The 121,896-nt window shown below is 43.9% G+C and overlaps 1 protein-coding gene across 2 annotated transcripts; it reads left to right on the top strand.

The window, feature by feature from the left end:
- The first annotated feature begins 15,463 nt into the window (after nt 1–15,463).
- On the top strand, nt 15,464–106,357 carry PID1 (phosphotyrosine interaction domain containing 1). 2 transcript variants are annotated; one of them, XM_075158234.1, is made up of 3 exons: nt 15,464–15,587; nt 50,934–51,080; nt 104,379–106,357. In XM_075158234.1, the coding sequence occupies exons 1-3, from the start codon at nt 15,558–15,560 to the stop codon at nt 104,853–104,855; spliced, it is 654 nt and encodes a 217-aa protein (XP_075014335.1). In that variant the 5' UTR covers nt 15,464–15,557; the 3' UTR covers nt 104,856–106,357. The 2 variants fall into 2 exon arrangements, with proteins under 2 accessions (XP_075014335.1, XP_075014337.1); XM_075158236.1 differs by lacking the exon at nt 15,464–15,587 and adding an exon at nt 37,372–37,548 and having other exon boundaries at nt 104,379–106,345.
- The last annotated feature ends 15,539 nt before the right edge of the window (nt 106,358–121,896 follow it).

The raw sequence follows: 121,896 nt of genomic DNA, 5'->3' as shown, positions 1-121,896 counted from the left end.
CTGGGGTGATGTGTAGCTGAACCCCTGGGTGAGAAGCCTTGGTCCCCCACCAGGACCAGGTTTCAGTAGCAGACCTTGTACTTGGCAAGAAGCTGGCTCTCGATCCTCACTAACTCTAACACACTTCATCTTCTTCCAAATACATGGTGAAAAACGACGTTGTTGAGGGGTGCAGGCAGCTTGTGGAGGACGGCAGGGTTTCCCTGCCGGCGAGGAAGGCTGTGTCCCCGTGGCGGGGGCTCATTGCAGCGTGCTGTGTTGCGGTGTGCTGCTCCTTGGGTGAGGGGGCCTGGCCTTTCTGCGGCCGGAGAAGGCAGCTGAGCACAGAGCCATCCGTCCGCTTTGGAGATCCATTTTTAAACCCCTGATGTGTCCCTGTACCAGGCGTGCAGTGACAGCCCGGGCTGGGCAGGCGGCAGCAGAGGCGCTGCCATGAGCCCGTGCTGGGAGCAGGAGGTGACACTGCCATTCACCGTGTCCCGGCCGTCAGCCCCTCGGCTCTCGCCCTCCTGCTATTCCGGCGAAGCAGACAGAGGACGAAAGGCCTGGGGACGTGGTCCTGACCCGGCCGGGCCCTGGGTAAGCGGCCGGTGCAAGCCTGCGGGAACTCTATTTGCTCTCAGCTTACCCTGTTTCTGTTAGCAGATTAATCAAAGGGTGGGCTCGGAGGGAGCCTAACGGCCAGGGATGTGGGGAGAGCTCGGGGCAGGCCCAGGTGGTCTATGAGTAGTAGCAAGGAGACCTGAGGCACTCCCTGCCATGAATAACCCTGTGCGTTGTCAGCCCAGGCTGCGTAACATCCTGCACCAAAACCACCGGTCTGATTTTGCCTTTACTCCCTCCACCGCAAACGTAGCCAACTGCTACACTGGTGTGGGGGAAATGAGAACTGAGAAGAGATTTAAGCTCAGTAAAGTGCATCTTCAAACGGCAAAAGTTTCTACGTGGTTAATCCCTTTGAAAACAATGGGAGTTTGAAGACGATATTTGTGACATTTAGGGGGAAACTGGTTTGGTGCCTCTCTGCATCTAAAAGCATAAAAAATCTGACCATAGGTGTATAGCACTACAGTAAACATTGCTTGCTTCAGCGAAGTCTCATGCAGTGAAACTTCAATCACAGCATTGATGTTTTCATCCCATCTCAGCTTCATTTCTGGAAACAGCTTGGCTTTTCTCCAGCAGGGCTTTGTTGAGAAATGCCTGAGCAGATATGACATTCCTGAAGACGTATAGTTTCTCTTTTGATAGCAATAGACACCTGATGAGGAATAAATTCAACACCTCTGAATATTATTCTCTGTGTGGATGGCTGAGAAGAATTAAACAGCCCCTCTTCACTTGCGTTGCCAGAGTTATGCCTACAGGGAACTCCTTTGCCCCCTCATGTGGCTAAATCCTTCCGTGTCCAAAATTTCTCCGAGATTCCCTTCTCACTTTGCCCACAACTGCTCAGCTTTTGCAGAGCAGACCGGCACATGCATCAGACAGAGCCGTGCCCCATCCTCACTGCCGAGCAAATCCAGCCCATCCTCCCGTTGGGTGCCTCCAGCCCGGTTTCTGTGCGAGCTGTTTGCTGCATGAGCAGCTTTGGGAACCTCTTTTTCTTCCCCTACTGCCATGTTTCCAAGGTTCATGTGCTGCTCAGTACTGGCTGTTTGTATGTTTTTCTGCTCTCATGTTCCTGACCTCAGAGGGGGTGCAGAAGTACGGGCCTCCCACGGACCTCTTTTTCCTGCTTGAACATGGAAGGCAGTTGAAAACCAGTTTAATTCAGGGAAGGGTTTAGTCTCTTAGGCCATTCCCTGCTATGAATAGTTAAAATGATGAGTGTATTATCAAGAGCTAATGAGTTCAGACATGTTCCTAACATAAGAAATGGGAGCATCAGGGCAGTCCAAACCCGCTCTTCAAACCTGTTGGCTACTGAAAGAGAGATGCACCGGGTTACAGCTTTCAGGCACCTTCTATTTTATAACAAAAAAGTGAGTCCGAGGGATTGTTTGTTTGTTTAAAATACCTTTTGTCTCCTGGAGTCTATTACCCCTGTGAAATTCTCTGCACAAGCAGGTGAGCAGTGAGAGAAGGGCAAAGCACTTAGCCAGTGCGAGATATGGAGCCGATCTGCTTTATCTCCTCTTTGCAAGTTTCTCCTCCATTTCCTGAGACTTTGGCTGAGCATTCACCAAAACACTGTAGTTGTGTAGGGTCAGGAGGGATGGCATAAGGCAAATTTGACTCTGAGCCACCTTTATGTCTGTCTTAAACGTCTCATCAGGGAGATGGGACTGGCCCGAGTCTGACGTCAGAGCAATCGGAATACTGCTGCTGTCTGAAAGCTGGAGATTATCACAAAGAAGGGCAATGTGCTCTCAGCTCCCACCAGCTCCTCCTCAGTCTGACGTGCTGGTCATGGGAGAGGCCTCGCTCAGAAGTCATCTTTGTATTTCTTGACTCTTTCCTCTATGCTTGCACTAGAGGTGATCCCTCTTGTGCAACTTCTGTGCTGCAGAGCACCCTCTGTGGAACCCAGAATCTGAATCCTTTATATCCTTTTTCCCCTCATATTTTGGAAGAGCTCCAATTAGGTGAAGGTGATTCCTTCTGATGGGAAGTGGGTCAACCAGTGAAAACAAACAAAACTTCAAAGTGATTATGCCACATCCAGCCTCATCTGGGCTTGGTTGGCTTCATTTCTTCTACAGTGCAAAATGGATAACAAAAACGACCTCTCTGGAAAAGTCAGATTTCTTTGTTGTTATGAATTCCAGTTCCAAACCCTCCTTTTAAGAAGTTTATGATAAAATGATTATTGTAAATAAGCTTCCCCTTTAACAAAGAATAAATCATCAAATAGGCTTTGTTTGGTGAGATCTTTGGCAAAGGAATGTAAATAAATAAGTGAACTGAATAAACTTCTTTATCTGATGTGCTGAGCAGAAAAGGCAGCAAAGTTAATCATTTAGGAAAATAAGCTGGTCTGCTGTGCTTTCTTCAATAACAGACCAGGAAGAGTCTAAGGGAAACAATCTGCTCTAGCTCGCTGACCCTGGATTTTTGCTAGAGTCCCACAGACCAGGAGAGATCATGTTTATCGCTCTGGAAGCAATGCTATCTCCTCAAGTAGATGCCATTCAGTCTAGATTTTTGATTTGTTTCTTTTCCTGTGGACCGGTCTGCTTCCCTTCAGAGGTAGCTCCATGCAACAGAAGAGAGATCTCTTATGAAGCCAGCTGTGACTTCTCCTCCACCTCCTGGGAGCAGTACACACATGGACAATAATCTGAATTTACAGTGTCTTAAACTTTGGACTCCATTCTTGTTTCCATATGAGCAAGTTCGTGTGCGTATGCATGTGATCGTACATGGACGTCAGTCCACCACTGCTCAAAGAAATCGGAGTGCGACTGTTCTGATCTTCACCACAGTTTTTTATTGACTTATGTGGATTTGAACTAATCTGAAGTAAATCTGCCTGGAATCTGAGCCTATAAGCCAGATACAGGTTGCACAAGGTAACAAAAATTTGTGTAGTTGTTGTGGAAAAAGAAAATAGCCTAATGCAATTTAGATGATTTTGGCATGTAGCAGCTGCAATTACGATTAGTTTGTCAGCAGAAGACTTAGTTCTCACCCCCAATCGTAATGGTTTCAGCAATGGTGATCATTGCTGAAATGTATCTTGTCACCTTTGGCTTTCTCACTTTGCTTGTGCTGTATCTTCTGCCTTGCCACTCTAGGGCATTAGCATCTTATGGAGAAGTTTAACCGTTAGCACCATAGATGAAGACAGGCAAGAAAAACAGATGGGAATTGGTCAGTGAAGAGTTCTCGACTGTGAATCTCTTTGGCAAGCCAGACCAGGGTGAACTTATGACACTCTCTTGACTCATCTCTTTCTGTAAGTCTTTGATCGGTTAAATCTCTTCTTCCTCGCTTCCCATAAATGCTTTGGTTGATGAAGGACTGCATCTGGTATTGCATCAGGATAGCAATATCTCAGCATGATGTCGCTCACCCAGGACTGTAGCATTTAACGCCTAAATGATGCCTTAATAGAGGTGGTGGTCTGTAGCCTATGCAAATGCCCTTGTTTGTCCCCAGGCCATGGCTTCCTATTGTTTCCTTGTTTCAAAGTCTCAGCATTTTGGCTTAGTTGCATTTTTGCCCCTTTTGGGGTGTTTGACATACATACACATATAAAGTCAAGATTGCTTGGAACTCTTCCTGGGAGGAAAGTATCTACAACTTCTAATAACAACAAAGATAGGACATGTTTATGTCAAAATATCAGCAAAAGATGCTTCCGATGACAGTCAGACCACGTGGATTTGACCTGTGAATGTATCTACAAGAAAAGAAGCACAGCCTTGGTCCTCAGGCTGGTGGCTTGAGACACTTCCAAGGTTTGAGTAAAAGCCTTTGCAAATGCAGCAGTGGCAATGCAAGCGCTGTCCTACAGCCGTAGCTGGAGGAGATCACAAGAGATTCGCGGGTTCTCACCATGAATCTCCTACTGACTATCAGCACAGCCCTTAAATTCACAGGGTAGTGACTTATTCTAAGTTCAAATCATTGCATGTAATTAAATTCACCTCCTTTGCACTAGGAGAGCTAAGGAATGTCTCTGAAATGTTCTGAGATCTTTTCATAAAAGGCTTTTATATGGCCATGATTCTAAAAAAAATGTTTCCCCAAACTTCCCATTTAGCTAGTGACTTACACTGTGTTTTAGTACATGTGAAATTTATAAAATCTAACAAATGTATAAAATCTAACAAATAAAATCTCAGCCAGGTTGAAAAATATGATCAATACCTTGTTGAATGTGGAAACAATATTTATGACAGACGTTCACTGCCAACTCATGTATACTCTTTGCCTAGTGTATCTGTCTTTGGGCAACCAGCAATTTGTGAAAATACCACCAGGAAGGCTGCTTAAAAATAGCTGTCTGACCTGATGGCTTAGCATACATTCTTGTATTAAAAGATTTGAAATATAATAGTGTATTTACTAGCAATATCTTTCTGGGAATTATGTCTTATGCCCTCATGCCTATGAAACCAAGACATAGAACCTCAGTTCTTACTCCTTTTCATCTGCACATCTGACTACTACAGGCTTCAAGAAAACTCTTTGGTAATGAGTATGCGGGCCATAAGGGCAATTTCATGCGTGGTAAAGCTTCATTTACCCCAGCCACGTTCCAGAAGGTTGGCTTTAGCTTCTTTTTTCGAAGAATAATGGCTCAAGTGTACAGTTTCTCCGGTCTCCTAGAAGTCAGCTTATTTCCTGTACTGTATTGAGACAGACAGAGCACATACAACAGGTTCCAGTTCTGATTCTTTCTCCAAGAGGACAGTGCAACACATGGATAGACTACAGAGAGCTGAAATCCATATTAACTTGCTGAAAACTTTGTGTTTGTAGATCCCATTGTATAGCATTGATATTTATTCTACAGAGCAGCCTGTGGTTGTTTGCTCACTGTATTGCATCTGTCATGTGAAGAAGGCGACCAGGCAATAACTGTCATGATGCATAATAATTTCTTTCAAGGATTCTGTACGTCAGATGTGCTGTCCATAATGTCTTATTTGTGGTCTGCACGTGACACCAGTACCTCCTATTAATTTAATTTGAACATATATTTCAGTTGTTTTCCCTTTGTATGGCATTTGCTAGAATGGTCTGTCAAAACAAAACTGGCAAAACGTCATGTAAATAAGAAAGGATCTGCTTTCACATGTGCTTATTATGCCACTCCACTTTCATCTTGCCATGAATTTGAAATTGAGATTGTTCTACATATAAAAGATGATGACTAGTTATTTTTATCTCCAGCACTCAGCACGCTGCTTCCCCTCTTTCCCCGTGCCCTGTGTTGTCCTGTGTGCGATAAGGACAAAGCCTGGAAGAGATTTTTAGAACGCTGAATTAGGTGCGGAGTTTATCAGTTTTCCTCCGTCTTTCACCCATTTCATTTCCACAGAAAGAATATTTTACAATTCCATGGAGATACCTTAATTCCTGATAGCTTTGAAGAGTTATTATATTTTAATACATGTGAGATTTAAAATAGGGTAGTAAGCTAGCAGTATTGACAGACATGTTAAGTTTAAATCAAAATTGTCTCACAGCTGTGATTTACTTAGTGATATATGTTGCTGAATTTTGAAAGATTTCATTTGTAATAGATTATTGAATGGTAAATATGGTGATGCTTTGATGACATTTTAAAGTTTCATGCAATACTCTACAAAATTTCTGTACAAATTGGTTAATATTATCTAATATAATTATCTATTATCTCCACTTTAGGGGATTCCTGTCTGCAGAGAAACCCAAAATCTCCCAACAAAACCACTCTATCCTGGCAGTAGAGCTGGCACTACTCATGTTTTTTCAATTGTTTTTCAAGAAGCCCTGGTTTTGCATAAGCAATATAGTTGTCTTCTCTTTTTCCATCCGGCAGTACCTCTCAAGAAGGGCAGAAATTGTGGGCAGAGAAATAATATCAGACTTCAAATTAACAGTTAAATGTGCTCTTCATTCAAAAGCAACTCAGCCTTGAGATTTCTGAGAATTCATTGTCTCTCTCTCTTTTTCGTTTATGTGTCGTCTCTGATTTACATCCCTCTTCTTCAAACTTCAGTGTCAGGGGTGATTTACGAGTGCAATTTTCTGTGTAATATTCTGCAGCAATAGTTGGCAAATCGCTTCCCTCAGCATGGGGATGTATTCTTCTTTGTTACACACTAAAGAGGCACACAACCCTTAAATTTCTTTAAAAAAACAATGCTTAATAAGCTTTTTGAAAGGAAAAATACAAATCCTATCTCATAAAATCCATCTCATAATTACATATAGATATGTTACTGGTGCAAAAACTGCTCTGGCTACATGGCATTGGCATTTTATGTGATGGATCCATCTAGAGCCCTTCTGACTGCTACGGGTCAGTCTATTTAACCGATCTCTCGCTTTTAGCTTGGAACAAGTTCCCAGATGGTGCTGAGCAAAGCATGTGAGTCCAGCTGCATTGCTGTACTGGGGACTGCTCGTGCTGAAATTTAAGCATGAGCTTAATGAAGGATTTCTGAGGTTTGTTAATTTTCTGTTATGTATTTTTGCCTCTTCTAGGGTTGAAGACATTTTATGTGTTTATAGAGTTCTTCTTTGAGTTGCAAAACTTAGTAAAATCTCCTGTGAAATGTTGATGGCATCAGCCTTATACCTTCAGGGAGGGCTCTGCATTCACTCTGGTTCCCAAAAACTTAGAAGGGACTTGAGTCCCACTAAATTATTGTACACCAGAGGGTGATTCTTGGGCTTCTCTGGATGATTTGTAAATCTATATTTAAAACCTCTGCAGGTATTTGCCAGCAAATCACATCTACCCAGCAGCACGTGTTAGAAATCTTCCCACTAATCAGTGCAGCGCCCAGGTTATGGACCGAGAAGGAGGCCCTCCACAGTTCCACTAACCAATCTATCTTTTCTTAATTAGGACTTGGGTGAATTGGAGCATGGTTTCATCCTTGAACTCTGCTCTGTTTCCTGTCTCACGTATTTTATAGTCTAGAACCACTGCAGAGCAGGGAATATGTGTGTCCCTTGTCCTACAATGCTTTTGGTTTTCTGCCCCTTTATGTGACATAGTCAAACATTAGTGTTTTGTCGGTACCAGTTGTTGATCATGGCGATCAGTGAGGTTGCATTAAACTGATTACACTGTTACTGTTACACATCCTCTTACACCCTTTGCCATGAACATCTCAGCAGTGTAATGTGAAAATTATCTGGTTTTATCTGTGAAATAACCTTTGCATGCACAGACGTTTCCGGGAGAATTTGTGTTGTTGTAACAGTGGCTCTTTATATCCCCGTGCTCAAGACAGGAAGGAGAAACATCTCCCAGATTGCCACATTGTTGACCAGTCTCCTTATGCCTGTGAATAACTAGTGCGTACATGTCACTGAAATAGGAAGTGTGGCTTGTAGTAAACTTCCTATTTTCACGGATAAACTTGAGTAGTTGGAAATTGTGAAATCTAGATGACGGATTGCCAAACATTTTTCTTGCTGTAGCGATGCAAACAAAAATTTTGATTGTAGACTGTCAAAAGTCTCTTTTCTTGGTAAATTTTCTTATTCTGAGGGAATATCCAGTGCATATAAAATTGCCCAAATATTTATTTAACACCTATAATTCGTCATTCCTTTTTATAATTCCATTGTCTTCAGAGCTCTCCCTAAAAACAGCTTATCTATATAGACATGATTCTCCTCTTGCTTATGTTGTTAAAAATCAGAAGTAATTTAAATTAAGTTCACAGAGTCTCATCTGTGCAACCCAGAAAAGAGTCATGGACAGGAGCTATGAAGATGCCAAGGATTTAGCTTGGTGTAAAACTGATGTGGGATGATCGTGATCTCTGTACAGATCTGTGGAGGTACATATTTCTCTTTGTCACAGACAAGTAAGTATTTAATAATCATCGGGGTAATTCACCGATGATAAAACCAATACAGTCAAAGGTGCACAGAGCTGACAGGAGTCTTAATAAGTCTTGTTTCAAGTTCGTCTGGACCTAGGAGAGGACGAAGATGTAAGTATCTGGCACACGTCAACTGGAAGATTTTGTGCCGGTCGTTTTCTGCTGCTTACAAAATTATTGGTGCATTAAGAGCTGGTCTTGAGCTTATTTGGGTATGTTAACGCAAGATTTGATCCTAGAGGCTGTCTGGGAAATGTCATTGTCCCTGCAAGGAGGTGTCTGGCCACCAGTTGTGTCACTGGCGCTGCAGTGGGAGCACTCCCTGGGGAGGTGAGGACTTCTCCCGTCCCGTCTCCCTGGTCTTTCCTCTGCCTCCCGCATGTCATCACTGCCCCCAAACCCCTCTTTGGGGTCCTTTGGCTTCCTCAGGCTCTGAACCTCGGGTTTTTCCCCCTTCTCATCCTTGCTGCCTCCCTCCTCCCATCCCGCGTCCTCTGAGGGGATCCCTTGGAACCCATCCCGCACTTGGCCCCCCTGTGCCCTGGGTAGCTCAGCCCTTCCTAGCGCCGCAGCTGGAGACTGGTGACTGCCAAAAGCCCTCCCTCGCCTGCCCTGCCTCTGCCCGTCCCCACGCCCGCGGGCCTCCTGCAGAGGGGCTGGTGCCCGGCCCCCAGCATCTGAGCCGCACCCGCCGCCTCCTGCTTTCTCCAGGCGCTTTTCTCGCCGCCTCCGTGGCCCAGATTCGATGGCCTGAATTCCCCGGTGCTTCCTGCCGGCTGGCGCGGGGCCGCCGGGGCGCGGAGCCAGGAGGCCGCCTTCGCCCGGGGAGCTGGTGCAGCCGCAGCCCCCGAGCCCTCCCCCCGCAGCCGGCCGCTGACAGAATCCACAGATTTGTCCTTTCTTTCCTGAGGCTGGTTAGGAAAAAAGGGGCATGGTCGGTACCGATTTGAGGGGGTTGGCAGCTCCGAAAGATTGACTTTGTGTTTGCTGGGAGGCTGATGCCCCTGCTTCGCTGGCTCACCGGGGGCTCCCGCCGGCTGCGATGGAGGTGCTGCCAGGCAGAGGTGACGGGAATACTAAGAATAAAACTTGGTTGGCCTTTTATTATCACATATTTTGCCCTGATGTGGCCTTTTAAATCCATGCAAGACCTTTGCAGCAACCTCCCTTCTGCACTTGTTGACCTACCACGGCTTTGGCGGTTTACTTTCACTGCTGCTGTGAGTGGGACCAGTGCAGTACCAACGTGAAGGAGCAGTGAGACCAAATATCTGCCTTTCTAAAGATGAGGCCAAAAGGTGAGAAGAAAAAAGGGATATCACATAAATACAGCCAAATAGGTCACTACCTGTGCATTGCATGCATTTATTTAGTCCAGGCACCTTCAAAATCATCCTCCAAGTTATTTTTGGTAGAGGAAGAGAAGTAGCTATCCTGGTACTCGGGGAAGGCAGTGGGGTAGTTACAGCTGAAGAGGTAATCAGAAACACAACCTCTTTTGGCACCAACAGAGGTCATTAAAGACACCTGGTTACTATGGGAACCCCAGCAAGACCTTCTTGAACAAATTGGAAATCAGGACTTTATTACACCCGGCGAGCCCAGCCTGGATGGGTGGGAGAATACGGCATATCCGAACCTGAATTATCCCCTTCCCTGGGATACTTACTGCTGTCTCAATTTCACAAATCATTAACACCACATTACTTCAGGTTTATAGCATCTCCCGATGCCATTTTAAAATACTTGCAAAAGGAATAATGAGCCAGATGCACTGCGAGCAGAAGCGGCCTCGGCTGAACCACCTTTGGTGGAGCTGCACTCCCATGTCTGCGCAATCATCCCAATCCACCTACATAATCAGAATAAAAATGACTACCTAAATAACAGTACTGCACAGCTGGGATTATGCAGTAAGCAAATATGTAAATAAATTTCCCTTTCAATTTACCAAAACACAATACTGAAAGGAAATCAAGGACCGTTGGAGAGATGTGGTCTGCATTTTGCCAGTATTTGAATGAGACATCTTCGCTGTTGAACCGCTGCTACTTTAACAGCAACGATGCTTTAGGCAGCTCCTGGGTAAGGAATGCAGAGCCAGATCTTTAGATGCTGCTGTACCTATCAAAGCGCGTATATCTGCCGTTTAGATGTCACCCTAAGTTGCTTCTCAATAGCCCCTGAACCCTGCAGGTGATTGGGTCCCCTCAAAATCCAGGTTTCTGTTGTCAGGGTTTGCAAACTGCCAATGCTCTGATGCCACCCGCATCTACCGCTTGCCTGCATCCCACGGGCGGACGCGGCGCTGGAGGCCCAGCCTGCCCGTGTCCTCCCCGAGCAATGCCTGCGCCGCAGCTCTCCCATGCCGTCTCCAAAGTACGCACTCTGCCACGGGAGCTGGGAATCTCTAACTTGGGTATTTACTCTGCCATATTTATATGACATAAAGTTGAGATCATGCCATCCTATCCAGCTTTGCCATCTGCAAGAGATGAAGTTCTACATAAAAATATATTTATTTTTAACTTGAATGTTAAAATATGATAGTTGTCAAAGAAAACAGTTTGAATTACTTGGATACTGTATTTTGGGTTGCTTAGGCACAAAACATTTTTTCAGAAAGCTATCAGAAAATTCATACAATGTATCTGGTGCCCTTTATCTATGCAAGGATGCTGCATTTGCTTTAGCGAGCTGACATCTTTAAGAGTAACAAGCGTATTTAGATTTTGGAAGTATGTTATTAATTACAGCACTTCACACAGCATTAAATTTGCTAATTAGGCAAGCTCTTACTCTGCAAAAGCAAAAGCAAGGTAAACTGATTTCTTAAGGAAAGAAAAAATATGTTTAATGGCTCGTGTACGCTTTGTAAACTTGCATAATCAAAAAGAGGATCTTGGAAACAGGACTTGCGAAGTCTGCACAATATTTGGGGAAGCATCATTTAAAGAACTGAATGACTCTTCTAGTGATGTTTCAGTGAGAAGTAATAGTGCTCCGAAAGCTAAATGGAGCTTGTGAAGTCCAATAATTCAGTGGGATCAGCAATTAGACAATTTTAGTTAGTTAAAAAGGCAATGTCTACGGTAAAAAAAAAAAAAAGTGAGTTTATTTTTGTTTTCAAATGCAAAGGAGTGATGTTGCTATAAACACCTTACATTAGGGTATGAGATGGTGCAAAAGGAAGACAAACTAAATAACTAGGAGCCATTAAAAGAGAGAAAATATCCTGGAGTCACTGAAAATTGAAGCTTCAACTTTACTTTTACATTGAAGCTTCAACTTTACTGTGTGAATAGAAGTTAAATTGGTCCTATTGCGTCAAATACTCCCCTTTGAAATGAGAGAACTCCCCTGGCTCCAGTATTTCTGTCCTGTGAGCACAGAAGTGAAGGAGACCAAGAGAAGTGGGACCAACCAATACTGCGTTACGTATTGCAGTCTTTGGAAAAAACTCTTAATATTAACTTATTACAAGAAGAGAAACTCCACAATTTGGCACAGTAAAAGGAAAATTAGTAGAAAAAATATCTGTATCTTCTTACAGGCACATTCTGGAACATGGTACATCCTGGAAATATGAATTCACACTATTTATTTAAGCAAATGCAAAAGATTTCTGACTGGCTGGGAGTAGAACTTACCTAATGCAGAACAGCTTAGACACCCAATAGAAAATGATGCTTGGATTAAAACATTAGAAAGCCTAGGTAAAAATTACCTCATCTTAGTGAGATTGTGACATGAACTCACCAGAGTTTAATTAATAATTTCCTGAGCTGGGCTCTGGCTGGTGCCCTGGCCACCCCGGCAGCGCCCGGTCCAGCCGAAAAGCGAGTTTCCCACAGAGGCATCGTGGGGCAGGTCCGAAATGGCAAAAGCAGGGCTGACTTTCTTGGCATGGCCATAACCCATGTGACGCTTGAATACTCCTGGAGACTAAACACACCCAAGCCGGGTGGCTCCGTAGCTGTCTTGTCCCCACAGCACTGCTCGCTGTCTCGTCCCCACAGCGCTGCTCGCTGTCTCAGCTCACAGATTGCTCTTTAATCAACCAGTTTGGTTTCATAAATTTGCAATCAAGCTGCTCCTCTCTACCTGTAAGCATATTCCTACCTTCCCCTCACACAACCTCAGCCTGAAGCCTACAGCATTCATTTTCTCCATCTTCACATCCTTTTGGAAATTGAGTAAGCGACTGTTTCTGCTTGTTTGTTCTAATAGCCTGCCATGCATTTTGCGGCAAACACAAATTTCCCCCCCAGTTGTTTTGGTTTGTATAAAAGTCATGTAAACTAAGAGGGAAGCAGCCTCCAGCCGTAGGCTTGGTCTCCTTCTGCTAATTGCAGATCCTGGACTTCCTTTGTGTGCCGCTGACGACAGCCTGGGTTGTGCCTGCTCCCAGCTGGTTCAGGCAGCCTTGGTGGGTCGATTAACCCGTATGGGAAGGATCGATGAAACTGCTCCGGAGTTCACTTGAGGAAGAGCGAGGCTTTTAGAAAATGCCTCCCTTGCGCGGGAGTGTAAGCATCAGTCAGAAGAAACAAGAGGGTGACAGGGACACAGAGTTTGCTCAGCGAGTGGGGAGAGCTCCGGTGGGTGTCTCGGTCAGGAGCTGGTGCAGGGTTAGTGCTTCCCTTCCTGGAGAGAGGACGGTGATGCATGAGTAAATGAAGCTGTAAGACTTGAATCGCTTTAATTAGGCTGTCACTGCTAAGGGATGTACCGGTGAAGTGTTTTCAGAAACAATTTAAAAGTTCATTGAGGCCCCACTCTGACCAGATGCAGCCTCGCCCGGATCCTGCCACATGTCTCAGGGTGTTGGTCCCCGAGGTGCCACAGTGGCCGTGCGGCCCCGCAAGGGACAGCGTTTCTTCGCAGGTGAACTGGATGCCATCGCAAACCCTGGCTTTTTGGGAAGATGCCCTTAAATATTGCTTTGCTTTGCTATTTAGAGCACTGACACTGAAATGATATCCGACTTGCCCCTTGGGCTTGCACACTTGGCTTGCAGGCTGAGGGCTGTGGTGGTTAGCGCCGGGGACAAGCATGACACGTGCTCCTGTGGTTTTTTACCAAATCCTCCCGGCACCCAAGTGTGAGGTGCTGCCTGGGCAGCCCCGGGTCAGCAGGGGGGTCAGGGGTGGCTTTTGTGCCTGGAAAAATGTTCTTTGGTGCCTTTCAAAGTCTTTAGAGACTTTCCCTTTTCTGTGGCATTTGTGATCTCCCCTGGGAAGAGCAATGCCTGCATGTCCCTGCACAAGCCAGGGAAAGAGCGTGCACATGCCCTTGCGAGTGCTGAGGCAGAGCCATGGGAGAACCCCCCACCCCGCTGCCCGCACTGCTTCCCTCGGGGCCGGATCGGGGCAGCCCAGGCCCAGTGGCTGCACCGCGCTCCTGGCACTGCTCCCTCCATTGTGCGGGGCAGCCGGGATGTGGCTCTGCCATGTCTTAAAACGTGGCCCCAGCACCGAAGTCATGTAGGTAGTTCTGGAGGTTTTGCCTTTAACCTCCTGGATAACAAAAGAGGGCTCAGGTCTGGTTTTTTGCCTTTTACTGCATGAAGGGACGTCCTGTGCCTGGTTAGGCGCTGTTAGCCAACAGTTCACTTGGGGCCAGCAGCAGCATCGCCCCCCCCTGCCTGGCAGGCACCGCGGAGCGGATCCGTCTAAGGAGATGGAAACATCAAGTCAGATAATTGTGAGGGTGACGCGAACGTTGCGATTCATACGTTATTTTAATAACATTGACAACAATTTTCCTTATACGCCCGTGTGGCAGCTGGAGCTGTGACTGGTGCTGCCACCGTGGTGTGGCTCGGGTGAGCCGTGGTGCGGGTATATCCTGGCAGGTCTGGGGGGCAGGTGGGTGGGTGCGTGCTGTGGGTACAGCCGGGACTGGGGGCAGGAGATGAGTTTTTTCACCTCAGTATTTGGAAACAAATCTGTCGACTGCAAGTGCTATGCCTTAATCTGCTGCTGCCTTCTCTGGAAGGCTCAGGGGGTGGAAATGGTGGTACTTCTGTCGCTCCCACGGCTCAGGCCTCGCGCAGGGTGGGGGGCAGGAGGAGCCAGAAGCGCAGACGGGGCCTGAGCTGGGCTGGTCTCGGAGGCGAGGGGGAGTGCAGCTTCGGCAGTGCTGGGGCAGCTCTCCACAGCGCTGTGCCCCTACTCCTCTGTCCACACCCCAAATGTAGCACCAGAGGTTCGGGTTGTTTGTGGGGAAAGGCGGTCGAGACGCACCATAGGGTATTTTACTGTCTGATAGCAGGAGGAGGCAGATCCCAAAGCCTGTCCTTGTCCTGCCGGAGCTGTTGATGCCGGTGCTGTGAAACAGCTGGGCGTGAGCTTGATGCTGCCGTGGCACAGGCCCTGCAGCCACCCCGGGGCTGACAGGGCAGGAGGGATCCTGACCCCAACCGGTGGCCCCCTGTGCTCCGTGCCCCTTCAATGCCAGTGGCAGCTTGGACACGGGCATGGGCAGGGCCTTATGGAGCAGGGCAGCGCCCTGCTGACCTGGAAGTGGTGTAAACCTCTCGAAGAAGAGGAGGAAGAAGTTTCAGCTGCCGTGAGGAAGGCTGCCTCTGGGGAGGGCTCCCCTGGAGGGCCCCCTCCGTCCTCCCAGGCAGTGCACAGGGAATGCAAGTGGGGAGGTTGGCACCTCTGCCCAGAGAGAGCGATGCCGAGGGGAGACGACGGGGCGTGCTGGCAGCCGGGGATGTCTGCGCTGCTCCCCTTCCCTTGCGCGTCCCCAGGGAGCGGCTGCAGGTGGAGGCCACGCCGCGCGGGGAGCCACGCCGTGGGGGATGTCACCCCGCGGGGGATGCTGTGCCACGGGGACAGCCGCGCTGCAGCCGGTCCCCGCGCTGGTGAGCGGGTCCGCGCGTGGCCCCCGCCCCCGCCGCCTCGCGGCGGACAGGCGTGGGCGGGGCGTGGGCGGAGCGGCGGGGCGGGGCGGGGCGGGGAGCGGCGCGGCGCGGAGGGGAGCGCGCCCGCAGAGAGCCGCGCTCGGCGCCCGCTCGGCAGCGCCTCCCGCCGCCGCGGCACCATGTGGCAGCCGGCCACGGAGCGGCTGCAGGTAGGCGCGGGCGGGGGGCCGGCCCGGGGCGGGGGGCCGAGCCCGCGGAGCTGTCCGGGGAGGGCGGCGGGGGCTGAGGCTGGGGTGGTGGGAGCGGGGCCGGCGCCGGCGGAGCATCACCCCCCGGTACCGGGAGTTTGTGGCAACTTCTCCCCCTGCCTCTGCTGAGGGTGGGTGCGCGGGGGGTGGGGGGGAACGGGGCACGCACACAGTGCGGGGGAGGGAGGCGCTGCCCCGGCGGCGTCCCGGGTCCCGGCTGCCGCTGCCCGGCGGCTCCGGCGCTCCCGGCGGGGCTTTGGCCGCGGCTGCGGCCACCCCGGCCCCGGGAGGCGGCGCGGCTCGGTGGGGTTTCGGCGGGGGAAGCGCCGTTTGGGGGCTTCTCCCCGCGCACCCCTCAGGTGAAGGAGAGCCCCGCCGGCCCGGCCGCCGCGCGCATCCGCGGTGCGGGACGGATACCCCCGCCGCGGTCGCGGGGAACCCGCGGAGCGGAGCGCGGGGGACACACGATCCCGCGGGAGCCGTTTGCCACCCCGAATCTACAGGTCCGGGAGGTTCATGGGAACTTGGGTTCCCCCGTGCCGCCTCTCCGTGGCCCGCACCCGTGGCAGCGGGTCGGGCTCTGCTAGCCCTGGGCTCTGTCTTTTTTTAATGTATGCTTTTATGCGTATTTCATATTCAGGGTGAAATCTGACACAGGCAGAGAGCACGATGAAATAAAACTCACTTTGTAGTTCCATTCTGTCGACTTCATAGTTTTCCAGAGCAAGTGTCTAGTGAGAGAGAACTGGACATTTTAAGTAAGAATCAATGGTCTTAGTTGATGACAAGAAAAGGTTATTATTGCTTTTGCAATTCAAATTGAGAATTTGCTTTGATATTATCAAGCAGAAAATTCAGTGGTTTGATTTGAGTTGATAGTAAAGCCAAGCTGAGCAGATCCGAGCTTTAATCCGCACCAGCCAGTAATGGGAATAATTCCTGTTCTTAAAAAGACATATTCTTCTTTACAACGAGAAACTTGATTTTTAGTGGATAGGAATGATATGCCACATCCATAGCTTATGGATTCCAGGGTAAAAACTATGTGAGTGCATTATTATTTATTTGTTTCCTCGTGTTAGCCAGAAACCTCTCTGTGCTGAACACGAGCAGCAAGATCACCTGTGTTAGGGAGTCAATGATCTTGGGTGGGAGTGGAGTTAATGTGGAGGCAGGAGCACCTGTGTCACCTGTGCTCTGGAGGGATGGTGTCCCCTCGGGGGGATGCTGCTGCAGGGGAAGGACCTGAGGTGAGGCTGCATCCAACACTTGGGGGCAAAGGAGAAGGTGAGGGAAGGGAAAGAGTAGGAGGAGGCTGAGGTTGATAGTCTGGATCGAATGGACTGGCTACGTGCCCCCTTTGTGGAATTAGGAGGTGTTAAAAATAACAGATACTAATATCACAAATTGATACTGCCTACAAGAGCATGCAAGGCTAAAAAGAACCAAGTTTTTCAGAGTAAGGTTGTAAGTGTAACCTTATTCAGCTGCCTCATGTATCCCGTGCACCGTTAGGGATCTTGCCTTAGGGAGCCGGTGGGAAAGGCCATGTGCTGTGGGGAACCAGGGCTGCCTGGAAGGGGGATGCTCGCTGGACCTCTCGCTTACCTGTTGCAGCACAACCCAGGCCTGCAGCGAGGGGAGCCCGTGCTCCTCCCTGTTTCTGGAGGGGAGCCACAAGCACCAAAATTCTCAGCAGTGGCCACTGACTTTGTGCTACCTACTGTCACCTCTAGCTGGAGACTCCACGCATCCTGAGCCTCCCAAAATGCTAAGCGCCCATAATTGTGCTTCTTGCCAACAGGAGTTGCTGGGGAAGTGTATGAAGAGCTGTAGGTGCTCTAAAAAAACAAGCCAGAGGGATCCAAAATTGCAGAATTAAATGATGCTTTGGATTTGTACCAGCTCCTAAAATGGGGAGAAGGGGAAAGCCTTGGAAAAGCCACAAAAAGCCCGTAATAATTCTGTGTTCACGCAAGAGTTTAAATAACAACATAGTGAACAGTGGACAAAATGAATACAGTTAGTGGAAGGATGCTGGGAGTAACTAGGATGTGATCCTGTAATTGGGAGCTGGATCCTAATCCATATACACACGAGCCAGAGTTGCATAGGCAATACACTATTTAATATCCCCAACCCCTCTGAATTTTTTTTGTCTCCAAAAGATCTTTGAAACCTGGTAACTTCAAGTAGCCTGATCTCCCCTTCTGTCCCCAAGAACTGTATGTTGTGCATCACCAGCCTAGCTAGGGCTGCTGGCAGTGCTGCCCTCCCCCCCCCCCCCCCCCCAGGAGATCTTGTGCAAGGCAATAAATACATGTTTTTTCTCTTCTTTCTCCCCCCTCGACATCTTAATTCAGTTTCAGGTGTCCCACGGTGCTCTCTTTGTCCCAAGCTCCCGCTCTCCTGGCAACAAGTTGCTGTGAAACAAATCTTGGTGTCATCAGGGTGTCGAAGGGGGGCCCTCTGCTTGTCCCTGGCTGGCAAGCATGTGTTGGGAGGGTGCTAGGCGTGGGATTTTGGTTGTAGCAGGGGGGTATTTGGTCACTGGGTAGAGTAGATGACGACTTGTGGTCTCTATTCATGTGTTCTGCGATTATGGGTTATGCCAAGTCACTTCTGCAGGATGTTTGGGGGATGTATAATGGCAGGTCCGGCCCTGTCTTCTATAGGTTCTCCTTCAAGCTGATCTATGGATGCAGAAAGCATGGAGCTGGCACAGCTTTCTTAATGTTTTCATGTGTGAGTTGTATGTGGTGTAATTTTGACCCATTTTGATGCATCTTGCGTTAATATCCAGCCATGGTGAAGTGCAGCTCTGTCCTAAGTAAAACGGCAGTGAAAATATTTTCATCTTTCAGAATATTTCTTTTGGCTTGGTTCAGTAAGGGAAAGTATGAACTGACTTTGGAAGTGACTGCCTGTTGGTGTGGGTCAGTCCTGCCCTCATTGCTAAGGAGAGCTGCGTATGTTTAACTTAAACGGGAGTGAGCATTGTGGCGTGAAGGCTTCTGTCATGTTCTGACACGGTCATCTATGGCTTGTGGGTCTCCTTTCCCAGTCTCATGCAGTGTATAACAAGGCTGCGTGTTCCTGGTCTGTGGCCGTTCATGTGAAAGCTACTTTTGTTCCAAATGTGCTCGGTCCTGTCAAGTTTCACAGTTTGTGCTGAAATTTTTGGCGTTGACTAGACGGGTACAATTCCAGTAGTGAGGTCAGCAGCAGAGCTCACGCATACGCAATAGGAATGAAGTGTCACCAGCAGCTGGGTTACAAAAATGCAGTGAGCTGGGGCACGAGCTGGACATCTCCCCACTGTTGTCATGGCCACTTGCTGCTGAAAGCTTCATCTGCTGCTGACATGCACCCCCCTTCCAGGGACTTTGGTTTCTGGCTTTCCTGGAATAAGTTGTGATCACTCGTTTTTTGGTTTGGGATTTTTTAGTGGTGTTTTTTTTTTTTGGTCACTCTCTTCTCCACTCTGCTTCTCTCTGATGGAAGCTTTTCCTGTTATCCTGCTGCTTAATGAAGAAGCCTTGCTGTTTCTAGCAGATACGTTGAATTAAATTAAACGGATTAGAAGAATAAGCTAGAAAAATGTAAATATGTAGCTTTCTGGAATTTCCTTGACAATATAATACAGTGAAGCATGCTTTTTCTTTTGCTGTTCCTTTCCTTTCTCCTTTTGTGATTCATTCACCTATAGCAATATTGCAGTTACGTGTATTTTCTCCAAAGCTAGTGGGACAGTCAGTTACATGGGAAGCCACACAGCTGGGACATTGCAGGAATGTACCACAGGGATCAGCGAGTCTCTGGTGAGGTATTCGAGAAGTTTGTGATTTTGCAGGTAACACAGGCATTAGCATTATTCATGCTTAAAGTAAAAGAGATGATCTGGGACTGTGTCTTTTTTGAAGACTTTTCCCCCTCTGATTTCTGTGGCAGCATTCCTGGTTTGCATTCAGTAAAATGCGGGTGAACGTACTGAACATGCGAGTGCCCCCCCCATCTCCTCTGCTGGAGCAGCGACCGGGGCTGCTTCAGGTATTTAAGTGTTGTTCTTCCTGCTGGGAATGCCGGGGCTCCAGCCCAGGGCTCGCTGTACCTTTTGAGTATGGTTTTCATTGCTCTGTTTGCAGCAGAGCTTATCAATGGTTATAAGCAGCATGCTCTGATCTTTGGCTTGATGTTTGTGGCAGTGGCACTGGTTGAAACGATGCTGAAAATAATCTGAAATCTTTCTTTAAAATTATTTCCAAATGTACCCTCTGTGCCTGGTTTGGGAGGCGAGGGTCAGGAGCCCTCAGTGGAGCAGCTGGGATTTTGGAGCCGCTGGCCTCAGCGATGCTCCCGTGAGGACTCTGAAGTGGTTTTTGAAAACAAGCAAGGTCTTCTTGCAGCTTCGCGTGCCTGTCTGAGAGATGACTGCTATTTGCTTTGAAACCTAAATTTTCCTGGAAGCTTGATGCCAGACATTGTTTCTAGATAATAAATCCCAGTGGGTGCATAGTTTCTGAGGTCGTGCAGTTTATAAGCCCTGTTTATAAGTTTTCCTGCTTCTCTTAACGCATGTGGGTAATAGGGATCGCCCTGTCCAAATACATTTTCCCCTGGCGCACAAGATGCAGCAGTGCTGGTGCTGCCCGGCCTCGTGCTGTAACGCCGGGCATCCCTGAGCTGAGCTGTGCCCACGAGCCTCTCTTTTGGAGAAGCTCTCGCTTTTCTTCTGCAGGTGGTGCCGTTGGTGGACTCGCGTGAGCGGGGTCAGGGAGCAGACAGGGTGCCGTGTTGCGGAGCTGGCTCCCATCCCGTGTCCTGCCCCTGCCCGTGGGTCCAGGTGGGAAAACGCTGCTGTTTCAGATGTTTTTCTTGGGCACGCAGTTGCCCCTTGCCAAGTGGTCACTTGGTTTCTGCCATCGTCTGGGCCTGCCCCGGACCACTGGAGGGCAGCAAGAGAGATCCCCTTGCTGCCTGCCGCCTCCCAGCCCCGCCACTGGCTCCCTGCTTCGGGACATCGTTCGGTGAGTTGGCTTCATACGGACATGCAAACAGCCAAGTGTTCACGGTAGGACTTCAGTGACTCTCTGTCTACTCATCTGGAAATTTGATATTCTTACCAAAACCCACAGTTTTGGGCCATTTCTGGCAAGGTTTTAATAGCGGATGGCTGCAGCGTATTCTCATGCTGCTAGAATTTCTTTCTTTCATAAAATAGAGTTCCACATCTCTTCTAATGTGCTGTGAAATACGGGGGGGGGGGGGGGGGGAGCTGCAGGTGCACGAGGTGAGACGAAGCAAAGTGGGTGACGTCAGGCAGGAAGCTTCAGGTCCTTCTTTGCTCGGCAGGTTTGATTCCCTCAACCTGGAGGCTTAATTTGGCCATCACGTAACTTGTGCAGCCCCTCCGAAGTCCATGGAGATAGGTTTGTGTAAGGTTGCTTTACCATAGTCTTTGAGTTGTTGGTGTAATTTACCTCCGCATGGTTAAGATATAGCAGTAAAACCACAGTGCAGGTATTGATGGAAGTGAAAAAAGCGAAAGCAGCAGTATTGGGGGTGTTGCTGCTCACTTTCTGGCCTGCCTGCAAGCACTGCCCTCCTTCATAAACACATTGCCTGTTTTGCTGTTACTGCACCCTGTAACTGGCCATCTTGAATCTGCTGGTACTTTTGGATTTGGGGATGATAGACTCTTTGCTAAATGTGTGCATATTACATGCATCCACTACCACCTAGTATACACCTCAAACACCTTTCCCATGTCAGGAGTATTGAAACTCTTCACTAAAGAGAAGTCAGCTCTGGGCAGCGTTGCCTCTGTGTCATGGCTTCGAGGTAATCGTGGGCGCAGTGGTTTTATGACAACGTTTGTTTGCATCTGTTCAGATGTAATGTGGTTTTAGGTGCTGTTGGTGCTTTCAAAAGGAGCTTCTCGTCTTTCTATTACATGCTTGGTGTTCAGATGCATACATCTATTAAAAATGCAGTCTACAGTCGGTTGAAACAATTGTTTTCCAATTTTTAAAAGCACATGGAAAAACTCTTCGTTAAACCAAACACAAACAGGTTGTAAGTATAAAGCACACAAACAGCTGTCTAGGCAGAAACCGCTGCAAGTCATGTGTAGCAGGACTGATACTACTACTGAGCTCTGGTTTTATTAAATATTATGTCAGAAGGAAAAAGTGAAAAGTATTTGAAATTTAAGCTTGAGTCATGTGGATGCAAACATCCGGGAAGTCTTACAGCCCAGCGTTTTGGCACTATATAGCTTCAGGATATCTTTCAAGGCATCAAAGTTTTTCCACTAGTTTGCTGCTATGACTTAACAGCAGTCAGGGATCTTTAAAACAAAGCTCTCTGATTCCAGCAAGCTCATCTGGCACCACTTAGCTTGGGCAGTTCCTTTTTTCTACGTTATTTATTCTTGAATGGCTCTGGAAAAATGCTAATTTTGGGAAGCATTCTATGACCAAAAGAAAATCAAAATCAGTGACTGCCTTGTGGAAAGCCCCCTGGGAAACAATCTTAAGGGTTCGTTTATAGTGTACTACTAGTTTCTGTTTATGAAGCTGACAGCCTGTTTGATGACCAAGAAAAATAAAAAAAAAATAAAGCAGTGATTTCCTTGAAGGAAGACAAACTAAAGCATTCAGTCTAAGTAGTTCAGAATTTTAACTGCCTGTTTCTCATTTTTGCTTTGTCCCTGGTGGCAGCCAGCAGGAGGGTCAGCAGTGGTGTGTCCAGAGCGTTACCGTTTCCTTCCACGTGTGATTGTGTTTGCAGCAGACAGACCTTCAGCTGGGCGACGGGCGGCGTGCTAGGCTGCGAGGCTTTGTGCTGGCATCCTCGCAGGTAGAGCAGTACGGTGGGGACTTCGTTTGCGATTTGGCTCTCTGTGCAAGCAAGATGAGAGTCTGGCCCAGAGACATGTAAATATGTGGCTGAAAAGTCCCTGTAAGCAATGTTTAGTACTTGTTTGGTTTGGTTTTTTTTTCACAGTGCTTTCATGTATAATAATTGAACTTATTTGCACTTCAGATAGTAGCTGGAAAAGTTACAGGTGACAGTAGTGTTAGTCTTCTGGGCTGTTTCTGAATAAGTGCATCAGAACTCTTTGACTGAAGATTTTAAATGTGGGTGATTGTAAATGTGTCTTGAGAAGACCTAATACGGCTTTTCATTATTTGTTTTTCCTCCTGAAAATATGGAGTGGCAAATATAAATCTTTGATGTGCAGAATCTTAAGAAAAGAAAAAAGTTGTGTATTCCTGATGTTTGATATTCTTTTAATGATGGCACTTCAACAAAATTATACACAGACTCAGAATGATTAAGTCGATCTCGTTGCACTGACCCTTACCTTAGCAGTTCAGTGATGGCTTCTGCAGTGTTGGTCTCTTTGAAGAACCTCCATACGTGTTTTCATTGGGAACATTTAAATAATAACTACTTTTCTGACAAAATGATAATCGGTGGTAGTAATTCCAATGTCGATTTGGAAATATAAAAATTTTGCCATTCCAGCTCTTTGCCTCTGTTCCCTTGCAGGCTTCCCCTGCCACGTCATGCCGAGTGCTTCAAGGGAGGGGGTGGGAGATCTGGAGCAGGTCCGGGGCCTTTTTTGGGCTGTTTCACTTCCCTCTCACAGCTTAATGGCTGGTTGTGCTTCCAGGCAATGTTAACATGTTAACATTTCTGACCTGAGTTACTAATAATACGTTTTACTGACCGAGCTATGCTGCGAGTGCAGCGCTGTTGGGTTTGGGATCTCCGCGCTGTAGCAGCGGCGCAGCCGGCACGCTTGTGCCATGCCCTTTGTGGTGTCGGGCAGCCGGCACGCTTGTGCCATGCCCTTTGTGGTGTCGGGCAGCCGGCACGCTTGTGCCATGCCCCTTGTGGTGTCGGGTCTGTGTTGTGCCGGACAACTTTCAACCGTCTCCTCATGCGAACGTGTTTTCTTCAGATACATTTGATGGGAACTGCCAAGAACACTGCGAGCGGATAGAAGGTTAGTTAAATGTCCTGAAGCTCAGATTTGTGTTAAATGTCCTTAAGCTCTTTCTTCCCATGCCAGGCTCCTTCTGGGTTTGAGAGGTGGTTATTCCGTATGTTTTGTGTGAAGCTTTCAGAATGACCCTGGAGTAAGTTTCCAAGTATTCAGAGCTCCATTTAGGGTCAGGCTTTTCCGGACAGTTTTTTACCCTTCTGAAAACTTGTCCAGTCATTCAGTGCCTGGAGAGGAGAAGTGATGTTCAGGGTCTGGTCCCACCAGTGGAATAGCTGCCCTGAAGATCTTGCAGTGGCATTTGGTTCAAGCTCCACTACCACCCTTGGGCCTGGCTGGGTTTGAGAGCAGAGCAGCAGTCCCACCTATTGGGTTGTTACAGGAGAATCAGAAAGTTTGTCTAGTCTGATTTACACCAAACATTTCTCCGTGCTATGGAGTTTCTTCCTGAGAGTGATTGCTGGCTGGAGGCCAGGACAGAGGATTTTGGGGTCTGCAGGGGACCAAGGACATGGGACCTCTGTGGTGATGGTGGCAACATCAGATACATCATCTGAGCCTGCAAGTTCCTAGCTCTCCGTTCCCTCCCTGAGCCTGGTGTTGAGAGACAGAAGGGACAGGCGGAATGGCTGCAGGGGGAGGCTCTCCAGAGCGAATCTCAGCTGCTCCGCGACTTTCCTGTAGCTGGGGACGAGCCTTCCTGCTGTCAGGATTAATCTGTGCTTTCTGAGCCAATGAAGATGATACTGACCTCAAAATGGTATAGTTTCTTGCGGCGGGGAGGCGGACTATCCAGTCCAAATTAATGGGCTGAACTTGGTTTCTAGTGTTATATTAAGAAATCTTGTCGTCAGTTTTCTAGTATTTCCTTCTGCTGGGGAGAGGAACCCCACGAGAAGAGTTGTGTCATGGTGTGCTGGTTCTTCTGGCTCCAGCTCGGAGCTGGAGAACGTAAAGATAAACAGCAAAATTATTAGAAAAAAGTACATCGGACTTCAAAAACAGCATTTTAATCTTTTTTCCCCTGATTTGAGACTATTTATTTAACAGAACCTTTTGCCTGTTTTTAGCTTTTCCATCTGGAATTTATTATTTTTTTTCCAGTTTTTGACCAGAAAACTTGAACTTAAGCAAGCACCAAGCTGCAGCTCCCCAAGCTGCCTGGGTGTCAGGGCATAGCATGTACCGCTGCCCCAGCTCGCTGCCCTGCGCGTGTCTGTGGAAGACGGCAGCAAATTTCTTTCATCTTGCGCAAAATTGTCAGCTTAAGCATCAGATTAACAGGAGTAAGTCAATACAAAGATTGGAGAAAGGATTTTGACTGTGTGTTGCTTTGCATCTGGGGATTTCAAATTGTCTGATGGGCTGAATGATGTTTTTCATGGGATCGTTTGTGAGGGGACTGAGGAAGTATTACTTCCAGGTACAGAAACAGGCAATGTAACAGATTTCTCATATGTAGCTATTTTAAGGCAGAGGTGAACCCAAACCTAGAAGCATTTGCATGTGTGTGCAGAGGATGAAGTGAGATATTTCTGTGGCTGGCTTATTCATCTCGTAGTGTCCATATTGCTTTCTGTGCTGCCAGTTCCAGCATTGCTGAATGATATTAAATCAGTTTTAATGTGGGGAGATTTGTTTTGCTTTGTGGTTTGGGTTTTTTTTTTCTTTCTTTCTTTTTTTCCCCTAGTCCACGGGAATTTTCTGTGCCTTGCCATGAATTTGAATCAGAAAATGTAGGAGCTTGAATCTTGTCCCAGTGCTTTTAAGAGGGAGCCTGTACAGCACGGATCTGCACAGGCTTCAGTTTTCACAGCTGTGCTCTGTTGTTTGGATTAGAATCAGAAGGAAGGATATTTTGAAAATTTTACACTGGTCTTCTCCATAGTTTGGCTGAAAGGGCCTATTGAGCTTGGTACCGCGCGTTTGAGAAAGTCCTGATAGTAACGACAGCTTTGGTGCCTCCTGCTAGAATGAACTGCTGGAGGGATGAGCAGGGCTGTTAAAGAGTGCTGGGTGGTTAATTTTTCCGGTAGGCAACGAAGAGCAAACCCAGCAGTGACTCCCGAGACACGCAGGGGTCGGCCCCGGCTCTGAGCCTGCCCCCTTCGCGGGCTGGGCTCCCCCGGGAGCCGTGGGTTGGTGACCCCGGCTGCCCCAGGCTGTGCGGCACGGCCACCAACAAAGCTGCCTGCTGGGAAACGTGGTGGGGATGGTGGAGGAAGCAGAGCCCTCTTTGTCACGTTCTTGTTGGTAGAGCATCAGTGCCGAGGTCTGCAGATGGGATGTTACTTTCTACAAGATGGGACAGTTCACTTTGATAAATGTGTGTTAAATCACTCAGATTTAAGAATGCAGTCTTATCTCCATGCCTTTGAATCCATTAACTTTTATCCTGCAATTTGAGATGGCAATATAACTTTTCAGTGGTTTATAAGGAATGTTAGGAAGCATTTGTCTGGGAGTGACTGTTTTGTTTTGTTCTGGTGTTTAGAGGCTCTTTTTTTCATTAAAGAGCCTGAAGCTTGGTGCTGGGATGTGTAGCATTTTCAAAGGGCAATGTTTTAATCTTGTACCTCTAAAATACAGAGTTGCTATAGAAGGAGAAGTTGCACAGTTTGAAAGGTTACAGGAGCCCAGGTAGGTTCTGCTGTTGCCTTTTGCCACAGATCAGTGTTGCAATATTCAGTTCTTTCTCTTTCGTGTAGCTTTGAGGTCGCGTGTGACTCCTTGCACCTCCCCTTCACAATCCTGCGGTTTCTGGCTCGGTAACGGGACGCACGCTTCCAAGGAGTTACCCCACTGCAAAGACTTGGGATTTTGTTTTCCTCAACAGCTGTGACGGACGGAGTTCAGATCATTTCCTTGGGGGGTGCCCAGTGGGGACTGGGGCTGCCTGGTGTAGGAAATAGCCCCATCAGAAGTACCGGGCTTGCCGCAGGGTCTGGGGAGGCGAAGGGCAGCCTTTCTGTGCATCACGGCAAGCCTGGGACCAGGCTCTAAATGAATGAGACGACTGCCTTTCATCATCAAGGGTGATGAGAAGCCCTGGCACTTCAGGATAGTGAGAAATATTCACTGAAGTTCTAGTTAGTCACTGCTTAATTGTTCCTTTCCTGAAGCCACTCTCCCACATCCTTCTCACGTTTAAAAAGGTGACAAGTTTCAGGCTGCTGAAGCGGTGGAGCTCATCTCCCCTAAGGAGAGTCACATTTGAAGAGATCGTGAGCTGCAAGTGCTAGCTGAAATGAGTTATGGCAAGATCTTCACCTGGAAAGAGACGTTCCAGAGCTGCAGCTTAGGGATTTCAGCCCTGTGGTCAGACAAGCTCCCACTGGTTTTCTGAGCCTGGGACTGGGCTCCAGCAGGTCAGAACAGGGGTCCAGATGTGTGGGGCAGCGAGGTCTGTATAGGTGAAGGTATCTGGGGATGTTTGTCAGAAAGGCAGAATCTAAGGAGGCTTTGGACTAACGTAAAATGCTTTGTAGATATGTAGATGTGTAGAGCTTCTGGGGAGGAGCAGGTCGGCAGCTGGGGTCCGTGAGCGGTCTGAGGTCAGGCACGGCCCAGGAGCCCCGTCTGCAGAAACCTTGCACTGAAACAGCTCACTTCTGGTTGGTTTAAATTATTTTCAGAGGGCATTTATATTGTTTTTTCAGGTTAGGATTTTTTATTTCTAAACATCAGAAGTTATTCATGCTGTTTACATGATATTAGAAAAATAGCCACATGCAGTGGGCAGCATTGACCAGGGAAATGCCCGTACCGTGTTTGTTCTGAAGTTTACTGCGCTGGTTCTAGAAGTAACAGCCTGACCTTTCGTTCCTCTGTTATGGTCTGAGGGTGTTCTTACGTGGATGTGGAGCTTTCCAAGATAAACAAAGTGAATGTGGTTTGGCATTTAAATCACTAATGTTGTATCAAGCTAGAGAATTTCAGAAGCCATTAATGTCTAAAGAGATGGCGTTTTGTTCACTTGAGGATAAACTTTGCCCCTGTCTATATGCGGGTCTCTTTTTTGGTCCAACTTCAGATCTTGATAATGGTATAAATCTAAGCGCCATTGCTAATGCCCGTGGAGTTACTCTGTGTTTCTTATACTTCATGTGTTTTTCAGAGTCCAAATCTTACCTGATTTTTTTCTTCCTTTTCTTTTTTCTGAAGAGTAGATATATGTGACAAGATTTAATATCTAAGAGAGCTGAACTGAATGTTTCTGAATTACTCTTTTTGGAAAGTGTGTGTAATTGAAGTCACTCTGGACTGAGCCCTAACGCTGTTGGGGTAAGGGGCTGCTACGTATCGGACAGAGGACCGTCTGTGTCGCACCATGAGCTCACCACCCGCTTGCTTTGGGGTAGGGGGGAAAACCACTGTACAAAATATTTATGGAAGTGTTAACAAGCCTCACAGTCGCACGGTTCCTCCCCTCTGTGAGGGGAAAAGGGAGCGTGGGTCCCTCGCAGGAGGGTTGGTGCGGGGCCGTGGTGGCTGCCCTGGCAGCAGGCTCAGAGCATCGCTGGCTGTCAGCCCTGTGGTGCCCGCAGCCACCTCCCGGCACAGCGTGCAGCCTGCTGCCCGGCTTCGGAGCTTCAGCAAATATTTTCGTTTTTCAGCTGAAAACCGTATTTCTCATTTGTGAATCCAGTCTGTTTCTGAGGCCTTTTCTTATTTTCACATTTTTGTGTGGAAATTTAATATATTTGCTTCTTCAAAGGGTTTAAAATGCCTGCTCCACTTCTTCCCCCCCCCCCCCCCCCAGCATTTCTCAGGAACAAAAAAGTGTTTCTTACCCAGCAGCCGTCGTTACAGAGCTGAAGTTAGAGAGCAGTCTGCCTCATCCTGGGAAAAAAACATTGTTCCCAACATTTTCTTAATCTCAAATCCATCTGTGGGACAATAGGAAAGTGCTGTCATATTCTTCCCTATTACCCCCAAATCTATTTGGTAATATTTTTATTGATTTTTTTATTGAAGAGCTTTCTGGGAGGTTTTTCAATCTGGTCTCCTTACTGAGTTTTACAGCTCAGTATACACCTGCATAAAATCAGACTGAAACATTTGCTTTAAAAAAGACCTAGTCCTTACAGTGCCGTACGTGACTTCCCATATAGATAGTAAAGTGATGTTGTGAGTTTGAGGAGTCGGATAACAGTCAGTCGGTGTCAATCATGGCAACTGTGCTGCAGAGCCGTCAATGTGGAGCGGTTACGGCTGTGTAATATAGTTTCCAGAAAAATTACAGTCTTTGTAGCATCCCAGTTAAAAGGTGTCAACATGCAGCAGTACAGTTTCATTTAAGATACAGTTTTATTAAAGCCCTTTTACTAGGGCTCTCTGGCTAAAGGAGCAGGTAAAGGCTCCCTTCGCAATGCCACCTCATATCTGACCAGCGGGACCGGCTGGCCAGGGAGGGAGCAGGGATGTCAGGACCACTCTGGGGGACTGGGTGATTATTTTGCAATGGGAACAGACTGACACAGCACAACTTGTCCATCTATTATTCTTCCTTGGCTGTGGAGGAATGACTTTCTACCATGTCATCACCTCCTTATTGTAATTAGTTTTTCCTCCTGAAAGGAGTGATTGCAGTGCTAGTAATGCCAAGGTGATGTTGTGCATTAGATCCTCTATGCTGTGCAGTGACGTTTCCCTGGTGAACAGAGGGTGTGATGCCATCTACACCAGAATAACGCCCCTTGCTTTGCCTGGGTGATTCATAATACTTGGCAGCCATTGTCACTGTCTTTGACTCTTCTAATCCTGCCTGTGTACAGGCACGAACAGGGTACAGAGATGCTAAAGTCCAGATCTCCAGCAGAGCAGGGAGTTGGGCTGGCAGCGCACACCGTTGTGGAGAATGGGCTTGTAATCTTGTGCTTTGTAAAATTCTCGTGTATGCGGTGGTTTGTATGGGTCCAGCCTTTGAACAAGGCTTTGGAAGAGAGTTTGGAGGCTGGCACCTGCCTGAGACTTCTGAGTTGCTCAGTGCCTCCAGTTGCTTGCCTGCCTTGGGAGGTCTGACCAGGAGCGAACGGGCTCCATAGCGAGAGTTTGCGCTGTAAACGCTGCGTGGTGATTTACTGCCGGGGCTGTTATCCCACATGGTCGTTTACTGCACCCTGCGTACATATCCAAGGTTTGCTCTAGGAAATATTTAATGCTGTTCTGCTTTGTACACCTGGAGGTCAAAAGAGAATGTGGTTTTTCTAGCTAATCATCGTCTCTTGCAAACTAATTGTAAGTAAAACAAAGCAAAAACAAAGCATGCGGAGCCTGGCCAGCTCTTAGTCTGAACGTCTGAACCAACTAGTCCAATGCCGTGTTATTTCTCTGACTTGATTTTACTGAACTTTTGTGGGATTTTGAAGTTTTACCCTGTGTAGCTTATCTTAACTTTCACTGTATGGTGGTGGTTTTTTTTTGTGTTTGTTCTTTTTTTTCCAAGCCAGTGGGTCAATATAAAGAATTATTTTAAACGGTGGATGTGAGATGGCTTTAGAAAAAAAGGCGGCAGTTGCTACCAGCACTTACATTATAGATACTCCACTGGAAGTTAATAGCGAAGGATCTAATGCCCAGGATGCTCACTTACAGGGGTCATATATAAAAGATCTGGAATTTATCTCCATTCCTGGGCAGTATTTGGTGCTGGAGGGATGTCTCCTTCTCCTTCGGACCTGGCACAGGATCAGCAGGGCACTCTGGATGGCGGGGAGGCTGCCTGCTTCCCTGCTGTGCGAGTGAGCATTTCCTTGTTCTCCTCTCTCGGCGGTTTTGCCCTTTCCTCTCCTCCCCGAGCAGCCAGACCTCGGATGCTGTGTGTCCCTCTGCCGAGATACTGGATGGGCAAAGGCTGGGTCCTCACCTGAGGGGCTGAAGAGTTACAATGGCAAGCAGGATGACTTCAGTTTCTAATGTGCATGTTTCGATTAATATCTTTGTGTTAACCCCCAACACCGAGTGGTTACTAGTGTAAATATTTATTCTTGGTATGTAGCTACAGATATGTGGTAGGATTAATGCTAAATGTTTAGTACTTACTTCTCAGTTTAAGTAAAATCAGTTTGTCAGATTGCTTCTTTTTGTGTTGATGTAGTTTTTTTTTTAATTGGCGAAAGAGTATACACAAACAGGGTTCAGATGGCCAGAGCCTCCAGAATCTCATTATCTTAATTGAAAAATGTCAGCCTTTGACATTAATAAATGATTTAGCTAGTACATGATTTAGTCACTGGGGAGAAATGGAATCGACTGTTACAACCATCCTTCACTTCTAGATGATAATGATAAGCTACAGCCCATAGCTCTTAGGAATTAATAGCTCTGGGCTTAGGACATTATTTTTGTGTATTAGAACATCTCAATTCTGTTATATTTGGTAATGTTTTATTCTGGAATACCTTCACTTAGAAAAAACTGGAAGGTGCACAAAGGACATGCTCCTGTATCCTCTGATGTTGCTCTTCAGCTTTTTACAGTCTGCAGATGTGTTGCCAGTGCTCTGCCCCTGCTTTTTTAAAAATCAAACTGTTTTGTTTCTGTTGACCATTCTTCACTTACTGGAGGAAATAAGTTTAGACAATGTGGGGATTAGCTGAGTATTGAACTACCACAGCAAACAAGTAACTAATTCTCATCAAAATGTACACTGTGCTATGTGTGTGGATTTTATGGAGTCTTCTGGAAAAGAAAATATTTTTCTGTCTAAAAAGCATTTCCTACCCAGTGACTAGCTGTAAAAGAAACAGCTTGAAAATATTTCCTGGCTGAAGGAAAGGATCGGTACATAGTTTTAATTTGCCATTGTGGTTAACATCACTATGTGTTTTTCTAGCACTTCCTCAGTTTTTCTCAGTTTTATGTACCTAGTGTTAATAAACATAGGTACAGAAATAACAGTCCGTCTGAGCCAATCCGTTTGATCTTTTCTTCTTTTTTTGGTAACACCAATGCTGGGATTTTGCAGAGGATAATCTGAGGATTCAGGCTTGGCTTTGCTCCTGTTTGAAATCATCGTTAAAATACTGACGACTTTGCTGCTGGATCAGGGGCCTGAGGTTGTGCCTTGGGATTATTCCTTTTTTTTTTTTTCCCCCCCTTCCTTTTTTTTTCCTTGTGTTTTTTTTTTTTTTTTTAAAGAACTAGATCAATGGGCAAAATATCGCATTAGTGTATTGAAGGAGACAGGCGGGTGAGGTCAGTGTGCCTGCTGGGGCACGGTGCGTGGGGTGTGCGCCACACGCAGTTGTGCAAGTGCAAGCGGGAGTTTGCCATGGGATGTGTTTCGGAGCACAGCCAGTGACAGACGGGTTTTGATGACCAGCCTTTGCCTTTAGAAACAAAAGTGTAGTGTTTATTTCAGCTTCTAAACCAGGTTAGTGAGCAACTGTTAGCAGTTCCAGGCAATGTGCACTTGTTGGTTTTTTATGCCATCACCAGTCAGCAAAGGAAAGTTGGGGCTGGCAATACTGGTGTTTCCAGAAAAGGAGAAATCAAAGGTGGCAAACACGTATGTCCTCAGGATTTCTGCTCAGCCTCCCTGTTAATGCCGGGCTTCTGCTGTTGTCTTCTGGCTTTGCCAATTGCGTTGCTCCACGGGCCAGCGTAGGGGCTTTTGACACTTTGCAGGCAGGTTTTCGCTGGCATTGCTCCCTCTCAGCAAGCTGCCCTGCACGCGCCCCGAGCTACCCGTAACTCAGCAGGATTAAATTATTCCAAATTGTGAGTACCCTTTTCCCTCGGACTTTTCCAGTCTTGCTGAGTTGTTTTCACTCCTGCCCTCTCCCGGCCATCGCTCAGCAAAGCTCTGGTGTGTATTTCCCAACCGGGCGCTTCCTGGGCGGCTCTGCAGCGTGGGCATCTTCTCGGGTGTCCTGACATTAAGGTTTCAGTGTCATTTTGCTGTTGTATTGTACTGCAAATGACTGCTTAACTTGTTGTCTGATTTTTTTGCTGATTCCCAGCAGAGCTGTTTGCCTTCTTTCAAATCATGTATCACTTTAGCCTGACCCTCATAGTCTGGGATTTCTGTAGTGCCTCGTTTTCTATAGATGTGCGATTATGTGTGATATTCTGCCTTAAATTGTTGTTGTTGCTTTTTTTAAGTTGGCTTTTATCTGTTACTGCTGGAGACAACATCTAAAGCTGTGATTCTGAGATGCTTAGAAAACCTGGAGGCAAATGAGAAGATTCCTAAATTTATTCATCCCTTGCACTCTTTCAGATGTGACGGTTTCCGTACTAACAGATGTGTGACAACTTTGGGAGATCAGGGGTGAAAGGAAGAACTGTTAGGGATGGTGACCTCTGTGGTACCAAAAGCCAGGCTAGACAACCCCAGTGGTTCTTCAGTAGCTGCACTCTTTGGCAAAAATAGGTTTGAAATGTTTTTGAAGGCTGGGTACAGAGTGAGACCCATAAATAGATTCTGTAAACTTGCTCTTTTGAGTTGCAGAACATCCCTCAGAACATCCCTGAAGACCGCCAGCTATACACGCTGTATATATTCATACGTGAGCATACTGCAGTGAAATTATCACAAAACTAGAACTAAAGCAAGCTGTAAATGGAAAAGCCGTGCCAATCGAAAAAATAAAAAGAGGAGGCATGCCCCTAATAAATACTATAGTGTAATTGCTGTAAAAGCGTGCACATATTTACAATAAGAAAGGTCTCATTTCTGCAAAACTTCAGCCATATGCATATTTTTACCTACTGCAAGCAGCCACCAGTCCCCACAGACCTGTGCACTGCAGGGTAAGTAAGGGTCTGATTTCTTGCAGGACTGAGGCCTTGCTAAGTATTCAGTGTTTCGATGCACATGTATCTTTTCCAGAATTGAAAACATCTTTTATTCCCTGGGCTGAGCTGGCAGCCGGCGCAGAAGGCAGTCTGCTTTCTGTTTATCAATCCAGGGAGAAGTCCAGCTCTTGCGAGCGTATTTCTCATCTGCCAAGAGCATCGATAGAAAGTTTAACTATCTTCCACTCTTTTTTTTTTTTTTTAATTACTTAAATATGGCCATTCAGGGAGGCATTTAATTCTTTAAATATGGCGAGGAAGGCATTAGTGAATTAACGGTAGAGGGTTTAATCCCGTGATTTCCGAAGCTTTGCTGGCGGCAGGCTGCTGCCAGTGCTGCATGCCGTGTGGTGATGTGTGGTCTGTCCCGGGAGGTGCTGCGGGAGCATCCCCTCCGCTGCGGACCAGCCCCAGGCGGGGAATCCTGTCCCGCCGTGCCCCCCATGCCCCTTGGTGCGGGGGATGCCGCCTGTGTGCCGGAGCCTTTTTGGGGCACCTGCAGAGGTTTTGCCTCTGGACCGTGTTTTTTGGCGAAGGCCTGGTTTAAACTGTTGCTCTGTGCTGCCATCTATGCAGAGTGTATTCAGAGAGAATAAGCAACCTGGCCCTGCTGCGTTCGTTAAGCTATTCTGTTCATTTTAATTAGTCTAATTTAAGCTGTGATGTATGTGTGTAAAAATGGGTCTTGATCATTTCGGGGCTTGGCTGAAACCCTGTGATCCAGGGCTGTAAATAAACCCCTGGCAATCAGTGAATGCTGAAGGGCTTTAGAAGGGTCTTTTCAGATGACTCTTGTGCCCATGTGTGGAGAAACGGGGATGTGTAAAAGTAGCTGAGGAAATTTTAAAAGTCTGTAATGGTGTATTTAACCATCAGAATTTCTTAATTGTTAGAGTTCTAGCAAGCAAATTTCTTACATAAATTGTGGCAGCCCATTTCACTAACTGAACGCCAGGTTTATTACTATATGAACTTGATAATTAGTTTGTAATTCGTGCATAGGCATTTCATCCTGGCAGTTTTCTCGCAGGGAATAATTTGCCTTTTATTTGTTGAGGGAGTTTTTTTTGGTGGAAACAGAAGTCCCATTCATGATGGGCACAGCAAATGTAGTAAAACACTATCATAGCTGGGATTTGTTGTACGCTATGGATTTATGTCAAGAATGTTAATGATTTGTTTATGAATAAGTGAGCCTGTAGTATTGTGAAACTATCTGGCAGGGCTGCTGAATGGACATTTTGAGAGCAGAGGATTCTTGAACTGAATAAGCTGTAGATATTTGTGTGTCTCAAAGTAGTCATAAGTAGGCTTATGGATTTTAAACAGAAGTGTTTATTTAATGCATTATCATCGTCTACAGTGCTCGTCTGGCATATGTATGGGCCACTCGATAACAAGCAAAGAGGTTGTTAAGTATTTTTTAAGGGCAGTTAATCTCCTTCTAGTGAGCTTTATTTTAAAAATAAAGTTTTCTTCCAGAAAGCAACAGGAAGCCTTAAGCAGAGCAGTGTGATGTTTGCAGAGTCGGGGTGGATCAGGAAGGTGCTCTGGATTTGCAGTGTCTCACCTGGGTGTAGCACCTAGTTTGGCATAACCACTGGTTGAGTTTCCTGATGGAATTATCACTTGGCTGCCAATATGTTGTACGGTCCCAAATACGCACCTTCCTAAGAGGGCTTGGGAAGAGTTTACCACTTTCTTCTGACCCCTGTTCTCTTGGAAGGATAGCTACTGATGGGTAGGAGAGGTGGTTCATTCCCGTCTTACGTGAGTCCAAAGACCGATATGCCCTGTGTGTTGGGGATTACTTGTGAGAAGTGAAGCACAGTCCCTCAAAAGAATAATTTGGGGACTAGATTGAAGCTCATCCCAGGTAACGATTCCTTGCTTTGCGTGTTATAATTTGCATGGTCCAGGTGTGGGATCTAACCACTGGGATATCAAATCAACTGACCAGCAACTGACGTCCAGCAGCACAAAGTGAGAGCTCTGTCGCTGTTTTGGACTCAAGTCCTTAATCAAACTAATTTGTGAATTTTTGTGCTATATAAATATCATGAAGTTTCAAAAAAATAATTGCGATATTTATCCTTTCTCTGACCATCCTTCCTGTAATGAGTTTTATGGCTGGTTAAATGGGTCCAGATGCTTAACATGAAGAAAGGGTTGCCACTCAAGTGGGATTCATGCATTTTGAAATGTAGCTAAGCCTCTTCAGAAACTGCAGGTAGAAGATGACGTGTTTATCGCTGTAGCAGGAAGCTTTGCCGTGTGACTTCATGCACCATGGGCAGCTGAGCCCAAAACTGAGGGGCTTCAGTGCTGGATTTGGGAAGCGTCAGAGGCAGTTGGTGGTGTGCATCCAGGCTGCTGTGTGGAGCGTGACTAAACTCTGCCCGATAAATTATGGCATTTCTTGAAATAGTGCCTTGTACTTTTTAATGAGCTGGGCTATCAGCTCTGCATCAGTGGATGGTTAAAATGAAGCAAGAATTGCTTTAACATTAAAACTGTGCCTGGAGGACTTCTCTGAAAAATTGCTTATGATTATTAAGTGAATATAATACGGTAAGACAACCTTGCTTCTTTGCTGTGCTTTTTTTCATACTGAGTGCGGTTTTGAAAGTTGAAACATGTACAGATGGAAAGTAATGTTCAAATGGGAACGGCTTTGGAAGCCATGCAGTGTTATCTCCCTTTGAATATGGGTAGGGAAGAGAGGTAAGACACAATTTATTGAGATGCAACTTTTATAGAAGAATTGGATTTCCTCTAAATACGGTTTGATTGTGTGCCAAACGGAAAAGAGACTGAAGCCAGAGCACTTTGTGCGCCGAACTGGAGAAGAATCTCTTCCAAACCGAATGGGCTGGGGAAAAATGAGCCTCATATTGCTTGTTCCTTCTGCTGTGTATTCATACGTACAGCTAAATAAATGGAAAGACAGCCACCCTCTGCGACAATTAATGATGAAGCAGCCGTGGGGGGCAGTTGGGCTAGCTGCAATCTAACCTACTACAGGGCAGCAACACCCTGGGAGTGTTTTATGCAATCTAGGGCAGGTGGCATGGGTTGCGGTAGGTAGCTCTGCCAAATTACCACTGAGATTTACCCCTGTGTCCTGTGTGGGTTGTTTCTTCAATGGTGTGCTTGTTGCTTCCACTGTTTTCAGAATTGTCTCCTATTTCTTTCCCAGAATCGTCTCATCTGAGATGGTATTTCAACAAATAAATAGCCCACAAGCTGCATGTTACTCCCGTTCTCCAATATAGCAGCACACATGCAGGGAGGAAGGCAAGGAGGGAAACTGTACTGGGGCTGATGGACTAATTTGTTCTCTAGATAGATGCTTGCGCCCTTTTCCCACTCAGATACATACCATTAAACACTATTAAATATTGGCAGCTTCACAGTAAACTGCGTTTGTGATTTGTCTACTGGGTAAGCAGAAAAGGCAATCCCAAATCTGCTTCAGGAACGGCTTTACTCTGCCGGGTGGGAATATCAGTGATAGCCACCACAGTCTGTTGATTTCGGACTATAATGGGGATAAAACATGGAAGTGGAAGTGCTCATGTCGCAAGGCAGGAGTTGGAACTAATCACTTCTCTACAGATGCTACAGGGAAAATAGATTATAACCAGAGCCCTGTTTCATGTGCTGGTTGAAGCTCGTTCCCTTTTAATCTTTATGCTAGTGATGGAACGCTGCATGGAATGTCATGATTTTCAAATGATTTCTAACCTTTATTTCTACAAATTAATTCTTTTTAAAAATCGCTGTGGAAGCAGATGCACTCGTCATATAGTTTTTTCATTATGCCACAGTCAAAACCCATGGTCGTCCTTTATGGATAACTAGTGCATACACTTGCCTGGCTAGAACAGCAGAAAATGTTGTTGGTTTGTGTTCCTGTTTCTGCAGGAGATGCTGTAGCTCTTCAACCTCTGATTTTCGCTGTTGTGGTGTGGATGACACCGAGATGCACGTGATACCCAACCAGCGCTTAAAGACGGGGAAAAAGCAAAACTTGGAGCACTTCAATTATGGTGGTTGCTGGATCTCACCCAGGAGGGAGCAGGCTCTGTTGAACGATCAAAGGTCTCCTGTGCTCATCAGCTGCTCAGAATGGAGCAGACAGATGTTTATCTAGCCGATTGTCTTGTAAAACTGTAGAATTGGCTTGTGCAAATAGCTGTGCATGCAAAACTTGACTGATGTTATTTCAGAGGCTTTTCTAATGTAATCTGAAAATCTGTTCCAGGCAGAGAACCTGGGATCCAAAATTAAATAAATATTGAACAAGGATACCTTCTGCTCCTAAAACAATCTAGGATTGAAAATAGTGTAGTTGGATTAAAGGTCGGTATGTCGGAGGGGAACTACCAGTGATTAGTTGACGTGGAGTTAAAGTTCTGTCTCAAAATCTGACTTCAGTTAACAGCTTGCCAGACTTTCCACTTTTGAGGTTATCTGTTTCAAGTTTTGCTTCTGGACCGAAAAGACATACTTTTTTTTTTTTTCCAATTAACGAAAATATTTTAGTTGTGGTGGTCTCCCAAGTAATTTACCAACAGTACAAACATTTTTACAGACTTCCCTTTAAATAACGGTAACACTTGGAAAGCAGGAAAACAGCCCTCTGTTATCTAGCTCAGAATCAACCCTCAGGAAGAGAAATGTTCATTTTGAGCGTTCAGCTCTGACCACCCTCTGATTTCCCAAGTGGAGACCTAGAGGCAAAGCCTTATTTTGTGCCCACGTGGAACGTTTTGTGCTGAATGTTCTTGACTGGTGTGTAGGCAGAGAAGCTTTGCAGTGGGCAGTCTTGAAGATCTCAGCAGCTGTGATGAAAACTCTGATGGAAGTGAGTGGTGATGAGGCAGAAGTCTTGCGTAGCCGTTGTGTTGTTCCCTGTATGCCGTATAGCTTCACCGATAGAAGCTGTCCATTGCGGTTCCCTTCTGACGACGGTGCTCCGTCGGAGTAGTTGGCCTTGATGATCCTAGCTCATGGGTTAGTGTTTAATTGCTTTCTAAATGGTCCTTGCTTTCCAAAGGTAAGAAACTGCAATAAACACTATGAGTTAGACAGTTACTTTTCCTAGAAGTATTCGTGGAAGAGGCCAGGAAATTTGACAGATTCCCTTGAAAAGTCATCTGTGGATTCTTCTTCCATTGCAGAATTGGGGCTGACCCATACAGAAGCGGCACTGGAGATTCATGTTGAATCCCTGTGTGCATGCGTCCATCTGCCTCATATTTGCAGTCTACCTGGTTACTGCCATAGCAGTAAATGTTCAGAATTGGACTTCCCCCCCCCCTTCTCTTTTTTTTCTTTTGTCATTGACATTACTTAGTTTGGCTTGGAGATTTTTTGAAAGAACTGTATGGCCATTATATATGCAAATAGCTTAGATAAGCACAGTTGAGAAGCCATCGGAAGGGCTGCAGCATGAAGAATTTCAAGTATTAAAAAAAAAAAGAATTATAAGATTGATAATCTTTGTGCTTAGGGGTCAGAATGCAAATAACAAAAGCTGCAAATCTGGGCAGAGAGACATGCTATAAAAAGCATTATCGCAAGATTAAGCTGTAGAAGACACATTTTTGCATGGTAATCTACCGGATTTATTTTGACAATTATTTGTTTGTGGTGGTGGCAGTTGTGAAAGTGGAATTTTTAGCAGTCTAAAAATTATAATTATAGAGGACTGAATTTGTAAAGCTGCTCAAACATTTTGCATCACAGGTGCATGGGTTTTTTCAGCCAAATACACGCATTTTTTGATTAAAAGAAATATTTGTCTTGAAACTTTTTCCCCCCAGACGAATGACTAATTGGTATTCACAAGATTCAATACTTCAATATTTTATCAGAGGCCCCTAAATTCTTTCACTGCCTTCTTTTTTAGGGTATATAGTTTAGATTTCAGATGCATCAAGATTGATAAAAGCCACCTTGTTAACATCTCCTGTAGAATTTCAGCTCTATGTGCTTTGAGGGATGCTGGAATAACTACATCAGTAATGCTTCTAAGTTAAATTGAATGGGGCAAAGGAAGAAGACAGTGGGGAAATGCTGGGCAAGCAGTTCACTTATTTTAATTTTGTTGGTTCTTTCGCGTCTGTTTAACTAGCTGCCTGACACAGGTACACTGGAGACTGTAAATGTCGTGGGTATTCAGGAATACTTCCATCGTGTTGTATTACAGGAATATATATTAGATCTGCATCTAGAGAAGCTCAGGGCTTTAACAGCCTTTTCCCTGGATGTTGATGTTCTATATTATTTCATTTCCCCTAAGCCTGAAACATGTTAAAATATTGTTTGCAATAATTGACAGGGTTTGCACCAAGAAACATATAATAAAAACCCCCAAACCTCTCATTTACATTCCTGTTTCTTCTGCAACTTGATTTCTTGAAGTTCAGCCAAAACTTGCAGGTTCAAAATTGATTGGCTTTTTTCAATGCAAAATTATTTAAGTTATAAAATGGCTGAGAATGGATGGTGTTTAAGGTGGTCAACAATCAATGGAGGGGGGGAGAAAGTTGAGGCTGTACTGAGAATAAGGATGTTCCTCTACATCTGTTGCTCTGCAGGATTGTTTATTCTGCAGCTGTTTTCTGTGTGGAAAAATTGCAAGTCATTGCTGTATCGAACAAAGTTTGGAGCAGGTTGGGCAAAAGCGAGAGTGTAATTACTGGAAAAAGAGAAAGTAGCCTTCACAGCGTAAAGAGGTTGAGTGATGATCCTTGTACAGGCCTGAAGTCTTCCAATCCTGCTGGTCTCGCTGGAAGGGAAGGTTGGACAGTTTTGAGCTCTTCTGTTTTTAATTAAACAATTTAATATTTCCATCATTCAGTGATCTTCATTTCATTGATGATGTTGAATTATAAGACTGAAATGACAATTTAGTTACTACTCTAAAGAGTAGTAATAATTCTTCATGTAGGTGCATGTAGTAGCACTTGTAAAACAGCAGTAAAGATGGGGACTAGTTCTGTTCCTGTTGGACTTTAGATTTGTTTTTGCCACAGACTTCTGTGGAAGCATGGATGTTTTTTTCATGGCATATGGGATTCCTAAAGACTTGGATTTGGTTATGAATGAGCACGTGTTTCCAGAATGGAATTACTTGAGTTTGTTTAATCAATTGTGGATTCCTCCAGAGTGACGCTGCAGCGTCTGTGTGAGGGGTTAGCTCTTTTTAATTGGTCCCATATGTACTGGCAGATAGTATGTTAACCATGCCTTGGGGGGATAAGGGCGTCTAGTTGAGTCTCATGGTGCATATTTTATTTCTTTTCTGGAGGGATTTTTTTTAATTTTTTTTTTTTGTTCTAAGAACCGTAGATATGTATATATGTGTATAATCACTAGCATTTTGAAACTTAATACTCAGCTGAGGGATTAGTTAGGCTTCTGCAAAATTATCTGAACTTTGCTGATAAGTAAAGAAGAAGAAACTGAGGTTTTACAGAGAAGCTGGAGTTTCTGAGTATCTCTGGGTTTGGGTGCTTAAATTGTGAGAACTTGGAAGCTTAATCTCTCTTCTCGTCAAGTGCTAAGGACTTGTCCTTTCAAAATCAGAAAAATGGAAACATCAGAAAAGGTTAACTACTTTTGAAAAACCTTGAAAACACCATGCAGATTCCACCTTTATATCTGGAGGACATGGACATGAGAGAGCTGTCCTATCCGTGGGTGCCGTAGGTCAGCCCCAGCGAAGGGGAGCGCAGTCCTCGGCCACTTTACTTGACTTATTCTGCACTGGGAAAAGCAGAGTCACTTTGCATCTGGCTGTTTTGGCTCAGCTTAACCAGTAAGGTAGTTGCAGGAGAAACAGGAATGTAAATGAGTTGGTTTGATTTTCTTTTGTGAAGGTTTCTTGGTGCAAATCCTGTCAGTTATCCAGTTCTAAAGCTTTGCTGAATTAGTGAGACACTTTGTAAAAGGGTATTTTTGATCACTTTCTGTAGACTCCCTTATTCCTGATGTAGGCTCTCTGGTGTGCTGCTCTTATTCATGGCTTTAAGAAGTGAGCAGACCTACTGTGTGAAGTCCCCCTGGGGATAGGGATTATGCATTTGCATTGCAGTGGGACCCAAATCCAAATTTTGTCTATATTCTGCATCATCTGCTTAAAGGTTTGTATAGCCATAAATCCTGGCAGAGTTCCCCCATGATGAATAATTCGCCGGTGGAGGCACAACAGGAGTAATATTGCAGGAGATGAAATGCCTGTGGAGTGTAGCTGGGGCTGGGGAAGTCTCCTTGGGAAGGTGCATGTGATGGGACAGCACTGCTGGCCTGACATGGTTCCCTTGGGGATGCTCTCGAGCATGTACTGATGGTGCTCATGGGGATGTGTGGAGAGAGGGAAGGCTAAAGCCACCAGGCTTCTTTCTTTGTCCTCTGCAAGGCTTGGGCAGATGCTCCCTGGTGGAGGCTTTCCAAAAAGGCTGACTTGCTGAAGAAGCAGGTCTCTTCACTTGGAGATGGCTTGTGTCCATGGGAAGTAGGAGGACCCCCTCTCAGAGACCCTCAAGAATGCCAGGCTTAAATCCTGGGGGTGTTTCAGACCTGGAAAAGGCAGTGCTGTAAATTAGCATTGAAGGACTCGGTGATAAAATGGACAGCTTCAGAGAAAGGAATGGATTCTCATTATCTTGTAGCTGTAAATACAAGAATTCATTAGACTTATCCCAAAAGTTCATTTGGTTTATATTTAAGCAATACGTAAGCATTTTTGGCGAGAATTTGTACCCTTTGCTTCTGCATAGTATTAGGCACAATGTTACCTTTGGCAAGTAATCGGGGCAAATTCCCTGTTTGTAGCAGGCATCTATGCCATCCAGTCCGTATCCCTGTCTCAGTGAACAAGTCTTAGTAAGGCAAGAGAGAGGTCGCTGAACTACATAACTGCTTAACAAGTTATTGATTTATTGCAAAAAATGAAGGAGAAGAGCAAGAGAGTAAAATGCTGGTTTTGAAGGGGCTGTGTTGGGGAATGCAGTGGCTGTCTGGCAGGTATTGTATGAGATGGGCTTGCCCTGCCAGGCAAGAGTGAGGAGAAAGAACTTTTTAAAGCATCCTCTGACACAGAAATTATTGGAAAGCCTCCAAGAGCAAATTGAAAAAGCAACAGCTGCCTTCATGCTGCAGGATTCCATTGTTTTAATATTGGGCCAACTATACCAAATAATACATCTATTGGAAACTCATGTTAGGGGAAAAATATGTTGGAAAGCAGCTAAGAGGTCAGCTCAAAATCAAAGTGAATGAACTTGACATAGCTGTGCTGCTGCATGTCCTATTTTGTTCTTTCTCTTCTGTCAGCTCCTATTTCCTCATTTATTTCCACTCTTCTTTTCCCCCCTTTTTTTTTTTTTTGAACCATTTGTCTTGTCTTGGGCCTGTGTTCTGGCTGCTGTTTCAGGACCATTTGTCCTGAAAAATGCTGGGGCTGATAACTACCTGTGCTTGCACAGAGAAATTCTGGCATACTGATACTTGTGAAATGGTAATCTAGTTTAAAATTTCAGGCTTGCACACAGACACGGTGCTTTTGGGGAGGTACTGCTGCTCTGGTGATCAGAAGATGAAGAGCAGATAACGGGGATGACTTCATTTTCCTTCAATGCTGTGTAACGGAGCTGTGCTTCCCAGGCTGGTTTTGTTTGCTGGACTTCTGAATGTAGTTTGAAGACCAACATCATCAGGGATGGAATGGAAGAAAAAGGCGGAGTTGTTACTGCAAGTGTAAACGTTATTTCCAATGATTGCATTTAATAAAATACACAACACAGCTATCTGTTAATTGGGTTTGGGTGGCATGAGAGCTAGTTCAGTTGTGACAAAGTTATTAAAATTTGAGAGTTAACAGTGATTTCTGAGGCCAAAAGTTTGGGAAGCAGTTATTTATGAGAGCAGCTCAGTTGATACACTGGTAAAAGTCATTATGCTATATTTCTATTGATGCTAAAAAAATGTTGTTCTGATATAAAATATATGCCATGAACACTAGGCATTGGAAACTACAACTAATTTCAAAATATGTTTAACAGTCATCAGTAAACAATAAACTGTAAAAGCCCAAACCCAAACAGACATATTTAGATGTTCATTCTCCACCACATGCCTAATTTCCGCTGAAATAATGGGCTGGGAATTTAGGTACTGTAATGTAGAGACTGATCAAAGAACTTTTTATTGTAGTATGTGACTTCTTTTACCTCCTCCACTGACGTTTTAGGGAGGTCTTATTTTATTTTCATGATTATGAGTGTCCTGAAATATTGACTCCTTCCTACTCTGATGTGGATCTCTAGTGTGACTTCAGGTTTTGAGCAATTACGGCTAAACTGGGAACTTAGTCTCTGAATATCCTGTATATTCAGATTTGCTTAGGTCAGGGGGTTTAGTTTGGCCGAGTGTAAAGAGATGTTAGAGGATCAGTCATGAAATTCTCATCTGGCTCTGAAGTTCCCTGCAGTTTGGAGGGTGTTTGTATCTGGGATTGTGTTTTGTTTGGGCAGCGATCCTGCTGATTGGAATCGCATAAGCTTGGCAACAGAACGGAGGCATCCAGCCAGAGCAAACTCAAAGTACACAGGGTCTGAGAACAAAACGTTTCACATGAATTAAATTGTGAGGAAACAGAAATCTTTAAACTTGTAAGAAAACAAGGCAATGTGAGCATCGTCACACAGGCAGCTGTGTGATCAGGGCTATTGATAGGGAGTGCAAGTTTTATTTATGAAATCTTGATAGTTGTGTGTTTTTAAGAGATATGTCTTATCACCACAGGAAGAAGAATATTCCCCAAGAAACTGGTATTAGAGTAAGATGGAATAGCTCTCAGTGCTTGCATGCAAAGATCCAGTAGCATCTTTGCTGAAAGGCTTTTTGACGCTGGACTGATTTTGGTTTCCCCTGTACCATACGCTGCAGCTGGGCTTGCTATCCTAAAAAGGTTCCTTGTGTCCTCATCCTGCTTTTCTATCTGCACTCCTGTGTCCCCCTTCCCTTCGTCTGTTTTTTCTGTATATTATAGATTTTTTTCCATCAGAGCTTTATCCCTGACTCCCTTGTTACGTTCAGCAACGGCAGGAGGCGGCCAGGAGGTCTCTGTGCCTGGCAGCGGGAGCATTGCTAGCAGCACGCCGGGTGCTGCCTCTCCTGGTGCTTTCCTTGCCCCAGTCTCACACCTTGCTTGCTTTGGTGCCATCTTCTGCCCTGTGGGCGGTCATAGATTTGAGCTTACCCTGGTAAACACAGATTACTCTCTTCTGTGCCAGAACGCTCCCTGCTGCCCCCGTCTCTCCTCCCCGCTCTCTGGCAGGGGGGTGGCAGGAGCAGGGGGATGTGAGGAGGGGAAATGGCGGCAGGCACTGGTTCAGTTTCTAATGCATAACCATGCAGGTGGTGTTGGGCACGTGGAGCGGTGGCAAAGGTATTTTTTTCTTCCTTTTTTTTTTTTTTCTTTTGTGGTGTGATATTTCCCAGACGCTTTGCCCCAAGGTCCTTGGGGGTGTCATGCCCTTCGTGTGGGCATGCCGAGTCCCACCGTGGGCCTGCCCAAGCTCCTCTACTTCCAAAATGTGTCACAGGGCACCCGCAGCAAGTCCATTGTCCCCTTGTGCCCGTTGCCATTTCTTCGGAATTGAGAGACGTACATTCAGGCATAGTTATCTGCTTTTTCACCTAAGTAGCATCTGTTACCTGAAAGAGATTGAATGGGTTTAGTTAGATAGGCTGGCAAAATACAGCTCTCGACATGCTAGATGAGATGGGCTTTTGATAACCAGATTTCTGGAGCTGCATCAGTTTCAAGAAGATTACTTAGGCCAGATCTGCTTGAGTATAAAGAGTCGTGACATGATCTTGGATTTGTGCGTGCCAGTCAGCTTTGTGTTAGAGCAGGCTGCTGGTGGGATAATTTTGGACTTTGATAAGTGCTTCCATCCCCTCTGTAGAGGGTTTTATTGTAGCGTTCAGTACAATGTTTACATGAACTGCTAGTAAAGGATAAATAAATGCAGCACAGTAAAGCTTAATATGAGGGAGGGGAAAGTATTTAAACTGTATTAGCAGTATTTGTTTAGCAAGAAATGGATCAGATGTGACATTTATCTGTACTGGATAGCATTTGCTTCAAACAAAACAAAGCCTTGAAATGGATCAATTTTCAAATGAACAGTATCAGAATTCTTTTCTTGCCGAAAAGCTGGAGGCTTGGGGTGGAGTGGTCCTCAGGTCGCAGCTGTGCTCATGTAACTGATGGTGTAACCATATTGCTAAAGGACTACCGTGTTGTCATCTCCTCTGACCATGAGTGAGAGAGTGGAGCCTTGTATCCACAGACTGGGTACGTTGGTAGTCAAATTCCACTGGGAATAGGCAAAAAGGGATATTTGGACTTTCTAAAATTCTCTTGCAGTTCATTGCACTTGGTTGTGTCTTTCCCCTCCTAGGCTGCTGAGGGATGCTGTTGAAAAGTTTTTGTTTCATTCCAGAACTAAATGAATTTCAAAGGTAGAGGAAGTACTTGCACCGAAGTAGTAAATTATAGAGGTCATTTTTGAATTTCCCAGGGACTGATCCTTTGCTGTTGCTCTAAGATGGATTTCATCTGGGAATTCCTTTGTAAGTGCTGTAGAAAGATGAGTTGCCCAGAGGATTGCTTCTCATTCTGGCAAACCCCTCTTTCAGAGGCTTTGAACTTTTAGAATAACTCCTTTTCACAAGTTAACATCCTATCATTTTGGGGTTTGCACTCAATGTGTGTCTTTGGCAAAATTTGGCCAAATCATCTGGAAATGTGATGCCACTTTATGCAGTCGTGTGTTGGTTTAATGCTGACGTTAAGAGATAATGGGGGCTGAGGGCTAAGGTGCTGAAGACTTTCTTACTTATGTTCACCATGTCGCAACCTGATTAGCTTATAAACTGTGATCATTTTGCTCATCCCCTTATTGCTGGATTACAGATTACAATGAGTTACAGTCCCCTCTTTCTTGGCATTTATTTCTAGATTCACATCCAATGTATAACCCTTTTTTTAGATTTACTGAATTTGAGTCTTTGTTTTATTTCCATCATGAAAATGAAAAGATCCACTAGCCCAAGCTTGGCTGCTGAGTACTCAGTATTGTGAACAGCAGTGACTGTTTAGTTAAGACCTGAAGATGAAGAGCTGTGCAGAAGTGTTAAGCATTATTACTACAAGTTGTCAGTGCATACTTTTCTCTTCCAAGGCACGTTTAATTGTATAGAGTCACAGCTGTTTTCTCCAAGACATTTGGCCTGAGCTGTGGAAGTGACTGTTTTTTTGCTGACAAACTAAACCAAAACCCAAATGCTGTTAATTTTTAGTTTTAACAGCAACATAAATTGTGCTTGGACTAAATATATAGCACCTAAAATTTGCAAATTGAATGTTGTGAAATAGTTAATCTAGGGCTAATGTGTGACTGTTGAGCTGATAACAAAATATATGTTGAAATTCTTGATTCTTATGTTCAATTAACCTACAGCTAAGAGGGTTAGTGATGACAGGGTTTTCATTGAAATAGGGAGCACTTTGAAGGTCACCAAGGAGGCAAGCATATATTGTACCTCTGTAGTGACAGTCTTGGCCTGCTACGGGTTTGGGCTACCAGTTATACACCCTTCAGTTTTCTTCTACAGGGGGAAAGGATGCCATTGCGACTGGTAAAGTAAGCAAAAGAAAATGATGGAACTTGAATCCTTGAATAAGCAAAACTATGGTTTTGTATTAAGATAATTTTCCAATGTGATTAGGGGCTTTACTTAAATTTTACTCTGAATGATTTAATGTTCAGCAAATAGGAAAATACAATGCTAATTACAGCTCTGATCCTTTCTTTGGCAATTAAGGTATTTTGTTTGCACAAGGAATTTTAAAACTTGCTGCCAATTTCTTACTGTTATGTTGCTCCTTGCATTTCTTTCAAACGTGAAGCCGGTATCAGTAGCACCATCTAAATCGATAAAGGATGAATGGTAGGCAGTTTTGAGCTGTTGTTATAGCCGTACCAGTTAAGAATATCATCTTTTGATGATTTTTCAGTATAAGAGCTACCAGATGAACCTAGTGGTTCTGGGACATGAAATGTGAGCGGTATAATGTGCCCTGAACCTTTATTCACTGAATTGCCGAAGTCATGCTTTTCAAGAACTTTGTGAACTTAAAGCACTTTAAAGAAATATTCTGGGTTCACAGCAATAGAGAGCTAATGCCTCTTCTCAAAAAATATATTGGCTACTGTTATAGGTCAGCATTTGCCAACAGTTTCCACAGGAGATGCCAGTTTGGAGTGGAAACTAAGAAATGGGTTCAGTGAAGCACATTATCCTGTTCTTGGTTTAAAGCACATGAATAATCCCATTGACTACCCACGTGTGCTTTACTGGGACTGCTCACATAGTGAAAGTTAGGCATGTGTTTAAATAACTTGCTTATTTGGGGGCTCACTGTGTGATGTCTCCTGGCAGAGACTTGATTTTCTTATGGCAGCCATCATATGACCTGTGTGCAGGGAGCGCAGCGCTGTCTGCGCTGGCCATGCAGTCCAAAGAAAAACGCTATTTCTGTGTCCACCCCCAATCCGTTCTGCACTTCTCTGGCACCTAATTATCTGTTTGCTGCCAATTGTGCTCTAGTGTTTTTGGCACCCAACCACTCCAACTTGCAGCTCATACAAGTATTGAATTGCCTTTGTAAGGTAGAGAGTAGTCTTTTCCTTGTTTAAGATGGTATATGTTAAAACATGAAAAAAGTAGATCATTGTCATAGCTTTCCTCATTTTGGTCAAATTGTGCTCTCTCTGTCAGTAGTGCCACTGAAGTTGATAAGAGATGCTAGCAGAGGAGAACCACCATTTCAGAGGTCCAAGCTCAGTACTCAGAGGGGCTAAATGGATTTTTTTCATCTATTGAGTATCTAATGGAAGCACTGTTCTTTATTTGAGAACCTCTGCAAACAGATCACCTATGGAAACAGAGCTCTTTCAGCACATAAGGAGGGAGAATTAAATGCTAGGATAGGATCTTCTTCAACCTGATATTTCACAACTATTATCTCTGGTTTGATCCAAAATTGGCCTACCAGCAAAATAGTACAACTTCAGGTTAAAAATACATTTAGGTAAGTTTTCCACCTCTGCCTTCCTCTCCCATCCCCTACACGCACAGGGGAGCAGATGACTTTGGAGACAGCATTTCCCCGTGCTTGAAAAGGGGCCGGTCACAGGCAGGGAATTGGCACGACCCATGCACGGCAGGTCTCCAGCACCCTCTCCTTCTGCATATTTTCTCCTTGAGAAATACAACTTCTGCAGTAAGTTAGCAGACCTAGAGCCTATATATAAAAGCAAGTCAAGCTAGTAGAGAGAACTACAGTTGTAGTAGACAGCAATTAGTTAACGGGACCAGCAAGCCCAGTGCTGTGGTTGGTAATCAGCGTTGCTCCTTCAAACTCAGGATCTCCAACTTTGAGCTTGCTTTACGATCGTCATGACTGGTTATCTGTTATTTAGCCTTTGCTAACAACTTCACCAGAGAAGCCTAGGAAACTCCAAACAAAAGGCTGTTAATCGTAACTGAAAGGTAAATGTAATAGGTTTTCTCAATCAGTTTAGTAATCCTGGCTGGCAAAGAGCTCTGTTATCTTCTGAAACATGTGTCAAAGAATATTCTTTAATGTATAGCTATCTTAAATGGAGTACTCTTGCTGGAGCTGTGTTCAGGAGAGTGAATGGGATAACGTGTAATATTAGCCAGATGAAAAATAATATGAGTAGATTTCTTCACTGGGATGGAAACTTGAATGCTTGCACAAACAGCACAGAGGCCCTGAAGTATTGCTGTAACAGGCTGTAACTTCACGCGTGAGGTAGGAAAATAAGTACTATTTTCACAGACTGTTAGTGTTTATGCCTTGAATATGCTTAGGAGAGTGTTTAAGGTGCTCTTGATCCAGTATCATAACAATTACTAGACCTAAACACTGATGAGCTAAGGATTAAACTGTTTTAGAAGTGTATTAACAGGCTTTCAGTTAGCTAATGACAAAGTATTTATGAATTAAGTAGGAAGTTTTATTTCCAAGAAATTCTCATGCATTTTCAATGGAATACTCGAATCCACAAAAACCCATATGAAAACAGCACACTATCTAAATAATCGATTCATCCCCTGTGTATAAATAAAACGTTTAATAGGCACTCTCCTCACCTAAAACACAGGACTGAAAAGCAAGGGCTTGAGTTGATTTTCTAGCTCTGTTAGAGACTTCTTGTACGGTTCTGGGAAATCACTTAGCATCTCTCTGTGAGCCAGACCCTGTAATGTTTGTCTGCCTTGCAGAGGTGAAGGGGAGGCTGAGGAAAGGGGTGACTGCAAAACAAGTTAAGAATCTCCCATCAAAAGTCAGAACAAATGGTTTGGCTTTGATAAAAGTAATGTGAAGTCATTGTACATGCGTCTAATAACTGCTAATTTATAAGAGTCAAGTTAGGAAGCTTTAATAAATGCGTATTTCTTTAGACACTGCTGCAGTATGTTACTAGCTGGGAATACTATATTGATTTGTTTCATATCTGCATATTTTCCCCCTTAGGTATGTAGTAGCAAGCAAAAATGTTCAGTTTCTCAAATGAAGTTCAGTTCAAAGAAACATCTAAATGTTGAAAAATTTCTCTGACTCCCCTGATTCCACAAAAATGATTTGGAAATCTTTCAAGGATTGGCTTTCTTCACTCTAAGCAATTGCTGAGAAACTTTTCATTCAACGGCATTCCTGTCCACTTGGATAGTTCTTCACCCGAGCCCAGGGAGTTATTCTTGTGCAAGGGACAAGTTTTGAATGACATCTATTGGTTGGAACATTGGTTAGTGGCATTTATATTGGAGACTAGAGGAACTCTTCCTTACATAGGAAGAGAATTTAAAATTCAGATGCTAAAGGCACACCGATGAGGCTTTCAGCTCAGTGGGAACGGTAACATCTACAAAGGTCAATGGGATGAGATTTAAGTAAGAGGAAAGAAAACAAGAATGGATGAATCTATAGTTCTTTGAATGGTCTTTGATCCCCTGTTCTTCCCTCCATATGGTCATTAGTAGAGGAACTGGGTCTATGAATGGTTTTATAATATGCCTGGGAGTGATCAGAGGTTGAATTTAGACCCTTTTTGGGACATACACGGATTCTGATGAATCCTCTCATTTTGTGTGTGCATATCTTTTTTTAATTAAAAACAGTCTCCAAACAGTCTCCACATTGCTAATGGTAATAATGGTGTTCACTGGCTTGAGTTATAAAACTTGTTAACTCTCCCCGTGGAAACTTCCAAGGCACTGAACAGCAGGTGAAACACGCAGACACGTCCAACTATTAACTCTCATTTTTCTGCACTAGAACTGGAGATAATTGCTTTTCTTTCTCTGTTTAGCACTTTCAGACCATGTTAAAGACTAAGTTGAATGTCCTAACTCTTCGGAAGGAGCCTCTCCCGACAGTGATCTTCCACGAACCAGAAGCCATTGAGCTGTGCACCACAACTCCCCTCATGAAGACCCGGACTCACACTGGATGCAAGGTACTTGGGAGTATAAACTTAAGGAATGAGACCACTGTGGACATGTCCCATGTATGTGTGAGGACTCTAAAGACCCCAAAGTAACCAACATTGTTGTTGTTCTGGAAACCTCATTAACTGCTACTATTATTATGAAGTTTGTAAATCAAAAAAGTCATTGGACATTTCTGATCAGAAATTTTGGGCTTCAGGAAAAAAAAGGTTTGGGTTGTGTGGCACAATGCAAATTGTGGAGGATTTCTAACAGCCTACATCGCTCGTAGTAAACACTGCTATTGTTTCTGTAAGTGCTGGTGCTGAGATGGGTGATGAAGGGCCAAATGCTGTGTATTTGCCTTTAGTAATCCATACTAACAGAGGTATATACCTACTGAAATAGAGTTGTAGCTTATAACTTGAGGTTAGTTTGTTTGTTTGTTTTCCTGGTTTGAGGTGGTTCATTTTTTCTTTAAGAGAAAAAAAAGAAAAAAAAGGGCGGGGGGAGACTTAGATTTTGATTTGGTTAAGCAACAAGATGAATTTGCCCAGTTACATCAAAGCACAGCTTCTGAAAAAGCTGTTCTTCTTTAAAGTTTAATGGCTTAAGAGTGTGTTCTTCTGTGGTAAGAAACCATATAAAAATAGCAAACAAATCTGCTCTATTTGCATCTTCTGTTGGAGCCATATTCCTTGGTCGCAGAGCTCACCTTGCCTTGCAGAGCCATGGGCAACCTTGCAGGCTGAGCTGGGTACCTGTGCTGCCAGTCGGGACTTGGCAGCCAGGTCCCCTTCACCCAGCCCAGCTGTCAGTTGTAGGGAGCATCCACCCACCCTCGAGGGTCTTGGTGAGAACCGAGAGAACAGGGCTTCGGCCTCCGCTGCTCTGTGAAGTGTCAGCTCTAGAGGAGCTGTTGCCTGATGCTACATGTGCTGGATAAGGTCCAAAGTGCAACTAAATGTCCTAACACCCTCCCCTGCCAGCGTGTATACACACACGTGTGTGCACACACTCTTCCTTGTTGAAGGATTTGATGTGAGTGAGATGGGGTTGGAAGAAATTGCTTTCTGGTGCATTCCCCTGCTTCTCTTGGCACACTGCGCGGATGGCATGGGCTGTGGGCGTGCTGTGAAGGGCTTTGCTTGGGCACCTGCAGGTCTGGCACCTCCTCAGCGAAGTTTCTTCTTGGGAAGTGTAATTTTTTTTTTTTTTTGACTTTTTACCTGCCACAATAGCCAAGAAATAAGACCACTGCTGGGTGTTGAAGCAGAGCTGCCCTGTGCTGATGTAGAGGAATGCAGGGCAAGTGACCCTAATATGCTTTGTATGGTAGCTTGTAGCATCTGCTCTTCCGCGGTGATGTCTTTTGTCCTTTACGTTGACATCTAATGAATTTTTAGATAATATTAGCTATCATAAAACTGGTTCACAAAGTATCTGGCTTTCACCCCTAGCGAGAGAGAGTTCAGACATAATAATGCTTTCTGAAATCAGTTTATCTCTGTGAATGTGTGTAGAATTTAAATGAACCTTTTTACTTAACCTACAGTCCTTCAACTGGAAAAGATGGATTGCAGAGAGATGTTGAACCTCTCAGTGCAGAGAATCTCATTCTATATTTAGAGAGATCTCTTATTTATTCATTTATTTTTCCTGCAATATAACATGGTAGTGGTAACTAGGGAACATCTGCTGCCACAATGCTCCCCTTTTCCTGCTTGCACTGTTTCTCCTTCTCCCCATCCCCTGTAGCTAGTTCACCTCCTGCCAGTGCTGGAGTCTTGTGGTGGTGTTTTTGGGGTGGTGGCCAGCCCCTCTTCAAGACGATTCAGCAGTTGTGATTTCCAGTACCCCCCATTGGAAGATGATTCCACATATATGTTGTTCCTATGGCTAAGAAATCCTCTCCAGTCATTAACAGGCTCTGATTTTACCCAGTCTCTCCAGTCACAATCTTTCTTTTTCCCCTCTTTTTTTTTTTTTCCTGACAAAATGTATTCTTCTTTTACGGGGCTTGTGTCCTCCAGCTCTTATAGGTAATTAGCCTTCCTTTCCTCTTTCCCCTCTGATTATTTGTTTCTTGCTGAGTGATACGATAATAGTGTCGCCATAACAAAGCCAGTATTTTATAATACGAGTTTTCTGTGGGGTCTGATCTATCACCGTTATTCCAGGTGTAAGGGGGAAGATGCTGTGGTGTTGCTGGTACCACTGAGCCTCTCCGGTTCTGAGACGTGGGCTTTTCAGGCAAGAGCACAGCATCCAGTTTTTACTTTCTTTCATGAGTCACACTCTTCTGATCTTTAATCGTTTTATTCCTCTTGACTGAAATCCCTTGAATTTTTCTATGTAATCCCATTAATGAGATAGCATCATTCTTCTGACAGAGGCTCCACACATCTAATTTTATTGCACAGTTTTAACATAAGCCTCAGCTGGCACCATCTTGTTATGGGAACTTGACATATGCAATTGCTTTGTTGTTCAGAGGTCTGGGCATTTGTTTTCTTATGCGATTGCTCTTTTCCTTGTCCTTTCATTGCAAGACAGGCTTTTCTTTTCTCTTTCATTTGGCGTTAGCTGCTGAATCCTGAAGAAACAAAACTTTTCTGCTGCGATCCAATCTCATTCTGTAATTGAATGGGATGGTTTTAAGAATAGTGGAGGAATGTCCTGTTTGAAGTAATCTAGGGGGAACCCCCACAAAATCTGGAAAGTTAAATAATTGAATAAACTCAGAGAGCTTCTCTTTCCTGCCCAATTCAAGATCTGATGCAACTTCGTTGCCGTCATGTTTCCTAAAATATATTTTTTACTTTCCAGCAGAAGGCTTAAGACTCGTTCCTCCTGTTACTGCACGTCTACACCTGCCTGCTTGGGCTGGCTGTGCTGTTGCCGTTCCCACCCTTCCGGACCCGTGGGCATGATTTCACCAAACAGGAAAAATAGATAGTAGTTGCATTGATTTGCAGCGCAGAGCTTTAGGCGCACATGTTTCAGAGTTTGTGGTGCTGGTTGCTCAGTGGGGGTTGACTCAGAGGCTGTAGTTCCCAAAGGGCACCTTCTTGCCCCCCTTCCCCTCCTTTCCCCACCAGTTCTGTTTGCAAATGGGGAGCGACAACCCTGCATCATGGGGTTGGACTGTCGCAGCCCTACTCAGCAGACAGCCTAAAATAGAGCAGGATTTCTGGGTACAATAAAGCACTTGGACTCTAGGGTTTTCCTGGGGGGTCGTTTGCTTTCGTTTGAGCCATGGTGTACGTTAGGTGAGAGGCAGGTCTCTGGCCCCAGAGGAACCACAGCGTCTTGTCCTCCTCCAGCTGAGACCGCTCGGGCAGGGCAGTGGGATGCAGCGCCCGAAGGGTTGTCATCTCTCTGGCAGCCGCGGTTGAGCACCCATGTGCGTCCTGCCTCTTCCCTGCGACAGACGTGGTGTTTGTAAATGCTGGTGCACCAAGTGTTAAGGTCAGTAGCTGCTCTGAAGAATGAAAAAACCCAGCTGGCTTATTGTATACCTGTAAATGGCAAGTCTTGGCTCAAGCAAAACCACCCTGTGCTGGGGAAGGACAAAAAAGAGTGAGAATAAGTCTTTTGTTCTTCCTAGCTGGACCACACTTTCAATCACAGTTTCCTAATTTGCTTTTATTTAAATAGAGCATGTTTCTGTCTACAGGTGTGAGTGTGATTTAGATATAAAAACGTGTCCATTCTTGTTCAGATCCTAAGGATTTTGATTAGACTGTGGCTGTCCTGCTTGTAGGTCTTTCATGTCAAATGTTGTGCACTCTTGTGTTTCAGCTGCAAACCTCCTCATCCCGTATCACAACACTAAGTATCACCAGATGGAAACTGAAAATCTGGAGAATCTCCAGAAAAAAAGTTGCTCTCCACTCAGAAATGCATGCTTTCTCTGTGCCTTTTAACAGATTTTGTTTAGGTTCTGTGTGTTTTATTCTTCCTTAATGTCCTAATCAGCTTACACTGATTCTAATGTTTCTTGATTTCTGTCCCTTTGAGCTATGCTGGTGGCATGAAGGGAACTGCCTAAATGACTGACTCTCTTCTGCTGTAGCTTTTTGAGGCACTGCTGCAGTAATGCAAAAGGACAGAGGTTAAAAATGCTGCGTGCGATTTTTGAAGTGGTGTTGTAGGTTTAACTTGTTTTTTTTTCTTTCTGTTGGAAGGCTCTTCCAAGTGAAATCAGTGCCAAATAATCAGTAGCTCATTGTTTTCCACCTGGGTCAGGTGATTTTATTCCTCCAGTTCCCATCAGCGGACAAGCTTTTCTCAGCAGCCTGGGAGGCTGAGATGAGAGGAGCATAAACAGTGCAAATAATTGCATTCTTAAGAGCATGCTTTTATTAAATGGGAGAATATGTATAATGATATGGCGTTTGCAGGCATGATACTCGTTGCTTGCCTGTCTTACTGGATTGAATTGGTGAGATTATTAATTCAGGCTTTGTGGAAGGTATGATGTTGAAATTTCTGGGATGCTGTATCTTAGTTGAAGATTGATGAAAGTCTTATTTAGCAATTTGTATAAATGGCATTAGAGTGGTACTGGTGTTTTAAAATCAAGTCTTGCACTCTATTGATAGAGATTTAAAAAATAGCCAAGAAGTAATATAAATAATTGGAACTTGGTCTTTCAGAATAGCTTAATTGCTTCACTCACAAGGCAAAAAGAAAACGGTTCCTGTACTGACCTTGCTGCAGGGTGGTGATTACGGTGGGGTTTATTCAGTGCCTGTACAGCAGGAAGGGGCCACGGGCACAGCGTAGTGTCAGCAGTTACACAGCGGGCTGGACTATTGCAACTCTGGGACACACCATGTTGTTACACTTGTGTCAACCTGTTAACTGGGTTTGAGGTGTTTTCTGGGAGAACTGGGCAGTGCCTGAGGGGCCTTAACCTGTGCAATGCCAAGGGCCAGCCTCTGCATTCCTGCAGCCTGCCCTCCAGTTGCGGCTTTGTGCGCTTTCACCAAAGCCACTGGGGCAGCTTGTTGCCCTTGTTGCTGCTCTTCTCCTGGCCTTGCTGACTGCTGCCGAGAGTTTTCATTTCCCCTCTTGTCTCTCTGTCTGTCTTCCATTTTTCTTCTTTTCTCAAAAGTAACTTTCACCAGTTAAGACAATGCATGTCATCAACTGTGGGCCGTACTGATAAATCTCTGTGCACGTGCAACTGTCGCAACATGCTTTGAGCAACAAGATTTACACCAGTGTAGCAGAGACTGGAAGTTAGTCTGCAAGGGCAAAGCTCATAATAAGTTTATAGGATGAATAGCGAGTAATATTGATCGTGATCTGATTATGATCCATAGAAATAAAATGTTTCTCACTGGGATTCTTATTAAATAAATAAAACACTGTCTTAAAATTGCCCTTCTAGGCCTGATTCTAATTCCTTGTGTAAGAGAGTCATTTAGGAATAATGTCTGCTCAGATATTACTGCCTGTTTTTGCTTTTCTGCCTTGTTAATTTTGATTGCAAAGGTCTTGTAGCAGGACTGTCTCTTACCACATGCTTGCAAAATACCCCATTTCTATTCTACCCTAGATGCCTCTACAGCAAAATTATTAATGCTGTGTTGCTGCTTTTATTGGTCATTGCACTTTTAAAACTTAGACTGTTGTTCTCCCCCCCCCCCCCCCCCAGATTAGACTTTCCCGAGCTGTTTTGCCCAGCATTTCTGTCCTGTGCAACCTCTGCCACTTGTGTCCCATCCTAATCAGCTCAGCCACGGCAGTGGCCAAATACATTATTGCTTAGCTTTCAGGAGACAGCGTGCTCCCCGTCTCCTGGGCCTGGTGGCCCCTCAGCATCCAGAAAATGCCCAAATTGATGAATCATCTTCTCAGCTTCATGCAGCCCACACAGCGTGGTTTTGGTGGTGGCAACCCCAGCCTCATGCTTCTTCCCCTTCATTGCTCCCCAAACCCAAAATTTTTGCTCTGGCCAGCTGAAGAGTAGGTGAATGACTCCCCTCTGCCACACTGTTGCTGTGCGTGAGTTGGTTTTGTGTGTATTAATTTTGACTGATTCAGTATCAAGACAAAGAGAACATTGTCTCTCATTTCAATACCCAGAGACCAAGGTGCTCTTTTCTGTTTATACTGTCCAGTTGGCTTAAAAGGGCTGAAAATGTGCCCTAAGGCACTCTGAGATGGGGAAGTCCAGATGACATAAATGGGTGGTTAACAATCATTTACTTAAATTTCCATAGATAATTTAAAAATCCTACTCCTCTTGAACATTTATCGCTATTTTGGCTACTGAAACCATAGCTGGTTGAAAGCTGCACATATTCTTAAAACCACCTCGCTTTATCCTTATAAAGCTTAATAAAAATGTTCTCTTTGCAGCTATAGCATGGTCAGGAATGATTGTTTTGAGTGCAGGTTTATCCAGCTGTAAATATAAGTCCAGCTAGCTGCTTGGTCTTCATTACCATTTTGTAAGCCTGTAATATTAAGGTGGCCATTAACTTTAATAAAGAAACAAATTAAACAAGTGAGACAAGCTAAACTGTACCATCACTCCCTAGCCTACTGTTTTCCGCCATATTTAATGTGAGTGTGAAGCACAGAGCTTATTTTCTTCTTGCTTCATTAAAGGCCTTCTGTTGTTATCCTTAAGCATTACATATTTTGTACTGTGAACTGAAAGCTTGTTTTTCTGCTTCTTTCTCCCCTCATCAAATGAAGCAAAAGGACGAATGTGAACTCTTGCATGGGGCAAATCTTAATAGCTTCAGTATATTTAGATATAGTGCTCATTGGTGAGAGATACAGAGGCTTTAATGATGTGTTTTCCAAAAGTGAAGTGCATCAAATAAACTAATACCCCAACAAGTATGCTATGTGAAGATGAAGTATTTTGTTTACTTTTTCTTCATGTAGTGTTACAGAAATGAAAAAAAAAAAAAAAGCTTAATACTGAAGTTAGGGAAGAGTAAACTGCTTGCAGAAGCCTTACACATGACTGGATCCCAGAGTGCTTTGGAGAATTTGGCCGAGTCTTGTTCTAATATTGAAAACGGAGTGTTGCCTGTGCTCATTTCTTTTTCAAGACATGATGGCATGGTAAGGTCCTGCCCTGCACCTATGAAGAGCTTTGCTGTGGGCTCCATTGTGAGCATGGTGGGATGTAGCCATGCAGGACGGCAGCCGCCTTCAGGCAGCACACGCTGGATGGTGTTTGGCACTGGCTGTTCTCAGCTTTCAGCTTCAGAGAGGATCTCTTTTGCATGTGATTTTTTTTTTTTTTTATTACATGCATGGAAAGCCTGTTTACGTCAGTGCTGATTTATGCTTTAAATGAGTGCAGAGGAGCTAATAGAAATATGAAGGGTAGATGCGAGTGGAGAATGTTGTTAAAGCATCATAATGCTTCATCTCCTGAAGTCTAGGAGTCTTAGGTGGAGAATATAAATTGGCTAAAGCAATTGAATTAATCTTAAACTGAGCCTGCTTTAAATAGGACCTTCTGCAGTGTTCAGTTTTACTGTGTTGGATGTATTTGGGCAGAATTTTATTTGCTTACTGGTAAAGTGGCATTGTAAGACTAATATATTCTGAGAACGGTGGAACTTATGTCCTGTCAGATATGTTGGTGGTATTTTTTTTCCTTAGCATTTGCACCGGTGACATTTTTCAAGCCATGGTTCAAGTAAAGGGCATCTTGTTATTCAGGAAGTTCTTGCATCCCATCTAAAAATGGTCATGTATTTCACTCAGCTTCATGTTTCTGCTTTAACTACCTTTACAGGAGAAAGTATATGACTCTTTTCTACATACAGTGGAGTAACTTTGCTCTGAATATATGTATATTAATTAAAGGAAAACAGTTTTGCCTATTTCTGTTTACTTTTGGATTTTCATTAAGAATGTGTGTCTCAAACCATTTTAAAGAGATCCATAAAAAGAATAAGTCTGCCACCTTGGGAGGAGAGCACTGGTGACAGGGAGGACAGGAGGATTTCTCGGAGCTGCCTTGCATGTTGGTGGCCAGCACAGGACTTGAACTATCCTGGGTGCAGGGCCTTCTCCCTGTGGTTCCCCTTGGATTTGCTTCAAAAGGGAGGGAGCTCAAGGCTGGGCATATTGTGAGGGAAAATTAGGGAGTGAGCCAGGTTTCACAGAGATTTGCAATGCAAATAGTCGTGCGTGTGTGCACGCTCCCAGGAGGACTAGAGAATTGTGTCCCCTACTCCTCGGGCTGGGTAGGAGGCTTCCGATTATTGTGGACCATGCAGATGATGCCCAGAGTGGTCCTCTGGGAAGACAGGTCCTCCCTCCAGGTCATGACAATGAGCATGCAGGGGTCTCCTCAGCTGTTCCTGGGAGTGAGGCCCAGGGTCCCTGCCTTTGTGTGTGGAGTGACTGTTCCCAGCACTGCTTTGTCTGGCATGAAGAAATAGGAGCAGAAATGTCACACCAGGTAAGCCGGTTGCTCAGATATATGTGTGTTCCAACCCATTTTCTTTGGCAGTAGGCTGCAGAAAATATCCCTAAACAACAGAAAAATCCTTGAAAAATGCAAGGATATAAAAAGTCATAGGATCCATTAGCACCTTGTGCTTTACTCCTCCCCTTGGCGCATGTATTGTATTGCTTGCACAACCATTGTGTACCTTACATTTCTTTTTATCGCTGTAGTTCTGTCCCTGTAGTGGATGTGGTGAGTCCCAGTGAAGAAAATGCATGATATGGAGCCTGTGAAAAAGAGTTTTTAACATAAACAGAAGTCCCTTTGGCTGGAATCGAGCTCTTCGGCTTCAGAGCTTTGATGTTATTAATTGAGTTGCCTTTGATTCAACAAAAGCTTGAATTGGAAGTCATCAGCCCTTAATTTTGTTAGCAAATGGTATTTATCAGCAGAAGTAATCTAAATCAAACCTCTTAATGTAAAACAAGGCACTAAACAGTTTATATTTCAATTAGTTATGGAAGAGATAGTGATTGACATTCAAAGAGCACTGTGTAAAGTGCAATATATAGGAATTAAAAATGTTCCCTGTGACTTGGTTGAGAATGAGTACTGGCCATTCCTGAATTTCACCCATGCCTGTAAAAGCAACTGGGAAACTTGTGAGGTGCCAAGGAGGCCAGGCACTGTGTGCTGGTGAATGCTTAGTAGCTCTTTACTATGTATCATCTGTACTTCTGTAGTATTTTTCACCCAGAAAGATCCCAAAACACTTTCTAAAACAGCTCTGTCCCCTGCTGTTCAGCTGCCCTTCTCGGCCAGCAGCCCTGTTTGCAGAGGTCAGATCAGCTTGCCAAAGCTCAAGGGAAGGCTGTGTGGGCACACTGTACTGTGGATAAAATATGCTAGGGGAAGACTAAAAAAGATGCTGAGAATTAAAATGCATACTTCTATTACGTAGTAATGCATTGAAAAAAGCTACTAAAAAGCAATATATATTAATGAAATTCCTTTGATGCATAGAAGTCCACAGGATACTTTTGTATCTTGAAACCCAAAAGTGTTTTTTTGTCAGTTCTAGAAATCCCACTTTTCAGGGTACTTGGACTTGTTGTCTAATTATGGCTGTCTTTGTAGGACATAGCATACCAAAATAGTTTTCTCTCAAAGAATATTTAAATATTTAAAAACAATTTAATCTCTTTACAGCAGGAATTATTTAAATTCTGAAATTCTAAATTTCCAGACTTCCTTAGGAGATAATCTTCAATTACACAAATATATAGTGCCATATGGGGCATGCCAATAAGTTCTATATTTTGCAATTGGCACAAAGCCAAGATATGAGTATGAAGCACAGTGGCAACTGTAAAGTCCTAGATTATTACAGATGTGTTAGGATATTTATTTTTTACGCTGTAGAAAATATTGTGCTCATCACAATTGATCAAGCAAAGCCTTCTGGTCATAGGAGCTAATTGCTTCCATAATAATTAAGGTTCAAATATCTAAGACCTAATAGCTTTTGACATATAAAAATTAAAATGAGATTGAAATTTATTATGGTGGTTTTGCCGAGCAGATGCTGCAGTCACTGTCGATTGTTTTGTTCTAGTGTGTCCTTGAGAAACATTTCCATTTCAGTATGGCTGTTTCAGCATAAGGATGGAGCTGTGATTTGTGTTGCTGGAGAGCACAGGGAAGCTGGTGCTTCTCCATGGCCCTTAGGGCATACAGGTCCTGCTGTGAGCTGGCTCTCAGGAGGAGGAGGCACCCTTCCTTCATAGCACCTGAAGTTATTCTTTTAACAAAATCAGAGAACTTCTGGTTCTGCGGCTGTTGCTCCCTCGTATTATTGCAGTGGGCACCTCCCCACTCAGCAGCATGAAACGTGCTGGGAGAGGTGTTGGCAGATCTTTTAGGCGTGCTTTTTCGCAACAAAGACATGCATGCTTATTCTGTGAAGGTATTCTGTGTGCCTCTTTCCCTGCAGCCATGGATATTGTTTCTTTGATTTCCATTAGAATACTGCAAAATTTGCATTTGGCACTGGTTACCCACTGCTCACACTGGTTTGAGCCAACATGAGCCTTCTCAGGAATTCGTAATCTCTGCTTACAGCTGTACTATGCCCAAAACCATCAGTTCTTATTTTGGGGCTGATCCTGTGTGCTGAAAGCTTCCCACTGAAGCAAATGACATTGGCAAAAAGGAGGCTGAAATGGATTACAGATCCATTCTTTTGTAGATGAGGTACCGTTGGCCTTGTTATGCACAGGCTGCCGGAATGTGGATTAATGTTTCAATCAAAAAAATATTATGTCATCAGAAAAAAGAATGTCCTGTGTGTGCCACCTCTGTTTCTGTTGGTCCCCGGAGTAATCCTGTTCTCGTACTATTGCAATATAGTCTGCAGTGCAGTGTGATGTATAAATACATTAGCTTGGAAGAGGAATGAAATTTTTCCATTCCTGGGGTTGGATGTCAGTGTCTGAGACTAACAACGTTTGTTTCATTACAAGATTTTTTTTGCATAGTTAATTAAATGTTCATAACCATAACCATCTTTAGGCAATACTTCTGGGCAATTTTAAGGCTTGATGTATGTTATCTATTGCTGATCAACCACCTTTATTGTAATCTATTGTGCCTATTTGACTTCAGGCTTGTGGTAATTCAGTAAGCTTTCTTCTCTGAGATTCTAGGTTGTATAGGAATAACAAGTGCAACAGAGGTACGATTCGTATTTTTTTTTTCTCCTCTTCTTTAAAATTGATCTGTCTCCTTTCTTAAAGTTTACAGTCTGGTTTGGAAAATCAGTAAGTACTCCTAGATTAAGAACTTCCCCTGTACTACTAACCCAAGAATCTCTGGTATTCACCTTCGATCATTTCACAGCAAGATCTTATTAAATGGTACATATTGTCACTGAAATAAGATACTGAATTTCACAGCAATGTAAATTTGGAATTAAGTTTGTCAAGTTTTATCAGTGAATGAAAAACTAATATTGAATTGGCAGTGTCCTGTTTTATACCCACTGAGAGTATGGTCTATTCCTTTTTGGGAGCTGATATTCATTTGCCTGTTAGATATCAGGGTTGCTTTCTGGCTGCTAGACCATAGCACACTGGGGGGGAAAAAAATTAATGAGGTAATCAGCTGGAAGATGGTCTTAATTCATTATGCTCTTCAGGTTTTTTTCACCTGTAAGGCCATGATGACATGATCTTCTGATTAAAGTGCTTTCAAGATTTAAATGGCATTGCAGTGACCTGCACTTGATAATAACAAACTTGGTACTTGGGTAACCTTACATTTAATAGGTGCCCATACACAAACATTTCAAGTAGAAGGAACCTACTTTAACTTAAATGAGCAAATTTTGGAAGAAGACAAATTGAAAATATTTTATAACTGTACTTTATAAAATTCACTGAAGATTCATTGAACTGTTTGCTGAGAAAGATTTGTCAATGAGTAGGGATTTTTTTTTTTCATCCTCAGGGACTTGTTTTATTTCAGTGTGTGTTGCGGTTTTCCAATTTATTTTTCAGTAGCAGAGAGAAAACAGGAGGGGAAAAAGCAAGCTTCAAGTCAGAAACTGATTTAAATTAGTATCTCCAAGATCAGAGAAAGATCTGTGTAAAAATTGGTATAGTTGAGTACTAAATTGGGAGAGATGATAAGAAAGGACAAAAAATAAAATAAGGTAAGATAATATGTGTGTCGTGATTATTTTGAGAATGTCATTGAAATTGATTCTAAGTACCCTCTGGGAGAGGATGGGCAGAAAACAAACTGGTTCTAGTTCTTTACGGAAGCTGCTTTTTTGACTGAATTATCTATAGGCTGGGAGTAATTCCCCTATGCTGATATGTCTGACTCATTCTTACAAATAGCACAATAATACACTTCAGCTTTGTCAGCTATTTGTAACCACAGTGGCCGGAATCCCTGTGGGAATCATTGTTAATAGGATGCAGTTTTTGGGTTGGCTTTGCTATGGTATAAACCAGCGTATTTCTTTTGACTCAACTGCCATGCTAAGTTATATCATCTAAGAATTTGGCCTTTTAGTTTGACATGTGGCTTGGGATTTCTAATGATTGAAAGCAGCCTGTTAATGAAATCAAAGTAATTGAGTACAGCAGATGTGAACAGTGCTATTTGTTATTAGGCTGAAGTGTTAAAAATATTAAGTAATTCTTGAAATGATTTTTATGAAACAGCTTGATAGTGATTTAAAGAAAGGTGTGTTTTCACCCCGGAGCTTTGCCTTGAGTTGCATTTGAAGGTCTTCATACAAGGCCAAACAAATTGTGTGACTCGGCATTCCCAAGTGGGAAATATGATATACATCTAATAAATATATTGTGTATATAATTTAAGTTTGGAAAAGTTTACAGCACTTCCTTAGAAATACTGAAGATAAACTTGAATGACTTCAATTACCAGCGACGTACTGATGAACTGCTCTAAGGTTTTTGTTCTGCAAGACTTTCCTTATCTGTGTATATAGTTTTTTGTTTAATGTTATCACTTTTATGCAGACAGTGTGCATCTCCAGGGTGAAACTTGTCCCAGAGCAAGGGACTAGCGTACAGCTATTGCTGTAGCTGTGCTCCGAAGGGGGTTTAACACAGGGTGGGTGGGTGAGTTTTGGCTGGAGCGGGAGGCACGTCTCTATCGACGGCTCCATGCCGCTCCTCCAAGGTGGGATGCGGGCGCGTGGCCGCCCCTGAAGTCCCAGCTGCCCCACCCCGCAGCAGCTCCCCTGCGCAGGGACGCGTGGCATGGTCCCGGGCGCGCCACCGCTGGGGCGAGGGGTCTGAAAGGGGCTCCAGCAGCTGCTCTGCGTCACTGGGCTGGGTGGTGCTGCCCGGCCTCTCCGTGGAGCTTCTTTGGGTGATCACAGCCTGCAAGGAACTCGCTTGCACGACCTCCCGCCAAGCCCCAACGGCCCCGACACGGCTTCACACTGGCGCTGTCTGACACCGATGTGTTGCACGACTGAATCGTCTCGTGCGTATTTACGTAAGGTGCAAATGTGGTCTCTTTTTTTTTTTTTTTTTTTGGTGAAGGGGGGGACATTAAATAAAAGCTGGCAAGGAAAACATATGGTGGGATTACGGTGGCCTGGTCCCACTCAGCAGCTCTAGTTTTGTCAACTTTTCAGGTTCTGTGTGTGGTAATGTCACAGGCGAGTGAGCCTGGGTTTAAATAAGTAAATAAATAAATGGGAATCAAACAGATCCCAGATTTGGGATTTCTGTGTGCGTCCCCGGGGATGCCCACCCCACCCATCAGGGAGGGGCTGCCTCAGGGCTGTGGTGGGGCTATGGCGGGGCTGTGTGTTTCTTGGTGGCTGCTGGCCGTGTCAAGTGGGGCGGGGGTGGGTTTTGTGTGTTCCCTACCTTCAGGTGGCCCTACCTTTTAGGGCCAGGCGGTCCCTCCTGCTATCTGGGGACGGAGGGGGCTGAGGATGTGTCCAGCCTCGTCCCAGGCCTTGAAGACCCGTGCTGGCCTCTGTGCTCTGACCCCGGTTTCCCCAGGCCCCGGCAGTGCCCCACAGCAAGGGGCTGGGGCCAGGACGAGACGAAGTCCTGAGTCTCCTGTGTGCACTCCAAAATGTCTCACCATCTCCGAAATGGGCAGCTGTCTGTGCCCGAGGGCTGTGGTGCAAGCACCTGCAGCTTTTCTGCGTTCTCTGTCATCTTGATAATTTAAGTCAACAGCAGTAAAGCCTTCCTACCCGCCCCCCCAAAAAAAAAATTAACAAAAGAGAGCCCTTTGGGGTGTCTTTGGGTGGAGGGAAGGCCAGCCATCCCTTTCTTTAGATCCCCCTTGTTGGCCCTTTCAAAGAGGCTTGTGTGTTGCCGTAGGCCTGAGATCAGACATCGGTAACTCGTGGCCATCTGAAATACTCTCATCAAGAGTTTAAGCAGTGGGAATTAAATTCCTATCATTTCAGACAAAAGAGTTTCAATTTGAGTCCTCCACTGTGAACTAGAGGACACTCTGAAAGTCTATTGTGAAACCAGAGGAGAAGAGTTTAGGTAATTTAGCCCCTAGACTTTGTAGCATGAACCTTGTGAACAATTGTGAGGCACTCTTGCTGACTCTTTAAATTTGTTAGCATGCCCTCATTTTGCAGTTGAGTCGTCGTTTCTGCCGTGTGACTCAGTACAAGGCACAGCTGATGGGTGCCTTGCTGGGGACGGGTGAAGAGCAGTGAGGCAGGGGCAGGCTTGTGATGGTCAAGAGCCCTGCTTGACATTTGCACTGCAAGGCCAATGGCCAAGGGAGGTGCATCTTTCAATTAAATATTAAAATACTACTTTCAACACATTTCATAAGATTATTTTTATTCCAGTTAGCTCCTCAGTAAAGTGGTGAATTTTATTTTGGAATGAGACAGAGATGATGATTACAGAGATCCTTCTGTAATTTTCTTGTCCCCCTCTTTGAATTAGGTTGCATGTTTGCTCTCCGTTAGCGCTTACCTTCATGTCAGTATGAGTGCTAGAGGTTATAGAAGTGCATGATGTTTCTCACATTGTAGCAGCTTTCTGCATACCAACCCCTTTGCCCTTTTGACTACATGGAAAACTATAAATGTGTCATGCAGGAAGATTTAAATGAGTGCTGTTAAGGTCCCAGACGCTCATTCCAGAGCTGCAATTTCTTAAGAGCTGTCTGAGCTTTACCTGACGTCCAGCCATCGCAGTCATGCCGACTGAAATCCTGCTAATTATTTTGGAGACATTTTTGTATGACGTGTCTTGAGAAAAGAGTCTGAGCATCTGTGAAACAGATGAAGTGAAAATTCCTCTGGCGTCTATCAGCAAACATAAGCAGGTGGAGCACATCCAAGTTTCTGCAGCTGAGGGAGGGGCTCTAGAAAACATGGTCATTTGCAGCACAGAGGGAAAATCAAAAGAAAAATAATTTCTTATATATCTTAATTTGATGGTGCTGTGTCATATAAGGCCAGTCCAGGAACAGCAGCTTTCTGCTTCATTTCAAGGGCTATTGTAACTCATAGAATTGTAGAATAGTTTGGGTTGGAAGGGACCTTTTAAAGGTCATGTAGTACAACCCCCCTGCCATGGGCAGGGACATCTTCAACTAGATCAGGTTGCTCAGAGCCTTGTCGAACCTGACCTTGAATGTTCCCAGGGATGGGGCATCTACCACCTCTCTGGGCAACCTGTGCCAATGTTTCACCACCCTCATTGTAAAAAAATTTCTTCCTTATATGTGGTCTATATCTGCCCTCTTTTAGTTTAAAACCATTCCCCCTTGTCCTGTCCAACAGGCCCTGCTAAAAAGTCTGTCCCCATCTTTCTTATAAGCCCCCTTTAAGTACTGAAAGGCCGCAACAAGGTCTCCCCGAAGCCTTCTCTTCTCCAGGCTGAATAACCCCAACTCCCTCAGCCTTTCTTCATAGGAGAGGCATTCCATCCCCCTGGTCATTTTTGTGGCCGTCCTCTGGACCCGCTCCAACAGGTCCATGTCTGTCTTGTGCTGAGGGCTCCAGAGCTGGACGCAGTACTGCAGGTGGGGTCTCACCAGAGCAGAGCAGAGGGGCAGAATCACCTCCCTCGACCTGCTGGCCACGCTTCTTTTGATGCAGCCCGGGATACGGTTGGCCTTCTGGGCTGTGAGTGCACCTTGCCGGCTCATGTCCAGCTTTTCATCCACCAGTACCCCCAAGTCCTTCTCGGCAGGGCTGCTCTCAATCCCTTCATGCCCCAGCCTGTATTGATACTGGGGGTTGTCCCGACCCAGGTGCAGGACCTTGCACTTGGCCTTTTTTAACCCTATGAGGTTCACATGGGCCCACTTCTTGAGCTTGTCCAGGTCCCTCTGGATGGCATCCCGTCCCTCAGGCGCGTTGACCGCACCACTCAGCTTGGTGTTGTCTGCAAACTTGCTGAGGGTGCGCTCGATCCCACGGTCTGTGTCATTGATGAAGATATTAAACAGTACTGGTCCCAATACAGACCCCTGCGAGACATCACTCGTCACTGATCTTCATCTGGACATTGGGCCATTGACCACTACCCTGTGGATGCGACCATCCAACCAATTCCTCATCCACCGGACAGTCCACCCATCAAATATGTATCTCTCCAGTTTAGAGAGAAGGATGTTGTGGGGGACTGTGTCAAAGGCCTTACAGAGGTCCAGATGGATGACATCTGTAGCCCTTCCCATGTCCACTGATGGAGTCACTCCGTCATAGAAGGCCACTAGGCTGGTCAGGCAGGACTTGTCCTTGGTGAAGCCATGCTGGCTGTCTCGAATCACCTCCCTGTCCTCCATGTGCCTTAGCATAGCTTCCAGGAGGATCTGTTCCATGATTTTCCCAGGCACAGAGGTGAGACTGACTGGCTTCGATTGTCAGGTTTGTACAGGAAATGAACAGGACACTGTAGTCCCTGTAAGATGCGAATTGCTGAATCTAGAGATGTATACTGCAGATAGGGCTCAGTTCTCAGTTTGAAGGGTGTTACAATGTTTACAGTTCTTGTTTGTGCAGGGTTAATCACAGTAATCACTGAAATACATTGCTGCATCAATCTCCTAATTGTAGTATTCCTGAAAATCAAATGGTTTGTATGTTTTAAGGCAAACCCAGGAATTTAGACATAAAAAATATGCTGCTGGTGCCCACTAAAGGAAATGTGTGTGGTAAGAAGCTGTTTTTCCTGCCTGGGATGAAAGGCCAGCTGGCATCAATTAGCACTTTATGCATATGCACTTTTATAGAAATAATTTTTACTGAGCAGGTCTCAAAGCCTTTTAGTGTCACCTAGTTAATCCTCATAGCAATCCTGTGCAGAGCTGCATCATTATACACATGGGAGACTGGAAATCGTGGAGATTTAAGTGACTAATCTATAGCTGCTCAGTGAATCAGTTCCGTCCTGTCCTATCTGTCTTTGCAAGGCAGCACTACCTTCACTCAGAAAGGAAACCAAAATACAACATAAAAGTTATGGCAACGGTTATGTGGTATGTTTTAGAACATCCTTCATGAAACAATGCCTTTAAACAGTGTATGGGACAGAAATAAGATTTGTTTATTACATGAAGGACAGCTATAAAGGATTAAGTAATTTGTACATTAATTGACTTCTCTACTTCAAGTGAATTGCTAATGTACTTGGATAATTGCATAGACGAAGAATGACATTTCCCAGTACATGAAAGGAAGCCTTGCCTTCTTCTCAAGAAAAAAGAGACTGGATTTTTTTTTTTTAAATAAATGCTTTCTTCTTCTAAGAGCATGACTACGCAGAAATGCAGGCGTGCCAAATTCGACCCTCTGTGTGAAATGAGCAAATGTCCTTCACTACTTTCTCTGAAGTTTGCACCCATTTAAAATGATCTGCAGTCTGTTTTCCATAGTAGTCTTTAAAGGCTGAGAAAGTGCAATTAAAACACGCAAATACGTGGCTAACTCACTGGTTCCTCAGTGGCATGATCTGACCCTTGGATGAGAGCTCGGTACTTTGCTTTACGACTTTATGGTGGTTGGGTTGTCTGTCCCTGTCACACGTGGGGTGGGGAGGAAGTGTGAGAGACTGCAGGCTGTAGTTGAGAGGGAGGTGTCAGAAATGTCATCCCTAAAGTACAGGGCCTTTCCCTATAAGATTCCAGGGAAATCAGAGAGGATATAGACAAATTATCCTGTAGTCATGCTTGACTGTAGCCTCAAGATATGAACAGTGCTTCTTTATTTCCAGCTGACAAGGAGGTATGACTGATGGTATAAATGAGGATCATCACTGTGAATGAGCTGGAGATGCCCCATGGTTTAACCCTTGGATTTAGTTAAGCTGGTGTGTTGGTTCACGTCTCAGGGCTATCTTTCTAATTGATTATCCCAAAGCTGATGCGCTGAATAACATGAAATGTATTTAGGGTGCATATGTCGGGTGATGGTGAAAGTGCTGCCTGATTATACAGATATGAAAAGATGTTCTTAATAGAGCGCTGTATATTCGTAAGCAAATTCCCTATTCATTTTATAGCAGTGTAACTCCACAGCAACTGCACTAAACTTGTGGAATAGCTCTGGTATCCCACCGCTGCAATATAAAGCACTGTTTTAAGTTCCTCCAAGATGAGAGGAGTGTTACATAAAAAAAACCCTATTGTGTAATATAGGAGACATATTGTTCGTATTCTACCATGTGAAATCTGTTTCGTATTTCTTTTGCTGAGTGTCCAGATCATATAAATGATTGTGGCCATTGCTGTATAGCACAAAGCAAGCCATGGGCTTTTCACGTCTGGAACAGTTTGACATAATCAACGTGTATCTAAGATATTTAAGATGCTTATTCAGCATCTAAAAAAAGCTATGGCTCAGGCTGCTTTTCCCAATTCTAAAATTCAGGGATCTTTAGTAGAAAATGAAGCCCCCAAAAAAGCCATGCATTCCTCACAAATAATGCATATAACCATTAACTTAATCCAGTGTTTCATTCTCCCCCTTCTAAACATAAAAGAAGGGTAAGATAGTATTGGCCACTGTTGTCCTGATCCCCTTATAAAGTGTGAATAATGCCCAGATCCCTGACATGTCCCTGTGCCCAGCTGCACACCCAATGAATGGATTGGGGCAGGAGATGGGCACGAGGGTGGTTTCAGGTTTCACATCATTAAAGAAGTGTGTCCCTACAAATCTTCTGTCTGACCACTTCTTGGTAAGGGCAGGCAGCTTCAGTTTAGATTTCAGATTTTGCATTGAGGATACAGACCCTGGCCATATAGTACTGTCTATCTCTGAATTATTTTGTAGAGGCCGTACAGAAAAACTAGGAGAGTGGTTATGCTGGATATAGAGCAGTGCACTCTGGTATTGGTACCATGACTAAATCCTCATATTTCCCTTGTGGTAAAAAATGAAGTTATTTTGTTTCACCAAAGTTTTGGTGAATCAAAATTGATTTACCTGGTTCACTTCAACATGGAGGGATGACAGAAGTGGACATTGCCCCCTCCCCGCCCTTTTTTTTTTTTTTAATAGGACAGACACTGGTATATTTATCTTTGCCTACATTTAAGCACAAAATTTAATCAGGTTTCATGTATTTCCTGGGGGTAAGATATACATGCGAAAGGTTGTGTGCACACAAGAAAAATTCCACTTTACTATGTGATATTTTTAGCATCCTTTGAGACAATTAAAATGGGCACCTGCCTCAAAGCAGATCAAGGCAGTTTTGCAGGACTGTGAGCAATATGGATTTGTCTTAGACAAGTAGCATTGGCTAGAGATGTTACTTCCACATTTATGAACAGTCCTTTAACAAATTCTCCAAAAGATTGGATGAAACAAACAATTTTCCGATTTATTTTGTTTTTTAAAAACAAAGAAAATAAATTGCGAACATTGTAAGGATAATTTTCTTTTTTTCTTTTGAAGCTCACAGAAATAATACTATCTTGGGGCCCTTTTGTTCCTCTTTGCAGAGTGCCATGAAGAAAATTGGTTATTGCCTTTTTTCTCTGTCATTTTCTTTAGATTGAATAGAGATCAATTGCTCTTCTGGGATGAGAAAAAACAGGCTGTGTTGTTCCGTGATACTCTGTGCTACGAGCAGTGGAGAGTATGAAGCAAGCAGTTTAGTGGTGATCTTGATTATCAATGAACGTAGATTCAATTAAGTCAATTTACTTATATTATTTCCTGTTCATAGTCAGTTCTGCTCTCTCATTGTCTGGAAGCTGCTTTTTTATCATAATTCTAGATACAATTTTTAGTCCTGTTTCAAGTTCATGATGAATCTCCCTTTGATATTGATAGTAGTTAGATTTGGCTGAAGGGTACTATTGCATTTTATGACTCCTGCTTGTTTTTTCCTTTTCTATCCATTAAATAGTGTACCTTTGACAAGCAGATGCTGACCTTGGCATTTTGTAGATACACAAATACTAGAAGAAACAAAGATAAATTGCTCATCAAAACTACTAATAGAAGAAGCTGCAAAGCAGAGAAAGACAATTTGAAATTCACAGTTATCAGATACTTCTTGTGGTACTTGTTTTTTTTTTTTTTTATATTTGCATATGCAAAGAGGCCCAACAGGCACAGTAGTGGTTTTTTACTGGTGGAAATATTCCCTTGCAACCACAGTTGGGGTAACTGCATATGCAGGCAGAGCTCATTGATGTTCTGTGCATTGCATATCCTGAGTAGTCTGTAGAACAGAAGTTATAAAAATTACTTCTTAGCAGTTTGTTTCCAACAGCTTTTCTCACTATAAGGAAATGTTTTTGTTCTTTTGTTATGTATTTTTATACTTGTTTGCTTCTTGGCATTCAGTTCCCCATAAAATCAACATCTATGTTTAAAAATATTTTTTAAAGGCAGGCCATCATAAAACGCATATGGATGTGATGGTATTAATTTAAAATTACGTGTTCCAAAAAAACCCACAGAGGTGAACTCATTTGAGAAACAGTCTATCTCCATACAATGCAACATATGTTTACCTAAAGAATGTTACTAACCACCTCTAGGGATATTACCAATGAGAGAGGCAGCAAAAGTGAAGGATCATTCACATGTTTGGAGGAATGGTTTTAGTTTCATGTAATCCTGTGGTATGTGTTTGAGATATATTGGAGAAATACAAGTATTTTGGCTAGTCCGGGCTTGCCTCCCCAGTATCTCTATGTGCTGAAATATTTGTGTCTCATCCGCACCTTGCTTATGTGGGGTAAAACAAATGGACCTGGATCATCATCTTGTTCTGTATTTGACCTCCAGCAGTGGATGCCTTGAAGAAGGAGAAACTGAAAAGTAAACAAGAAGATAGTGCCTGCACCTGGCCAATTGTTCAGTGTATAAAAGGGCGTGGGATGAACTAGCTTGTGCCTGATCTCAGCTGGTGATCATCTTATGGATCCTCTTATCCTTCAAGCGTGAGATTTGATTACCTCAGGTCTTTCTGTTCGTGCTCACATAGCTGTAAATGCTGTGTTACCTAACTTTGTAAAATTACCCAATTTTATAACCCTTTAACCTAGGAAGTACACTTGGTTAAAAGAGGGAGTCTCTTGTCGCAGCCAGTAACATCAGGCCAGACAAAGTAAAAGCGATTTTTCCAGCTGTCCCCTCTGCAAAAGCTCATAGACTACATCTGCTACGCACTGCTCCTCAGGTGGTGTCCTGCTCTGCCCGTGCTGTTCCCAGTATAATATATGATGCATACATGGCAATACGAATATATTCAAAGTTAAACAGACCAAAATGACTGCACCTGCTGGTGGTCATATAAATGGTTCAATCATGCAACCTGGAGGGTGAGTGTGAATGAGATAGGCAGAACACTTAGAAGGACACTGTTGACCATAGGAAATGCATCCAGGTTCTTACTGAGTGCTTAACTCATGGGTTACAAAACAAACATCAAATCCTGTGCGTTTAAAATGGGATTCTCTGTATTCCGCCTTAGATGTAATATCTACAGAAAATGTCATTTGAAGTGCAAGGGCAATTAAAAAGTTTTGCTCACAGAAGGCAATATTGTAAAGAATTGATAAATGACTGGACCATAGGCATAGCAATCCTTATTTCCAGTGCCAGTCCTGAAAGGCAGCAGCACAGTTCAATTGTATCCTGCAGTAAATTTATGCAAATGAATTGTCTTTCATACTGATGAAAGCTGTTTTCACTCTGGGCAGGATGAAATGACTCTTATGTCTCATCCTGTTTTTTCCTCCCCTTTTCCCTCCACCCTGATCTCTGGGCGCGTGCTCTCATTGTTTTTTCTTTTTTCCCCTGAAGTTCCTTTCTGTATTCCAGAGGAGGAACCTGTTTTTAATTTTCATGTGTCATGTCTGTCTCATAAAACACACACACTGGATCATATGACTGTTGTGCAATATTAGAGTGCTGTTGAAATGAATATCACATAGAAGGACTTGTAAAGTCATCTTGAAATAAAATGTACTAAGTTTCAAATTTGAAAGGGGCAATAATTCCATACAGATGACAGAAGTAAAGATACACTGACCACGAATAACAAGTACATTTAAAAACAGTCCCTGTGGCTTCGGCCCCAGTCACTGTCACAAAAACTGCCCCCCACGGCCCTGCTGAGCATGGGCAGGTGGGGGGGACTGTCTCAGCCCCTCGAGCGGGGTGTGCTGGGACTGCTTGCATGTGCTGCTGTGGGGGCGTATTCAGCATGGCGGTGGCCTCTGTTGTGCGTGGAAGAAATCGGCCATCCAGCATTGACCCAAAGCGTCATCTGCGGATCACAGTCAGTGTCCAATTATGAAACAGCTACAAATAACTTAGTTACGTTGTTCTGCCCTGTCCTAAGGCTCTGTGTGACTAACGATTTAATAAGGTTTTACTTTTCACGTGCAGGCAGTGTACCAGTTCAGTAACGCAGTTTCAAGAAGTCTGTGGGAATTAGGCAAGGAAAGAAGAGCCTTTGTGGATATGGGCTGTAGACTTCAGTGACTGGTTTCTCTGTACGACTTGTGAACCGGGGACATCACTATGTTACTCATTCTCTTTTGCAGTCAACGCTGCATGTTTTTTGAGTATGTTGCAGCAGGAATAATTACAGGAGTTTTAAAGTAAGTAATCCAGATGAAAACACCTTTTTCCTCCCAGTCCTTTAGACAATAATACACTTCCTAACATGTGACCCCAGATGGGGGTCGTACAGGTGGATATACCTCTACTGATTAAGTGGAATGATGTGAGGATTTTGATGACGCATGTTGCTGCAGACTTGCCAAGCTAATCTGGAAAGAGTTTGTTTTCCTAGGACTCCTGCAGCGTCAACTCCATAGCATGTATTGCAGCAGGACCCAAACTGTTTTCACGCTCTTTGCTCTGGGAAGGGTGAATTGGAGCCAAAACCAGACCCTCCTCCTCCACCCTCTTCCCCTCCCTTAGCTGACGCAGCACAGCGAAGACCCAAGCTGATGATGATCTGAAAGGTAAAAGAACAAGGGAAACTGTAAAGCATGTAGGATGTTATAGAAGCAAATTAAGAGACTTTGCCAAAAAAAGCAATTTTTTCCACGTAAGTATGAACCTGTCGCGCATGTGCTATAGACACGATGCAAAACAGGAGAGAGAAGCTTCTGAGTGCCCACATGGAGGGGAAGGGCTGGGCAGCTATGTCACGACTGACACAGGACATCATCACTCTGGGATGACTGTTTTCTTCAGGATAATTTTGTATACCTGTCTTACAGAAATATGAATAGGGGCAGGAGGGAGTTCACAGGGAAGTCTGTTAACCTGGAGTGCTTACACACAGTTTCCTCTTGTTGCTGCTGTTACTACACACATCTGTCTTATTTGAGAAAGCTTTTCTCTTGTGCTGTGTTTCTTGATTTGCTGTCATCTGGGTGTGTTGAATTATAGATAGCTTTCATGAACAGAATAACAAGGGATGGTCAGCAAAAGCACCCACACTGTCACGGTGCTTCATTTTTTTTCCTGAGTCGGTTTTCATGGGCATGGGCTGGGGTAAGGCATGAAGGGGCTGCAGCTGAGCAGAATATGCCCTTAACGTCTGACGTGCCTACTGAGTTTTGGTTGGCTCCTGTACTCTTAGAAACTGCTTGTTTGATTAAAATGGCTGCTAGGCCATCCAAGGTTTTCCTTGCCCCTCTCCTTTGGAGCTTGTCCCGTCTCCATCGTGTTGGTTTCAGATTGAGAGCAGAGGTGTGAAAGTGCCCTTTACTGCTTCTGGACATGCAAACCAGTAGGCAAGAGAAACATCATGGCCTTCCAAATTTGTATGAGATCACTCATTTACTGCAGAATCACAGCCCTGTGATACCAGGGGGTGAGAGCATCCTGCAGTGACACAGCTCGGAGAGGCTGGGGCTGCCTGTCCTCAGTCCATGGCCGAGGGCTGCTGCTGCCATGGGCTTTGCCGACAACTTTGAGGTATTTCTTCCCGGCACGTGCCAGCTAGGAGGGCTGAGCTGTTTGTCTGCACGTCTGTCCCTGCCTTTTGCCAAACCCTGCCATTGCTAAGGCTGGCACCCAAACAGACTGCGGAGCCAGAGGCTGGAGGTTTTTAAGATCGTATCTTATGGTCCTGAAAACCTCTAGTTTTAAAACACTTGATTTTTGTAGCTCTTGCAGGACAGTCTCCTAGGGGAAAACAGAAAAATACTGTCTGGGTAGAAAATGCTGATTAAAATATAGCTTGCTTTATGGAGCTGCTTTAATAAGTAGGAGGCAGCCTTCCATGCCACGGACTGGAGGCAATTGTCAAGAATAGGAGTTTTTGGTTATTGACATGCAGCTTTGATTTTTAGAAAGACTGTAGTTGGTGTACTGCGCTCTGAAAAGCCAAAAGCAAACAGAAAGATCATAGCTCCATTTTCTCCCTCCTCTCCAGGTTTAGGAGGAGGTTTTCAACTGACCAGAACAGGTAATGGCAGCAGCTGCAAACGCTTCGCTTTCGGGTGGAGAGGTAATTTCAGCACTTCTGTGTGCTGATGTTTTGCAAACTGCAGTTGTTTCAGAGGCACTTTTTCCACATGTGCATACTTGGACAAAGCAAAATATTTTTGCTTAGGATTCCTGGACTCCCTTTTGCGCCTCTCATGTTGTACAGAGATTCTTGGAGTTCTTCAGGCTTTTTGTAGAGTTTCTTTGCACTGACTCAGAGGAAGGTTTCATATATATGGTGGCAAATTGTAGTCTGACAGGCTGGTGTAAACCTGGAGTTGTTCCAGGGCAGTAACCGAATGAAAATCTGGCATGGAATTACACTGCTATTTCTAGATCCTGAACTTGCCATGATTTCGTTCTAATTTGCTTTATCTTGCACTGCATAATGTTTTAACAATGCTCAGAATAAAACAGATTAATTCTTACAGTGAGTATTTTTAGAAAAATTATGACTTCGACTAGCTGTTTTTACATCTGAGTCTGTGTTGTGTACAGGCTTACTTTCTCCATGTTAGTCTGTGTATATCCAAGGATAGGAGTATGCCCATGGCACCAGGGACATGGTGAGAGCTGCCCACTGACAGAGCATCCATGCCTTTTCTTGGGCCTTTTCTTCCATTTTCTCTTGCTGAGGATTTTTGCTTTGCAGGATAAATGGCCATCATATACCCAGAAGAGGTGGTGGTTGCAGGCTCCATGAATATATGGTAATGCAAACCTACAGAGTATCTTCTTTTAGAGTGCCCTGTATTATTTCTATTTCAACTGGCTGCTGGGAAATGCAGGTCACAAACATGAGCTGTCAGTTCTCTGTGTTCTTTGGCGTGCAGTTTTGGATCATGGTAACCAACTGCAACCACATTTAGAAGTCCATTTCCTTTCCTTTTTTTTTTTCCTTTCTTCTTGTTTCATTTCCCCAAGTTGTGGCTTAAGCGTGGCCATGGATCACAATAGGGGAAGTGCTTCATCCCAATGTATTGGGATGATGCTATTGGGCTGTCCAAATGAATAAACCCTGGTTGGTTTGACTGTAATTTTGCCTTATTTAAGGAGCAGTTCCTAGACAAAATACTGGGAGTAATTCATATGTAATGTTAACATTCTCTTAGTCTCAGAAAGTATCAAAACCCATCCACAGATCTAAAACTACCACAGCTAGAATGCCACGAATCTGTTCACTCTCAGTGCGGGCTTAGATGAACGCTTCTTCCTGGGATCTTTGCAGTGGTGGGGCAGACCCTTCTTTGGGTCCCTCTTTTGCTGAGATGACAAGTAGAGACGACTGTGCTCAGCCCCACTGGCTGCTGCTGCCAGCGCTGCTGGAGGAGGGCCTGTTGGTCTGGGGAGGTGTCCTGCAGTGCACAGTAAGGGTATGGCAATTTGTTTTTTTAATGTTGCATTTCAAAATGAAAAGGAATATGGTTTCTGATATCAGAGTAGGTGTTGCCACATGTGGCCAGATGGCTTGCTTTCTCACTGGATTAGAAAGGAGGTAGACTATTTTTCTTTCTAACAGATTCAGGAAAAAGAAAAGAGAGAGAAATGGGAGTATTTAGCAGATGAGCTGAATTCTGGAAGAAGTTTTGAAGTAATTTTTAAAAAAATGTATTTACTTATTATTTTGTATTTCTAGAAAATTAGTTTCTCTTTTGGTAACAACTTTAGGTACCCTTTCTGATTCTCATGAATGAGAAAATTTGTTGTAATGCTTGGTTTTGAAGACTTTTTGATAAAAAAAAATATATGTATATGTGTATTTGTGTATATGTACGTATTTACATATACACATTTTAAACCTGTTTCAGTGGCATGAAAACACTCTTATGGAACCCTTTCCATTTTCTATTACCAAATTTACTCTGGGGTTGTTTGGTCTCCCTCCTCCTTTCCCCCCCAAATTAATTTGGTGTCAAATTTGTTATGAAAATGTCTTTGTACTTTATAATCAGTACATAAAATAATGAATTGGTTTGGATTAAAGGATTGTCCTTGTTTGGGTCGTCCTTTAGTTAGTGATTCTTCCACACAAAAGTCTCCTGCTAAAGACAATAGAAATTCTGTGCACAGACCCACTAGGGGCCTGGGCTGCAGCGGCCTCAAGGAAAAATCCTAAATTCTTTCATGATTACGTGTTTTGACTATAATATTTCACTGTTGTCTTTGTAATTTAGCCATTCTTACAGCAAGTTAACAATGTTTTTTTTGCTTGGATCGCTATAATGATTTCTGCAAAGCTCATTGAATTTGCTTTCCTATGTGGTTGTGTCCCATGTGGGGTTTTTACTTTTGCCCCAAGCTCAGCCTAAACTTCTTCATTTAAATGCATTTCACATCAAAGTCATGGCAAACACAAATGTTTTCCTTGGTTTTTAATGACATTACAAAATCGGCCAAACATTGTTTAACCCTGGGCCTAGGTTCCCCACCTAAGGAGAGTTGCTACCAAAGTCACCTGAATTTGCAAAACTTGGTGGATAAAATAATGTTGTTTATGGAGATGGAAATAAGCAAATGATGGAGATTTGGGAGAAGAAATTCACCAGGGAAAAGCTTCAAAGCATTCTTGAGTCAACTCCTGGTTTTCTAATCCCTTCTATCAATAGAGGTCCTTTTGATGCACACTAAATGATGCTTATCAATTGAAATGGAAATCTGCTATTTACGTTAGGGACTGATGGTTATCAAATAGGCATCTGTGATGAAAGACCTACACTTCAAGGAGCTCATCTCCAGGAGCTTAGCAGCAAGCATTGATGGTTTTGTCCCTGGGGTCAGAAAGGACCGAGGGTGTTCCTGAGGGCACCCGATCTCTGCTGTGTTAACCGGAGTCTAACATGTCCCTGAATTTTCCACCTTTGCCAGAATGGAATCAATTACTCTTTCTGTCAGTGGAAATCCAGTGCTGTTTGAAGGGCACTTGGAAGATTTGTGCGGCATTCTGATAATTGCAAGGATAAATTGCTTTCCTGCTTAGCTGGGGAATCCTTTAATTATGCTGTTGGAAGCTTTGCGTGGCAAGAGCAGAGCATCAAAAGCGGGTAGAGCTTCAGCTGGCTGCTTGGGACAGGCAGCATCGGCTGCTGCTTGGAGGAGGAAGGGATACACTTTCTTCTCTGTCCATATCTACCCCTGTGCAGCCAATGCTCTCGATAGGGAGTTACAGCAGGCGGCGAGGAAGTAGGTAGCTACAGGCAACCCACGCCAGATTTTAAAATGTCAGGAAGTAGAGCGGAGGAAAAATCTTAATCCCAGCAGATTTCTACATCAAACCTGCCTTCAATATCGCATAGGGAGTAGGTGTGAACGGAGCATCAGGAATGCAGTGCACATGGTCTGGCTGTGGTTCTTGCACGCTGACTCAACCCCACACCCCACCACTTCACGTCGCCCTGGAGAAGAGGCGGGAAGCCTGGGGCTCACCTCTGCCATGCATTTCCTATCGCAATTCATCAAGCCTACAAATGAACAGGCTGGCAGTCTGCTGCTTCAGCCATAGTCCATGGCCAGAGTATATTCCTGTTTCTGTGCAATTCTTTCTATTCTAAAGGCATTATTTATTGAGCGCAGTTAGTTTCTCTCAGTGGGAGCCAGAGGTTTTTGGTGCGACTTCTGCAGGCTCATGAGGAAGACGGAAAACATGGAAAATATTTTTCTACCACTTTCTGCAGAGTTTCTTTCAGCATGTAATTGCTGGTACGCAGCTCTCTTTCCAGTTTTCCTGCAGGGTGCCACCTGGGAAATCCCTCTCTGCCCTGTTGCACGTGGCAGGGGGAGCATAGAGGATGTGACCGTACTGTGATCCACCAGTGAGTACCTTGCAGCCAGATTTGTGGATATCCAGCCAGTGCAGGTGGGATGCAGTGCTGCAAAGCGCGCGTTGAAGGGCAGTGCATGAGGTGCCCGGGCGCAGGGCTGCAAGGTGGGTGCTGGTGGGCAGGAGGGGAAGATGTGACCTGCTCATAGCAGTTTTCTTGGCTGGGTGTCAAAAGCTGTGCAGAGCTGGTCAAAGAGCCTGAGCCAGGCTTATTTCAAGAAGAGTTTCTACTGTTATTTAGCTATAATGTATGTTTTAGTGAGTCATAGCAATGTTAGTGATCTAAATTAAGTCATCTGCCCACTTGGAAAATGCCCTAGTATTGGTTTTACAATATCCTCAGTTTTTAAATTCTTAGCCGTAACTCTCCAGGGAAATCCCTGAGGAATCACTGCAAGCTTAGCTGTGAGATCACGTGGATTTTATTGATTTCCACAGAATAGATCTCTGATTTCCCATTTTACGTACTGTATAAAACATTTTCACTTACCTGTGCTGTCAGGGATGTTGACCAGCAGTGAGATAATACACATTTGTGGAAACAGAGATTTATTACTTAAACTTTTGAGAGCAGGAGGCAACTATATTAGTTGCTATGATATAAAACAGCCCATACCAAAATGTTTAGGACTGATGTGCGTTCTTCAGAGAATGTATGGAAGTGAAGAGCTGGGCTTTGTTTTTTCTGCCTTGGCTTTCTGTTCTTGGCTTTATCCCAAAAGGAAGATGCACCTTCTCTCTGACAATCAGTTGGATTTTCCAGCTGCCAAGTCACAGAGCAAGCTCATTTCAGACCTTAGATTTCTGGCTGTGAATCGAAAGTAATTCAGCTGATTTCAAAGAAGTTACTTCATATATGTCTGAATATATATCTAATGGGAAGATTCATCCTATCATCCCATGTAAAGAGATCGCTCCATCTCCCCATATATTGTGCCATATGAGCTAATCTTGGCAATGGAAGTTTTATCTGTTTCAATGCAGAGTTAGGAAATGATGACTCCTGTGATTTTTTTGTAGTTATCATTCTCTCTGACTCTCCCTCAGGCATCCAAGTACTATCTCTCTAGAGGAGACTTCAGCAGCAGACATTAGGAATGGGGAAAGAGTCGCATGATGTGAGTCATTAAATAGCAATAAAGAAAAAATATTATGAACTAGAGCTGTCTCAGAACAGGAACTACCTATTGTGAATTTTCAGGATTTTTGTTTGCTTTTGGTAAATGTCTGCTTCTCTCTCTAAATGGAAAGCTGAAAAATGGGCATTGTGCACTTTCGCAATTAGTAAAAGCTTCAGTCATGTCACAGAAGTGACTCAAATGTCCCTATTTCGTTCCTTCCCCATTTTCACTCAGCTTAGGTTTCATGCTTACCAAGATACTAATTGCACTTGGGAGTGGAGGAAGGGCCAGCTTCAATTTCTATAGAAAAACAAAAGAAAACAAAACCCCTTAAGATCTATCTGTTGCAGTGAATTATTTCTGCTTCGGGAAGGCTGTGATTTGGAGGACAGAGTTGCATCCAGTCCCTGGTCGGGGCTGCTCAGAGGTATTTGAATTGGTGGCTGAGCTGTGTCCTGGGAGGAAAAAAAACATGTGCCTTATTTGCAAATGAACTTGAGGGGCAGTTTAGGCAGAAGCTGGACCGTGGCAGCCTGTTTTGCAAAGTTGAACCCCTGCTGTGACAGATGCAGTACAGCCTGTGGTGTGTGCAAGCTCCCCACCTAGCAGGGTCGGAGCAGCCTTGGCAGTAAACACTCCTTGCTGCACATCGGACCGCAGAATGTAAATATTTAAGGGGTCCTGTTGGAGAGTAAGCTCTTTCAAGAGCCGTCTGTTTATAATCATTCACAAAAGTAAATGTTTCCTATAATACAAAGAGCATGTGGTAGGTTCCTGTGCTTAAGCACTTCGCTGAAGTCGTATGAAAAGCGTAAGGAGCTGGTGAGCTCAGCTTGCTGCTACTCGTCGAGCACTCGACCAGTTTGGCACAGTTTTCTGTCCCCACGGCAGTGGGTTCTGTGGACTTGTCCCAGCCCACTGCTGCCCTCCTCAAGCATGAAACTGGTTGGACTTCAGCCTCCCTGAAGTGTGGTTGTGACGCATGTCACATCCTAGGTGTGTAGCTCACCTGCTCTCAGCAAATCATGTCCCTTTTTTTTCATTTTCAAGTGCTGATTAGCACAGGATGCAGCTGCCTGCAGACGTTCACTGGTCAGGCCACATTTTTTCTTAGGACACAGTGATTTAAAGGTATTTGGAATATACTGCTTTTGATACTTTTGAGGGCAAAACCAGATGATGGCTTTGTAGCTGATTTGGTGGAAATGCTGGCTCTGCTAGCACGTCCTCTGTGGAAGGATGATGTGGTTTCAGCACACCGTCACTGTTTCTAACGTTCTGGCTTAAAAAAATGATGCTACAAAGAGCCTTCTGCATTCCAGAGCTGCTTCTCATTGCCTCTCATGCAATGAAATCATGGGGAACAGTGAGCTCCCAGATTTCTTACAAAAATCATGTGGGTTTTGTCTGATGACTTTACCTTGTTCCTTTTGTGTTTGTTTGTTTTTTTTTTTTCCTTTTTTAAAAGAAAGACATTTGTGCTGCCACAGTGCAGGCACAGTTGTAGTGACCTTACTTTTTATCACTGTAAATATTTCCAGCATCCCAGGCTCAGCTGAAATGAGCAGTGTAAACATGCCTGCCAGTAAGTCCCAAGCCTCTGAGGTTTTCCCAGATGGGTACAAGTCTCCCACGCAGCAACTTCTGGCTTTACTGGCAGTTTCTTGTTCCGTTAGACTGATGCCCATGTATTAGTCATGTCAAGGCAGGAGCCTTGCCCAGTGGTGTGGATTGATGCAGGGTGAGTTAATGTCTTGTTGAATTAAGAATTCATTGTCTTTTCCTGCCTTGTCTTGTATTTGACAGTTGTTTATAGTCTCATATCAAGTTATAATAAGAGTATTATTTCATCTCTTCAAACTGATATGGATGGGTTATTGAAGAAGGCTGAATATTCAGCTAATTTGATCTGATTGGGATTTATTCAGATAGTAATAATTATCATAAAAGTGCACTCTGATTAGATTTGTTAAATGTCATCATAAGCTATTTACCCTTGAGAGAAAACGAGGTAAAAACGTTCTGGGAGGCTGGCCAGCAATTTGGAAAGCTCATAGTAAAAATATGAATAACAATGGATGTTTGACATTGTTTGGTATAATAAAATCTCATTTCTATAGTTAGGATTCTTCATCCATGATATTAACTTCTGCTCTCCATTCCCATATATTGTACTATTCAAGAGGAAAAGGAACAGCACAATTAACTCAGGTGATGGTAAGGAAGTTCTCAAATTTTTGTAGTGTTACTTGAAATTTTTCTTATTCTCTGAAGGATCAAAGATGTGGGTCCTGCATAAACTAATTTTCTCCATCTTCTCCTTTACCACCTGCCTGCTGCGTGGTGCCTGTGCTGAATGTGGCTGCTGCTGGTGGCTACTGCTTCTGTAAAGGTGCAAGTAGGAACACAAAAATCCCTGTTGCATCTCAGTGTCTGGGAGGCAGCTGAGTAAGAGGAAGCGGAGGTTTTCTGATGGTACAGGGAGTGCTTTGCCCTTGAGACTGGCCAGATCAGAGTGATGCAAGTTCAGCTCTGGCTTGGAGTTATGAGGTACTGCAAGTAAATAAATAGTAATTTATTCTCCTGTGATGGCAGTGTACAAGTGGTACCATAATGAGATTCTCCCAGCTTTACAAGCTGCTGTTTGCCTGCCCCGTCTTTAGTTTCTGATTCCTTCTCTGTTTAAAATAGGTGTATCGGCTTATGTGAAGAAACTGATTGTTTAGGTTAAAATAAATAAATAAATACAAGCTTCCCAGTGCTACAAGATCCAAAGTTACCCACTGGTGAGGATGGGTTACAGGTCCCTCTCTGTGCTTGGTGCACATGTAACAAACAACATGTTTGTTACAGCCTGGCTCTGGAGCTGCTTTTTTTGCGCGAAAGGGGAGAGATTCGGCTTTTAGAATTGGAGGTTCTCCAGTTCACTGAGGGTGTGCTGACTGTCACCAGAGTCCCATGACCAGAGTTTATATGAGGAATAAAAATGTTTCTTATTTTGTTAGGCTGTCATATAAGCAACTGCAGAATGATTGTTTCCAAATCCAGTACATCCCAAACTGTAGACTCTACGAGACCGCTTGACTGGTGTTAGATAGGTGTCTATTACAAGACTCTTTATGTTTGGCCACCGAGTGGCACTCCAGACCCAGCAATCTAAGAGAGGAAGGGTCTATTTCTGCCATCAGGTTGCAAGGATCTAAAATATAATTATTTGCAAGTGTGTAGACACCATTGAATCAAATGGAATTGCTGAAGGTTAAATTACTAACTTCAGAAATGTTTTTATAATATCCATCTTGACATTTCATTATCCCAGTACAATATAAATATCCAATTTGATTAGCTGTCAAGCAGCAACAAAAATAAACCAACATCTTTCCATCATTTTTACTCCAGAAAAATAGTAGGAGGAATCATAAAAAGTAGCTGGTTGCCAAAGGTGGATTAAAGTTTAAAAATAAACTTTCAAAGTGGTATTTGGTTGGGTTGCTAGAATATTTGTTTCCCAGAAGGTGCTGTTATGAAGAATGTTGGTGTTGGAGGCAGATGTTCAAGCTGCTGCATCCATTGCTGGATATAACCTGCTGCGGTTTGGGCAGTGCTCGTTTTTTCATCCAGCTTTAGTGTTGCTTCCAAGATTCATTTTGACACTTTGAGATTGTGTTGTGCTTACAGGACCAAAACCTCCTCATAGCTTGCCCAAGATTCTTTTTTAATCAAGTAAAATTCGAATAAAACATCACATTTAATTGACCTTGTTGGCAAGCCATTTGTGGGCAACTGGCTGTATCCATATTTTTGAATTAAGATCTTATGGGTCAAACAAACCTCTGGTGTGAATCAAATTCGAGTTACCCTAAATTTGAACATCGTCCTGTGTGCTGGAATTCAGGCAATGCAATATTTAAAACATTATTCAGTGTCATAACAAATCATCCATCATACTCTCTGAATCTAGAATTGTTTATAACCATTTGTATTACTGTGAACAGTTTCTAGCTCATATTATAATTACTATTCAAACTATGTGACATCAATCTAATTCTCTTTTGTGAGATTAATGGGTAACTCCAGCCCACTATTTTACATATGTAACTGTGAAGGCAGCTGTTGGAAGAGGAACTTTAGCAATATTTCTGAATAAATGCACTTGATAGATCTCCAGTTCCCAATGAAGATGGGATATCTCTGCAGCTAAGAAAGAATTACGATTCCCTCTGGAGTGTGTCTGTTGCAGAGCATTGTTAAGTTTAACAACTGTTTTTGAAAAAGAGGGAAAAGTTGGTCCCATCCACTGCAGATTGCTTCCTTGTTTCACATCGTGCCTGGTGGTGATCACACAGCCCTGGGTGGGATAAATGGTTGCAGCTTCACTGACATCTGTGTGGCTACAGATTTGCATTGGGCACAGACATCATCCAGCTTTCTCTAAACAGCCTTTTTAAATGTCAGGTTCCCGTGATGGGATGCCCTACCAGACCAGGACTGAAATTTCAGTGTTTCAGAATTCTCTCTTACAGTTGTTTTTGACTGCAAATGCCAATTGTATTTTCTGTTGACTTGATATTTTCAGGAATATCTGATTCTTTTCAAGTTATATAAGTTCATCTCACAAGTCTACTGGATATGGGCACCCATGGGGTCTGTCGTCTTGTGACATTAAATACTGTAGGAATGAGTATGCAAACACTTCAAGAACAAAATCTTTATATGCTTTCTGGTTTGTATTCAAGTTGCAAAGGCGGCCATTACTTTCTGGGCTATTGCTTAATTGACATAACATTAAACATTATCAGCTGAAGTTACAATATTTTATAAGGGATTTGTACTGCATTATGAGCTGCATCCTTAATCACTGATAATTGCAGTAATTTTGGAAGTTCCTTTTTCATGGTAGTAGAACTATAAAACAGGTTTAACAGCAGTGCAGCAGAAATAGTTTATCCTTTAAAGGCCTAAGATGGAAAGCCATTCTTCATTTTTATCTTAACAAACAAAGAAAACACTTTATATTTTCCTTCTAAGTGGCAATGGACTGTCATGGGAAAACGTATGACTAATTTCTCCTGAGTTTCTGTTCTTGAACCTGATTCCAGTGGTGATTTAAGGGTTGAAAGAGAAATTCAGAAAGTTAAACCAAACATTTGGAAACCTTTAGTACTCCATCCATGTAACCTGGTGGACTCCTTCACTTCTTTATCATGAGTTTCCATTGGTAGTGTCTGATAGTTACACAACAGAAACATACATTTACATTTTAGGATTTAGCGTATATAGGTTATAAAATGCTGAGGTGTTACATACTTCGATCACTCTGGATTTGGTTTTTTTTATGGTTTGTTTTTTTTTTTAAAAACAAACAAACAAAAGGTCTGATTCCCTGCCCCTGATCTGGTAGAGGTGCTCAAAGACCCCAGAAGCACCTCTGAAGGAGCAGGTGCTGCTCCAGCCCATGTCCCAGTGACTGAAGAGCTCTGCCAGCTGGTGCTGGGAAACGCGACAACAATGCGTGAACCCCATCTCTCACTATCTGGGTGAGCACCCTGCTCACCACCCAGGACACAGGGTGGGCATGGGGCCAATCTTACTCCAGTCTAGTTTGGGTGAAGATGGCAGCAGCGTGGGGTGCTGGGAGGGTGTGGGTGGTCGGGGTTGGGCTCCCTGCTGCCGTCTCTGCCTGGGGTAGTGCTCCCCAGCCACACCATCCTCCCCAACAGGCCAGCCCACGGTGGTTTGAAATGTTTTGTGGGGTGTGACTGGGAGCTGGGAAGGAGGTCACACTCATGCTAGAGCTGTACCAGTGATACAGTGATGGTAAGCACTTTATCTGACCTCTTGGGATTTCCAGATGTTGTTGGTTGCTCTGTTATAGTATACAGTGTCCTTTTCCCTTCCATCTCCTCCTCTGTCAGCCTAGAGAGATCACGCATGCCTTGCACAATAACTTCTCTGCACTTAACTCACTAATCTAACTCATCCAAGCAAGTGTGTCATCTCTGTATGACCACGTGCTTCCCTTTCTAATAGGTTTGATCATGCCGGAAGACTTTATAAGCCATTTATAAGGGTTTTGATCCCTTTCTGTTTTGGTTTTGGTGCAACACAGCTGTTACAACAGTGCCTCAGCTACATTAGGGACAAGCACAGTATTTATCTTGGCTCTTGGTTCTTATTCACCATATGGCACCATGATTTCGCTCTCATCTGTTATGGGAGATGCTGTAGTAGTCCCATGTTTCCCTACGTGACATTGATGTACTACCACACTGTGCATAAACCTGGTGTATCAGGCATCTAGTTGTATGTATGAAACACAGATTTCCACACTGAAAACACAGTTTATGAAGCCTTTTTTAGTTTTTTGTCAGGTCTCTGAGCTTTCCAGATTTGCATTTCAGACCAAGTCCTTTAATGCGAGTGGCCATAGACTGTGCAGCTGAAGAAGGAGGTGAAGGAGTAGACATCAAAAGGCTTCATCATTAAAAAACGGGGATTGCTTCAAATGACAGACATCAGTGCACAAGAGACTCTGCTGGCTGCCACGTTTCTGCTTTCTGTGCTCTGTGCCAGAGGTTAAAATCGTATTTGTTTCTTCCACTTCACAAATGCTGGTGACCGAGTGCAGAGTGGGTCAAAGCCCAAGCAACCTTCCTCTTAGGCAATGGCTAGAAATAACTTTGGGGCAGTATGAAATGCTTCAGATAGACAACCATATGACAACTTGGTATTCAAGCCATGAACCAGAGCCAGGCCTTTGCAGTTGCTTCAAGTTGTTTTACTGGATAGCTTATCTTGGTTATGATAGATCAAACAAGACCGTATCATAGGACTTATAAAGTTTTTGGAAAAGTATTACTGCTTCTATTGCTGAGGAGAGGACTATTTGTTTTCCCTCTGTGGCGTTCACTAGCAGGAGTTACCTCACGTGTGTTTACCAGGGCCCCCAGCTTTGCCCTTGGTTTTCTCCCTGGCCCGGGTTTCCTGACCAGTTTTTACGCCTTTTCTTGTTCAAGGGTATCAAAATTACATTTTCCTTTCAACTGTTGCTCTTTTGTATGAAGTCACTCTGAGGGGAGCAGGGAAGAGCACTGCTGTGCTCTGCTGCCAAAACGCACAGTAAATTCATATGGGCTGACACAGAGCACTGGAGAGTCCAAGGTCATTTTTGCTCTGTGACCTTGGTGAGCTCCTGCTGTCTGTTGCTTTACTATCAAAGAGTTGGACACCAGTCTATCTTTTTAATTAAAAAAAAAAACCCAAAACAGTCGTTGCTTAGTAACTTCAAGCTGATCATCTGTTGGAAAAGAGAGGAGTGACAGCTCCTTTTAACCAGGAATTCAGTGAGTCTTCAGAATAGGAGGTGTTTGCTTTTCCGGCAGTGCTATGCATGTGATAATGTCCTTCAGGTGTGATTAGGGCTTTGCTCATCTGAGAATCATCTGCTGAGAAGTGCATATGAAGTAGAAGAAACTGGGATTACAAGAGTTTGCATTCAATAACACTCAAGGAGAGTGACTGTAAGCGTACATAAGTCAAAGTCTTTAAGTGTTGTGAAAGCTGCTGTGTGTGGCTTTATCCATCTACGTGGAAGGATTTGTGTTAGTCTTTTGTTGATTCTTGCAGAATTTTTCCAGGCCTAAGATGATGATTGTGCCATCTGGCAAAACCCAGAGCTTTATCTCCTTTTCCACACTTGCAGGATACCCTTGGATACAAATTTCTGTTCTGTTCTTTTACAGTGTGTGTGTTTACCTCATTTTCATTTCAAAAAAAGTAGGTGCCTGAAGGTGGCGGCTTAGTTGCTAGAATTGGAGAACACCACAAGCAAGATGAAACCTGTTCTTGCCATTGCATCCTTGATTTAATTAGTTCAAATGCAAGATCTTGGTTATACCTGACATTGTGTTGTGTAAAAGTTTTAAGTGTTAGTTGAAAAGTGTGAAGGACATTGTCTCCTTTGCCTAAAGCATAAAAGGAAAAGGGCATTTTCCTTTTAAAAAGAAACTCTAGGGCAGTTTGTGCTCTACATCAAAGAGAAATATTTGGTTTCCTGATTTTTCAGACAGTTTGTAACACAAGTCCAAACCCAATTTATAAGTAGTAGCCAAAGTGATTTTTGCATTCTCTCAAGTTCTCACTTGATGCCGATTATGTATTTTTCCAAAGTGCAGCAGCCTTATACAATAGAGAGTAGATTTTGCTTTGGCGTGTGGTACTGTGCCGTCATCCTCTTGGACCACCTCCAGGAGAGCACAGGTGGCAGTTCTGCTGGGATCTCACAGCTTCTCTGTTTTTATTAGCCTTTCTGGCTGGTATTCTCTACGGTATGACCCACCCCTGAGATGCACTTTCTTTGGACCACTCCGTGGAATTTCTTCTGTTCACCTTCTAAAATTTCTTCCCAATATCTTAAATTAAAAATGTCTGTGTAAACCTTTCAGTGTTCATTCTAATCATTGCTTTATGATCAGATTAACTCCATTTGAGTGGCTATATGGAGCCTAGGAGTATTCTTATGGATCATCCAGGGACATCCACGCACTTCCCTGTGAAGGGTATACTCTAGTTTGCGATCTGCCCTGGAAACAGCTGCATATCCGGCAAGAGCTTTCTCGGGGTCGTGTCGTGGCTCTTCCCCTGTTCCACACGTTTCCAGTCTTCCCTATAAGTTCCCACCTGCTGTGGTTTTCATAGCTTGCACACTCTGTCCGGGCTCTGTCCCAAGCAGATGCAGCTCACACCTATTTCCGACGCCCAGCCGGGGCGGGCAGTGCTGGTGGGGCACTTGTCCATTGCCAGGATTGCACTTTCCTGGGAGCGATGGAAGGAAGCTGAGCAAATGGCAGGCAGGAAAGAAGGCAGATGCAAGAAAGTAGTGAAGTTACCTTGCTTCATGAGTACCTCTCCTTTATTTGCTGATTCTTGGGTGTAGCCAGGACCTGCTCTGCAAAGTGAGAGGGAGCGTCGCAGATGTGGTGGTGTAAAGGCAGTGCTCCCCCATGCTGTTGGGAGACACCTCTCCTAGTGACACTCTGCTGTGAATGAGACAGACAGTGTCCTGAGCACTGCAGTCATCGGAAAACTGTGTCTTTTTTTGCAAGGGTAGCACTCTGAGCATGGCTGCTAGAGCCCAATTTCCGTTTCCATTAATTACACTGCTCCCTCATAAATTGCCCTTGCAGTTTCCCTCGGTAATACTATTCATCACCTCCTTTTCTAAACTCCGGATTTGGGCTATACAGGGACATGTAGGCAGCTGCTGTTTATATTTTAATGATACAGCTTGCTAAATTCTTCTTTGAGAAGAAAGGTGTTATAAATAATTCAGTGGAATTATTTTGTAGTACATATGTATGTGTATCATATCCTGTTAGACTAGCATAGGGTCACTTTATGCATGCAGAGGTGAAGCTGTCTATGTGCACTGCTGAATAATTTGGGATCTTAGGAACCTGTGACAGGCGTTACGATATGATGCATTAATGCCATTTATGGGCGTTGGCGAGTTCATCCTCAGAAGGGCTGTGCTTCAGTTCGCTAGTGCATATTGTGTGATCTTGCTGCCATAGGAGGGACTGCCTTGTTCTTGCTGTGGCTGCCATATTCCTTGGTTTTTCAGATGGGGACTACCCTCTGTTTCGGCTTTTACTCCTTGGGTAGGAAAAGGTAAACAAGACCTTCCGAAGAAACATCATGTGCTGGCTGCTCTTGCCTGGAGTAAGAAACACTGGGCAGGAGGGTGTGTGTGGTTTTTTCTGGATTTTTTTTTCGTGAGTTTCTTGTAGAAGCAGGATGTTTTCATGTAAATAAGATTCCCTCACAGGAGTAGCTGGGTAGGTTGGTCTCTTCAGATTTGATTTTTGCATACATGGCTTGAACTTTAATGCTGTTTGTGGGTTTGCACTGTAGTTAAAGAATCTTCTACTTGGTTTTGGCCCAACAAGAGATACCAACTTGTTTTGATGAGGAGGCAACAGAGGAAAAAAGGGTGGAGGGCTAGAGACAGATGATAGGGCACAAATAATATAGTGTGTGCTTTTACTGTAAATATCTACATTTTTAGCATAAACTAAATCTAAAGTAAATTCTGTGTTACCCAAAATGCTGTTTTCTCTCTATTGTGCTGTCATATTTAAGCTCATGCATAATTAAACCTAAAATATATGTTATTTTCTATTTAAAAGTATTTAACCAAAATAATAACAGCTTTGGTAGGAAACCAGATTGTTAGGAGAGACTTAGCAAGGGCTCTAATCCTGTGAGTGAAAGTACAACTGCGTCTCATACCAGCGTTGTATCAGGCTCCATAGGAACAGGAGTGCTTTGACTTTGCTCGCTTCAGCCTAGATGGGGAAAGCTACAGAATTTTAAAAAACGAGTAGTTTCTCATTTGTTAATGCACACACTGATCTCTCTTGCCAAATTTCTGTCTGTATTTCTAGATACTGAAAGAGTAGTCAGCTTTTCTTAAAATGCTCAACACGTGTTGCTGTCTGTGCTCTTTTGAAAATCTCCTGTCAATATCTCAAAGCAAAGGGAGAGCGCACTCTACACCCGTGGGCTTTCTTGAAATGCCTGGAAATATTTGGTGCCTGCTGTTTGGGGAAGAGAGTTTTGGAGAAGGTATTATGCACTGGTTGGACTCTTAGTTTGACATGATCAAGAACTATTAAGCTCTTAAAACGATCTGCTTATTCTATTAAACAATTTTAATAACTATATGGAAAATTGTAAGTGTGGGATGATGATAAATGGCTAAGACTAAGTATTTACTTGTTACAGAGCTGTGAAACACCTTGTTAATGGAAAATGTTCAAGTAATTGTTTATATAGAAAACAATCATCAGACTTCTGAGATTTTTACCAGATATATATTGCAGTCATAGTTAGCAATCTGTTAAATTTTTGGCTGGTGAGACCTCATTGAGCTTATTATGCTGCGGAATGGCCTGTGCTTCATAGGATGGATATATTTTGCTTGGAGACAATGTCATAGGCAGCCTGTAATGTTCTTTGCTTTAGGAAGCTGTATTCTGTTGTCATGCTGAAGAGCGATTTCAGAGAGTGTGTTGGTTTATCCAGAACTGACCCTCCGTCCCCAGGTACGCCAAGCAGCAACTGGACTAAAGGTGTCTGAGCTTCAGTGGCAAAGAACCCGGAAGGCTCTCTGCTCCCTGCGGCTTGGCCGTGTAGTCCCAGTGACTGCCAGACGGCGAAGAGGAAGACAGAAAATGGGAATGAGTGGAGCTGCTGTTGTATTTCTTTTACCCTAAATTCTCCTAAAGCAACATAGGCTACGGAGAGTAGATGAATGTGATGCTCTGCAGGTTCAGTGGTTGCTCTGAATCAGTATTGATCCCACCATTGTGTTTTGCTACTGTATCTTTATATCCTTTCTTTCTTTTCATACAAATACAGAAATCCTCTGCAAATATAAATTGGAGCAATTTTTTAAATCCAGATGGCAGTTTTGGTTGGCTGAGAACTGCAAGACTGGGGCCTTTTTATAATGCTATTGATTATTATATTTTTAACTGCAGGTATTTATTGTTGCATGAAGACAATAAGTGTCAAGAAAAACAGTGAAGGGTTTATTTATTTCCATCATAAGTAGTTTCTTTTTTTCCTTCGATCCCTAAAATTTGCACCAGTTTGTCCTTCATCAAACAGATCAACAGCAGGGCTATTCACTATAAATTTTGCCTTTGCAAAGTCAACTTCAGGGCCAGTGGAAACTATGAAAATGAATTTTCTGCCCTTTGTAAAAGCCATGATCTCTGTAATACCAGAGAGATGAACTGTGGATATGAAGGGAGCTCCTAGGAGTTTGCTGTACAACTGGTGTGAATAGTGATTGGGTCTGACCTGCAGCCATCTGAATTGTACTGAGGGCAAGCTGCTGTAATAGATGATCTAAATTGCAGTAGTGATAAGTAGAGCTGTCCCCAGAGAAGAGGACCTTTGCCTCCCTCCCCTTCTTTCCTCCAGACAGTCCTCCACTTTGGAGTGCTGCCGTCCAGGCTCTCCAAACCAAGGCTTGGTCTTTCCTTTCATCTTGGCTGAAATTAGCACCATACAAGTCTCCACGTCTCGGTTTTTGCTCCAGGTGGTTAAGGACTGTGCTTTCTGGCTGCTATGTAGGCTCATCGCCTTAGAGCTGAAATACATGCCAAGAGAATGGGTTGGAGGCAATGTAGCTTTTTTTGGAGAGGCACACAGGTGATGCTGTGATTAAATTAGCCAGAAAAGGAGGGAGTAGCTCCCTCTGTGCCACTCTAAAAGACCTCTCGCTGCCTGGAGAAGTTCCCAGGAGACGAACCTCACTGGAGCCCAGGTAGCCTGCATGAATACCCAATTCACTGGATGCTCCCGGGGGCTAAGGATCGCTTTCAGAACTTTCTGTACTGGTTGGAAAGACATTATCCAAATGGAAAGTGACTATATTGAAGGCACAGGCAAACACTAAATCCATTGTGAAAACAGGACCTTGGAGGCACTGTGAACCATGGCTTTGGAAATGAATTAAAAACTGTATGGCACCATTGTCTTCCATCATTGTACTCTATGGGACATATTTGTTCTTTTAAAATCTTTTGTTTAGTCTGCTAAACATACTGTTGCATTGTTGAGTGGGAAATTTCTGGTTAAATTGTAATATAGTGTCATAAACATTAGAGGCAGCGATGTTGTATTCTTTCTGTCTGTGCAGAGCCTGTGTTGTTATGGCCCTGATCCAGAATTTGATAACACAAACAAACCTAAATGATAAATTAAGCATATTTATCTAAGGGCTCATTTAGCAATAAAAAGAGTTGTTTAACTATGTTTTCTTTTTAATAATATATTTAGTGCTTTTTATTAAGTTGAAATATGCAAGGTCTGGTTTTCATTGCTCCATTTCATGGAGTATAAGAGCTCCATCCCAGTGTAGGCACTGTATTTCTTCTCCAGCCTTCGAATAAGACTTTTCCTGGAGGTGCTAAAACTTGTGAGAGCTGGAAAAATCTCTAAGGGTTTTGCTAAGTCATGGAACTCATTTCACATAGTGATGCGTGAAGGAGATGTAAAACTGATGACCGAGTACCTTAATAGGAGACTTTGCAGATGCATGTATAGTTACATTTATATGGAGGATGATACTTCTGTGTTCCCTCATTCTCTTCAGGGAATGTGTTTCATTTGCAGTGTGTGGAGGATAGCAGAAGGACTAAGTGCTGCCATTTCTCGGATTCTCTCGTGTTTGTGGTTTGTTTCGTAATTTTTTCTTTTTTTGAATGTTACTGGTCTTACGGCACTCAGGGGAAGGAAGAACTGAAATGGTTTCATTGTCATTATTTTTCTTCTGTTCTTCCTGTGATGTAGGCCTGACACTTTTCTTGAAATACAAACCCAATTTGTAGTCATCTTCAGTAGTCCCTGAAGCTGGCTCCCTTCCCTTTTGCTCTTAATTTCAGGTGTTGTCAAGTTGTGCCAGGAAGCAAGTGCAGTTGAGATGTTTGGTCTCCAGAACCGAATGTCTTAGTAACACAGGCTTTGTTCAGTTTTATTGCTTGGCATCTTTTAAAAGGAAGAACTAAAGGGGAAATACAAGGATCTCGTGGGGAATGCTCAAAGAAGGGAACCTTGAGGACAGATCTCTTAGCCATAAAAGATCCTGAAAAACATGCACTCTGCATGGCTTCAGTGTCCAAAGTCTTGGAGAGTATGTAAAATGCACATGCCTCGGTGGAAACGGTGGCCCAAGTTATATAGCCATTCCCATACTCACTCTTTGCATGCTCCATTAAGTACAACTGGAGAAGTTTTTGTAGGACTGGTGCCAAAATGAGCTTTCTGTGGGTTGGAAAGGAAGGGGAACAAAGTAAAAGCAAACAGCCTGCTACCCCCCCTTCATCCGTGGGCTCCTTCCCTCTGCTACGAGACAACATCTGTGAGGAGCCCAGGACCAAAAAGCTTTCTGAAACATGATGAGTTGCTTAATCAGATTTCCATGCTGGGTTTCAATCTCATGTAAATAATGTGTAGTGAAAAAAGCTTGTGTGTAATTTGAACAAAAACTTGAAAGTAGATGTCTGTCTGGGGGGAGATCATGATCATACAAACTTATGCCACTTTGTCTTGGCAGACGGGACATTCTCAAAGTGAAGGTTTTGAGGTGGCAGAGGAGAGGTTTTGGAAGGACTTTGTGTGAAGGAAGCTCCAAGTAATTGCAACTAGCGACTGCAGTGTGGGTTGGTTTTCTTCTCACTTCCCTGGCTGACTCCGCATCTCTCCTCACCCTGGGAAGATTCCTGAAGGACAATGGGAAATGAACTGGCTTATCCAAGAATTAATTTCAACCCAGTGGTAACTGGGCACAGAGAAAGGAAGTTATGTGAGGCAATGAAAGGAGACAAAGGATGAAAGTGATCTAAATAACACCATAAAGAAAATATTTGGGAATAAAAGTAATCATCAACTTGTACAGTAGGGTGTCCAGCAGCCCTGCTGAGGTTGTGTATGATCAATGTATTTGTTCATTCAGTTATGTCTTGCACTACATTTTTAAATCGCTGCTATAATTTGATTTCTTGAGTTTTGAATAGTGCAGCGTAAATCTTCCACTCACACCAGGACCCAAGTGTCTCTGACTGCAAGCTAGCTGCAGTTTGCCAGTTCCACTTGATTTCATTTCAGACTCATCCCCGCAAGCCAAACCACAAAAAGAGCTTCCTGTCCAGTGGAAAATAAAATGCAAGAGGTGATCCTTTTGTTGCTAACGGGAGGTTGCAGGGACCAGAGCTGGCTCTTGCTGAGGTTGTGTTTGGGCTTGGTTAACCATTTTGCCAATTAGGCAGAGACTCCTGGTCGCTGGATATAAGTTAGATGCTCTTAGGTCTAACTGAAAACAGTAGTTTAATACCCAGGGTAGTTTATAAAGAGGCTTGTTGATGTAATGCAGCCTGATGTAATGAAAGGTGAAAAGCTCAGACCGTTGCATTTCTCAGGGTTGTGTTTCTGAAGGAGAGCTCTGCTTGCTGCCTTATTTATCCCACACTGGCTATTTGGCCTGCGGAGCCAGTGGGCCTTTTCTTGTTTGCTTTTGTTCCATTCAGAGCTTACAAATTAAGCCATCAAGGATAATTTTTTTGCTCTTCCATTTATTTATTAAATCTTAAACTTGCCAAATGTCAATGTTTTTTCCCGCCTCTCCCTCAGGCAGTGTGAGTTGGTATTGGTGATGGGGCTGGTTGCACGGATTAAGGAGGGCTCCGCTCCTGTGGGTACCCTGCAGAGGTTTTTTGTCTTCTGCTCCCCTCCCCAAGTGCCATCAATGAGATCTGGCAGAGTGCTGCTCTGGGAGGACTGGGTTTTATTTGGCAGAGAAGAGGGGCTCTGGGATGTCTGTGTGCTCTTGGGTGTCTTGCTCCGAGCTGGGACAGGATCTCAGAGATGTGCCCTGTGCTTGACGTCCGTCGTCTGCAGTCCCTAGAGTGTTTGTCCTGCTCGGTGTCTGAGGAATGAGAGGTCCTTCATGGGTGAGCTCTGCTCTCTGTCAGAAAAGCCCCGTGCCTGAGATGCTGCCCTAGCAGATGTGGGACTGGACATTGGGACACCCACCCTGGACCACGGTAACTCATCTGCTCTGCCTGCTGCCATGTTAAAGGGCTTTCCTAGGCTAGCCCAGAAGCAGCAGTGAAATTGGTAATATGTTTTTCTCTCTACTGGGGATGAGCATTTTTCAAGAAAAGGCATTTTCACAGTGCCCCAGGTCTTCCTTCTCCTTCACCTTCTACAGCTGCCTGGAAGCACGGAGCTGTAAAACGTGGAAGAATAATGATGGGTTAAAAATAACCAGAGCTCTTGTGTCCTTTAAAGGGATTTAGTTGGAGAATTGAGTTATGACCGAAGTGACTGCCCTGCGCTATACTTTACACCTTACTTGTGTGGTGAACCCTTCCTGGGACTGAGCTAAGGCAGGATCACAGCTGAGAAAGACATGGGAAAATGAAGGGACCTGTGAAGGGCTGCTCTGAGCGTGGCTGTGGGGACAGATGGACGGACGGCGGGAGGAAGGGAAGGAGCAGCTCTGCCCAGTGGTTGTTTTTCTGAAGGAGATCTGAAGATGTAAAGAGTTGAATGCATTTCTTGCTGGGCTTATTTATTATTTTTGTTATCGAGGGGGAATTTTAGCATTGTTTTAAGACTTAGGTTCAGCTTTGTTCCCACTAAAGGAGTCAGATGCTGGCTGTTGACTTAACTGCTGAAGAGGTGCTGACACTTCCAGCTTTTACTGGAGCTATGCTTTGATTCCTCGGAATAAATCAGACATTAACTACTGATCTTTTTTTCCCTCCCTGCTAAACCGGAGGGCAGCCATCAGAGTCAATGGTTATTTTCCATTAAACAGTTGTCCAGCTCAGTCTGTTCTCCCTCTGAATTTCGTCTCCAAAATAAAACAGTTCTTCACATATTTCTGTAAGCCACATTACTGCGTTTACTGAGTATTTCTGTGTGCTGAGGAGCGCTGTGGTTCCCACAAAGACCCTCGTGTTTGTGCTGCGAAGGCTTTGGCTGGGTGGTGGGCAGCGTGGGTGAGGAAGCAGTGACAGGCAGAGGGAAACTGTGCAGCCTTTTTCCTTAACCGAGTTAGTTTGTTGGGTCTTACTTAAGCAAACGTTGCTTGAAGGCAGTTCACGGTATTTGCTCAGTGATCCAGTGGAATGTCTGGGATATTTTTGTTTTTCCTTCAGAGCCAAAAAGCGTTTTTTGGCTCTAAATCCCAAAGCCGCCAGCCTGAGGCAGAGTCACCGCGCCTGAGGGCGAGGAGAGCCGAGCTGCTGCGGTAGTGTGGAGGGACGGGCACCCTGGCTGGCACGGAGCACTTGCTCTGCGCCAGGAGCTGGGTGTGTTAATTAAAGATGTTGCAAATGACTCTACAGCTAAATCTGCTTTTACTGAAATGAAAGATGTGCCATGACTGACTGAGTTGCCAGGCAGCCCGCTGCAGGTCTGTCCCACTTGTATCCCAGCTCTGCTATGGATAAAAAAATCTAGTTTCAGTGCTCAAATCTGTGCAACCCTCCAGTGAGCCCTGACCCTCCCTGGCCACCCAGCATGGGAGGCACTGGGGGCTTTGTGCATGCTGCCATTGCAATGAAGCTCCCCGCCAGCCACCTTGTCTCCTGGCTGGCTTTCGAAATGCAGCAGTGTGTCCCCCGGCCCCGAGGGACCAGCAGGCATCCTGGTGGGTCCTGTGAAGCTGCCCAGGGCTCCTCTCGGAGAGTCTCTCCAAAGCTTTGTGAACAGGATGGGAAGGTAACATGCTGCTTGAAGGGGAGGTATTCCAGGTGGCAGTCGCTGTGGGGAAACATGCCCTTTTAATCTTATTTTTTCTTATATATATTTTTATTTATTTTTGGCTCTGAACTAAAAAAAGTGATGTTTGGGATCCACTAGCGCCATATCTAATGCAATCTTCTGATGCCTTTTGGAGGCACTGGAGGATAGGGGGCTGTACCCAGTCAGCTTTGGTGTGGCCGTCTGCTGTGGCACAGGGAGGCCCGAGTGCAGCTTTTATGAGTAGCAGCTTCTCGCAGTGTTTTCCAGAGCTGGGAATGATGTGGACATCAAGCTAGCTTTGTTCTGGCCTCGACAGTATGTGCATGGAGGCTGGGTGAAGCTTGGGCTTTCTTGTCCTGCGTGTGCTTTTGTATTTCTAACCCAGAGAGCGCCTGCATGTTTATCTGTGTTCCAGCGGCAATTCATAACACGACATGCACACGTCCTCCCAAACCTGCTTTTGCTGCAATTTTCTTCAAGTCTCCTCTGTATTCCTCTTAAATATTTTTACAAGTTCACCCGATCTTTAGGCTGGTGCTTCTTGCTTGGCCAGGACAAGCCGACGGTTTACTTGCTCACTGGAGGGACTATACCTGTGCATCCTGACACAAGCCCTTCCAATCGTTTTTTCATTACCACATGCCCTGAAGTTGCCACAGGAGAAATTCTTCTGATTTCATGAAGGAAATGTCTCATTACCTCTGCTTGCCTCACCTTTAAGTAAGGAATGTCTTACTATCTCGGATCAAACATAATCAGTTGCAACTAGACTAGATTTGAGGCTAAAAGAATGTTTATTTTAAAACACATCCAAAGAGACAGTTGCTTATTACTAAGAGTTGCATCCTCTGGTGGCTGCAAGTATGCAGAGTAAATACCTGCTGGATCAAGTTCAGTGCTCTATTTGTTTTAATTTTTTAATTTTCTTTGTTAATTTTGTTGACAAATACTCTCCTTATCTAGTGTGGAAGAAATACTTATATTAAAGAAATAACCAAGTAGTTAATTTTCCATATGGTCCTTTGATCATGGTCTTGAATAGCGAGAGAGCCCAGAGTCTGTGTGCGTATGTGTTCCCGTGCCAGACTCCTGTGCCAAGAGAGCATCTGCCCTCGTGTAATGTAATAATTATGGATCTTTACAACTTGGATCTGCTTTCTTGGAGCAATGATAGTCTATGGAACGGGGAGAGGGAACAGAGGGAGAAAAAGAAATTGGGACACCTAACTTTAGGTGCCCAACTGAGGCTCGTGAGTTAGGAGCAGTACGGACTCATGGCCCATAGGGGAGTCAGATCTGAATTCAGATTGCAGGAGCTAAGCTGTTCTTTATCTCATATGAGCTGCAAGTAAACAATGTGAGGTCAATGATAAAGAAAATAATTGAGTATGGAAAGTAAAACCCCCTTATTACCTCTGACAAATCGTGCTGTGCTAGAAGTGAAAATGTCTACGGCAGCTGCTATATTGGTCTTTTCAAAGTTGGTAAGCCCTTGAGCCTAGTTATTAAAAGATATTTTCACTATACGTTACTGGACTAAAGGAGTTGAAAACAACAATGCCAAAATACTCAGATGTTTTGTGTGTCCAGGATAGTGCATGAAAGATGACATCGATTAATCTTCATGTCCTTTGACATGAGACATCTCTACATGTCAGATGGCTGTAGCTGTGTTATGAAAGGGCAAAGGTGCAGCATTTTTCTGTTGAGGACAGTTTTGTCAGATACCGACACTGGTGTTGGCAAGTCTCTAGGGTGAACTAAGGAGCTCTTCAGAGCATCTTGGCATTTGCTAAAGGTTTGAATGTTTGCAAGCGCAGAAGTGCTGAAACCGTAAGTGTATTTTATGTCACGTTGGGTGACAGTGGCTTGCGAGGGAGTGAAGGATCAGATGGAAAATGCCAGTTTGCCATAGAAAGGCTGAAAAGAATGTGGATAATTTTTAACATGCACAACAAGTTGTTGCGAGTTGTGTCTTCCAGAATTCCATGGGGAAGATGGAACACACAAACCAAAGGACTGAAAGTGCCATAAAGAAATATATTCCTACCCCTGGAAGAAGATACGATATGAAATGCCTTTATTGCTTACGGTTCACCCAGTGGCATTGAGCTGGCTTTTCCATTCCTTTTCTCACTTAAAATACAGTATCCAAAACAACTAAAGGCTGCAACAGCTTGATCATAATTTACATATTACAACCAACCCGTGGCTGCTCTGCCTTGCACTGAGGCTAGAGGGGAGGGAACGCGGCTACTGGCCTTGGTGTGTATAGGATGACATTTGCTATAAGACATGCCATGCTGTCACAAATAAGTCATCTTCCTGGACTGATGTTTGCTGCCCAGTGACCTCTGTCCAGTGTTTTGGAGGAAGGAAAAGCATTATTCAGTCCTGGTGAACTTTGGCTGGCGTTCAGGGCTGTATTATCACAGATGCGGCTTTCAGCCTGAGCTGTGGCTATTGCCAGTCCTTGTCAATGATTACTCTCTAGTTAGTAAGGCTATACAGTTGATTCTGTTTAGGCATTTCTTCAGTGTGTGTTTGCACATGCACACATAATAATAATAAAAATAATGATGTCTGTGTCCTTCACATCTGGTTCTTATGAGTATTAAAGATGAAATTCTTTTTTTTTATACTTCCTGCTGGCTTCACTGATGAATCACCATCGATTTTAATGGAAAAGACCACCAGTGGAAATTTTTGCCTCAAAATAATTTTCTTCTCCATCTGATAATGGAAGGAATAATCAGGTCTTTGGTCTTTGGTTGGCAAACTTGGACATCGGAAAGGAAGGTGGTTGTACCGTAGTAGCTTTACTCTAATGGTGTGGTCAGTGATTTCTGGGCATTTAAATAAAGGTGGGTGTGCTGTGAGACGTGATGAGGTAGGAGCCGAAATGCAGGCAGCATTGCTTGTGGAATAACCTTGTAACTGAGAGCTCAGGGAGAAGTGACCTATAAATCCATCTTTTGCCAGTTTTAGTTCATACTGGTACCGTCCCTGCAATTACGCAAATGTTAATATCTAAGTTACTAAACTGGCCAGCTCCAGATGGATTAATATGTAATGGATAACATGTAGATGATATTTAATCATGAAGAAAACTTTGTTCTGAACAAGATGCTGCCTTTTTTGTGTCAAATATTCGAGGTGTCTTGCCAGCCCCTGTATCCCTGTTCTGTATTTAGCAGGGGACCATGAAGCAATGAAATGTTAGACATCTGTCTTCACTAAGAGCTTTGGTAATGCTACTCTTGTGAAATGCTTGTATATCAACTAGGAAAAAAAATGATCATTTGTTTAAAAAGAAACAAAAAATAACAACATTAGTAGGTGTTGATGTTTCTATGTAAGCCACAGTACAGGAGAGACTCTAAACCAGAGGTTTTATTTATTCTCTCTCCTGTGAACAACTTGTTGTAATGTCTAAGCACCTTATAAATATTTATGAGTGTGTCCTCAAAGGAAAATAAAATTTATATAATGGAGATGCAAAGTGGTGTTAAAGGAAGCAACTTTCCAAAGGTTCCTACACAGTTATACTGTGACAGAACTGGGATAGTAAATCAGACCATTACATCCCATTTTGGTAAACGAGCCATCATCCCATCCTTCTTATTAGTTACTTTTGCCTTGGCTGCTTTCAGAATAATTCACTGATTTTCTTCGTAAAATACAAATACTTTATTTGTAAGGAAATACATTATCTTTTTGTAACTTCACACTTAGGCAGGCCATGCAGGGATTGATGGCCAACAGGGGGTTGCAGTTAGCAGCAGGGAAGGAACAGAGAGAACATTAAACTCAATTTACGCTCCCGCTCTGGTCTTGCTCCTCAGCTGCCAGAGGTTCCTGAGCATCACTTGGGAGTTGTCCGTGCTGAGAAGCTGATGCTCTGTTTGCTGGGCGTGAACTTGCAGCACCGAGCTCAGCAGCGCTAGCCGCCTGGGAAGACTTGTAATAATGCTTCCGAAGTGGGAGGTCGCTGCCTTTGCTCTCCTCTCCTCTCCTCTCCCATTCCTCGTGCTGTTGGGGGGGACAAAATGTTGCAGTGGTGGCAGCATCTCTCCTGCGGCCGGGGATTCAAAACTGTATTTGAGCAGTGACAAAGTGCATGAGCAAGAGGCTAATTCTTTGTTCCTCAAGGTTGAAAGGCTTTGTGCAAATCTCTTTGAAGTCAGTGAAGGACTTCTGTCGCTGCAGTGGGCTTTGAATCTAACGCCAAGTGCTCAGTTAATTTACAGTGTGTGTTAGTCTTCTGTTAGCTGGCTTGTGAATATGAAATGGTGCTGAGCGAACCTTCAGAGAATATATTGAATGTGCAAATTTGCACACTGATCTTGATCTTTTCAAAGCAATATGACTGCGGATATATGTTGAAATACCCCCCGGTATGTTGCAGAGGCATTCCTCTTTGGTCTTGTATGTGCTGTTTGTATGTGTTTGGTTGGCAGTATGAGCTCTGAGGTTTTCTTTTAAGTTATTCCACAGTACTTTAGGGAACTCAACTCTCATCACTAATAAAATAAAGCAAAACACTGGTAGGTCTTGCCTTGTTAACTGTTCTAGCTGTTGTGTTTCCCACTGTTCCAAAAAATATAAAGCTTTATAAGATTTAACATATTCCCAGTGCAAAGCATGAATATTTATAGGCAAAGAATAAGACTTCCCATTTTGAAATGTCAATGCTATGAAATTGCTTTTTTGGCAGGCGTGATTAAGCCACACGGACTTCCAATAATGTTTTGTAAGTTTTTTCCTTAATTATGGCTTAATTTAGGTCTCTGAGTTTAACAAAAGAGAGCAGCAAAATATTTTTCTTGTGGAAAATTTTGTTTGCATGGAATACAAATCCTGTATTCCTTGTGGGTATGATTTTTTAATGTGTTTAAATGTGGAAATCCCATATTTTCTTAGCATTTCTCAAAGCATATACGAAATAAAAATAGCTGATACTGTGTGTTTAATACAGAATTTTGAAGAAAATAGTTTGGAAAGTACACGTGATTACTTTTTTTCCTCCGAACACCTTGAGTGAAATGCACATGAGGCTATAAGACATCAAGCAAGAGGCACAAGATTCTGTCTCAAGCAGTAACTGCTGCAAGAGACAAATTAGCAGCAATTGTGCTTTCATATAGTTGTTGTTAAATGCACCATTCTGACAACAGCAATAAATAGAATAATCTGCGTAATTGTATTTATGTGGCGTTGATCTGCTTTTTCTAGAGAAAATTCCTTTTCCCAGATAAAATAATCTTCCATTCAGCTGTAAGTGGAAGAAAGCCCCTTTAGCAGCTGCATAGATTTAGGGGAATGTTTCTGCACAGGCTTAATACAGAATTTTGATATGGACCTCTCAGTGAATTTGATTTTTGGTGAACAAAATACAGTAAGGGCACTAAAAATACCTTGCTTTCCTGTGCAGATTGGATAACAGGATATTCACTCAAAAGATCTAGATAGAAAAGCACAGAGATGATGTGATTAAACTAAGGTAGATTTATTACTAGATTCTTTTATTTTCTTAAATTGATGTAATAAATGTCTCAGACCTGCTCAAAGATAGAGTTTTGAACAGCTTTGAGCTATTCCTGGCTTAGTACTTAAGTAGAAACAGCAGAAGTGGTGGAAAAACAGGATCATTTTGGAAAAAAACATTCAAGCAGTTTCAAATCCTCTGCCGTGATCATGCTTTTCTGACCCCCTGCAGCCTTGCATTATCAAACTGAGAATGTCTTAGTCTCCCTAATATTCATGTTTGAAATATGATACAAATAAATAATCTGAATAAAATAAAAAGGGAAAAAAAAGTGGTTAGCATCACAGCTACCTGGGGCCTTGCTAACATGAGGTTAGAGATGCAGTCACGGGCTCTAAAGCTGGTCTTTCTAGGGAAGCTGAAGAGAGTGAAATGCCTTGAAACGCAGAGACTGAACATTTTTAACATCTGGGTTTGAATGGTGAAGTCAGCATCTGAAAAAGCAAATATCTGGAAAGAGTTTGAAAACTGTTTTACTGAAGATGATGGGGAAATTGGGGAGTTTGTGGGGGGGGTGCTTTTATTTTCCAGATACAGGAAGGTTCCCTGGGATGACAGAAAGTAACGCTGGAGTCTGCTGTCTGTGTTTCACCTATCTTTGCTCTTCTTTGCAGGTTACATATTTGGGTAAGGTTTCCACAACAGGGATGCAATTTTTGTCAGGCTGCACAGAGAAACCAGTCATTGAATTATGGAAGAAGCATACGCTCGCCAGGGAGGATATTTACCCAGCTAACGCCCTACTGGAAATTCGTCCTTTCCAAGTCTGGCTGCATCATCTGGACCTCAAAGGCGAGGCGACAGTTCACATGGATACCTTTCAGGTAGCACGTATAGCCTACTGCACTGCTGACCACAACGTCAGCCCAAACATCTTTGCTTGGGTCTATCGGGAGATCAACGATGACTTGTCCTACCAGATGGACTGCCATGCTGTAGAGTGTGAGAGCAAGCTGGAGGCCAAGAAGCTGGCCCATGCCATGATGGAGGCCTTTAAGAAGACTTTTCACAGCATGAAAAGCGATGGCCGGATCCACAGGAACAGCTCGTCAGAGGAAGTGTCTCATGAATTTGAATCTGACGATGGCTGACTGAACTCATTCACAGTTCAGCAAAGGCAGAAATGGCCTAGGGAATGAGAGCTGATAGATGAATAAGCAACAATTGAAATTGGGGAATGAAAGGACTGCCAAACACTTGTCTGACCACCCTTTTAAATCAAAAGAGCAATTCAGTACCTACAGATATGCATCATTAAAGTAATTACGTTACATTGAACTCTGCTGCTGTTGTAAAAGTGAGAAAAAAAGCTCCCTCCTCCATCTCTCTCACCCATCCATCACTGTCCCTTTCTCATCTCTGTAGTTCAGGTGCATACCATGAAGTAGAGTCATTCCTATTTGTCTTATAAGACTGGTCAGGCAATTTTATTAGTTGCTTCTCTGGCGTTCCTAGCTGGGGGCTGATGCTGATGCAGAAGAGCAAGTAGACCTGGAAAGCCCTAATGGTTCCCGAAGAATCTTTCTCCATGATGCATCACAAAAATCCTTTGACCGTATGTAGGCTAAGACAGCCATACATAGCCTTTTAGACTAATGGCCTGACATTCTGCAGTTAATTCACATTTCACAGATAAAAAAATGAAAGAAGATGCTTGTATGTACACATTATATCATATGCTATTCTTTATTTTATTCATTGTACCTATTTTCTTAATATACCTGCTGCCACGTCTTTCACCCAGCATCAGTAGTTGCAGTTTCAGGCTATATACTGCAGGATACCAAAAAGGGGTGGGCAAAAATACTCCGCGATGGCAAGGGGTACAGCAAGCCAGCACCACTATCTGCGCATTTTCCAACCCTGATGCCCTCCGCAGGAGGGGGGCCCACTGGTAAGAGTTGAGGGACACTTGGGTCTGTCGGTGTTTGAACTGTGACTTCTCATCAACCTCAGGTCTGAGCATGGTAGCCTCAACTCCGTGTTACTGGTCTCCGCATTGCTGGTTGAGTGGCCCTGGTGGGATGGAAGTGGCACTGGTAGTGCCTCGTCGCACAGCCAGGGCTGCGTTGCGTTACTGTAAAGATCAAAGGAAACGGTCCCGTAGGAGTCAGGTTTGAACATCTGTTCTGGTTGAGAAGCTCATGTTAAGATTCCCGTATCTTTCCTTGTTCACAGGTATACAGAGTCATGCCTTTCTTAAATGCAGATGTTTAATAAAACTCAAATAAAAGGAAAACTTTGTTTCACTTGATATTTTTTAAGGCCGAGAGCAGATCGATAGTTTGTGCTCCTTTATACAATTTTGTTCATAATCATGGTAATGTTAGGGGCACTAGGGCACCTTACAGAAGCCTTAAAAGAAAGCTAATCGAAGCAGATAGCGCTATGTCTGTGTTTTGTGGGTCTGTATGTTTGTACGTGAGAGTGTATGTGTGAGTCCAGTGTTAAAGCATGTAGATTGAACGTGGGGACATATTGAGGAGGGCCCACACCTCTTGAAAATATGCTTGTTGCTTTACAATGTATGTAAACTATTCTCCAGCATAAATGCATTCATACTTTAATAAAAAAAATGTTTTGAGTTAAAGCTTGGGAGTTTTAAGCTGTCTTTCCAATGCAAACTGTGGTTTTGTTTTATGTGTGTGGGTTCTATGTTCATTTCGTTTAGTGGAATGAAAATGTTAATTTATTTCCATTTAGTATTACATCAGTCTCCATGAGAATTACCTTTAATATTCTTAAATTATTTTCTTTTAAATATTTAGGTAAATTATTGCTGTGAGATTTTTTTTTTTAACTTTGCTGTGTGTGGACATGATTTATAATTTCTGCTTGGCAGGAGGTGGCAGAGATACCCCCCCCACCACAGCTGGCCAGTTGAAATGAGCTCTGCTGAGTGGGAGCAGTATCTTGCCCTGCTTACAGAAGTCGCAGAGTGGCTCAGGTGCAGCATTAGATGGGGAATAAAACACCAGGCCAGCAGCTTCCAGAACTGTTTCTCTCTGAATCTTTAGATGATCCAGTGTTTCCAAATATGGGTCTAAAAATGATATTTTTTTTTTCTTCCCACAAAGCTCATTTGGAAGTGGAAGGTCATGTATGGGTTATATTCTGGTCAAAAAAAAAAAAAAAAAAATCTGAGTCCTGCCATGTACATATCTGTCTTTTTGACCAAAGGCAAAATTAGGCAAAACTTCCTTCAACTTTTGACAAATTATTTTCTTCTGCTCAGAGCTGTAATCACGTGTTAGTTTCTTCACGTATTTGGATGCTCTGCCACCAAAGCTGCTGTGAGTCAGCGTGTGAAATCCCCTGTTTCACCCTCTCAGCCAGATGTCCCTGTTGGCCATGGAGTGGTTTGACTGCGAGTCCCAGCTCTGAACTGAGGGCTGCTTGAGTGTGCGAGGGGGAGAAGGAAGATACCAGCCCTCCTCACCCACAGGAGGTGAGATGCCTCCTGCCTGCCCTACAGAGGACTATGGCAGATGATTTGGGTTTGGGATTTCCACTTCTGGAGCAAATACTTAGAAGTGTGGGATGTATTCCTGCCGTGGGGGTGAGTGTGATCCTTCCGACTGACACAGCCTGCCCTTCTCACCAAGCAGTCCAGGCCAGAGCACAACTGGGCAGAAGTTGTCATCATTTTATTTTTAATCATGGTCTTTCCCCTAACATGCTGGCATCTGCTGAAGAGATCCCATCTCCCTAAGTCACCTGCAGGTGGGGGTTATGCAAAGAATACCATTGTTGGGGTTTTTGTTGTTGTCTTTTTTTTAAATTAATTAATTAATTAATTTATTTATTTATTAAGGACAGTCTAAATTTCTGCAAACAATGCTGGCTTTATTTGGAAGCAACACACAGAAACCATAGACAGAAATGCAAAAGGTTGCTCCAATGTGCTTTTACTCTACACCCTTAAGTGGTGTCTTGCTGCTCCCCTTGTCACGTCTGTGACTGGCAGCATCTGCCAGCAAGAGCCCTGGCTATGGCGTTACTCCCCCTTGTAGCCCCCAGCCATGTGGTGTTACCCAGAACAGGAATAATCTGCGAATGTGATTTTTAAGCTGTTTTGTCTGCAGATCATTGTCTATGGTGGTGCTCCGGGTCAGGGCTCGGCGTCATGCGTTGATGTTGGCAGCACCGCGGTGCACTCGCTCAGTGATGAGGATGCAGGTTACGCGGTTGTGGTTTTGGACTGTTGTATTTCATGGCTTGCTGTCAGAGAAATCAATGCTTTTGGGAACACAGGGCTTCCCTGTTTGCTAGTTGCCTATGTGCATTTGGAAATCTGTTTCTAGGTGCTGATTAGGACCCTGAAGGGACCGTTACACAAGGTGGCTGCCGTGTGTGCAGCGCTTGTTGACCTTGCACTGATTTACAGTGGGTTGGGGAGTTCTCGCAAAGGTATTTGATATTGTGGCGTCTGCGATAATTCCTCAGTGTTTTGGAGGCTGTGGATTACATGAGAATTTTGAATGATAAAAATAAAATACAAAGGCGAAAATTCTAGTCCTTGTGATTAGAAAATCGGACCCTTTGAAACATGAACTAGCTATTTTCTAAGGGTTCAAACATGCAAGGGAATATGAGGGAATGTGAATCCAGTTTGTCTTAGAAAACATGAGATTTGAAAAATAATCAGTATCATGAGTTTGGATCCTTAGATAATTTGGAATTCAGGCCAAATCCCTCTGCATTATCAACACCAAATGTGTGATGTGATTTGCATGAAGGAGAAAAGCTTTTATTCCTAAATTGCGAGCATATCAGTTATCACTGAATATCAGTTGCCAATAGATACCGGAATGAAACATCAAGTTAAACTTTTCCTTCAATTAATCTGTTGAAAAAGAAAAATCATAAAGTTTCCATCAGAAGTCACTTCCAGTTGGCTGAAGACTTTCCTTTTCAACTACAAAGAGCCAGTTTTGGATCTCACTGCATCCCGCTGTGGGTTGACGAGTTCCTTTGGCGTCAGCCAGGAAAACATGTAAGGGATTTCTTTCCCTCTTCTGTTTGTAGGGGAGAGTAGAAAAGGGTTGAATATCTAAGTGTGTTACTAGAACTGCAGAAAAAGTAGAGAGCATTTAGGTCATTACACCTCAACATCAATTTGCAACATCACTGGTGTTTTGTCAAAGTGATTTTCATAATTTTTCTAACTACCTTAAGAAAAACAGAAGTAAGTGTTATTCTATATAGAGTATTTGTTCAGTTTTCAAGCTCTGAAGTCTAAATATCTTCTGTTCATACCAAGTCTTCTGTGGAGCTGTGAGTGAATGATTGTAGCTCAGGAGCCGTTGTGCTATGGGGAGAGCAACACACCGCACCAGTGAGCACAGGTTGCTTGAGAATTGCTTAGACGTGTATGGGGTTTTTTGCCTATGGAGAAGCAGAAACGCAGAGAGTAATATTTTTCATATTTTAAACTTAAAGGCGCCTAAGAATAGCTTAATGTTTAAAAAAAAAAAAAACACCCAAAACATAACCAAAAAAACCCCTCTGCAGCTGGTTCCACTCCCTAACTTTCCAGTAATGAGTGGCTTCATTTTTACATGAAAAAGCAGTTGGACGTTGCCAATGAATTGCATTTAATTTTCCTAAAACCTGCAAATAAATGGCATGTGAGCGAGAAGCCTTTACTTCTTAAAAAGTCCTTTTTCTTTAGTGGGAAGCAAATTAACTTGTCTATCTACATGCAAAATTTGATATACTGTATGCATTATTTACCATTTACCACCAGAGCTGTCCCACTCCATGCCCAATTAGCTGCTGTAAGAATGATGTATGATTGGGCTCATTTTTCCCTGTGGCAGTGAATTATTAATTTGTGTATAATTGGGAAGTGATAGCTTAAATGTATGGTTGTTATCCTGTAGACTAGAGTGTTCAGTCTGCCAAGAGTTTACAGTAAGAGAATATATCCTTTTGTGAAAATAGGGACATGCGTTATACCTTTTTTCTAATGTAATTTTAAACAGATACAGGGTGTTTTTTTAAAAGTTCCTTTTTTGTAGAAGTCCATTAAAATGCTTCCTTCCTTTCATTGTACAATTGATCACCATTGGCTGCTTTTACCCATTGCCCCAAGTCTCTTTTATCTCCACGACAGGACTTCTGCGCTGCCCTGGGGCCAGGCTGGGGGAAAGCCGGGGATCGTCCCTCCTGCCCCAGCGGGACACATGGGCCAGATGCTCGTGTCCCTGGTGCTGCGGCCGCAGGGAGTCTGGGTGCCTGCGCCAGGGACACGGTGTTTGCAGGAGGCTGGGCTGGGACAGAGGAGTCGCTGGGTGGCTGCAGGAGGCTGTAAGAAAGTTGGGTCAGGCTGTTGGTTTGAATTTTTATAGCTAAGTTGCACAGGCTAAGCTTGAAGTTTGGGAAGACCTCTCTTGTATGGCAGTAATTAATTGTAAGTGCCATGACAGTTTCTTCAGTTAGGATTATAATTAATTTTGATCAGAGCTGTTAAAGCAGATACAATGATTTATTGAAAATAGTTGTATGTTTGGAGAGATGTTATCTTGTCTTCTGCAGTGCCTTCCCTGAAAAGGGTTGCGAAATATGTTGGAAGCACAGACATGATGCACGTGCTGACCATGTGCTGCAAATGGGATTAAAGCTGCAGGCTGTTAAAGGGCACGGCAAGGGCCCAGCAGGGAATAATGGAGATGGCGAGGCTGAGATTTTTGCTGTCTGAGCATGAACTGGATATGTGAAAACCTGGGTAGTTCATCGTTCTTCAAAGGGCTTCCCCAAACTGAACAGTTCAGTGAAGACTGAGGAGTGAGGATAAGCTTTTGGAGAGCTTTCTGTGATCAGTACAGCAGAGAGTACGGTTGAGTGATAGGAAAGTCTTCACTGGAATGAATAAACGTGATGTGCTCGGCTTCCACGGCAGCGATGGGGTTAGGGATGCTCTGGTACGGCCGGTGCCTGGAGGTCGTTGGGTTCGTGTGGGTTGGACTCCTGCCCAGTACCGGGACTTCATGGGGTGCATCAGCAGCAGCGAGTTGTCTGCGGCAAGGTGCTCGGTGGGCTCCTTGGGTGGCACCGTCCCTGTCCATTCTCCTTTTCCATCAGTTGGTTGATTTCAAATAGTTACATAGCTGATTTACCCCGCTGAAAGAGAGGGGAGCTTCAAATCGCGTATCTCGGCAAGAGATGTGGGTTGCTGCAAGCTCTTTTCAGAAAAACTGGAAGTGACAAAGTAGGTTTCTAATGTACAACTGAGGAAGCGTTAAAAATACTTGGAGTAACAATCTCTCTCTACTGAGCAGGTCCTGGCAGTGCGTTTAAAGATAATCCTAACACTGTGCTAACAGCCTAAGGAGACGAAGCCAGAGCCTGGCACAGGAACATTTTAGCAATAGGTCATGCAGGCGGTAGGCATGATTTCCAGTTACTGCTAGAAAGATGGGAGGGGGTGTCTGCGGAGGTGTTTGTCTTGGTTTTTTTAACGTCTGTGGTGGAAGGTGTATGTGAAAAGGCTGTTGATGTTTTCTCATCAGGAGAAAACTGCTCACGTATTAATGCACTGACTTGTTTGTGTGTTTACATTGGCAAGGTGAAAACACCTATTGAAAACATGCCCTTAGAAAGAGCCCAGCTCTGATGGCAAAGGAGTGCCTTTTAATTACTGTGCATGTTGCATGGTACAGAATCCATGTGGTCCTTCACAAGGGGACTATTACTGTGCAGACCGGAGCATCTCTCTCCTTTCGCAGCTTCCACCATCAGAGTGGGAAGATAGTACTAGATAACTTTTATCTATTATGCTTTGATTTGTGTTGTGTGTTACATTCTCTGTTATTTTCCTGTAAATTGTGTTGCTCTTGGAAAGAGAGGAAACATTATATCCTATGAATAATGCATAATGTGGCTGGTACGTTTTTCTGTGGGCAGTATAGATTTTCTGAGAACGATGGACAGGAGTGGATTTCATTCTTGGAAGGCGAGTAATTTTTCGAAGTTGATATGGGTCATGCATGTGAAAAAGTAAGTTATTGCTATCTCAAATTAGTTACCTCTCATTTAGAGATAGTAGAAATAGGTTTAGACATAATTACTGAGGATATAATTAATCAAGGTTTTCTTGCACAGTTGTGTTAAATTGTAGTGGCTGAGTGCTTAGTACCATGCTGGTGCTCCCTGGCTCGGTCTCATCTTTAATGGATTCCAGATCTGGTGGTTTCACATAACAGCAGCTTTTCCAGATCCCAAGACTATAATGAAATATGCAGAGGAACTTCAAAGGAAACTCCTCTAGAAAGGAAAAACGAGGTTAAATGATGATATAGTCAACTGTGGGATATTTTTATATCCATAAAAGATGTCAGGCCTATCCCAATGCAGAAACAGGTGAAATCTGAAACTCTGCTTGACTAATAGACCGTGCTTCACATCTACCCAGGCGCTCCTAAATGGTTTGGGACCTGAGTCTCTCTGGGGTTTCCAGGTGGATTTCTTTGTTTCTTCGAGTTGACTCTGGCCACACAAAGAAAAGGCGTTTGTGTCTCCCTTCCCTGTTTCTAATAGTCTTTGCTATTCAGTGGCAAAGCAATGGCCCGGGATGAGCTGCAGCCAGGTCTGCTGTGGGAAGAGCTGTGTGATCCCCGCACCCGCTCCTCTGCCGCGGCTCGGCCGTCCTGCTTCGCCTGTCCTCCGCGGCCCCGGGAGGAGGTCACCGTCACTTCTAATGAACCCTGCTCTGCTCCCTGGGCCATCGCAGTGCCTTCTGCAGGTAGCGTGCTCTGATTAAATTTGTGTGACCTGTCAGAAAAATACATCTTTTCCTACCAGTGTTGTGGAAATGTTTACATGGTAATGCGTTAGTTTGTGCTGAGCAGAGGGAGAAAGGCCACAGTCTCCTTCCTGCAGTTTGCAGAAGGATGACCAAAAGTAATTGCCCAGAGTTTACTAATTGACTCGTTACGGGGCTCTGCTGGTGTGTGTGCAGTAGGGGAAACACATCTGTACCGCCTCAGGTCGTTAAAGTCTTGATGTCAGGATGGTGGCATGGCCCAGGACTGGTGGTCCCAGTTGGCACATGCGCCTCTGGGGCAGCAGCCACCGGTGGGCATGCGGGAAGGCACGTGGGGCCAGGACAGCCCTGCCGTCGCTGGCTGTGGGGTGCTCTGGCAGCTCGGCCGAGCCACGGGCCGGGGTGCCCGGCAGGCTGATGGCGCTTCATCTGTTTGCGGGATGAAGCGATGCTGAATTGTGCTGAGCTTTCCTAAGGCAGCACGGTCTCGTGCAGCAGGTTGCCGCATTCCCTGCGCCTTACTTACAGAAATCCTAATTTATGCCATTAGAAACGTTAAGAACAAAGAGTTTCAGCGTGGTTCACATTTTGCCTGCGCGCTGCAGTGGGTCTCAGCTAATTCATCAGCAGCGGTTTGTTCTGCTTGGAATCCTGGAGAACGGCTCCTCTCCCAAGGTATTTCTTCCGACTTAATTGCCAAGTTATAGTGAAATATGAGGTTCGTTGTTGTCTGCTGGAGCGCTGGGGATTCTGTTTTGTTGGCACATTTTTCATGACCTCGTGTCAGCAGCATAACTAGGCTATGAGATAATTTGTATGCTTTAGATGAGCAGCTGCATGCATCTTAGCTGGAGAGAGAAGTAAGTGTCATCAGTCCAGCGGAGTTAATTAGGCAAAACAGAATTAACTCTAATCTTGTAGGTTAAGTGATGTCAGACCATGCAAGATATATGTAACTTTCATGCAGGTGGAAATCAAAATGGTCTGAACTGGTATACACCAAGATTTAATAAAAATGAGAGAAACCATAGATGCAAATGTGGAAAAAAAAATCTACAGCCATTTAACAACTGAAAAGGAAGAAGTGTTGTACCCTTATTTCCCTGTGATGCTTTGGTTCTGCAATGGCTTTCCACTCATTTCCTAATTAAACAGTTTTGAGGTTGTAAGGAAGGAGGACCGCTCTGCAAGCCCCGTTCCTCGCCCTTGTGCTGTTGCAGGTGTCGCACGGTTATCACAGACTTTTGGAAGCTATTGAATTTACTGACATTTTGTTGGCAACAGGGATGAGGGTTAAATAGTATAGGAGAAACAGAAGAAGCAGACTTGTAATGGTGTCTGGTAATCCTTAAACTGCCTCTCCTGTGGAAACTGCGAGTTGCTTTCAGGAACGATGGAGGACAGATTCTGCACTGGCTTTTGCCCTGCAGAAACCTCCCTGCATGGGAGGTAACCAACGCTTTGGCAGCAGACCTGGTCTCTGAGATGTCACCCTGAGGAGAAAATGGTTTGACATTAGCTTTGTACTGATAGTCACAGCATTTTTCTTATGTATTTCTCAAAAACTCAATGTACTGAGTGTGTTTTCAGTGTGTAATATTTGGGTGGAGGAGTCTCATCTTAGCTGTCTTTTGGAAATCTGGGAATTACCTTGAGAAAAAGATTTAGGGCAATTTATTATTTGTGGTTCGGAAAAGCAGCAAAAGCGTGTTATTAAACTGCTTTTATTGAGTTTTGCTGAGCCACAATATCTGTCATCCTGGGCGTCCTTGACAGCTTACATGGTTTGGGTGCTTTCTGATGAAAATACAAGAAAAAAGCCCCTGTAGTTTATTATAACAATGCAATTATTGTAACTTGTACTGTGTGATGAGGTATCACCTCGCCAGGTCTTTCTGCCACGTGCTCCCAGGGGGGAGCGACATGGTGGGGGAGGCCACTCCCCATCCACCTGCCAGAGACGATGCGACCGGAGGTGGCTCCACTGTCAAAACTAAGCCATGGTACAGATAAATGTGAGCATAAAAAATAGGTGGGAGACTTGTGGAAAAGCACCTTACCTTGGTGCCTACTGCATGGAGCCTGGTGGTCACAGCGGAGCTCCACCTCCTTACGTCAGCGTGAGGTACCAGATGTTGCAAACCCCAGTCCCTTGTCTGACTGATGGTTTCTGGGATGCCATACTGTGGCACATCACCTAAAAGGAAAAGGAGGACCATCATTGCATTAGCATGTTGTTACCTACTTGAAAATTTACACGGGATTGTCACATCATGAACATTTTTAAACCAAGTAGGGATTGCAAGATTTTGTCCAACTCGGTAATAAATGAACATGTGCTAGCAGAGAGCATAGCTCAGGAGAAAAACAGCAGAAGTTAGAGGCTCCATTCCTCAAAATCTCATTACCCCATTCTCGTTTGTTGGTACCTGTTTCTAAATTCAAGGAGTCCCACAGTGAAGTGCCGAGATAGAAAATCTCATGATGCAAGCAAAAGAAAGAGTTTAATGAGTGCTGCGTGTTCTACATCCCATAATTTGATCGGTAAGCTCTCAGACTTCTAGAAATTGCTCTGAAATTGGCAGCCCAAACTTAATATCTTCTACCATTTTGCCATCACATGCAATTTTAGTTCTCAAGTGACTCCAATTTTAAACTCCCAGTGATTTAAACAGCTGCATTGTGCAAAGGCTGGAGTGAGGACATGCTTTTGTAATCAAGCAGCCCAACTCTAAATTTTATGGCATGATGGTTACTGTGCCATTCAAACTATGCCCCATTACACAGAAGTGCATTCCTTTGATTTTACCAAAGAGACCATAAATATAACAAGAAGCATAGCTGGAAAACATGATTTCATGCCTGGATTTTTCAGCTCCTGCTACTACAAAGAATAAATGAAGTGGTCTCTGAAAGGGGCATATCTTTGCAGTGAATTATGTTTATATTATTTGTATGGCTAGCAGAGCTCATCATTAAGCTTACCAGAAAATATATGCCTGTTACAATGTTTAGAGAAACAGAGAACTCAGTTTTCAACTCAAAAGAATAAGAATGTAACTTCCTATTTCAGTAGTTTATTACGGTGGAGGCTCAGGGCATGGGGAGAGGAGGTTATTATGCTTGATATAAAAATGTAAAAGATGTTCCATAAATGCATAAATAAAATTAATCGTCAGCAGTCATATGCTTGGCAAACTATACGGCTTATTTGCCTTAAAATTTCTTGTTGTATCCTTTCCCTTTCCCCCCAAGGTGATGTAATGTTTTCAGCTCTGAAAACCTGGTTTCAAGAAAGATTTGGCTCCAAAATGGAAATCTGCTTTTGATTCAACATTAGGTCCTAGCAGACAGGACTTTTCAGTCCCATTTGTTTGATCATTGCAGCCTTTCTTCAAAAAAAGGCCCCGTGCGTGTTGCCAGCCGTGATTGGCCTGCGAGGTCTCTGTCAGTAACACTAAAGCTTAACCAGGTTCTATCATTAGTTCACCACCAACACGAAATAACTGCATAAATGCAATCAAAATTTCAAAATAAAAACGAATAGCTATACCATCTGGCATTAGTGAAGCAAAAAATAAAGCAGCATGCACAGGTATAATAATTGAGAATTTAATTTGGGTAATTAAGTTTAATGCATAATAAAATTTTATAGTAAACATTTAAAATGCTCCTAAAAATATAAGGGCTTATTTGCTCAATGTTTTATAGAAAGGTACTTATTACAAATAGATCTATTGGGTAATTTTGCACTGTGAGTTTTTATGTGAAGTATTGACTTACATGAAAGCCCGAGTGCAAGCCATTGGCAAGTGATTTCAGCTGGCGTTGGATTAGATCCAGTGGGGCAAAGGGCAAGCTTCATGCCAGCTTTAAAATATAATTGCTTTCTTGCAAACCTCAAATCAAGTATTTTTCCTTGCCAACATTGGTGATTTTTTTCTTTTTTTTTAATGTCCAAAAATATTTATTACTTTCCCTCCCCCCTTTCCCCTTCCCACCCTCATTTTGCTTGGTGCTTCCCTGAGTGGTGAACCTGGTGTCCAGGCACGTTCCAGCAACGTTTGCAACAGCCAAAGGCAAAACAGTACGGAGCCGGCCCCTGCCCTTGTCCCACCAATGCTGCTGTCCTTGGGATCGTCAGCAGTCAGCAATCTTCCCTGCCACTGCTGCGCCGTCTTGCCGAGGGCAGGTTGGATGCCATCAGTGACCAAGAGGAGATGACAGATAGATGAGCCCTGGCTGAGGTTGCGGTCAGGTGGACCAGTGGGGCTGCAGAGGGACAGGGTTAAAGGCTCCTTGCAGGTCTCTGTCCCTGCTTCCTTCTCAAAGGACATTTGCTAAGGAGGTCAGACGAAAGGTTTAATCAGGTTAGTCCCACCTCTGATTTTCAGTGCTTGGGTTGATAGCCCATGGGCCCCGCTGAAAGCATGTCAATAAATGGGCTTCAAGGCACTGGATTTTGGACATTATCAGAGGGAAGGTAATAACAATAATGCTGGGCTGCAGATTAATGCCTTTAGAAATGTTGAGATATCGGTAGCAATTTGCTAAATTGTTTATGGGTTAACCACAGCTTCAAGGCTCAGTGTGCTGTGCTTCACCATCAGCTCACTCCAGAGAATCAGGAATTCTTGTCTGGAAGCAGCTCAGAGGCGCCGGGCACGGGCAGGATAATGCCAGTAGAAAACCCAAGGCAAATTGTGCAATTTTACATTTCTGTGGGTAAGCAGCCAAAAATTCTTGTGTGCACTTCAAGGATAGCAAATACTATTTTTTCTCAGATGTAAATGTAAGAAGACCCAGTAAAATGTAATATGAGTCCCTTCAGTAGCCGGGAATTACCACACCAGGCAGAGCAGTGCTCGTTTTGTGCATTGTCAGGTCTTTGAAAGTGGCTTGTGCTCCAGGCTACAGATGATCATCTTGTAATGCTATACCTGCCCACTGGAGGACTTTTTTCTCCAGTCTCATGAGTCTGCCCTGAAATATGAGTGTTTACAGCTTTTTAAACCTATTTACCTCATTCAGGACCATCTGATGATGTTGTTTTCTGTGGAAATGCCTAATTTGTATCTGAATCCTATTAAGCTATTGAATGCATGGATAACATGTGGCAATGAGTTAATAGGTTATGCACATGCTGTGCAACTTTTTTTTAAATCAGTAGTAAATCTTTAAAGCTGTTTAAAATCTGTTTGCTCCCCCGTGCACAATTCTTCGCTCTGATATAGTGATAATGGGTAAAATCACCCCATTCTTTCCTGTTCTGCCATTATTTATGCAACTGAATATGTGCCCTTGTGTTTGTGTCTGCCTCAAACTGAAAACTTAGCATATCATGGCTGATTTTTATTTCCTTCCTATAGGTCTCCAAGTTCTGCTCTGTACTCTCTGTAATAGAACCAGCCACTCAATCTGAGTTGCAATAAAACTCTCAATATTTCTCTTGGAGTGGTGCTTCCATTCTGGGCAGATCCTCTGCCTTGGTACTGGAGAGACTGCTTTAGACTTGCACCAGTGGAAACATTTAAAATCATCCAGAGCATTTGAAAATCTGATGGTTTGTAAGCAGTTTCTCATGCTCGACGAGCATCAGTGGAAGAAATATGGCCACAAGCACCTGGAGACTGGTGGGCAGTGTGTTTTGGGGCAATGCTGGTTCCTGAGGCTGGCCGGGGATTCTTCCTAAAAACCTGCCCTTGGTGACAAATATTCTTGTCCTTCAAGTTTTTTTACATTGATTTTAGAAAGTCAAGCACTCCAAAGCTCAGAAATGTCAAACATAAGGCTATTTGGACAACTTTAACTCCGCTTTATTTTGCCAGTGAATGGCAGACACTGATTACACACACCTGTTTGGTGAGCGCGTGGTATTACAGCACTCGGGGAATGCTGGAGGGCTCCCGCTGCTTCTGTAAGCCCTGCTCCTACTGGTAACAAATGAGGGAGTCAGGATGTGGCTGGGAAAGAGAGACCAGATTGATGGTGGAGATATTTGAATACCAGCCAAAAATATAATGTAAAAGTAGACCTGGCTTGAATAGGTTTATGTCAGGGGCAGGAAACCCTAAAATTGAGGTCATGTAATAATGAGTTGAGCTGGGGTAGATGTCCGTGTCTTTGCAGAAAGCTGCTTTCTGTTGATACCATTACTTGGCCTGTTGACTCCTCCGTGGTTTTCTCCATGGAAGAGTTTTCTGCATTCAGGATTGTGGAGCTTGGTCAGTTTCCTTGCTGAAACGCAGGTGTCAGCAGCCGCTACAACTGCTGTGTCCTCTCCCATCCTCTGGTTTTTCTCCCCCTTCGGCTGACCTTTCCTATCAAATAAGCCAACTCCCCCAAACCCAGATTTTCTTTCATTGCGCTGCTCGCTTTTCCCGTACGCTATGCTTGCTGTCCCACGCGAGGTCTGGGCTCTCCATTTTGATCGTGGGAGTGTGGCCAAGAGGCCATTGGCGTTCGCTGTGGGACACAGGGCGATGGGTCTGTGCTTTTCGCTCCTTCCTTGGGCACCACTGGATGTTAGTAGCACCTGACGTAAGGGTGGTTTGAACATCACCTCTATGCTTCAAGAGGAACCCTCTCCTTAAAATCTCTGACAGTGGGAAATGGGCTTGCTTTTATCTTCTGTGTTGGTGTGCTGGGGTGCCAGCTTTCGACACACTGGCAACTGCAGCCGAGATCATGGAGCCTTTGGTTGTGCCCAGTTCTGAGGATGGTGTGACCTGAGAATATGTTGTGGAGAAGGTACAGATGAGCATTATCCTATGGGTGATGATGGAAAAGACTTTTTAAAGCAAAAGGTCTTACAGGAGAAGGTAAGAACAGCTGGACCTCGGTTTGTCTGGTCTTGGTGCTTCATTCGACAGCCGGATCCTTTCAGCCATCTTTGTCTCATCTTTGGCTTTCGTCCCGTTGCTTGAAACCTTATCAAAGGCGTAAATATTACCTCAGCCCTTGAACTGGACCTAAAGGGGAAGTGAAAATCCCTCCATCCATGGGCCTCAGAAAGGTAGGATTTGCAAATAGGTCTTTTCTTTATGACTGTGAAACAAAACCCTTTTACTAACAACTGGGTACACCTAAAATACAAATCACAAATGCAATACTTGAGCCCTGGTCCCAGCTGATGGAAATAAGGAATATGTGACGTATTGCTAAGTAATACGGTGCAGTAAATCTGTCTAAAATTTTGTAGGAATTCCCCTACAGCACAGTATGTTGTCAATAAATCATCTCAAGTCATAGAAACAGGATAAAGCAATGAAGATGCCATAACTGAACTGTAGAGCAGAAGCTAAATAATTTCCTACAAGTATTAATTTTATATAAATATATATGCATAGTACACATAAAAATACATACAAAATATATATTTGTATAAAATCTCATTACAGGGCATGTCAGGTACACAGGTTTATGTGTAGAGTACAGCTTCTTCACATAACTAGAAAAATGTTCCACAGTGCTTTGTTGCTTTTAACAAGTCTGCTCTTAAAACCACAGTTCATAACCTTGAATATCCACATTTTGAACAGGAATGTTTTATAGCAGGTTTTTTTATGGTAGTTTTCTCACTCATAAAAATATCCGAATGTTTGACATAACTATGAAAAAAAAATTTTCATCCATTGCAATTGATAATGGGTATTTTTCCACTAATTGGCAAGAGAGCTCTTAATCTAGAATATATTAGTTTCAATTGATTTGGAAATTGTGATTTTGCATTCTGATAGAACAGTTGCATATATGTATTTTGCATAGCACTATAGATACAAAACCTCTGCCAACTTGGCTGACAAAAGTATTCTCCCTGTTTTAGTCTTGGTATTAAAATAGGCAAGCTTGATAAAAACAAGCCATGAATAGATAAAATTGCCTTGAAAAGGAAATATGGCATTCACTTAAGCAATTCTTTTGTCTACAAAATATTCTATGTAGATTCTTGTATCGCTTTGCCAGACTGAGTTGCTGGGTGTGTACAGGACAGTTTGACGACCACAGAGGTACCAGAAGGAAACGTCCTGATGCTCAGTATCACAGAAGCATTTCCAGGCCGTGCCATAGATCTGTAGTGAAATCTAAATGAGGCTTATTTGGGAGATTTAGAACTCTGTTAAAATAACATCATATTGTCAATACAAGTCTTAACCCTTCTGTTGGGGTTTCCAGTTGATGTCAAGTGTGGTGTTTGAGATACGAACTCCTCTCCAATGTGAGACGGTGGAAACTTTCAACCCATGTCATAGCTCTGTAGGAGCTAGTAGATGATATGAATTTTATTCATTTTTGCAAAAGCTGCAGCTACATTTTACCTGCTCAGTGTCTTATTTGTGGCCTCTGGTCCACCTCTGTGGTCCGCTTCCATATGCAGTGCTGCTGACAGCAGAGTGGCCGCTCAGCCCACAACACGGGGGCGAGCGCTTGCAGTGTTAGGCTTTGCAAAGCGTTGGGAAAAGGCGGGTTTGCCGTTAGTGGCCACCCACTATTTGTGAGTGAAGAAAACCCTCGCTTTCTCTGGTAATTAACAAGCGGTATAACATCTCACCCCTGGGTCTTCCTGGGACTCGGTGGGCAGCTGCTCAGCTGACCCCCCCCGCTGTGCTCCACGGACCGATAACCACGTTCTCTAGCACTGCACGGCCAAGCGAATCCTTCACTGCTGCCGCGTACTCCAGCAAAAGCATTTGCTACGTAGCTCTATTAATTACAAATTGAAGGCATCCACATATTCAGGATAACTGCAACGTTTTCCCCGGGAATGTAGGAGATATTTGGCATTACAAACTTCAAAGAGGGGGGAGAGGGAGAGACGGAATTTAATTCTGCTTGTGTATGAGGTAATGTCAATTCCTTGCAGTCAGGAGACTGGGGCTTAATTGATATCATATGGCTAACAAATGTACTCCAAAGCCAGCCTCATTTGATTGCTTTTTAATAACTAATAACTCTCGGTGGGAGTCCGAAATATGTATGTATAAAAAACCATGCTGGAGCTGCCTCTCTCGCCTGCCAAGATCACTGTTACTGAAAGAGGTCTGTACCTTTTGTGGTCCTGGAGTAGACACCAGCAGTGGCTGGACACGTACTCTCTCCGCCAGCCCCGTCCGGGAGCGTCTGGCGGAGCTGCAGCGAGGTTGCAGGGTACGTCCCCGCCGGCGGCAGCCGTTGTCCGCTCTCGCTGGGGTTTGCTTCGAGCCGCGGCTGGAGGGGGGATTGGATCCCTGCTGGTATTCTCCCCTGCTGCCCAGGCCGGCTCCACGTGAGCCTGCCCGCAGCTGCAGAGCTTGCAGGGGTGATGAAGAGCCACTGAGGAATAGTTCTGTCATGAATCGTTTTTCCCGTGGAATTCATTGCCTTCC

This window comes from Calonectris borealis, chromosome 9 (assembly GCF_964195595.1).
Source record: "Calonectris borealis chromosome 9, bCalBor7.hap1.2, whole genome shotgun sequence".
Classification (NCBI taxonomy): Eukaryota; Metazoa; Chordata; class Aves; order Procellariiformes; family Procellariidae; genus Calonectris; species Calonectris borealis.
Note: the sequence above shows the minus strand (reverse complement) of the source record. Positions and strands in the feature narration are given on the sequence as shown.

Coding starts and splice junctions, on each gene's coding strand:
- PID1 (XM_075158234.1), top strand. CDS start 15,558: ATGTGGCAGCCGGCCACGGAGCGGCTGCAG. Junction 15,588..50,933: donor CGGCCACGGAGCGGCTGCAG/GTAGGCGCGGGC, acceptor TTCTCTGTTTAG/CACTTTCAGACCATGTTAAA. Junction 51,081..104,378: donor GGACTCACACTGGATGCAAG/GTACTTGGGAGT, acceptor TCTTCTTTGCAG/GTTACATATTTGGGTAAGGT.